At 42.7% G+C, this 121896-nt stretch overlaps 3 protein-coding genes and 1 long non-coding RNA gene across 9 annotated transcripts; 2 read left to right on the top strand and 2 right to left on the bottom strand.

Moving 5' to 3' along the window:
- The first annotated feature begins 8597 nt into the window (after positions 1-8597).
- LOC143499392 (uncharacterized) lies at positions 8598-30116 on the top strand. Its single transcript, XR_013126060.1, has 3 exons — positions 8598-8848; positions 20650-20748; positions 27180-30116. It is a non-coding gene; the product is annotated as an uncharacterized LOC143499392 (long non-coding RNA).
- kcnj5 (potassium inwardly rectifying channel subfamily J member 5) lies at positions 28361-59209 on the bottom strand. 6 transcript variants are annotated; one of them, XM_076994007.1, is made up of 5 exons: positions 54665-59207; positions 54223-54356; positions 40968-41050; positions 37349-38228; positions 28361-31931 (listed from the first exon to the last, which is right to left on the bottom strand). In XM_076994007.1, the coding sequence occupies exons 3-5, from the start codon at positions 41028-41030 to the stop codon at positions 31597-31599; spliced, it is 1278 nt and encodes a 425-aa protein (XP_076850122.1). In that variant the 5' UTR covers positions 41031-41050; positions 54223-54356; positions 54665-59207; the 3' UTR covers positions 28361-31596. The 6 variants fall into 6 exon arrangements, with proteins under 6 accessions (XP_076850122.1, XP_076850126.1, XP_076850124.1 ...); XM_076994011.1 differs by having other exon boundaries at positions 37496-38228; positions 54223-59209; XM_076994009.1 differs by having other exon boundaries at positions 37349-38225; positions 54223-59208.
- Positions 59210-85415: 26206 nt separating this feature from the next.
- Positions 85416-108989, bottom strand: LOC143508672 (uncharacterized). The gene is made up of 3 exons (XM_076997333.1): positions 108978-108989; positions 108037-108156; positions 85416-88900 (listed from the first exon to the last, which is right to left on the bottom strand). Exons 1-3 carry the CDS (start codon positions 108987-108989, stop codon positions 88031-88033), a joined length of 1002 nt encoding a protein of 333 aa, XP_076853448.1. The 3' UTR covers positions 85416-88030.
- On the top strand, positions 105461-114434 carry LOC143499310 (ATP-sensitive inward rectifier potassium channel 1-like). The gene is made up of 2 exons (XM_076994005.1): positions 105461-105575; positions 110535-114434. The coding sequence occupies exon 2, from the start codon at positions 110551-110553 to the stop codon at positions 111670-111672; it is 1122 nt and encodes a 373-aa protein (XP_076850120.1). The 5' UTR covers positions 105461-105575; positions 110535-110550; the 3' UTR covers positions 111673-114434.
- The last annotated feature ends 7462 nt before the right edge of the window (positions 114435-121896 follow it).

Below are 121896 nucleotides of genomic sequence, written 5' to 3'. Positions count from 1 at the left end.
GAGACTCAGAGTAGGCAATAAAGATGTGGACTGGGTTGTGTATGTGGCACCCATCCGTGACAGTTTACTTCTGGGTCTAGATTTCATGTTGGAAGCTAATGTAACCATACAGAAGGGACCCAAAGTGTTCATAGAGGGCGAGCCTGTACCCAGCTATGTGAAAGGGCAGTCCATTGAAAGTTATACGGTATCCAGAGTGCTGCTAATGAAACCATCCACCCTCCAACCACAAAGTGAGTGTGATGTCTGGGGACTCGTTGAAGACCCAAGACCTGGGAAAGTAGCAGTTCTTGAGCCTGCAGGTCTCGCGGACGGTGTTTCATCAGGGAGTGTCCTGGTAGAAATGGTGGAAAAAGTGCCTATTCGAGTGTGCAGTTTGTCCTCTGTCACTACCAGCCTCCCTAAGGGTACGTGCCTGGGAATACTTGTAGAGACATATAGGCCTCCCCCTACGCTAAGTGAAGTTCAGTACCAGTGCCATGAGGAGAGAACCCCCAAAGCTGACCATGATCCCAAATGGTGGGAAGAAGTTTTGGACCAGAACAACAGTGCGCAGGCAGACACAAGCTTCCCCCCGCCGCTGGTGCGTCGCATAACATCCTTAAGTGCCCTGGATCTGCCTTCCCACTTGAAAGAGCTTTTCTTATCCGCAAGCACGAGCCTGTGTGAACAGCAAGAAGAAAAGCTGCTGCTCCTACTTTTGAAGTACCAGTCAGTATTTGCCGCGAGTGACAGAGACTTGGGACACTTCAGCACTGTTACCCACCGCATAAACACTGGAGACGCACGACCCGTCAGACAGCCAACACGGCGGACACCACTCGGATTCCAGGCGGAGGAAGAACAGCACCTCAAAGAAATGCTGGATACTGGCGTGGTGGTCCATTCGGTCTCTGAGTGGGCATCCCCTGTAGTCCTCGTTCGAAAAAAGGATGGCGGAGTCAGATGGTGCATTGATTATAGGAAACTTAACGAACTCACTCTGAAGGATGCCTACCCGCTTCCAAAGATTGAGGAGTGTTTGGACACATTGGAGGGAGCAGCAGTCTTCTCTACACTAGATCTACAGAGCGGTTACTGGCAGATCGAAGTGCATGAACAGGATAGGTGCAAAACTGCCTTCGTCACAAAGTATGGGCTGTATGAATACACAAGAATGCCATTCGGGTTGTGTAATGCCCCAAGCACATTCCAGAGGGCAATGGAGGTTGTGCTCAGGGGTCTGCAGTGGCAGAATCTCCTAATTTACCTTGATGATGTAATCATCGTTGGAAAGGACATCGACGATGGTTTGAAAAACCTAGAAGTGGTCTTCGAACGCATGGGTCGGTACGGACTGAAGCTCAAACCGGCGAAGTGTCACCTGCTAAAGGACGAAGTCCTGTTCCTCGGCCACCTCATCAACAGTCAAGGTATTAGCCCAAACCCCAAGCTCATCCAGGATGTCAGAGACTGGAGTTCTCCAAAAAATCTCCAAGAACTTCAGGCCTTTTTGGGGCTCTGCAACTATTATCGGCGTTTTGTGAAATCATTCTCCGAGATTTGCAGCCCCTTAAATGAGCTTCAGAGGAAAGGTGCAGACTTCCAGTGGGGCGAGGCCCAGCAAAAAGCACTTGAAGAATTGAAAGACCGGCTGACAACAGCTCCTATACTCTCCTATCCAACGTCCAAAGGAACCTTTATCCTGGATACGGATGCTTCCAGCTGCAGCATAGGGGCTGTCCTGTCACAGGTTCAGAATGAGGAGGAGAAGGTGATAGCGTATGCAAGTTCCCATCTCCAAAGCCCCCAGCAGCACTACTGTGTAACTAGACGAGAGCTGCTCGCAGTAGTCAAATTTACAAGGCAATTTAGGCACTATCTACTAGGCCGGCAGTTTCTCCTTCGCACAGATCACAACAGCTTGTCCTGGCTGTTCCGGTTCAAGCATCCAGAGGGACAGCTTGCAAGGTGGCTAGAAGAATTAGGGCAGTACGATTTCCAAATTGAACACAGGCCGGGCGTGCAACATGGTAACGCGGATGCGCTGTCAAGGAAAGGGTTACAGGACTCCACATGTGACTGCTACCATGCTGGGAAAACTCTGAGCACCCTGCCCTGTGGTGGATGTCCCCACTGCCAGAAGCTGCACCAGCAATGGGTAAGATTTGAGAATGACGTGGATGATGTTGTGCCCTTAGCTGTCAGACATGTACAGCGTGGGGAGGTCCCAGCAGATGCGACTGCACTAGCAGGAATGGGACAGTCTTGCCCTGACTCAGAGAGCCAAGGAGAAGAAGAGGGGCTCCGTGTCAACTGGATGCTGCAATACAGCTACAAAGATCTGGAAGACCAACAAAGGCAAGACCCCTGCTTGAAGCAGTTACAAGAATGGATGGACAGATATGAAATTCCAACACGAGAGCAGGTTGCCCTGGAATGCCCCACTGTCAGAAAATATTGGCTGTGCTGGCCACAGATAGAACGTCACCAGGGAGTGCTGTACTACAGATGGGAGAATGATGCTGGAACCCCCGCTCGACCAAAGCTGCTGGTGCCCAGATCTCTGGTGAGAGAAGTTATAGATTGCTGTCACAGCCCACCCTTGTCTGGCCACCTAGGAGTCGGAAGAACACTGCATCGAACACAGCAACACTTCTTCTGGAATGGGATGGGGAGGGATATTCAGATTTTTATACGCAAGTGCCCACAGTGTCAAGCACACAAATCTGTTGGCCTGACTGGAAGAGCTCCTTTGCAGGTATACCAGGCTGGAGCACCCATGGATCGGATACACCTGGACGTTGTTGGCCCCTTTCCCCTCTCAAGCACAGGCAGTAAGTACATACTGGTAATCATTGACCAATTTACACGGTGGGTAGAAGCTTATCCCATCCCAGAGCAGACAGCAGAGGTCACGGCTAAGAAGCTTGTGTTTGAGTTTATTGCCCGATTCGGCTCCCCCCTCGAAATACATACTGATCAAGGCAGGAATTTCGAGAGTGACCTTTTCACACAGGTGTGCCACCTCCTCCAAGTGACAAAGACCAGGACCACTCCATATCATCCCTCTTCTAACGGGCAAGTCGAGAGGTTCAACAGGACCCTCCTACAGATGATTAGATGTTATGTGGATGAAAACCAACAGAACTGGGATGAACACCTCCCACTACTCACAGCTGCGTATAGAAGTTCTCCACATTCCTGCACTGGTTTCACCCCCAATCGAATGATGCTAGGACGAGAGGTGAATCAGCCACAAGACATCTCACTTCGTGCAGTCGACACCAGGGCCCCAAGGGCTGGCCTCGTAGAGTTTGTAGAAACACTGGATGAAAAGCTGCAACAGACACACGAGCTTGCCAGACGACACCTGCGGGTTGCACAGTTAAGGCAAAAGAGAACGCATGACCTTCGCATCAAGGAACGAGCTTATAGGGTGGGAGATCTTGTCTACATAAAAGACAGTACCAAGAAGAAAGGCTTAAGCCCAAAGCTTAGAGCACCATGGAGGGGCCCCTGCCTCGTCATGAAGTGCCTAGGCCCAGTCCTGTACAGAATTAGAGATCAGAGAAATGCCAAAATTCTGCATCACGACCGCCTCCTTCCATACACATCTGATGCTGTGCCTGGATGGATCAAAAAACTAAGGCACCTGTTAATGGAGGATGACGTTTTGAATGATGACCATGATAATAACCCATCTGCCATACCTGCACATTGCCCTGCGGATCAGCAAAAATGTAACCCCACTGATTCTACCCACAACCTTGAGAATGAAGGTGATGCTGTGCCTAACAGGCACACACAACCTGCCGCACATTGTCGTTCCCAAAGGAAACGAGCTGAATCTAATTCTCCTCTCAGCCATAGCTCAGGAGAGGAGAAGGAGAGCATCGTTCCAGTACAGGCCACCCAGAGAGGACGGGTGGTGAAGAGGCCCCTACGTTATAGAGAGGACCTTTAGACCAGCTGTTGAGGGCCAAACTTGGTAGTTCTTCGTTCTCTTAGACATGTCAGTTGAAGAAGATAAGTCAAGCTATGTTCTGATTTGTTAATCTTTAATATACACTTAGTATAAAGTGGTGGGGTTTCTTTTTCTTTTGTTTTTCTCACTAGCAGTAAAGGTGCAGAGGGGACTCAGCACTGCTAAGGGGGGGGTAGTGTAGTGAGAGGATGCAAAAGCTATTGGTGATTGTGTTAGCCAATTAGAAGCCAGCACCCTGTATTATGTTGATGCGCATAGCGCAACGTTTTGAAGTGAGTTAGTTGAGACTCGTCGCAGGCTGCAGTACTGAACACTGTTGTAGTTCGGGTGCTGGAGCTAGACGGTCCATTATTGTGTACTTCTGAAATCAACCCTTCACTAAAGTAGTGTGAACCATACTCCCTTTGTCGTGTGAATCCTTACCCACGCCACCTACTCACACTCCCACTACAAAAGGAAGTTAGAAGCGTCTGTGCAGCGGGGAAGCGAGGTGAGCAGGCTACTAGCCCGACAGCTAACGGAGCTCGGACGCTAGCATAGTTGGAGGGCAGAGACAGAGAGAAAACACGACAATATGTATAAATATTTAACTTAATAATTAAGTTTAACGTGCTGGAAAATATTGAAATGGACATTTAAAGTGACGTACAAGTGCTTTAATTCCACCTTATAAAGGTGTATGAATCCTGCAAACATGACTTTGTTCATTGCGCTGAAGCGCGGCGCGCGCGAAGTTAAAAAAAGTCGAGAGGTGCACGACCTTGCGAATCAACAGCGCGTGAGGCCCTCGCGCACGGGCGGAGCCACAGCGATTACCTCATTTTCGCCGCGAACCCTCGCGCCTTGCAACGCGTCAAGTATAAACCAATCAGCTGTCAGAAACAGCTTTGATGACCAAGGATTGTCTGCTACAGAGAAAATTGAAATGACGTGCGCGGCAGGGGGGGGCACATGAAACTTTCTTGTCCCGGGCCCCATCAAGACTGTCAACGGGCCTGGACATATCAGACGTTTGACTTGGCAGACATGATTCCCCATGTTAATGGAAATATTCAGAACTGCCATCTTTCTCTGTTATTATTTTATATTTTAAAATACTTGTTTAAGATTATGCCAGTGTATTTCGTCTTTCACCCACATAGATACCCTTGTGCACTGGCGTAGGGGAGGGGCACGCAAGGCACGCACTGCGGGGGGGCCCCGAACACAGGTGGGCCCCGCCTTAGGACGAGTTTGTTGTTTAGTCATCCTCCTGGGTGATTTTAATGTTTTCCCCCACGCTTAAGCCTGGTTTATACTTGAGGGTCTGCGCGGCGAAAATGACGTAATCGCTGTGGCTCCGCCCGTGCGCGAGGGCCTCGCGCGCTGTCGATTCTCGAGGTCGTGCACCTCTCGAATTTTGTAACTTCGCACGCGCTCCACGCTTCAGCGCGATGAACAAAGTCATGTTTGCAGGGTTCATACACCTTAACAAGGTGGAATTAAAGCATTTGTACATCACTTTCAAGGTCCATTTCAATATTTCCCAGCACGTTAAACTTAGTTAAATATTTATACATATACTCGAAATTATTCGCTTTTTATCAAATTATTAAATGGTTGTTTATTTTCAAAATGCCCAATCTTAACGTCTTCACGTTCTCTCATGTTTCGTCTTGGAATTACAAGAGGCTCGTATTTGTTAACGTATGGTTTCGGACAACACTGCAAAGCCATATCTACACTGCAGTGACGCTCGCGACGCTCACGAAAGTATAAACGCCTACACCGCTCGCGCAGGGTCGCGCGCTACGGTCGCTCGCGAGATTTTAGCTCACGCACGGGCCTCCTCATTGTCTCCTTGCGGTGGGGCCCCAGAATTTTGCGCTACGTCTCTGCCCTTGTGTTCTGGTGTAGTATTCTTTTAGATTTATGTAGAACCAAGTATCAACATGTAATGTGCTATATTAAGTGTATGCATATCCATGTATTAGTTTGCGTGCTATTAGTCAAATGTCAGCATATTCATGTGTGCTTATGTAACCTCAGATTCATGCCTGTCTGTGCATTATGTGTCATTTATTGTTCAAAAGTGGGAATTAAGAACGGCTCAATGTTTAGAATGATAGAACCAAACTAACACTTAACTAGGCAGAGTAATGCAAGTAAATTTATTTAGGAATAGGGAATTCTCTTTGTCTTGAATTGTGCTAGTCTGCTTTTCATCACCTGTTAACTGTTCTATTTCTTAGAGCTGATACAAATGTGAAATGATCTAGGAAAGCTTTTTGTTTTGCGCCATTGTCTGTGCACATCCTTGTGCTGACTGTATCTCATCTGGCAAGTATTGTTTTCAGTGTGAAGTTGGCTAGCACCATCTGCGTAATCATCCTTTTGATCCTGACCAGAGTGGGCTCATTCACTTTCACTGAAACTGTCATCAAGAACAGCATCCTGTAGCCTACTTCCTCCATGTTGTCAGATTTTTCTGACAAGTGTCATCACAAACTTGGAATTCAGAGCATTTAGAAAATGTTGCCTCTATATTCAGCTCCTTAATTAACTTTGTCTCTTAGTCCCTGTCTATTGTTGTTCCAAGCAATTGATAGCCATTTTCTGTTTACAATACTCTCATCATTAAAAATCCTTAGAGCTAATTTGGGCCAAATTTCAGATTTGAAAGAGATTATCTTTGGCAGATTTTGAAAAATAGTGTTCAGCCACATTTTAACATTCCCAGCCTCATTCCATAAATGTCTTCTTCTTGGCTTAATGTCGGACTTCATGCTTTTTCTTCAGCAGTTGTACAGGCTGTCTGTTAAACATGGGCACACATAAACAAAACACAAATGTTTAATTTTCCTGCTTTTTCATTTACCTTGACTTGATTGTTTATCCACCACCGTGTGTCTTCACAAAGAATTACGTTTTAGTGTACTAACTGAATGTGATTATCTTGTTTTATCTGTGGCTAGTTCCTTGCTGACAGTTGCACCCAGTGGTGAAAATAAAAATTACATGTATTCAGCTGAACTGCCATTTGAGCTAAAGGTATGCTTACAAATTATAACCTAACATCACAAGCTTTTTGCTAATATCAAAACCTTTTTTACTCACCTTGTTTCCAACCACAATTCCCAGCAGCTATAGTTGTGTGAAGTTAATCAGCACATTTCTGGCTTCTCAGGATGTAACACTAATCAATTTTTTTGTGGAAGTCATATAACCTTTTTAAGGTACCAGATATTAGGTGGGTGAGAGCTTATTTTGAAGATATGTCATTTTACTTTAAAACAGGTGAAAATACCACATCTTGGCTGTCTAAATGGGCATAATGGTAGGTTGTATAATTTTACTGTTGTTGGTGGAGAGAAGTTGCAGGATGGCACCCAAATTCCTTCTTTCAGAGAATACATGTATGATATGACAACACTCACAACTAATCTTCAATATACTCAGTGGACGCTTGACTGATAATTTAAAGCTAGGTGTGATGCAGAAAACCAAATTACTCAGTGTACAGAGAGTCAGGTGATGGGGGAAAAAAACAGTATTTTTTTTTTTTACTCCAACAGGGTATGCAATAACAAAGTTGTCTTGTGAACAACAGAAAACCTTAATTTTGGAGTGTTGGATATGAATCCTCCATTCATGTCCCTTTCTCTTACCTTCAAGCTCTCAAATATTGTGGGTTGATGCTGAGGCCTCTGTCGCATTTACTGATTTGCTTTACATGGTTCCTTACAGTATACAATAAGGTGATGGAGGGATTCTGCATCTCAGCTGGTATGAAAAAACTAACTGTAACAGTCCCCTGACAGTCCACTATCCCACAAAAGCAAGGTAAAAATTTGTCAACACAGAAATCTGGCTATTGATGTGGTAAATATTGTGCAGGGAAACAACAAGGTTTTTATTACTAAGGAATTAATATTTGGGAAACTGTTAAAAAAGCTTATTTAATCCACCAGTGGTAAAAAACAGGAAATCTGAGCTTTGATGTGTTTTCACAAATGTGAGAAATGTTTCACAAGTCTAGATGCACTGTAAATGCATTGCTCCTTATGTGTACTTCACTATAGACCTGAACTCTAGGTCATGTTATTTAACAGTGAGCCACATGTATTCTGGTCCACCAATGCAAAATATAGGAAATCTGAGGTTTGATTTGTTTTCACAGATGTGATAAATATTTCCCACTACAGATGCACATGAAATGCATTGCTCCTTAAGTGTACTTGATAGGTGTCAATTCCAGGTTCAGAGATTAAAAGTCCTCACCAAGATTTTGCTCAGGCTTCCTGGATTGTGTTGATTCCACTAATTTTACCTGGATTGCTAATTAGAAAATCTAGCAAGCTTGAGCAAAATCCTGGTGAGGACTTTTAATCTCTGAACCTGAAATTGACACCACTAGTACTTGATCATAGGCCTGAAATGGGGGGTTGCAAAATATGGGAAATTGGAGCTTTGATGTGTTTTCACAAATGTGATAAATGTTTCACAAGTCCAGATGCACATGAAATACATTGCTCCTTCTCTGTAGTTGATACCTTTGTGTTTATAGGTTCACATGTTCAGTTGCACATGTTTCAAAGTTGTACTAACCCATGACTTTTATTTTGAAAATACGTCTTAGCACTGAAGCGCTTACCGACTAACATGAACTAGATGTGATATTTTCGCACCTTCTAAATCTATGTTTATTGAAAGCCATTGTGTGGGTATAAATTCAAAATATATAGGAATTGCATAATAGGTATTTATAGCATACAGTATCTGTTTTTTTAATAACGAGCCCATTTTTTCGTGAATATCTGGCGAATACAGACCACTGAGCCAACTTTACCGCGGTCGGTAACCTGATATGTTTAGAAGACATTTGAAGTACCGTAATTAAACGTGAGTATTTTTAATTAATGCTTTTATTTAATAGTTTAAACAAATACTAACATAAGTAAATGAATATGCATAAGTAAATGAATATGATAAATTTTAGACTACTGCTTATTCAGAGTGAAGGAAGCCGTTTTATGTGGTTGCTAAAATATGTAACGTTATATATGATGCTCGTAGTTTATTCTTTCGGTTCTTAGCACTCGTATGTTGGATATGGTTATTTACAGTGTTAGGCCAGTTCACACTAAAATGAGAAAGTTCAGTTCACACTCCTGAAAATGAACTAGTTCACGTTCATAGTTGATTTTCTAAATGAAGAACGTAATCAGTACAAGCCTGTCCCTCTTCTTGTTGGGAAACGAAGGCAGCTGGTCCTTCACTATATGCTGGTGGGCACAATTTGTGGTGGTTTTTTCATCTGACTCCACACGTGTGTTCATAAAATGTATTTAAATATTCAAACAAACCGGCGTCAGTAGTGTGTCCTGTACGCTAGCAGTGGACATGTTGGGTTGTGTTTACGGAAGCGGCGTGCAGTAAAACGTGAGCGAGAGTGAACGGCGCTTGGGTTCACGTTCATTGTTTATATACGGAACGGTTCAAGTTCCGGATTCACAAAAATATGAACGCATTGTGTACAGCACTGCGGGTAGAGGTTGAGTCCTACATTTGGAGAGATCAGACCAGACCAAAGGTAATGGTGAATGATGCCTTCATTTTGGAAAGTTGGTAGTTTGGGTTCTGTATGTAATGACTAATTAGTCTCTCATTATAGGGACCGACACTCAAAAATATTTAGGTTTTTTTCATTTGTTATGTTGCAGTCTTGTTTTCTGTTTTCTTCTACATGGTTTATTATTATTATTATTGTTATTATTATTATTATTATTATTATTATTATTATTATTATTATTATTATTATTATTGTATGACTGTTGTTGTTGTTAACAGAGCAGGTGCAGCGTACGTTGCATGGTCCAGTATTTTAAAAGTGAAATTCTAAGTTGCTGTAGGCTATTGTATTTGTTTAATATCTACTGTGAGGTATTGGATGTGACAGAACATAACAGAAATTGTGATGAAAATTGTGATGTAGCCTACATTGTATTTTAAACATGTAGCACCTGAGTAGATAGTTTAGAGTGAACTTGGCTACATTTAATTACATTATGTATTTATTATTATGCCATTACTTTGTTTTGCTTCTTATCTGCCCAAGTTAGTCCGGTGAACTGGGTAAATAAATGTGATGTGTTTTATAGGGTCAGGATCGTTGCAGCAAATTCTGGGCCCTGTACACTCTCAATGTCAGTGGGTCCCTATAAATGCCATTAAACGAGGCACATGAGCAAAATGGGCCCCTCTCCCTACTCGGTCCCTGGGCCACTACCACACCCATGTATAGGGTTGCCATCTGACTTATCCATTAGTGGGTAGGTGCCTGAGCGGGTAAGAGCAATTACAGGTTACCTGAATTCCTGTGGAAGAATTGCTGTAGTCTGGACTTCTTCGCTGTTTAGACCTCATTTAGGTCTGGTACTCCTGACCCCGCCTAGGGGCCACATGTGTTAAATGCAGTCGTCAATCGCAAAGGTTTTGCAGGCATGCAGGAATCTAAATTAACTTGGCATATGACTTATGCCCAAAAGATGAGCAGGCTATATATAAAAACACAGATACAAATAGCCTCAAACAACTCAAATCAAGATTAAATCAACTCAAATCAACCAACTTCAAGTCAAATCAACTCGCATTGTTTCAGCATTAGCAAAAATGTAATTGGTCAGTTAGTTGTGGTCTGTACATTACTTTATGTTTACTGGGATTCAAGTGCTTTTATTTACCCTTTTTATATTTGATCCAGTGTGCAGTCTTCAAAATTCTCCTAACCTTTGTAATGCATTCATAAATATAACAGAAGTGCAGAAGCCTGTCAAGACTGAATGCTTATTCTGCGCTCAGCTTGAGGTTGATTGATGGTCCAAAGTTTGGCCTCTATAACAAATATAAATCTTTAGCTTTCAGTGCCTGACTGAGAAAGTCATGAAAGTGACTATAATTCCAAGCAATAACTATGGAACTGGATAAGTAAGAATAGAATATTTTTGACTACACAGTAGCTACAAGCAGTTAGTCTCAGTGTGAGAAAGTGAGAAAACAATACTTTAAGTGTGAATTTTAGTTAAGACACTTTAATAACTAATTAAATTTAATCAATTACTTAACAAATAAGCCTTGTGTTCAAGCAATTATTGTTGACCACTATTTTGTAGTTTATGAGGAATGTCTCGCATTGAGCTGCTACTGTAACTGTAGGGTGACAGTGTCTGTTGGTAGGCCGCCATTACCTTACAGACTGCCAGCAGAGGATGCTAAAGAGATAAACTTTGTCCTTTTGACTGTGGATCTGGTGGTATAAGACATAATCTATTATTTAATGTCCCTACAATGAAGATCTAAACTAAATGAGGATGTTTATTATAATAATAACCTCAGATCACAACACATAAATATAACAATTGACTGATGGTATAATATATAGTTCAATAAATGTTCAATACAAAAAAGAAAATGCTTTAATATACAGATGCATATGTCTTTTTTTATTTTATTTTTTATTTATTAAATGGCCCACCTCCACCCCCCCCCATCTTTGGAGGACAACTTTGTTTTTATGTACAGTTCAAATGACAATTATAACAATTATAACAATATGCAAAGTGATAGTTATTGGGGTTAGGTGGACCAAGAAAAGAGGGGGAGAGAAAGAATAAAAAAGGGAAAAGACAGAAGGGCAGGGAAAAAAATATATAATAATTATTATATATAAAGTATTATATATAAAATAAATAAATAACCCAACCAGCTCGAATGACCACAGCAAAGTAAAGCAGAAAGTGTACCAAAGACATTTAGCACAAATGATGTGATGTATGTGTGAGTGTGTGTTTATGTGTAACCTAGTTGTGCAACATAGGATAAATGTACGGAATGTACTTACCAGCAAGGGTAGAAAGCTGCGACAACATTCCCCCAGAGGCCAGAGGTAGGCAGAGAAAGACCCGGGAATCCCACCCGCCCTCGGCCCCCCCAGGAGCTGTGGAGCCCCAGGGCAGGGCATTCATCCCAACATGACTTCCTCCACACATCCGACCACACCCATATACACTCTTGCGCACATGGGCCTACCCCCAAATGTGCCCACACCCCAATATATACACACATACCCATATATTCCCCCCAACATGTACTCATTCACCTACCTGTATAAAAAGATAGGACAAAGACACACATACCTCCAAACCAACACACCCTCCGCGGCGGGGGCAAATGGCTGGACCAGCAAGGATCGGTAGTAGTTTCCAGGACGCCACCAGCCCGGCCCCACGCCTGCGACCCACCCCCGCCCCGGCAGGGAGCAGGAAACGGGTGAAGGAAGGCCTTCTCACCCCTCCACCCCCAGTGCTGTGTTGTGTGTAAGTGTTGGTGTATATGTATGTGTGGTAGTGTGTGATACTATGGTGCTGTTAAAATTGAGGGGACAGGTGTTGGGACCAACGTGGACAAAGCCCCGGGTTAGAGGTCTGCACTCCCGCAGTAATCCCGCGGGTCCCGCGGGACCCGACAGAATATCTTGCGGCGCGGGACAGAATTTAATTGTTATTGGCGGGAGCGGGAGTTGAATTAGTCCAGGCGATGCGGGAGCGGGACCACATATACGTGTAGAAAAATCCCGCAAATTAATAGTCTAGAAAATTATAATAATAACAACGCAATGATTTCCATGCATAAGGAACAGGACGAAAACAACTAATCATTCAGTAAGTAAGCAATAAACTAATTCAAAATATTGGCTAAGCAACTGATCACGTGAACATGAAGTGTGCGTCATTTTGTCATTTTGTTACAGAAATGGCAGAGACTGTAGACCAGGGGTCGGCAACCTTTGAGACATGGAGTGCCAACTTTAACATGTCCAGTCAATGAGTGTGCCACTATGGCGGCGAGTTTAAATTGTTGACCGAGGAGGGGGGGAGGTGTAAATCGACACAAAAAGTATTATATCGCGATCGATCGCCAAGTTTAAACGCCTCCGCCGTTCGCGCGAGGTGTGCGTGCGGAGTCGCACGCTACGGTCACTCGCGAAAGTATAATCCATTAATATAATAATTTATATTAAAATATATATTTTTGCTGATGCTGGTCCAGCGTGTCGCGTGCCAGTGACTATGCCTCGGTGTGCCAATGGTGGCACGCGTGCCGTAGGTTGCCGACCCCTGCTCTAGACGGTCAACCAGTTTCAGCTGTGGAAAATTCTATTAAAACAGGCGAATACACCACAATTAAGCCAACTACAGGAAAGTCTGATGTATAGAAGTCATATTCCATTGTAATTAATGGAGATGGAAATCGGCTTGTTGTGATACATGTCAGAAAGTGTTGGTGTACGTCACCTAACGGGATGTGTTTGGACTGTGATAAGAAATGGGACAGCGCGATCAATCTCTATATTGCTGTTTTAATAAATACATAAGAAAATTTCAAGTACTAAATCTAATTAATTCAATTCATATTAGGATTGCGGGCGGGGGGCGACAGAAATGTGTATGTGGTGGGCGGGTGCGGGATTAAAACAAGCGATTTTTTGGCCGGTGCGGGCGGGAGCGGGATTAAAACAAGCAGGTGCGGGCGGGAGCGGGATTAAAACAAGCGATTTTTTGGCGGGAGCGGGTCTAAAACAAGCGGGAGCGGGATTAAAAAAGCAGTCCCGCGCAGACCTCTACCCCGGGTCACTGGCCAGCGTTTGTCCACACCGTCCCCTCAAAGGCCCTCAATGTCTAAGGTGCAGTAAAAACTGAGGGACAGACAGTGGTGAGGAGACGGGTGAACCATTGCAGCAGGCCCACCTCGTCAACCTCTGGTTACACGCCTGCCCCCCAGGATCCTAAATGTACAAGGACTGTGTGCATGCGTGCGTGTGTGTATATGTGTGGGAGGTGGGTGGGTGGTAATGCGTAGGTCCAGAGGAAATGGTCCTCTGGAAGAGGAGAGCCAGCTAGCTGGCTCATTGAGCACCGAGCTTCACTGCCCCACCGACTCTAGGCAGGGAGCGGTTGACCCGGGGAGACCGGGCGCGCAGCTCCCTCCATCACCGCATCCAAGCCCAGATCCCCACCACCCCCACCACAGAGAACAGCCGGTCTGGACATCCACATAAACACATATTCTCTTTCGCATACGTATACACCCACACACATTCATCTCTTATATATATCTCACACACATATACACCCACACACCTTGTCCCATATATACAACACACCTATGTAAGCACCCACAGCCATACCAATCGCACATCAAACGACAGCAGACATGCACAGGAATGAAGACAAGCTGGTCTGAGCCCGGAACCCTGCGCCCCCGGCCCGCCCCAGATACCCCCGACAGCCACCGCCCCACCCCCACCAGCCAGGCACCTCAGAGCCCCAAGGCCCAGACCCGATGCCCCGACACAAGGCCGACCGACCCACCCCCCCAGCGGTGCGCCCGCAGCGGCACAGGCCCCCCCGTGTGGGCAGGGTCCCAGCACGGGGTCGGGTGGCCCCAGGCCCCGCCACCCGGCCCCGCAGGGGAGGCCAGCCACCCCCCTTGGGGCCAGCACCCGCACCCCAGAGCCCAGAGGCAGCGCCATCCAAGGACCCTCCCCACCGCCCGCCAGGACAAACACACAAACATCCCAGGTCGGCAGTCCTGGCCCCCCTGCCCAGAAAGTGGCCGGCACGAGCTGTCCCCCCGGAGTCGACCCCCAGCCACCAACCGGCCACCCAGGAGTCGTGGCCCCAGCCAACCACTCCGACTAGCTAATGGAACTGATCAGTGGGACCCAAAGAGAGTTAAATTCTTCCAACTGGTCTTTAGAGGAAGCAGACATTCTCTCCAGACAGATGTGATTGAGTAATAAATTTTTGTAATGAGTAATATGCAGGTCCTTTTTTGCTTTCCAATTGATAAGAATGGTTTTCTTGGCGATGCATAGGGCAGTAAGAACTATGTGTGATGTGTTTGCCTCTATAGCCAGTTCACTGACGTCTCCTAGGATGCACAGTCTGGGTGGCGTTGGGATGTATCATTTAAACCACGTGGACAAGTCTACACATACCTTCTGCCAGAATTCCTGGACAGGCCTACAGTCCCATATAGCATGCATATAGTGATCAATTACATTGCCTGTACAGTGGGTGCATATGTTTGACTGTGCTAGGCCCATTTGGAACATCCTTTGTCCTGTATAATGTGTTCTATGAAGGACTTTGTATTGTATAAGTTGTAAGTTGGGGCTTTTACTTATTTTGAAAATATTTGTGCATACGTCTGTCCAAAAATGTTGATCTGGTTTAATAGCAGTGGCGATTGCTTTAAGACTGCAAGGGAAGCTCAGCTTCCCCTAAAATGTAAAAAAATAAGTGATCAAACATATACTGTTGTGTGTACATGTCATTGACTAAATATGCGCTCAACTTTTGTTCAGAATCAGTTTCTTATCACTGGTAACGACGCAGCTTTCACGGTGCTTTAAACGGTGTGGACGCTGAGCGTCTACAGAGTTCAATAGCGAAGCAAAGAGTTGCAGTGAAACGAAATGAGCTATTGGATAAATGCTGGGCTTTGTCCCGCCCATCGGACGCTCAGCATCTTTGGGGGTCTATGGGGCAGTGGGCTGGCCTCGGCTGGCCCGGACGCTCAGCTTCTGCATGATGATCGGATGATCTGTCTGAGGCCGAATCCCTTTTTGATTGACAGCGAAATGAGCGAATCAGCGATCTTTTGGCGTAAACCTCCGCGGGAGCATTTAATGTAAATTTTTAAAATTGTCATTCTGTTCTGGGTTGAACCGGAGATTTTCCTAATCCTCTTAGCGGCATTTTCTTCGTTAAAAACGACTAGCGACAAATCGAGCTTCTATTTCTGGTGGTTTTTGTTGTAGCTGCTTGTGTTTGGAGACTGACTACTATCACTCAAGCCGAAATTGAGCTTCCCCTCCTTGAAAGACCAGCATCCGCCACTGATTAATAGATAGATCTCGTTCCCATTTGGCTATTGGAAGGGATATTGAATCATCAAATTTTAACAATAATTTATACAGTTTTGATAATAATTTAGGAGTATCTAGATTTAAAAATTCAGTTACCCATGCTGATATTTCTAAATTCAGTTGATTGTGGTTAAATCTCTGTTGAATGATGGATTTTAAAATAATTTTAAGATCTACATTTTTGAGTGAGATGGGGCGATAGCTGGAAGGAAGTGTAGGGTCTTTGCCTGGCTTTAGAAGTACGCTAATGTTAGCAGAATTCATGTCTGGGGACAGTACGTGATCATTTTGAATTTGATTTACCATTTTAAAAAAGGTTTGTTCTAGCACCGACCATAATTCTTTGTAGAATTCTACCGGAAATCCATCTGGTCCTGGAGCTTTGTTATTTGGTAGCTGCTGTAGGACTTCATGTAATTCAGGTAGAGCAAGTGGTGAATCCAGTGCAACAACTTGTTCATTTTCCAGCTTTGGGAGATTTATATTATTAATAAATTCTTCAATAGCTGAATCAGATGGACTAATCTGTGATGTATATAAAGCTTTATAAAACTCTTCAAAAGCTTTATTTATTTGTTGTGGGTCGTGAATAATGCTACCTGTTGAGTTCTTAATAGAAGAGATAGTTGTTTTTTCCTTATTAAGCTTTAACTGATTAGCAAGGAATTTTCCGGATTTATTGCCATGTTCAACATTTTGCCAACGCAGTCTTTGCAGTAAAAATTGCATCTTTTTATCTATTATTTCATTTAATTCCAGTTTGAGTTTTCTCAGCTTGTTCAGTGTGTGTTCTTGTGGTGAGGCAGCATGGGCAGCTTCTAAAGATTTTATTTTTTCTTCCAACTCTAATACCTTTGATGCATATGTCAAGTCATGTAACTTACATGAATAACACAGTCTTTAGAACGATGAATGAAATTTAGACCGATGCAGTTAGTTTATGGAAATGGATACCGGATATTGGATATGCTTAAACCGTTTGTTTTTATTTAAAACTTTTATTACTTGCCACTGTGCAGTACAGTAGGAACAGTATTGTGAAGTGATACCAAAACACCAGTGTTGGGAACGTTACTTTAAAAAAGTAATTAGTTATAGTTACTCACTACTTGTTCAAAAAAGTAACTGAGTTAGTAACTGAATTATTATATAATAAAAGTAACTCGTTACCAGGGAAAGTAACTATTTGCATTACAGTTAAAAGTTATATGCCAATGAATAAGGATTTTTTGAAAAAGCAGTTTTCACAATCAGTTGAAATGAGTAGATCATAAAGGTGTTTAAATTTGACATTTATTGCACATCAACAGACCAGTGCAGGATAAAATCCTTTAAAATCCCAAATCTTTTTTTAAAAAAAAGAAAGTAAATAGTTACACTATTAGGGGTGGGAATCGTTTACTATCTCACGATTCGATTCCGATTTTGGGAGCCACGGTTCAATTCAAAAACGATTTTCGATTCAAAAACGATTTTCGATTCAAAACGATTTTCAATTCAAAAAACGATTTGATTTATAAAAATGTCTGCTTCAGTCTATAAAATTTGCATGATCTACTACAGTCTGCTTTGCAAGACAGAATGACAAATACAGAAAATTAAGAGTCTTTCACATTTAATTAACAAAAATAAAGTGCTTTGGTAAAATAAAATGGTTTTTGTTGTGTTACCAAAATTCTTGAGCTTCATTTTGCGAGCTGTCAGGGCTGGCTCGGATGCAGTGCCCCCAGCCGTTGCTAGGGGCACCAGAGTCAGTCCCAGACTAAACCAGCGTAACCGTACGTTCTCAGCCAGTCTGCTTTCTCTGTGAATGCTTCTCGTTTGAAAGTGTCTCGCCACGTCTCTCTGTTATGCTTTCTCTTTACTTATTCGAATATCTATCTCCTGCGTCGCTTCCTGACCCATCTCAAGATTTCCCAATCCAGTATTTCTTCCTATCCGTTTTGCCTTTATTTTTGGGAAGGGTTTTTGCTGCGGCGTTTTTTGTCAGTTACTTCTGCTGGCGTCTTTGGTTTCGTTTTCACGTTGCATTTATCTGCACTGTTTTTAGTTACTGTTGTTTTGTTTCTTCCTCCCGTCTCACTATGGTTGAGTGTTATTTTTCACGCATTGTATTTTCCGCATTGTTTTTTCCGCATTGTTTTTTGTTTCTATTTACTCTGTGCCCTCACAGTTTTGGTTTCTATTCTCTTGCGCGTTGAGTCTTCCTCGTTGTTTTGTTTGTTCATTCTGGGTCGCTGTGCGCGTTTCCCTCTCGCTACTACATTTGACTAGTGTCAAACATCTTGATCTTGCGAACCGGCACTTGGGTCCACCCTTCTCTATATTATTTCTCACCCTTCTCAATATAAACGCTTCTCTATATTATTTCTCACCCTTCTCAATATAAACGTGCGCACCGTGTTACACAAGCCTTGCACACGAGCTACAGTGTGTCCAGTTCGGTCTTCCCTGGCAATTGGTAAAAACCAAATTGAACCCATATTTTTGCCTTAAATGAAGACCGGACAGGTTGAATATCTCTTTCCTCCATCTGTTTTGAACCTTTTCCGTGCATGAGTGTGTCCCAGAACCTGCTGCGTAAAAACTCGCGTTATTTTGTAATTACATAACGCGAGACTTCATCATGACTTAGAATCGATTTTGGGACATTTAAAATCAATTCTGAATAGTAGTAAATGAGAATCGATTTTTGATATATGAATCGATTTTTTGGCACACCTCTATAAACTATATACAGTAAAGTGCATTTACATCTATCAAATTAAATTAAATTAAATCTGCCTCTTCTCCGTTTGTGTCGTGTGCTTCGGCACGCATGTAAAAACACTGGCTCTGATTGGCTACCATAACGCTGCCTTAGCTTAGTGACTTGTTAAGTTAAACAGGTGTTACACCGAGAGCTGTGACCTATCGAGATCTGTTACTCCTCACTAGCCTGGGCAGGGGTCCGCTCGCATTACTGTTAGTATATCAATATATAGTAACGCCCCACTTTTAATGACCAGTAACGTCAACAGCGTTGTAACGACAGGAAAAGTAATTAATTATATTATCCCGTTACTGACAAAATGACGCTGTTACCTTATTCGCAACACTGCAAAACACACAGGAAACAGCATAGCTAACGAAACCCATAACAGATGGGTTTGATCTGCAGAAGTTTGATCAACAAACAAGTGAGGGCGCTATGTTAATTATAATGTGCTCTGTTAACCACTAGGTAGCATCGTTGTTCCTTCAGTGTCTTTAAATCAGGAAACTGTTCTTCTGTTGTGTGCATCTATTAGAGTAACAAACATCTATTTGTTTGTTACTTGATGTTTCTTTGTCTGTTTGGAATTTGTCAAATTGTCTTCAGCTTCTCTAAGTGATTCCGCTGCTCAGTTTGTGGGTTGTTGATCTCCATCTGAACCACGTAGCCATTTGTATCGGTGTTATGTTAGAATATTACTTGTAAGTATGTTGAATCATATCATAATCAGTACAACTTACATCACAGTTCCTGAGCACATGTCTCTAGAACCAACCCATGTCAATCCACTGCAGTAAACGTGTCACACGGCACTAAACTACTTAGTTTTAGCATTAATTTGGGGTTTATTCAAGCAATCTGATTTTACAGCACAGGGATTCCCCGCCTTACTAATCCAGTTCATCAGGTGTTTTTTGTACCGAGCTGTTAACAGCCATTGTCCAACCTATATATGGACAGCTATATATGGATAAAATAGAGGACAAGGCCCCCAGTAAACGACCCAAAGACACAGTGACAAAAGGAAGGTTCCTGAAAGCAAAGTCTCATCAATGAGCAAACATAAGATTAAGAAATTTACGCTGCAATGGATAAAGAAGCTAAGTGAATATATATTACGTCTAACCTTCAGATTAGTGAGAACCAATGAGTCTAAACAGGAAACATCTAAACCCAGCCCAGCAGGAGAGCACGGGGAAAGTCTGAGGATCTTCAAGTCTTCATGACACTGTTGGAGGGGTCAGTGGCACATGCAGAAGAGTCTGTCTGGCACAGCTGGAGGGCTGTGTGTTGGTCACACTCATCTGGAGGGCTGTGTGTTGGTCACGCTCGTCTGGAGGGCTGTGTGTTGGGGTTTATAAAAAAAAAAAAGAAAATATTAAACATTTCAATTAAAAAATCTTCTCTGAAAGATTTAACCATATGGTACCGACAGAAGGTCTGTGGTTTTTCTCTTTTTAAGGCACCCTGGCCAACAGAGCTCCAGACTCATGCTCACAACTCCTCAAATAGAGTCTGTGTATTGGTTCTCTTTGTGCCTTTTGGAATGGAGTCTGCCTATTGGTCTTCTCTGTGCGTTTTGGAATGGGGTCTGACTATTTGTCCTCTCTCTGCGTTTCGATCTCTGACTGTCTGCTGGATCAGTGGTCAGTCACGAGCCAGCTCTGGCCACAGGGATACGTTCCATGCATGAACACGCACCCTACAGAGGAAAGCAGACTCACCGAGAAATGTCAAAAGTAAAAGAGACAGGTCCTCAATTGAGCTAGTCTGGGGAAATAGTGTATGGTATAAAGAAGAGTCCTGAGACTCTTCCTTAAAATGCACCCCCACTCAAAATTCTCTTAGGTCTTCCTCTGTGATGAGGAAAGGTGATCATATGCTGATGTTCACGTATCTTTTCCACAGTTCTGCACATACGTTTTCACCATGGTTATGTGCACTAATCTTCCACAGGGCTTGAATGGCTGGGCAACATCTCTGAAGTTATGACTGGTTTGTAACCCAGTCATCTTCAGGCTGTGTTGGAAACCCCTCAACACTCCTGTCGGTCTGGTGAGCTTCTACCTGTTATCTGTCTCTATGTTTGGTGTGATTTGTGTGTGTATATGTATCCTACTTCATTTGGCTCTAAATTTGGCTCTAACTTGACCTTTTGACTCAACAGCTAGGGATAGTGTATTCTGCACTTTAAACCAATTGTCACTCATTTTTCCAGTACGCTGAAGCTTTGAGTCACAACCTACATTGTTTTCCTATCACCGTAGCACTCCACTGTACTCATCAACCCTACCCATAAATTCATCCATTTAATTTATGGTTTAGTAACTGCTAGGCCTGTGTTGAAAAAATAGATTTTCCGATTTAGAATCGATTCGCATATGATGATCTGATAATCGATTCGTACGTCCAAAGATCGATTTTTTTTTGTGAACTTTTACCCCCGCCTCGTCACTAAATTCACGCGGGCGTGCTCGGTCTAACTAACTGTAAAACAACATGGCGTCGGACAGTGACGGTAACGACGACACAGGACGCTGCGCGAACGCACATTAAGTAGACAAACCACATAAACCCCATGTGATGACGAGACGAGCCACAGGTGAGACGGATGATCACAAGATGCACCCGCACCCACGGAGATCCACAGACACAGACGAGTAGACGCAGACGACGTTAACACACGCCCAAAAGGGAGGGGTCTGGGACCGTAACATGACAGTTCTGTTCTTATATTCGCACTTTAAAGAAAAATACACGTTTACATTTTATACTTTCAGTTTATTAAGTGTGAGCACTTTTAAAATAAAAATGCATTTGGTAGCTTTTGTGTGAATTCTTAATTATTTCAATCATAATAATAATGCACTGGTTAGTGTCCCAGTAGGAGTCCACTGTTGCAGATATAGACACCTCAAAGATGTCCTCTGTTTATTGTCCTGGATTACCTTTCTTGAAGGTAGATTTATGATTACCCTTTTCACCAGTCTTCCAGCCATCAGTAACTACCAACTACCAGTAACTATTTGCTGATTAATATCGATATAATACTAGTTTTAACATGTTGCTTCTGTACATAGTCAGCTCAAATACATTTTTAATAACACTAAACCCCGAATTGGATTGAATCGGATCGAATCGATTAAATTGGATTAAATCGAAATAAATCGATTCTTAATCTTCAGAATCGGAATCGGATCGATTCTTGGAATTTGAATCAATACCCAGCCCTAGTAACTGCAATCTTAACCTAGTAATGTCCAAAATCATGAATGGTGCCTCATATTCACTACACTTCCATGGGAAGTCCTCCTCAGGGGCTGGACCATTGTGAGCTCACTGAAGGTATGATTGTATCATATCAGATCCTTATTATTACATGTGCTGGAACCACTTCTTATACCCCCAACAGGCTTTTACTTGTTTGCGCCCAAAAAAAAGAGAAATTTTTTTTTTTTGAGCAGTTCCTCACATAGTCATTAGATGGCAGTATATCCTAACCTGAATACCTTGTCCAGCTGGAAGGTTTCTACTCCTAGCTTGTATACACTGCTGTAGTTTTATGCTGTCTGGACTCTAAGACCTTAATGACCTCATACAAGGCTTGATGATTAGCAGATGAGTTAAACAGGATATAGTAGAACAGGGCTGAAGCTAAACCATACTGTGGAGTTCCACAACACTGGGACACCATAGAGTGATTCTTCGTTAAAACCAAAAAAAGGAGAAAACATGTTATACATTTGAGCTGTATCTAAACATTTGGGAAGTGCAACAATATCACACTTAATAATAATATAACACTTAATTTTTGAGATTGTTAGTATTGTAAAAGTATTACACCTGTTCTTATGGATAGGGAAAATACTTTTGTGTTAGTTGTAACATAATTCAAACTGATCAAGCTGACCAGGAATTAGTGTCTTGTCTGTTTTAGTTCCAGTGTAACCTCTGTAATATGGAGGAGGGTGGGGCTGATCGCGTGTGTCTCACCCAGCTAGCGCACCTCACACAGGAAGTGTTTGCCGTTGACACTACAGATTATCTTGGCCTACGCCAATGCTGGTCTTGTCACGACATCACTTGTTTTTTGTGTTTTCTTTGTTTGGGGCCCCGACTCCCACATCTAGACCTCACAAACAAACAGGACTGTGGACTGCTGTGTAAAACTTTCTTAATTTTGTTATTTTTCTCAATATTTTGATCATGCTGCTCTTGTTGTAAATACTGGTGTGGTGGAAACGCAGAGAGACAGAATAGTGTGGAGTAAATTCATGGAGACAGTAGGTGTGGAGTAAATGCTGGGAAACAGTTGTGGAGTGTAGTGTAACTCACCCAAAGTTCATTGAGGTTATTAGAATCTCATTCTTTTTCAGCTGTGACCCTGTCAGGAGAAAGGCAGTCAAGTGATGAGCTCAGAAGTAATTTGCAAAATGGTCTCTGTATGGTGGTTAGGGACAATCGGTGCCAAATACTGAATTCTTAACAACACACTGAAACAACTTCACTGATGACCCAAATACTGTGTGCATTCATCAGTAGTCAATTGGTAAAATGAAGTTCAAATGAACTTTGAAGGTTTATTATATGGTGCTGTTTGTTTCAACCAGTGAGGCTGGCTCTTGGGCAAGAGTAAAGGGTTCATTTGTGTCTGCCTTCCCCAACACCACCATCTCACAGGTTGATTGTTTTATATTAAATCCTTGTACCTTAGAATTTACCAACAAATTCCTCCAACTGTAGACTATATTCCACTGTGGATGACCTGTAGGCTATATTCCTCTGTGGATGACCTGTAGGCTGTATTCCACTGTGAATTACCTGCAGGCTGTATTCCACTGTGGATGACGTATGTGGATGGAATGTTGAAAATGTCAGGATTGTGTGTCAAGAAAATGTCTTATGGTTGTTATCACGAACCTTCCCAGAGGCTGCTAAATCACTGTGTACGCTGCGATAATCACTTTATTTCATGTGGGTCTGTTTGTCTTGTAACACTTAGAACTGAGCACCTCTAAAAAACTTTTAGCACGCTATTACATGGAAAAAAAAATTCTCATGACCTGTTGAATGTCCTGGTACAGAGACAGAATGCCTATACAGAACAGACTGTACAAGTCAGTATTTAAAAATCCAGAATGAGTAATTCACCAAAAAAGATGACATTTCAGTTGGTTTGAAGTATGAAAAATAGAAATACTTTTATTCTCTTGTAACTTAAATTTATTTAAACTTTGCATGTACCCAGTTTGGTTAACTTGAACAAAGTTTAACTTAACTGTCACTTATTAAATTTCTTGTGTGCTGTTTTTATGTACTTTGACGTATGTTTTGTTTTGACTTTTAAAAGAAGTAAAATTTGAGTTCATCAATCTTGAAATTATATGTATCTTTAAATTGTTACGTATCTTTCGATTATTATTTCTGTCAATTATCATTACACTTTGAATTTGGTACTGTACCTCAAAATGGCAGCTCAGACTCTGTTTTTAAATTAAAAAAGTAATTTAACAATGTGTTCAGATGGATTAAAATTTTTGTTTAGGTAGAGTACTTTTAAATGATATTTCTGCAAAACTATATCTGTACAAATTCATTTGGCTTGGTTTTCCTTAATTTTAATATGCCAGTCACTGTGATGGGAAAAGTCAAAATTTGCATTATTCTATATATCTATTATGTAAAATACAATGGAAACTTTTACAGTTCACAGAACAATATCCTGCCACAACTTGACATAGGCAGTGGAAAAAGCGCAAGTAGATTTAAAGATCAAATGGATTTCTGGTCAGGTAGGCTTCAATATAAAATAGGTCACCTTTTAAATTATTCTATAGTCCCCTGATAACTTGGTAATATATATAATTATTGCACTTATTTGTAAATGGACATTTTACTAGCCGTTTTCAAATATTTTCTTTTGTAATAGTAGTGGCATGAACACATAAGGAGGTTGTGTGTGAGTGGGCATTTTTCCTTACACAACCGAGCAGAGATGAACCTGCCTCACCTCTGGAGCTCACACCTTTGCTCCCTGTATGACTCTACAGCAGGGGTTCTTAACCTGGGGGTCGCGACCCCCCTGGGGGTCGCGACGTACTTCCAAGGGGGTCGCGAATGTGACACAAAATAAGGTGTTTTCTGAGTTAAATGTGCGACGAATCAGGTTCGGAGCTAAATTTTGTTGTTCTTTACTCAGCCTGGACAAGCGTAGCCACAACGTGCATGCGCGAACCTGAATCAAGACTCAGAATGAGGCAGGTTGATTCAGTAAAGTTTATTGAATCAAACTGCCTCATTGTGGCTCCGCTCGTCCAGGCTGGATTAACATGGAGCGTTTTGTAGAACGTCGAACTGAAAGTGGGGATGCAAAACGCCCACTTCCAGGAACTTCAGAACAGAAAAAAACGAAGAAAGTGAGAAAATATGAAAAGTACTTAGAATATGGATTTACGCAGACAAGCGAAGGAGGGGATGCACGACCGCAGTGTGTTCAGGGTTGCCAACTTTTCAAGATCGCCTGGAGTGAGATTTGAACCTGGAGGGGGTGGCGAGTGTAAATTGTTACCGGGCGGGTGTACAATGGACACAAATTAAGTGTTATATCGCGATCGATCGATCACCGGTGATTGGTGCCAGAGCGAACTAGTAACTCATTGAATCATAGATATGGATCAGAGGTAAATAAACTAGTTTTTTTTCGCCGTGAGAAATCGGATGTGTGGCGTGAGAGCGTGTGAAAATAGTCAAATTCGTGTGTCTCAGGCTCAATGCGTGAGAGTTGGCAACCCTGGTGTCTTGTTTGTGGCGAAGTGCTAGCCAAGGAAAGTCTCAGGCCCTCCAAGTTGCTACGCCATTTGCAGACGAAGCATTCGAGTTTGCAATCAAAAGCTGTGGAGTGTTTAGAACGTAAACGGGGGGGGGGGGGGGGGGGGGGGGGGGGGGGGGGGGGGGTCGCGAAATTTACCGGAGCCTAAAAGGGGGTCGCACAGTGAAAAAGGTTAAGAACCCCTGCTCTACAGTATGATGGGGGTGGGGGCATGTCTGCTCCATCTTGCACAGCTGAGTTCAGCTGTACGTTTTCCACTGCGACATTCCACAGTGGAATAAAGCCTACAGTTGTACTGGACGAATTTGTGGGTAAACTTTGCAACACAACAATGACATGTACGATAATCCCCTGCAGGCCATTGAGGTGGGGACGAGGGTTTTTGAGCAGGAAAGAAATGTTTGTGGACAGACCCAAACAACCTGCTTCCCATAGCAGAACCATCTTGGATGAGCGAAACCTCAAGAGAAAGCTGGAGGCCTTATGGCATGGCACTATTTTTTAAAGTCTATCTGTGAACCACAGCACCTTTCTGCAAACCAAAATGCCGTCCAGGGACATTGGATCTAAAAAAAAATCCAAAAAAGCCCTTCAGTGTACCTGCGGTATAATAATTTTTATACAGAAGCAAACGGTAGTATTTCCTCTCTGGATCAAAACATTTGAGTGAACATTTTAATGTAAATGCAATGGAGTAAATTAATTTCAGTGAAACAAATTGGCTATTGATAAATGTCATTCATAAGATGGAGAAGGTAGAGACATTTCAGTAATTTTGTAGTTTGCTCGTTGATTAAACATTGCACACTCAGTGCTTCTTTGTATTTGCAACAACAATAAAACAGCTATTTAATATCAACACAAGCCTATATATCTTGTAGGCTTCACTAAATGAAACCTTATCAAAATGCAACTGGCAAAATTATCATTTCACAAAAGAGGCTTCAAGTCCATGAGACATTGGAAATTTTGTTACATATATATATTTTTGTACCATTAGTAGAGGGGTGACGATAGCAATCGGCATCAAAGATGCTTAAGTCTCACCAAGAGGAGGCTACATCCCTGATCTTAGTAACAAACCCTCTGTTGTTGTCTCATCATTGCTTGTAGATGCAGGGACACAGGCCAACAACAAAAAAACACCACTTAGATAAATGCAATAACATAAAAATGAAAGAGAACTGTTGCTGAGATATTAGGAGCCACCATGTGTACAGTGTCTATATCAGGACTGATGTTTGAACATAAAGATTAAATCCGGTCTCATTATTATCGAAATGATTATGGAACACACAGTTCACATATTAATGCATATATATTATATTTCCCCTGTTCACCATGTTATTCACTTATGAGACTAATGTCACATCTTTTATTCTTATTAGTGTAATGTACCGTACATGTATTAATCTGGTTATTGTTACTACTAAATGGATTACCTCCTCAGCTCCAGTATGGTGAGTTAAGGAAGCCTGGTAATTCATAGATGGCTTTGGAAGAGTGAAAACTATTGAAATGCCTTAACTAATATATCCTGACAAACCAATTCTTCTTTATTCATAAATTATGTACCTGCAGGAAAGGTATACACTATCCTGTGTCTGTTGATATGTAATTTAACTTTTTCTTTCTTTGCCATGCTTCTGTGTCTTAGTTGTTGAATTTCTATTTTGGACCTCAAAATACCACGTATTCCTGCCGGCACCAGTGGACAGCCATCCGAGCCTGGAAGACTCTCGTCCTGAGTATGGTGCCTTCATTCATCATGCCGCTTTGATGCCGTTTGCAGTTATTATTATTTAAACTCCAACCAAAGTAGCGTGACACATACATTTTATTTATATAGCCCATTCTTAGCTTACATTTCAGACCTAGCTTTCATCTTATTTTATCATAGATGTAAGACACGCCAGTATCTTCCATTTAATAGTTTCATCCATAAGGCATTTTCCTCCATTTTCATTCATTTTTATCATTGTTGCTTTTGGATTGATTAACATTGGTTTAAATTGTCTGTGAAGGTTTCTCTTTCATAGTTAGTTTAACTTCAGTTGGTTTGTCTTTCCTCTGATTCATGTGGACTGTTTGAGCAAACTCCCATGCACCCTCTAGGACCTTCACAAGGGTGAAAAGCTGGTCCAGTGTTCCACGACCTGGACTGAACCCGCAATGTTACTCTTGTAACTGAGATTTGACTATTGACCAAACTCTATTCTCCAGAACCCCTGCATAGACTTTAACGGAGAGGCTGAGGAGTGTGAGCATCTGAAAGTTGGATCACAACCTCCGATCCCCTTTCATAAAAAGGCTGGTTCTTGGCACATGGTACGCTCAAATCTAGTTTGGCTAGTTTGGATAATATATTACTCGTAGTCTCTTGAACATTCCTGGTACCAGCATCCACATTAACCTCATCCATTGTGTTTAATCTATCGTTTTTAGCTTGTAATCACTGTACCCGTCCAGTCAAAACCCTAATCTTTTCCTTCATATCAGGAGTGGTGAAAGACATTGCAACCCCCTAAAAAAACAAATCAAGCAAACAAATCAAATGACCAAAGCCACTCCAACACATCACAACAATCAGTCCTATTGGCAGTCCTTTGGTAGCATTCTCCAGGATCAGGTGGTCCATAGTCTCACTGGGTCTTTTGACGATAACCATCATTCCTCCTCTGACCTTCTCTCTGCTGATGTGACTAAATGCCCAATAAACACCTCTAACAATAAATATACTAAAAAATCCATAACTCAGTGCTCATATCCTCCATGTCAGCACTCGGATCCTGCGGACTATGTCAAATGTGGGCCCCGGTTGCATTTTAAGATAGTTACTCCTATAGTAACCACATACACTACTCAGTAAAGCACGCAGGGTTGGTATGAGGCATCCACTGAAATAACCCAGTAAACAAGGACTGTGTAGCACTTCTTTAATCAGGTAATAACTATAAATTATAGTAGATGTTTAAGAACAAAGGTGTACAGGCCCAAATATTAAACAATACCCATTTGGATCACTGGTGAATATCTGGTTACATTACAACATTACAATGTCAGACAATAAAATAGCTTCATCTGGGTCAGAAAAACCTCAGAATTAAAATAGTTTAGACACATTAGTTTTTGATGTTTAAAATTAAAAACTGCCCTGACAGATACCTGACCATCCCACCATTTAACCATTCCGGGCATACTCCACCTGAAGGTTGTTTGTCCGTCTATATACGTCTTGTCTTTGGATGATGTCACGGATTTTGTGTTAGTGCACTTTATTCATTAAATCCTCCATTTTCCCTGAGGCTGGTATGATCGCTTCCTTCTTTTTGTGCACTCCCTCACCCATCACACCAGCCCTACAATTATCTTAATTGTCTTTATTAATGGCACCAAATAAACAGTGAAGGAATTTAGGTAACCTTGAGTCTAAAACCAACTTCCTAAATACACTACTTAGGTTTAGGCAAAGGCAAATTATGCAATGAAAATAAAAAAAAAGTAACAGTGAGATAAACAGTGGCTATTATCACTGACTGTACTATTCAATCCAATTAGCAGCAACTGGTAGAGGACAGAACTTAACCTTGCTGCATTGCATTTTCAAATATCCCCGCATGCTCTGCCACGCAGCATCCACACACACACACACTGCAGATTTTCTGGAGCTCCCAAGCTCAGTGCACCAAAATGTGGCTTCCACACTCACAGTCCCAGCTGGCTAGTTGGCTAGCAACTACCACATCCTTGCAGTTCTCTTCTGTTAAAATATGAATAAAACCTACCACACAGTTGTTTTAAAGTGTAAAATTATGCTTGCTTCCTCAACCAAAGCTTGTGTTTGCCACCACAAATCCAAATGCTACTTTGCAGCTATCATACAAGAATATGCGCTGAAAAGCCATGATAAGCCAGACTGCTGCCATCAAAGTAAAGGTCCCGAACACACCATTAATCTATAATGGAGGCATAAAAAGATCTATACATAGGATGCCGCATTCAAAATGAAATGTACCCCACATACAGCACCACTACCTGCTGCAGTTCCCTTAATTTTTTTGAGCAATGTAGTTTAGTGCACTTTAATGACGGATCCATTCCTCATCTTAGCTAGGCTTAATGTTGGTAATATTTATCATATGATTATTGACAAATATCATATATCTTGCAAGATAAATCAAGTTGCAAGTTATGTATTATGCATTGTTCAACATTTTAATTAAGCTTCGTGCCTTATTAAGTAATGATGACTATAAAGTAAAGGAAATGTATGGACCTTGATTTATTTGAGTTCAGCTTGAAAATGGTTTCTGTTTAAATTTAGAGATGTTATATTTATCTTTCTCTTTGGTCTTTTTTATAGCTTTTAAGATTAATATGGATTAAACCAATATGTAGATCAGACAATTTAAAAAGAAATCACAGCTGTGAATATTGAAGAGCAAAAATGTAAAACTGAAAATGTGTTATTTTAACTTGCCATGCTCAAGTTTGGCTTGCTCACTAGGGCTTGGACTTGGACACCTGTAAAGCTGCTTTGTGACAACAGCTGTTGAAGCAAAGTGCTATATAAATAAATTTGATTTTGACTTTGTCATTGTGTCATGTTTCCTTAGTGTTTTAACATCAGGTATACACACTCAAACACACACAACCATCCAGAAAAATACACTGAAAACAGTGAGGTTCTTGAGCTGTAGTAATGTGACCGGTTTATTCCCACACCATACCAATTCATGACATACCAATTAAGGTAAGTTGTGTAATCTAAGGATTATTTGGAATATTTCTTTTAAAAGATTAAGTAGAGTGACTCTGAGTGGCTTGTTGAATATCTTCTAAAATGCAAAGAAAGACAAAGTCTTTACGAAGTCTTGTGAATAAACTTTTTTGCAGATTTATGAACCTATTTTCTTTGTTTAATATGTAGTATTGAAGTGTTTGATCATTTTTACATGCCATAGAAAATACCCTGTATTGCAATCCAAAACTGACAGAGGTGCAGATCTTGCCTGTGAATTGTGATTCACCCAGTTCCTTGGACTGAATGTGAAATGATCTTATAGAACTTCAACTCCACAATAGTGGTGTCAGAGAAAGCAAAATAAAAACAAAAGACATTTCATGAACCAGCAGTGCATGATCTGACCCAGACAATACTGCCTTTTTTTTCAGCTGAGTGCAGATATTCGTGTCTGTCTCTGCTGAGATTGTGCTTGTTTAAATTAAAATCCATTATTTAATTCATTATTTAATCATTAAATGTAATTGACAGTAATCAATTAATCAAACATTCTAAGTTATGATACACATAATGAGAGTCTTTCATTCGAGGTGTGAAGGCAACATTTTATAGTTTAAAGCTGATGTTGAAAATCCTGCAAGTGCACGTTTGGACGATATTTTCCTTCACCGTGACCCGAGTACAATAGGCATTTATCTTCCACTCTTTGTTAAGGTCCAGGCTGGAGATGACAGTTCTGTGGCGTCCAGGGATTTTCCCTGAACACTACCCACATGTAATCATACGATTAAGTGAATTCATGAACACAAAAAAGTCTGCAGTGGAAAGTAGCTCAAAGAAAGATACATGGCATTCCACAGTTATCGCCTCCTTCATGGATGAATGAAAAGTGTGAGAAGCTTAGCTTGAATATTGCATTCTCTTCTCGGTTTAAAGGCATAGGGGTTCTAGAGAACCCGACAGCTATGATTAGCGTAGTTTTACATCAAAAGCAAGTTCTGTCGAATACTCTCAAAAAAGTTATTTTGATCATTCATATTCAATGCAGAAGCACAATATAGGATATTGTACTGTGTATGGCTACATATTAGATTCCCAGGGCACTGTATATTTGTCAGTGATGGGAAAATATATGACTGAAGTACAAAATAAACAGCCCAATGAATGTAAATGACATGAATCTGTATATACTGATGCTCAGGGTATGAATATTTTAATGGCTTTAATCATCAGGCCTCAATATCTGAATCATATCAAGACTCTAGGGATAATGGACTATTGCCTTAGTTACTCTAGAGCACAGTGGGAAGAAAGCTAGCGTAATCATCTGTCAGTGAGAGCGGTTCTCTGGCGGCAGGTTGGCTGAACCATTATTGGTCTCTCCTTCTTTCCCCTGCCTGCTCCTCTGTTGTATGGCGACAAATTCCTGGACCTGCGTCCTGGGTTCAGGACTTGGGACACAGAGGTGTGGGAGCAGAGGGCCCTCCCTCAGGCTGGCCGCCAGCTCTTTTGCACTACAGGAAGGTGTGCTGGTCTGATAGATTTCATGAAAGTTGTTGTAATCCACTTCGTAGAAACCCTTCTCCAAAGAGAGGACAGGAGTGAAGCGGTAGCCCCACAGAACCTCTGAGTCCAGATAGGAGCTGCGTGCCTGACAGGTCATGCCTACACACACACACACACACGCACGCACGCATGCATGCACACAGATGAGCACACACACACACACAAACATACAAGAGTAGAAAAGAGAAGAGAAAGAAAAAAAGTATTCACTAATCAGGTCTACTACAGTCTCCGTATCTGTAGATTGATGGAGAATAAACCTTTGTGCACTGCAGATTTCCATCAGCCCGAACCCAAGTGAAACACAAGAACAGTGAAGAATATATTATGTTGTATTTACAGTGTTGTTAAATCAAGACTACTAGATATGATAGTCTTCTTTTAATTTGAATGTTATGAAAACATTTTTTTAATCATCACTGGAGGAAAAAAAAAACGTATTCTGGTGCTAGTATATCATATTCTAAAACAAAACATGGGTCACTTGTAACCCGAGGTGTGTAAGATTTTATGTTTCATTTTAACTTTGGTATTTTCGTGGATATATACACCCAAAATATTAATATAATTTAATGTTTTTTTACTAAGAAAAAATGTTTTTTGTATTTTAGTGTGCACATTATGCACAGTGATTTGGTTCCCTCTCAAATAAAAAACCTTCAGTGTTAAAAACAATATAGATGATGGCATGAGCAGGTCATAGGGCATGTATGAGCAGGCCATAGGGCATGTATGAGCAGGTCATAGGGCATGTATGAGCAGGTTATGGGGCATGTATGAACATAGTTTGGGTCATGTATGAACAGAGTTATTGGGCATGTATGAAAAGTTTTGGTTAGACATAATTAATTATTGCTATATCAAAAAAAAAAACCAAAATGTATTTATATAGCACTTTTTACAACAGTATATACATATCTATATATAACTTGTAATACTTGTCATAATGACAGTATGAGTTGCTGCTTGTCTCTTGCAGACTACTACAAGTTTGTACCACTGCAGCAGATGTACAGTAAATGTCAGAATTTTGCCAGTACAAAATGGGTTATAAACATAGTAAACACGCAACAAGCAGCAAACAAACAAAATGCCCCAAGTGTTCTTCCATGGTTAAAGGGTGTCCCGTCATGAAGAATATTTTTCCCTGAATTAAGCCCTGAACTTGTGTGTCTTCTAAAATGCTGCACTGACCGTGAGGTATGACTAATGAAACATGAAGGCAAGATTCAACCTGCCAAAGCTAAGGTCAAGGGTCAAGTACAAGGCCAAGGTCAGAAGTTGCAAGTCAGGGGTTATGTTTAGATCACTGAGGTTTTTGTGAGTGTGTGCACGTGTGAGACTAACTGTATGTGTGACAGGGTCAAGGCTTGTGAGAGAGTGCTGCTCAGAGCTATAAATATGAACACAGTGCCTTTAGGTCAGAGTTCTTGGTACAGTTTGCAGAGAGTAGCGGTGATACTGAAAGATTCTGACTCTGTGGAGGACAGACTCTTGGAACTGTCTTTTGGCAAATCAGAAACACTCCAGTTAAAGGGGTGAACAAGACAAGTATTTTTATGAATGCTAAACACTTTCTCTCCTATGGGCTGGGGCAGCTGGAAATCAGTGCAGTGTTTCTGCTAACCAAGAACTGGTATCAAGACGGCAATGGGTGGGGTTACATGCATCAGGCAGAAGTCTAACCCAGCAGGAGGCTGGGTTAAAAGCAGCAAAGAGCAGGGTTACAGGCAGAAGAGTGTGTGGTTACAGGCAGAAGAGGGCAGGGTTACAGGAGGAAGTTGAGTGGAGGAACTGGAGTGGGGACAGGCTCCAATGGAGGAACTGGCACATATGGTTATTTTCCTCTGTAGTTTTCTATTTTGATCACATCGAAGTAATTTCATAATTTATGATACAAATAGGTACATGTGCCCTTTCCGTAGATTGCAACTCTTGGTTTAAAAACAGCTCTAAATAGGGACCCAGATAAATTATTTATCTATGTTCAGCCAACACTGTGAACTCAGTATAAGTGCAGTTATTCATGCCCAAAACAAGCACATCTAAAATATTTCAGGAACCTTTTTAAAGGAGTAGCCAAAAGAACTTGAGCCAATTTTTCAGCTCTGTCTACCTGCCAAAAATCAGTCAAAAGACAGCCAATCTCTCAGAAGCTAAAATGCTGGGTTATGTATTTTTTTAATGATGGTCTAAATTCTCTCCTTCATCAAAACCACCCTCCTCCACTCAGGCCCTTGGGGTGAGTATGAGTGAGGATTCATTTGTCCAGTAGAAAACATTGAGGGAGTTATATAATGAAAAATCACCATCTGGATATCTGTAATGTGTATAGAATGTACAATGTGTACAGTGTGTATGCATTATTGCAGGGCGTTTAATCATTGATGCAGTGCACATCCACTGCTGTGCCATGAGCATTCCTGCTATGTGTGTTCGGAGGATAACCGTCTGTTTGACCACATCCATTTATAGTGTGGCACATTTATAGTGACTCAGGGGAGAAAAATGACTACCACATGCCATGTGGTCCACTATACAAATAAACAAGCAAATAATTTAGATTCTTGCAATGGTTAAATAACTTATAACAAATATATATAAATATTATAACACACACACACACACACACACACACACACACATATATATATATATATATATATATATATATATATATATATACACATTAGTGACAGAGTGCAGATAGTGATATCTACAGGCAAAAGAAAAATACCTTCATTACAGTTATTCCAGCAACTTTCATAAACATGAAATATTCTTAAACATTCTTCTGTGGAATTCAACACAGGTCAGTAATCAGAAGAATCATCTTTTTACAGTTTTGATAGCATGGGATTAGTCCTGTGATCTTGGTGGTGCCCACATGTTTCTCAACTGAGTAAATACCAAGAACGTTTGACCATAGCTCGGCTATTAATAATAAAGCTACTAAATACAACAGGTTATAATTATTAATACAGTAATAAACGTTCTTAATCTGTATAGTTATTGATTGTATTAAGAATAACAGGGTTCCATTGAGCTCACATGATAAACAATCACAAGAAAAATAATTAAATCTTCCCATAAACAAACAAAAAAAGTGTTGTTCCATGGTCAAGGTTGTCCTTGTTCTGTCACGAAGAGTCTTTTTCCCAGAAGAAGTGCGGCGTCTTCCCAAAATATTGCCGCATTGTTGAATATTGACAGTGAAACATGACTGATAATTTTGCCCATGTTTAGTCAAGAGATTACAAGTACTAGAGAAGGCATGTTACAACATGTAACATGCCGAGAGGTCAGGGGTCGAGTTCGGTGTAGACAGAGCACCTGAGGGTTTCCAAGGTTCATTCCACCCTGAGGTCGTATATGGACCCTTCATGGAACACACTGCATGAAGCTTTTTATGAACCCTGTTTATAGAAACAGCAAATGCAGTTTTATTCCTGAAATCTTTAGCTCTTCTGAAAAGAAGACACACCTAGTCAAAAGCTTGGACACACAAAAATCATAAAAACTCACATAATGAAAACTCACATGACTATACTATGCAAAACCAAAATAGATGGTTTAATAGACTGTAAAGTTTTTCAGAGCCACCCATTCATGGACAGTTTGGGATGATCTTTGGATGTTCTTGGTGTTCTTCTGATGGTGTATTTGTGGAGATCACGGAAATCCACTGACGCAGACAAAGCATGTGGACAACGTTAACACACGCCCAAAAGGGAGGGGCCGGGGTCCTCAATGTGACAGTACTTAAGATACCCTGAACACATTCTCATGTATGCTGAGCACCAATGATGCCCTGAACACATCCTCATGTATGCTGAACACTTGTAGGATCAAGGGCAAAAATTATAAATTTTTTGAGGAGGCAATTAAAATTTCATTTATATTATTATAATATATACTATATACATTGTTTTGGAAACAAAATTATAAATAGGCCATTAACATGAACTATTTATAATTGTCTTAAAGGCAAATTAAAGTATGAACCATTAGCTAAAAATGCCTTTGTTATAAAGAACATACATTCGGCTGTGTTCAAATGTTCGGTCAAATATAGGTAAAAATCCCATAAAAGGCAGTGGGCTTAAGGATATGATGTTTGTGTTTGATTATCCTCCGAGAGCAAAACAGCAGTGGTGGGAATAGATCTGTTAATTATGTAAAGAGCTGTCTGCGTATTTGCACGTGTAGTTCAATATTGACATAGTTCCGAACTTTCAGATGTTTTTGTGGAGAGCATTTGACGTCTGTTCGCGCAGGTTCATTGAGGAATGCCTGTGGACATGCCAATAGAAGCAGGGGTGTGATGTAATCAGTATTCTGGGCTTTCAGTAGCTGCAGGGAAAACCATCCATGAAATATGTGCGTCTTTCTTTTTATGGTGACTTCGATTTAGTGGTCCACTTTACTCAGAGGGTGAGGAATAGGATTGTTTGAATAATTCTAATAAATTCAATTAAGATGCATATTTTTAACATTGTTATTGGTGCAATAGATTTATCTCTAAGATTATACATTATTCATGATGTAGGTAAATGACAAAGGGAACTGAGGTCATTAGGTGAATGTGACATCACAATGAGAGGACAGCATGGGTCCTTGATCCAATCACAGATAACCAAAAAAGCACCAAACACAACCTTCTTCTGATCTGTCGCTTGGTAGTTTACTCTGGCAGTAAGTGGCCAGTGCAACACCGATCCAGCTGAATACCATCTGAAATCTTTTTTTCAGACTGCACAAAGTTTCAAATAAGCAAAAATAAAACTCGAGTAGGATCAAATCAAACTGTCATGTAGTAAAGAAGGACAGTAATTTGCTTTTGATGTGCAGTTGGAAGATAATGACCTGGGAAGTGTAATAAGGTCATAAACAATGCTGCATAATGTTCTGTATAGCTGAGGCCTCAATGGCATCACTGACCTCAGATTTACTGGTCCTGATGCTACTTTAATCTTTAATATAATGTTAGGGATGCATTTTCTCTCATGCTGCTTCATTGCTCGTTAACGGTTCACATGACTGATTGAGGTTGTAATAGCATCATGATCAATGCATTTACAGATGGACTTCAGGAGCCGGACTCATATGTGCCTATGTGAGTCAACAACAGTAATTTCCAATAAAGTCTGAGGTCTAATGCAATGTAAAAATAATTCAAAGTATACAAAAAAGTATTGATACTGTTTTTCCTCACCCAAACAATTATCACCCAATTATCACCAAAACAATTTATCCACTGTATCAGGTATGTAAAGGCATGTAAATTTTGTGGCAACATGTATCCGGTTTGTAAAGAAATGTAAATTGTAAGGTGAAATACATGTATCATGTACTGTATGTAATGTAAATTGTAAAATAAGATACATGTATCAGGAATGTAAAGGTATGCAAATTATAAGTTAAGACACTGGAATGTAAATTAGAATACACATTTTGCACATTTGCAGCTTTTACATCTTTTGCAAGTACAAACCCTCCACCCATTAGGACCATACCTGTGGCCTCTACCATGCCTTCCAGAATGACCACAATCTCAAATTCCTCCTTCTCCATCTGTGCCTGTGACATTTCCCAGAATGGGCTCTTCTCATCGATCTCGTGTGAAATGATGAGAGGTGACACCAGGAAGAGGCGGTCGTCACCTGTGTCAAAGCCGATGTTGATGTCTGTCTGGTTGAGCGGGATGAACTCGCCCTCCTTGGTCTGTTCCGAGCGGATCAGCTTGGCTCGGATCGATGCTTCCACAATATGAGAATTCCGAAGGTCTCCCACGCGGAACATCAGGCAGAGTTTGTTGTCTCGTACTGAGATCACGGCCTTGTGGGAGAACATGAGTGTTTCAGCCCGATTCTTGGGCTGAGAAATCTTGACAAACATGCAGCCCACCATCATGGCGTTCACAATGGAGCCCAGAATGGCCTGCACCAGGAGGAGGATGATACCCTCTGGACACTTTTCTGTAATGACCCGGTAGCCGTAGCCAATGGTGGTTTCCGTTTCAATGGAGAAGAGGAAGGCAGAGACAAAACTGTTCAGGTTCTCCACGCAGGGGGTCCAGCCTTCCTCATCTGCGTGCACAAGATCCCCTCGAATGAGCGCAATAAGCCACCAGAGGAACCCAAAGAACAGCCAGTTGAGCACATAGACCAGTGTGAAGATGAAGAAGCTGAGACGCCAGCGCAGGTCCACCAGCGTGGTAAAGAGGTCGCTGAGGTAGCGGTACGTCTCCTGGACATTGCCATGGTGCACGTTGCACTTGCCATCCTTCTGGACATAGCGTTGCCGGGGCTTCTTTGCGGCGTCTGTGATGAGATGAGTGCGATCTGTGGAGATCTGGGCCTCCCGCAGGTGTTTGGGAAGCTTTTTAACCTGCTGCTGGAGAGAGAAACACAGACGTTAATAAAAAGAGAGTTTAGAAAGATAAAAAGCAAACTGAGTTTAGGTTCAGTATTATATGCAAAATTGTACATAATTCACACATAGTTAAGTAGTTAAATCACAGTTAACATCAAGTCACATTCACAACAGAAGGTGTGCTTTGACTGCTTTCACATGGTATTCAACAATACAGTATTTAATAAAAAAGTTAGAGTTAGAATAAATGATTAAGGGTTAGGGATAAGGGAGTGGGGCGGTGGCCATGTTACACTCAGCACTTAGTGAGCGTGATGGCAATGTCAAGTGTTCGTACTCTATTCCCATATTTCTCCAAGCAATTACTGATTGAATTAGCATGTAGAAATTCTCATATTGACAGCAGCTTCTATCTGCTTCAAACACCGGATAGATATATTGGGTAGATAACATGAGACCTCATTTGCGGTTCTAGATTTCGGTCTTATTCTTAACCCTAGTTGCCTAGTCTATGCCAGACAGCCACGGCAGCCACAGATGCCCCTGAGGTGCACAGGAATGTTTCTGATATGCTGCTGGATAGATTCTCATGCTCGGTTAGTGACAGAGCTACAGTGATACTCTTATGACATCACATCCATACAGGCACACACTCAGAACATAAGAGGTATTTAAGGTCTCTCCCTCCTGCATTCTGTCTCAGACAAATGCGCACTTTGGATTAAAGTGAGGCACTGTATTGAGCTTGACTGCTGCTCCATAGGACGGTAGCCATGTTGCCCCCTTTCTACCTTCCCATTTCAACATTACCAAGCACAAGTTGGAAGAGATCTCTCATTACAAACAAACAGTGGTGCCCTCCATGTCAGACAAGGGCACACTGAAGCATTGTGTCTCCATCCGAAGATTATCATGTCTGGGTATTATTGGTAATTATTGGAAAGGCAGCCCCATGTAAGAGCAGCGTTCAGGGTACACGTTAATCGGACACTAATGAACACTTGGCATATCTGGATCCTCACACCTGCACTACTTTTCCTCAGGAAGATTTAACACATTTCTCAGATGAAAAGTGAGGGCCTAGGAGTGGAAGCCAAATTATCAAGACTAAGATTTTTTTAGGTAGGCTATAAAAATCCAGTGACTGCACTAATCGAGTGAATGTACTAATCCAATGAAAGCACTAATCCTGTGTTTGAACTAATCCAGTCAAGTGCACTAATCCTGTGAATGCACTAATCCTGTGAATGCACTAATCCAGTGATTACACTAATCCTGTGAATGATGCACTAATACAGTAAATGCACTAATCCAGTCGAATGCACTAATCCTGCCACAATTTTGGAGACGGATCTAGTCTATGCATGTCCCTGCAGACAAAAGGGGTTCCAGAATGACACAAGTTCCACAAAGGATCCTGCAGGTCAACACTTTTACATACATTTTACATCCATCCATCCATCCATTATCTGAACCGCTTAATCCCACTAGTCGGGGTCACGGGGGGGCTGGAGCCAATCCCAGCATCTCTGGGCGAAGGCAGGGTACACCATGGGCAGGTCGCCAGTCCACCGCATGGCCAACACACACGCACGGGCAATTTAGAGTGATCAATCAACCTAACACGCATTTCTTTGGACTGTGGGAGGAAACCGGAGTACCCGGAGGAAACCCACGCAGGCACAGGGAGAACATGCAAACTCCACACAGAGCAGCCCAGACCGAGAATCAAACCCAGACCACCTTGCTGTGAGGCGACAGTGCTAACCACCACACCACCATGCCGCCCCATTACATTTTACATTACATTTAATAAATATTTCTAATAATATACTACTATTACTACTACTACTACTACTACTAATAATAATAATAATAATAATAATAATAATTTTCACTAATTCATTCCACCTCTTGGTTATGTAGGAAATCCAGGTATCTCCAACAAAATCATGAGGAATATTTATTTATTTATTTATTTTTATTTTTATTTATTTAGCTGATGCTTTTATCCAAAGTGACTTACAATACTATAAAAGAGTAGATACAATAAAATTCAGACTTGGCAAAAAATGGATGGTGGTGTAGTGGAGTGTGCTCACTGAAGAGCTCAGTTTTTAAGAGTTTCTTAAAACTAGTGAGAGACTGCTCTGCTCTGATGGTCGAGGGCAGCTTATTCCACCATCCAGGAACTACAGAGGAGAACAGTCTGGATTGCTTCCCACGGATGTTAGGTAAAGCAAGGCGACGTTCAGTGGAGGAGCGCAACGGTCGGGCCGGAACGTAAGGCCTTTACCTTTAGGTTCAGGATTTTACATGTGTGCACTTGCATATAAACTGAAATAAAGTATAGTCTGTTTACTCTTTCTTTAAAGATCAGTATAATATTACATCATTTTCAGCTGTGTACATTATAACTTGCTAAAAATTATTATTTAATTGTTATTGTCAAAATGTTGATCCCACTCTGGACCTGGTGAACCTACTATGCATAATTTGCTTTCACAGATTGCATTTGCATCTGCATTCATATCATATGTAAACACAAAAATAATATACATACAAATTTGAATATTATTTGTCAAACCATGATAAAAGTGAGAGCTGTGAATTGTGGAGTATGCAAGCAATATGCAGACACTATAAAGATAGATTTTTGTCCAAAAACATAATAATGTGAAAAGGTTTTAGGAAATCAATATGATAATAAATGTCTGGACTCAGGCTGTGGCGAACTGTACATATGGCTTGATGTCTGACCTCTTTGGGAGTCACAGCAATCTCCATGTCATGGTCCATCTGGACACAAGAGTCTCCTGCCATCCTCAGGTCTGACTGCAAACCTTGAATGGAAGAAAACCAAAACCAATGGAGTTTGATTATGCATTACAATACAGTTAAATGTATATTGTACAATATACAATTAAAAATGTTAGTATATATTTTAAAAGGGGAAGATTGCATAAGCCAGTTGGGACACCCTGTGACTGCAAGTCTGGGGTTTCAGAGCAGTCCCTTAACAATACTTATCAGCTTCATGGCCTCAGGATAACCAACACACAGGACAACAAATTACTGTTTGGGGGTTTTATTCTGAAAAATAATATCCTACAAAGGATGCAGCACAACGCTTTTTTACAAAAGAGGTCCTGCATCTGCTACTAAAATAAAGAGCATGAAAGAATCAACTGTTGTCAGCTGTTCTCCTGTCCGTGTATGTAGCCTACATGTGGGGGTGTGGTTGGGTGTGTGTGTGTTCACTCGTGTCATTAGTCTAACATGTTTTACGCTGTGCTCGTTAGTCGAGATGTATAAAGCGTGTGTGTGTGTGGAACGTCTGGTGCTCGTCTTTATTTGAGTCAAACCATGTATATTGTGTTTATTTTACCAAATAAAACGTGTAGAAGTGTTTATCTTCATTCTGTGCCGCCTCGTTCGTTGACGCTCACTCAGCGTCACAATTTGCAGATCATGTTATACAGTACTCTCTTATAGATATGCAATTTGGCTCAAAAAGGAAATGAAAATACAGCAGTAGCCACCTACTTACAGGCAAAGGCAAAACACAACATACCAGTTCTCTGCACCACCATCCCAAAATATGCCTCAGGTCTCAGAGTCAAATTGAATAGTACTGTATTACTTACAGTTCAACATGTTTAGCCCTACACAGAACACTCTGGGTCCCTAGCTTCACACTTTCAGACTCTCAGATTCTCTTCATTTTAATATACCACAGATAAGGACTTTAGTAAGCATATTTATGTGAATTTTAGAAGAGTCTTATTACATTATCTACCTCAAATCTAACCATGGCACCTATCCAGCATGTGGCCTATCTAGCATGGTGATATTATACTTCTCCTGGATACCAAAAGTTCCCCAGGGCACATGATGAAACTTTTCAATTATATTTGCTACTCATTAGAGCATTTAAAAAAATTGCCTGGATGTAGTTTATAAAAGTTTGAAAAATATGTTTTGCCTTTATATATTTCTCTCATATTCTTTACTGCAACTACAGTGGAACGCTTCCTCATACCCTTATCTGCAGTGAAACATTCCATCATATACTGCAATGGAATGCTCCACCCTACTTTTAACTGCAGTGGCATGCTCCATCATAATTTTCCTGCAAAGAAATGTTCCCTCATATATTTTACTGCAGTGGAACTTTATCATGTTCTTGAAATGCTCCATCATACTCTTTACTGCAGTGAAACAATACCTCATATATTTTACTGCATTGGAGCACTCCATTATTCTGTTTACTGCAGTGGAACACTCCCTCATATATTTTACTGCAGTGGAACACTCCATCATTCTATTTATTGTAGTGGAACACTCTGTCATACTCTTTATTGCAGTGGAACACTTCCTCAAATACTTTACTGCAGTGGAGCACTCCCTCATTCTCTTTCTGCAGTGGAACACTGCCTCATATACTTTACTCACTGCATCATACACTTTACTGCAGTAATGTGCTCCCTCATACACTTTACTAAAGTAAAAATGCTCCATCATACTCTTTACTGCAGTGAAACACTCCCTCATTCTCTTTACTGCAGGGGAATGCTCCATCATTCTTTTTACTGCAGTGAAACATGCCATCATACTCTATACATTAGTGAAATGCTCAAACATACTCCTTACTGCAGTGAAACACTCCCTCGTATACTTTACTGCAGTGGAACACTGCTTCATTCTATTTACTGGAGTGAAACACTCCATCATTCTATTTAATGCTTTACTGCAGTGGAACACTCCATCGTTCTATTTATTGCATTAAAAGACTCTGTCATACTCTATACTGCAGTGGAATGCTCCCTCATATAGTATCTGTGGTTGTAATTGTTCACTTACAGCAGTGAAACAGTCACGATTCAGCTTGGGCTTGACTGCTACACTTTTGCATCTGTGCTCTGTGATGGTAATATCTCTATGCTTTATTTATCATTAACAGTTACATAAACTCCAACTGTCAGAAAATACAACCCCCACTTCCCCTCAAAACCAAAAACCCAACTGTTACCTCAGTGTTCTAGCTGTAGTGTCTCAAAGCTGTTGTCATTCATCTGTTGAAGTGCTGTAGATATCTACGCATATCAGTTCTGTATTCACTAAACATGGATTCCCATCAACTTATGATGTTCCTACACATGTGGAACGGAGCTTGAAAAATATGATGATAGATAGAGAACAGGAGAATATGTGAAGAATATGTGAACAGGGAGGATGGAGACACACTGTCTAAAACAACATTTTGCAAACATATCTTGTCCATGTTTGCAACCAACTAAAAAAATAATAGTAAGAAGAAGAAGAAGAAGAAAAACCCGAGCAATTACAATAGGGTTCCCACACTATGTGTGTGAACCCTAATTAAAAAGGAAATGTCAGTCATGGAAAATCAATAGCTATAATGTGCATTAACAGATGAATCCAGGCACATTTTCTTATTCAGATCTGTCCAAAAGCACACACGGTCTTCATCTGTTGTTCATCTATGTTACTCACTGTGTATCTGCTACTTGCATGTAAATGTAATTTGAGGTGGTGGTAATAAATGATACATCATCAGGATTTTCTATTTCTCATATTCTGCTATGGCATTGTGTGTCCTCATTTGCACTGTGATGTATTCATTTGTTAGTCATGTCAGGGCTGAGACTTCTGTGTACACAAGGAAAGTGAGCTTTCTGACTGGTCTGTAACCAATGCAATGAAATAAACACCGCAGATTGACCATCAATCCAACCAACCAACCAAACACACACCATGTACACACCCATGTGGTATTGGCCACAGAGAGAAGTGATCACATTTAAATATGACTCAGGAAACAGCGATCCAAGTTATCTGTTCACACCTGATTTGCTGGTGGCATGATATACATAGAATCACTAATGAGCCCAATGTTACTATAGCAGCTTACTGAGAAACACCATGTGTGAATGAGAATAGTGGGGTCCCTTCTGAAGATCTTATGGCTTTAAGGAGGCATTGAATTCCTAATCAGGACGTTTCCAGGGCAAGACGCTATATGTGGCTTCAGTATTAGATCTCAAACCCTAATTCAGTGTGTGTGTCTCTCCAGCAAGGACCATCAGTGTGTGCAATGTGTGCTGATCATATTGAGCTCATCAGTTTCATCCTCCTGTTTGACAGATCTTATGCACACCTACTCTGATACGCTTTGTGATTAGTAGCTGGTTTATCTGAATGCATGCAGAAAGGTGATGCTTGCAGATATCACCCATGAGTTGGAACCCAATAATAATGCCTCGTGCCTTAGTTGTTTCTCTTGGGTTTCCCTGTGAGTCGGCACTCATGCCAGTGTGATGGTGGAGACCCATTTTTGCATGCTTGAGTATCTCTCCACTTCATGGTTTGCAGACATCAGCATATGTGCTGCTCTGAAGAAGCAGAATCCTTCCCACAAGCATTTTGTTGTGTGTGCATGTGTCGATTCTAATTAAGCCAGCATCTCCCTTGCATGTGCGGTTTCAGGACAGTGGCAGTACGGGGACTGCCACACACTACATTTAATCTAGACTCTCTAGTCTCTAGTTTCTTTGAGTTACTAGCTTAGATTTGAAATGTTCTGCTTAAATTAATCTGAAATATTACCTTTTTGATTTAAATCAAAAGTTTCATTTATCTTTGTTGCAACTCTTTTATGAGATGCTCTTTGAATTGCCACTATGTGTGAAAATTGCTATATAAATAAACTTGCCTTGCCTACCTCTCTACATCATTACTGTCTCAAAAGGGAAATGGCGATCCACACAATAGCTGAGACATTTCATTTTCTGCATCACTTTTGTTTCATTATACTACCAAGTTGATCTTAAAGAAGCATGACAGGTAACGATGACTTGAATATGTGTGACCTTGTCTTCTGCTGTGTAGTTCATTAATTAAAAAGCTTTGCACTGTAATAGCAGATGCTTACTTCCTATTGGGTGAGGTGCGGGAATAATGGCAGAGAGGACACTGAGTGTGAAGTGAAACAGAGCCCATAAACACTTTTGGTGCAGTAACGCAGCTCCTCTTTGATTCTTTACCACCGTTGTCATTAGCAACCTGCACCTGGGTGTTACATGTTTGCATAGTACATTAACATTTTCCCCAGTGCAGGAGACAAAAGAATCAGGGGAGCTGTGTATCACTATGTCTTTACACTGTGCACAGGAGAGCTAATGAGACGTCTACATTTGACTTTATATGTGGCATTTCCATCTGAAGTATGTTGTTGGTATCCCTCAGTGTGAGGATCAAAGGCACATCATTGCCTTATTAAGGCTGAAAACCAGAATAAATCAACCAGAGATCTAGAAAAACAGGCAACTGTTTGCTGTATTGGTAAGAATACAGTGAACAATGTGGAAGATACTGAAATCACACAGTAGTGGATCAGACTGGAAGAGCACTGCAGTGGATCAGACTGGAATACTACACTAGTGGATAAGACTGGAAAAGTCAAAGTCAAATTTTTTATAAAATGCTTTTTACAACACATGTCACAAAGCAGCTTTACAATCACATGGATCCAGATCCCTAGTGAGCAAGCCAAGGGTGACAGTGGCAAGGAAAAACTCCCTAGGTGGTAATTAGGAAGAAACCTTGAGAGGATCAAGACTCAAAAGGAAACCCATCCTTCATTGGCAGCTCAACCACAGCAATGAAAGACTGGAAGACAACAGTAGTGGATCAGACTGGAGAACTACAGCAGTGGATCAGACTGAAAAACCACAGCAGTGGATCAGACTGGTAGACAACAGTAGTGGATCAGAGTGGGAGACAAGAGTAGTGGATCAGACTGGAAGACAAGAGTAGTAGATCAGACTGGAAGACAAAAGTAGTGGATCAGACTGGAAGACAGCTTTCAACCATAATAGAAAAACTACTGACAGAAACAAAAACATTATACAACATTTGAAGACAGATGTGTCCATCACATAAAGGGCGTATACATCATAACATCCACTCTCTCACACTGGATTCAACCAAAAGCCCAATTACTTAAAGTCCATGCCAGTACAATTACTGTCACATATAGCTCCGCCCTCCACCCCTGTCATGTTGTCGTGTATTTTGGTTCCGCCTCCCTCCTGTCATGTCATTGTATTGTTTCTCCATGTGTTCATGTTTTGGTTTCACCACATGTTCCCCTGCCACGCCCCTGTCATTTGTAACCCCGCCTCCTCGTCATTGTTTCCAGCTGTGTCTTGTTTGGTTCCTCATTTAAATCTGTGTATTTAATCCCTGTGTTTGCCTTCATGTTTATTTGTTATTGTATGAATCTGCATATAGTAAGTTTGGTTACGCTCTGTGCTTTTGCATGGTTCCTTGTATTTATCTCCTAGTTTTGTTCGGTCATTGTTTCTTCCATTAGATCATTTTATAGGGGAGACCGGGTATGGTTGTAACACTTTTTTGCTTCAGCACCTGTAACTTGCTGAATTATTGAGCTAGACTTCTCAAACTTTTATACAAAGTACACCAATTTGCTTACTACAAATGGCACTAATTTAAACTTCAATTGAAATATCACAGCCGTCATGAGTTGATGTCAAATACAAGGTGTTCCCTTGTTACAACCTACCCGACTACTGGGGTAGGTTGTAACGCATGCTGGGGTAAGTTGTAACAATTAGACAAAAGAAGCAAAAACAGAGGCCACACCATGCAAAATGCTTCAAAAATTATATTTGTTAAATAAAATAACAATCCAGAACTCTCACTCTCTCTCTCTCTCTCTCTCTCTCTCTCTCTCTCTCTCTCTCTCTGTTTTACTCAGAAGTGTGTGTGTGTGTGTGTGTGTGTGTGTGTGTGTGTGTGTGTGTGTGTGTGTGTGTGTGTGTGTGTGTGTGTAAATTAGTGTACTAGAACAAACTAATTTAACAATATGTATGCTTAATGAACACTAATACAATGTACCTGTGTAAAGAACATGTAGGTCAAATAAAAACAATGTCTGTGTGTGTGTGTGTGTTATACATGGCAGATACCATGTGCCTTTGCAACTGATCTGACTGACTTGCCCTTATTTGTGACCTCATCAGATGCTTCTTTTAAAAACATTTGCAGGCTCTGTCAGTCTTTTTTTTGTCAGGCTCTGACTCTGTCAGTCTTTCTTTAAAATTATTAAAAATCAAGAAAGTTTTCTTAGTTGTATGTAAGGTGATGGTTGTAACACGTTTTAAAGCTGTGTTACAACCCACCCCATCCCTGTCAGCCACTGTTTAACTAGCTGTATTAGCAAGGTGATTTGAAATTAACAGGGGAAAAATGCATCACAGTTTACCTGAGAAACTACAGTTTATATAGTATTAATATAAATTATATTTTATATATATATATATATATATATATATATATATATATATATTAGTGGTGGGCCGTTAACGGTGTTCGTTAATTTGATAATCTTATCGGGCGATATAAAAATTATCGCCGTTAATCTATTCTTAAAGTTGGGTTGGGAACTGGGTCAAAATGGGTAAGCAAATTATGATGACTTTCAACTTGATAGTTTAGCTCGGCTGTATTCCTAACCAAATTGCACAGTAGGGGCGAGAACGAGTTTTCAAACCTGTGAATTACAAATCGTACGTGTGTTTACATGGATGCAGCCACGAAGTTTTAACGGTTTCTTTTTAACCGTTAAAACTGCAGAGTACGGAGCCCGGGAGGGGACATGGGTAAAAAATAAAAATTAAACGAGGGAACGTTTTACCAATCGAGTGCACGTTTTCTGTAATTTGTGCTCACGATTTATTAATTCGTGCGCACGATTAACAATTAACAATTAACGTTTTCATTCATTCATTTGCAAACACTACTGGCCTAAGCGCATACATTGCAGATACAAGGAGAGAGGCAGTAACAGTTTCCTGAAACTGTATATACTTTGATTGTTTAGATTTATGCCACAATGAACAGAGATACGTTTATTAGGTCTTATTTGCTTATGCGTCATGAGGACGTTGTAGCTTCCCTTGCACAGCGGGGAATCACAATCAGTAAACGGCATCTGAAGCGAATTCTAAGCCTTTTAATGAACATTTATGACGAATTTTAATGTTGCTTTGTGTTTCAGGTTTGAAAAGTACTTTAAAATGCTTGAAATTGTAACTACTTTGTTTCACAACAAATATCTGTCTGACTGAACAGTTCTCTTGTATTACGTTAACAAATACCAGCCTCTTGTAATTCCAGGACGAAACACGAGAGAACGTGAAGATGTTCAGATTGGGCGTTTTGAAAATAAACAACCATTAAATAATGTGATAAAAGCAAATTATTTCGAATCATTTCGAATCATTCGAGTATATGTATAAATGTTTAACTTATTTAAGTTTATCGTGCTGGGAAATATTGAATTGGACCTTGACATACAAGTGCTTGAATTACACCTTATAAAGGTGTATGAACCCTGCAAACATGACTTTGTTCATTGCGCTGAGGCGCGCGCGCACGGACAGAGCCACAGCGCGCGGACCCTCACGCAGACCCTCACGCCGCTCGCGACGCGTCAAGTATAAACCAGGCTTAAGAGTCAGTGATCTCTACCAAGACGATATGCCATTAAGTCTTCCAGAACCTTGAAGCTGGTCGACAAAGTCAATAACTTCCTCTATGTTAGCTATGTTATAAACCAGGCTTTATACTTGACGCGTCGCGAATACTTTTCAAACCTGAAACACAAAGCAACATTAAAATTCGTCATAAATGTTCATTAAAAGGCTTAGAATTCGCTTCAGATGCCGTTTACTGATTGTGATTCCCCGCTGTGCAAGGGAAGCTACAACGCCCTCATGACGCATAAGCAAATAATAAACGTATCTCTGTTCATTGTGGCATAAATCTAAACAATCAAAGTATATACAGGGAACTGTTACTGCCTCTCTCCTTGTATCTGCAATGTATGTGCTTAGGCCAGTAGGGTTTGCAAATGAATGAATGAAAACGTGCGCACGATTAAAACAAAACGTGCGCACAAATTAATAAATTGTGAGCACAAATTACAGAAAATGTGTGCTCGAATGGTAAAACGTTGCCTCGTTTAATTTTTATTTTTTACCCATGTCCCCTCCCGGGCTCCGTAGCAGAGGACCAAAACCGGCTTTTGAAAAAGTCCCCCCCAAATTACGTCTGTGAGGTTAAATGTACTAAATGTTGGCTTACATTTCAAATATCATGTTTAGCTGAATAAACATGTTATCAACCCCTTTTTAATGTACAGTATGTAGAAATTCATGTTTAACTGACTAAACCTTTGAACACGAGTAGCCTACATTTTATTGAGCATGTTTTTTTTCTTCAAGTATCAAAGTAGAACATCTTTCTCAAGCAGTCATTGATGCATTTTGGAAACAGGAGATGAGCCCCTGGTCTAATGCACCCTATCTCAAAAACTGACTTTTAATCATTACTTGGGTAGCACGCATATGAGCCATTTTAATATAGATTAATCTAGATCAGGGATGTCAAAGTCAAATACACCGAGGGCCAAAAAACCAAATTTGCTACAAGCCGAGGGCCGGACTGGTTCAATGTTTATTAAAACACATTGAAATGATTGCACATAGCCTATTGAACCAAGACCTAACACAGTATATATATATATATATATATATATATATATATATATATATCATTCATATGGTTTTATCTGCAATAGTATAAGTACTAAACAAAATATAGTCTTGATTCAGAAATTTACTTTCTCACCTCAAAATCTGTTTTTTCGCACAGCCTTGATATTCACCATGTGGGATCAGAGAGGAATTGGGTAAATACTGGAATGTATGACTCCTATCTTATCTGTGATCGGTGAAACTGATGGTGTTACAACTATACCTGGTCTCCCCCTATTTTGCATTTTGTTTTAGTTGTCTCCCTCATCAGTGTAACTTTAAAGTTTAGCTTCCTATTGATTTAACCCTCTCTATGTTTGCATTTGCAACTAGCTCCCATCCCTGTGTCTCCAAGATGTTTGGTAGCTGTGTTTGTGTGTTATCCTTAGGTTGGTATAGTGGTGCTTTCTTTTGCGTCTGTGTTGTTGCCACTGTTTTGTTAGTAATTCTCATTAAATTTATGTTCTCCTTCATTTGCGTCCTGCCTATCCTGCGCTCACTACAATAAATAAATTAAATATATACACACATTAAATGGCAATTGGCATTTCTGTTGTATTGATCAATACAATAGCAAAGGAAAGAAATATGCAAACTATATCCCCCTCCATCAACACTACAGCAGTGGTGACATTTTTCTCAGTAGGTTTTTTGGAGGACAAACATGTGGAATGGAAGTCCAGAGTGTACTTCGACTGTTTTATTTTTAATGCATTACACAGATCGAAAACAACAAATGTTGTATTGCTGTCTTATTATGGTGTGTATGTGTGTGAGTGAATAACCAAAAGGAAAGTGAGAGTAGTTGGGGTGCCTGTGTTCCTATCTTATCTCTAGCATTTATGACACCTGGAGGTTGGTCAGAGCAAATGACTTAAAAGTTGTTAGTGTCAAAGACTGCCTGCTGGGCCTCTGGCCAAGTGAGCTCTCTTTCTCTCAGTGTTTGAGGGTTTACAGAGAAGGGGATGTATGTGTGTTCATGGTTTATTTCCTTGTGAGGACTCTGTGTCCTTTCATCGACAGTCAAACGAAACAACACTGACCTTGTGGGGACAGAAATAGCAGCATTAGGACGGAACCAAGCCGGAACCTGCATCTGGGGCTCTGGCGCCAGGACAGACGTCTCTAATCAGTATCACACTCTCACACACCCATGAGTGTTGCTGAAGGAAGTGTGTATAGATGGCCCAATGACACCCACTAAGAGAAACTTTCAAAGCTATTGGTGTGTGTACATGTGTGTACTATTGTCGTACAAAAAAGGAGTATATAAAGTGTCTGGACATGTTTGCAGGCATCTGCCTGTGTGTGAGAACTGAACCACATTCAGCAATCAAAAGCACACACTTAAGTAAGATCATCACGGTATGTGCAGAGGTGTCAATTCCAAGTTCAGAAAGTAAAAGTCCTCACCAGGATTTTGCTCAGGCTTCCTGGATTGTGTTGATTCCACTAATTTTACCTGGATTGCACTAATTTGAAAATCTAGCAAGTTTGAGCAAAATCCTGGTGAGGACTTTTACTTTCTGAACCTGGAATTGACACCTCTGGGTATGTGTTTATATTGGAGTGAATATGTGTGTTGAGATGTGGTGGTGGATATCTGGCATCTTAACTCTATAACCAGTCACTCTTGATGGTGTATTTGTGTGTGTGTGTGTGTGTGTGTGTGTGTGTGTGTGTGTGTGTGTGTGTGTGTGTGTGTGTGTGTGACCAACTCTTTGAGACACGATAAAGCAGCATTTTACCATTGTGTCTAGAAACTTCAGTGATCTAAATCTTATTTTTCATACAATACAAAAAAATGCAATCTGATATTGACGAAGGTCTTTATAATAAAGAAGACAGTGGTTTCCTTATGTATCAGCCATTTTGTTGTTAATGTCCTTCTCTGCTTTAGTTGACTGTCATGCCGAAACCCTTTAGAGTTTCAGATTACAGATAGCCATCGTGACACTCTGCTGTAAACTTTCCTAATACTTTTTGGAATTAATTCATCCAAAACTACCAAGCATTTTTGCATTGTCTGTCAACAGTACCTCCATGTTGTATTGGTTTAAGAGAAGTTATCAAAAGCACTCCTGTACATATAGTTACAGATGCTGTCACCTCTGTGCCCCAAGCTCTGGGCTCTTTCACTGGGGCTATGCACTGGGTCCTTACCCTGTATTTTGTATGGTTCACAGCCCTTGGAAAAGACCAATTACATTCTGTGTGAATGTTATTGGATGGGGACTTACAGAAGTCCTTCTGTAACCTGGTTCCAGTCTCAACTCCTCTAACACATCTTGTATCTTCACTAAATATCTAAATCTCAACCCAGCAGTATTTAGAACAGTATTTAGAACAATAAATATTCCACCATGAACAGGGGATTTTTAAAATGTTTTGTTAACATTTTTAAACATTTTAATAATGTTTTTAAAACCGATATCTGGACTGAATGGAGGACCACAACAACAAAATGCATTACTGAACATATGAGTAGTAAATCTTTTAGGCATATGTGTGCACACATTTACTTCATACTCACCCAGTCTTGGCAAGTAACAGACAGACATAAAGTGAGGTGCAATATTCTTCTGACGTTTCCAGGCTAATTTTCATACTGGTTTATTTTTCTTCTAAATAAATGTATGTCTGTTGTTGTGAGTGACAAACCTTTCTTCTACACTCTGCCTCTTGTCTCCCTGCTGAGAGCCTGACTGCTAAATAAATATCCATAATTCATGATTTACATAGCATTAAACTATCTGATTTATGCAGTATCTGGTAAGAATAAATGTGCAAACAGAAAGCTTGGGAGAGACATAAGAGAAGCAGATGACCTTATAGTCAGAATTAATCAATCATTCATAGTGTTAACAAAAGGTTATACCTCCAAGGGCAGCTACAGCACCAAGGCAGACTGTGAACATCTCATGTCAGTCCTGAAGTGCAGTCAGAGCAAGACTGTCACACTGACAATCAGTTCAAATGTGCAGGACTTCTTACAAGATGCTGCCAGAAATCAGCTTTACAGACATAACCATATCTAGCTACAGCTTGTTACATATGCCTCTTCTGTGCTTACATAAAGGGAAATTCCCACAAAATATATCAAAGTTTTAAAAAATCTAAAATACATATAAAAGTAACAAATGAACAAATACGTAGTTGTGCACATCTGGCAGCTCCACTGCTGCGTTCCAATACAATAGGACGTCAACCTGCACACTTGCATTCTTTAGTCTTCTTTTACATTCATGTAAGGTAGACATTCGATTAGCACTTAAGACACTGCTCTCCACTAATCAAGTATTTCCTCACAACGCCAATAGCAAAATCCTCTCCTTGTTGACACATTGACAACTCTAGTCTGGCATTCAGGTAGGAAGAGTTTTGTCAGAACGACATGCAGAAAATTAGGCAGTATTTCATGCTATCCTTCAATAAGTGTCCTTTAAATAAAAAGCAGGTTAAAGTGCTGGAAAGTCATTAGGATAATTCACTACTTAACATCAGTGACTACAATTTCAGGAAAATAATTGTCTGCACCCAAACAAATGACAAATGTTAAAATATAAATCTAACTTATACAATGACACCAGCACAGAAATCGGAATTGAGTCTTGATTTGTGAGACACCATTACACCTCCAACCCCACCTCCCCGGTCACTCACACACTCACACTTAGTGCTTTCACATTTCTTACACATATCTGCATGTGCTGCACTTGTGTTGTCTCTTTGTACCAGAGCTGTTCCCTGGAAAACTCCTGCATTGCACTAAAAGAACTACAGCTTGTCCTTGCATGCGTATGCACACACACACACACACACACACACACACACACACACACACACACACACACACACACACACACACACACACACACACACACAGAGGCATGAATTCATGCACATGCACACAAACCACAGACCCTTGTTTACTCCCCAGTTGAAAGCAGTGATAATTTGCATAGACATCACAAACACACACACACGCACGCACAGACATGCATTATAACACCCCTCTGCAGAGGAGCTCCTCCGGGCTCCTTCAGGGAGTGTGTACATGCCAGGACTCCATGAGATGGAGGTTACTGGTTGATGGAACTCTTTTCTCCACTGTCCTTTCCTCACACTGTCATGGACTCTCAAAAACTCAGAAACAAAGGTACAGACTGCAGCATTGGAACAGTTATACATACACATGCACATACACACCACAACTCACAGCTATTCCAGCATGTTCTCTCCGCTGCGTGCTCTCCCTCTCTGTCTCTCTCTTTCTCTCACACACACTCACTCTCATCGCTCTCTCTCTCTCTATCTCTGTCTCTATCTCTCTCTCTCTCTCTCCTTCTCTCTCCACAGCTTGTTCTTACCTCCGGTTGGCCACTGAGGTGGTTGCTGCTGTCTGTCTGTGAAGGCATCTCAAAGCTGTTACTCTGTCTGCGACCCTGCAGTGGTGCCTGACTGGCTTTGTTCGCACTCCGCTCTGCCTTCTCCTTACCTTTCACTTCAAGGGAAAGAGAGAGAGAGATGTGGTTTTGAGGGCTGCTGGGTATGTAGCAAGAGAGACAGAGTTAGAGAGATTGTGTGTGTGTGTGTGTGTGTGTGTGTGTGTGTGTGTGTGTGTGTGTGTGTGTGTGTGTGTGTGTGTGTGTATTGGGGGGGGGGGGGGGGTGTGGTGCGGTGTAAGACAGAATATGCTTCCTCCCCCCACCGCCCCCACCTCAGTGTGAGCTCTCCTCTCTCAGGATTTTTCCTTTGTGTGTCCATGTGTGTGTGCGTGAGTGCATGTGTGCGTCTGTGTGCAGATTTTACCACATGCCATGTTTGATTCTTCCGGCAGTCATACCAAGACTGGGGAGATATAGCAGAGAGTGAGAAAGATGGCAAAAAATCAATTCATCTAGCACTGCAGTGAGGTGGACCTGAGGGTGTGAGAATAAGACATGGGAGAGAGAAGAAAATAGGATGGAAGAGATAACTACATGCAGTATAGAAAAGATAACTACGTACAGCACAGAAGAGATCACTACATACAGTATACATGAGATAACTAGACAGTATAGAAGAGATAACTAGATACAAGCAGGTACATGAAGATAAAGACACAAAAAATACAGAGGGACACTGCAAAAGAGAAAAAGTATGATAGGAGAAGATAGAGGTAGAGTTAGGTAAGGGATAAAGAGAGAGAGAGTAAGGGAGAAACAAGATGGAGAGGGGCCACAAGAAAGAGAGAGCGAGAAGGAGGAATACGATTAGAGATAGAGAGAGGAAGACAGAGGAACACAATGATAGATACAGAGAGAGAGAGAGAGAGGTGGGGAAGAGACAGCACAAGAGCAAGGCCTGTTGAAGCCTGATGGTTGAAGTCTGAAGAGATGCTCTGACCCAGCCCTCAACAAAGCCATTAAAATGATGAGCAATTCCTTTCAAGATGAGGCAGAACATCTGAACAAGGTTAAGGCCAAGACAGCGTCACACCGCAGCCTTACCTCTTCCACGCACTTCTGATTTACAGCACTGCAGTCTCTGGGCATACACTCATGCACATACACACACACATAAATCCGCAAATCCTGTATTCGAACACTGTTGTTGACGCAGGGAGGCTCGAGGCTGTTTTACGTTTCCTTGGATTACTAGCTGGCTGATATTCACTGAATATTCACTGAAAATGCTCATAGGAAATCATCCCACATATCATCTGATGCAGGTCATTTCTATTTCTGAGAATTATTTTCAGATATCTAGACATCACTGATACCTTTGTATTCAAGCATGTTAGCAGCTAGGCTTTGATATCTTTCTGTTCTGGGTCTTTTGAAATCTATTCACAAAGAGTTCCTTCATACGTTTTACATAATACAATAAAATCAAACAGAACAAATTAAGGATTATGATAAAGTCCACTGCCTGAATGCAATATGTCCTAACATTTCTGTGTAACAGTCTAACGCCCTGAAGCAAATTGAGGCTACTGTATAAGAGTCTAATGCCCTCCATAATCAGGCACCTGCCTACATCACCGATTTGCTTCATCACTATACTCCCTCTTGATCGCTTCGTTGCTCTGGTGCAAATCTTCTGTCCATACCATGTAGGATCAAACATCATACCTGGGGTGATGGGGCATTTTCAGTGACTGCACACACCTTAGAACTCTCTTCCCAAACACATCCGTGACTCTTCTAATCTTTACACTTTTCAATCTCTTTTAAAAACTCATCTCTTCAGATCAGCTTTTAATTTATGATGCTATACATTTGTCTCTTTCTTTATTTGTTTTATCTAATTATTTTTTTGTTTCTTTTTAATGTTTTGTCTTTTATTTTAATGTTTTGTACATTCTATATGCTGCTTGTATTTTTTTGTATTGTAAAGCAACAGTGAGTGTCCTGAAAAGCACTATATTAAATAAAATGTATTTAATACAGTGAAGTGGATAATCAATTACTTAAATCCACTGATCAATAATATTTATATTCATGCAAATACTATTTGTCTTGTGATCCTTCAATGCATAGTCGATCATTTGCAAATGTAGAGTGTTGTGTAAAAATATTTAACGTAATATCCCAACGAGCAATGCTGACTCAGCTGAGATGAAACGAAAGCTGCATCATACAACTGACTGCCTAGACCAGGTCCTTGCTCAAAACAGTAAAGGGAACTGTACATGCACATGTACATGAACACGTACATGAACATGCACAGAAACACGCACATGAACACATACATGAACATGTACATGAACACGCACATTACCACGCACATGAACATGCACAGGAACATGCACATGAACACATACATGAACATGTACATGAACATGTACATGAACATTTTCAGCCTTTGGGAAATGTCCTTGTCTATGACGATTTACTGAAGTGCTTTGTAGCTTGCGGAAGCACATCATCATGCAAGCATAGGTTAGTGTCAAGAATCCTGTCAGGCTATCGGGCTAAAACAAGAAAGAAGAAAGAAAGGCTTGTTTAAGTGCATATTTAAGTACTCCGTGACTCAGTGAAGAGGTGAGTCTGTGTTTAAAGACAGCTACTGTCTCGGCTGTACAGACTGCCATGGTAGAGAAGAGTTTTGATGTGTGCTTTCTTTGTCTTGAGAGATAGTATTTGAGCCATACTAGAACAGTGAAGGCCGCTCGTTGGAGAATGGACTTAGATTAGTGCTATTGGGCACATAGAATCTGGTCCAGTTTTGGCTGTGTAAGCAAGCATGAGTGTTTTGTATTTGATGAAAGCTTCTACAGAGGGCCATTGGAGGAGCGGAGGGAACACAGCAATGGGGTACACGGAAGGTTCAAGAAAAGCTATGCAATGCATTCTGGATAAGCTGCAGGGGTGTGATGGCACAGAGGGGAAGGCCTTCCAGGGCTGGTTCAGTCTTGAGATCTTGAGAGTTTTAATACCGAATAAATAATCTTATACAATATATGTAAAAATTAGTGATCCAAACAATTGTAAGCAATGGAGAATTCGCAAGCCAAAGTCAGAGACGTAATATCCAATATAAAGGGCATAAATAGTACATTGCAGAGAACATTGCAGGAAGATCATGAGAAGAGATCATGTGATTTATCATGTATCCTTTCAGCTGCTCACTGACTGGTGCATAAGGCATAATGCATGCCAAACTTTTCTATGAAGCATCCCAGAAAACCAGATAGGTGATAGATAACAATATGAAGACTGATGGGAGAACTTGTGAGGGAAGCCACAGGCAGGCCAACAATCCCTTTTAAGGAGTTCAGTGGCTGGAGTGAAGGTGCACCAGTCAATCTTATTAAGAGCTCTGCGTGCCACTGACCTGAATGAGAAGAGGGCTAGAAGGAACCCATTACTGAAGAAAAACCACATCAAGACATGTCTGGAATTTGTGAGAAAGGGTGACGTAGATAAAATGTGGAATACAGATTTGTGATCAGATGAAAAAAAATGTAGGTTTTTAGTCAAGATGTATGTGGTGTAAAATCTAAAAATGCTCATTTCACAGTACACACCATCCCAACATGGGAAAGAATGGTCAAAGCCCATTACTGGCTGGACATATGGGGATGCCAGCATTATATTGTGGGGATGCTTTTCAGCAAGGGCTGAAAATACAGGGAGATACTGCTTCCATATGCTAAAAACCTGAGCTTTGAAGAAAGCTTTCAAAATGCGAAGTCCATTCCAGTAAGACAATGATCCCAAATATTGTACAAGTCCAAAGCTGTGAACACAAAGCAAAGTCAATTTCTCAACCCAATCCAGAATGTCATCACTTCATCATTCATATTTGAAGTATCAAGCATCATCACAGTTAAAAAGAGAACTCACAAAACATGTATAAATTTGAAACAGCAGGTATGAAACAGAAGATGTTCAACAAAGCATGAATGATCAGAGAGGCCATAATAAGTGCAGTGCTATTCTCATGAAGAGCAGCAGTGCTGTATACAGTAAACAGAAAGACATCCAAGAAACACATGCTGTTGGTAGGAACGACTTCCTGTACTCTTCCTTGCTATGGCAGAGCTGAATAAGCATGCTACTAAATGTCCTCTGCTGTTTGGCTAATAGATCATAGAACAGATGTGCTTCAGTGTCTATGATGTAAAACAGCCTTCCCATGGAGCATTGCAGCACAGAACCAGCCTTCTTCTTCAGAGTGTTGAGCTTCTTAATTTCTCCGGTTTTAATGTTACCGCCCCAGTGTATTGCTCCAGTGAAGACAGCCCTTGCAACAACAGACTGGTAGACATCCAACATCTAGCTGCAGCCATTAACAAACCTGAATGAACTGCCTGCTCATCATCTTCCTGTACACAGTATCTGTGATGACCTTTCAGTCCAGCCTGTTGTGGACCCCAAGATATCTATAGATGTCAAAGAGGTCAACATCCTGTCCCATTACATTTCTTGGTCTGGTTGAGGTCCACTTCTTGATGAAGTTGACAATCCCTTTGGTCTTGGTCATACAGAGGTACACATGGTTCTTCCCATACCACTCAACAAAATTGTTTACCAGGTCCCTAAATTCTACTTCTAATGCTACAATTGGTGTGGGAGGGGAGTGCGAGAGACATAGGGAAGGTGTGAGGGGGGAGTGGGAAAGACATAGGGGAGGTGTGGGAGGGGAGAGGGGAGACGCTGGGGAGGTGTGGGAAGGCAGGTTTTGGTGGATGATGTATGGTTCCTAGAGATGAGAAAGCAGGATGTGATGTTGAACCTGTTGAGAAACACATTCAAGTAGTTGGTTCTGTCTGGATTTCTACCCATTCATTAGTTATTGTCTATCGCTGTCCCTGATGGCCTGGTTCTTGTTCAGCCGCTGTCAGGTCTTTAGGTGATCCAGGGTTTGATGTTTGGAAAATGGAATAATAATGATTCTAATATTAAAAGCAAAAAAATGATAGAATTATAATCACAAAATGTTTATTTGGGAGGCTTCATTTGAGTACGTTTTGAATACCAGCAAGCACTGATATTCTTATTACAGGGGGTGTTGTTTGGAACTATGTGCTATGTAGGGGAACCAGCTGTGAGGTGAAACTAAGAGGATTAAAGAGGAAAATAAGGGTGTGCATTTCTGTTCTGCAGAGCAATGCTGATGGTGAAAAGATAAATAGGATGGACAGGAGCTTGAATTAGTTCTGGGAAAATAAGACACATGCAAATTTGTTCAGTGCATTAGCAGGGGTTAAGAATGTTTTGATCATTATATGTCATTATGTGTGTGAAGAAAAGCAGAGTGCAGAAAAAAGCATGATTAGTGTTGATCTAAATAAAACAGAAAAGAGTAACTAAACTGGGGCCTAGTTGCTAAAGAGACATAAGGGACAGTACAGCATTAACCCATGTCAGATGATATGCAAATGCATTATTAGTAAATAATCTGTATTAGTAAATGCAAATGATCATGCACTTTTTCTGTAAAACCTGGGGTGGTCTTTTGAAGAAGTGCTAGGAAACATTGCAGTGATTGTGACTGTGATGCACTTTTAATTGAATCAAGCAGAGAATAAAGGAAATCACACTCTGAATGATCTCTACATTTGATTTTTTACCTAATAAAGTAGAATATTCTATGATACAAGCTAATTGACAATATGAAGTTCACAGTAACAGATCATATTAGAGGTGAAATTGTAGCATAACTGATTGGGTCCTGTTGCTCAGTTCCACTCTTTCATGCCAGGTTTTGTATTGTTCTTACTTTTATGATAATAATGTTGTCATGTTACAGCCCCAGACCCCTCCCCTTGGGAGTGTGTTTACGTAGTCCAAGTCCGTGTATGTATGTGAGGGTGTGGTTGTGTGTGTGTGTTCACCTGTGTCATTAGTCTAACGTGTTTCACGCGGTGCTTGTTAGTTAAAATGTATAAAGCGCGCGTGTGTGTATGTGTAACGTTGTGTGCTCGTCTTTGTCAGAGTAATACACCTATATGTGAGTTTATGTTCAATGTGCTCTGACTGCACTTTTCACAAAATAAAACAAAATGTTTGTATTCTCTTTCTGAAGCCACCTTGTTTGTCGACGCGCACTCAGCGTCACAAATGTACACACTTGACATTCAGATTGAGGTGAGTGCTGAACTATTTTCAGCATAGCAGGTTATAATTTATGGAGAAAAGGATTCTTCTCGATTTCAAAAGCAATGAGAAATGGTTATTTGTCTTGGTATACCACAATGGCCATGGGAGACAAGGATCAGCATAAAGAACAACATAGCTGCTGAACTGACTTTCACTCAGTGCAACGTTTCACAGCTCCACTAACCTGAAATTCCAAACTGTCTAAGTGAGCAGTGAGCACAAGACATCCAGGGATCAACCATCTGCTGCATTCTGAGTCAAATCTTATATGTTTTGCTATTACTGCTCATGAGACTAGAAGTGAGGGTTAAGTCACATCATCAGCACTGGGTCAGTGAATCTATACTGTAGACTGCTTATAGATCCACTGGCCTGTGCGAACTCATGGGGTTCATGTCAATTAATCGATTGATTGATAGAGATAGATAGATACTTTATTGATCCCAAAGATAAATTAAAATTCATGTCAGCACCATTGGGAGAGATGTATCCCATGATTTCCTTGAGCACCACTAGAACTATAAGCAGTAAATTAAGTATGTACATATAAGCAGTACATACCAGTAGACTTCACTGGCTGCTGGTAAGGTCTTGGAGATGACCATGTTTATTTCTCACTGACACTTGCTGCTAAAGTGGGTACCATCTGGGAGACTCAACTTACACATGATGTTATAATGAGTCAGTCACTGTCCTTAGAAATAATGTGCCAGTTCTTGGAGTTGGATGCATCCAGGATGTCTTCAACTTTCTGTCTCAAGAAGTTCAGGATGACATTAGAACTGATGATAAGGTTATGTTTGACAGCTGCAAGCACCAATAGGTATTTGAACATTTCAAAAAGAAGAACTTACAACAGTGGCCATCTGGTCCTTGTTAAGCTTTAGGCAAACAATCATGAGATGTTCATTCACCCCTGCTGGGGCGAATGAAATTTGGTCTTTCTGTAATCATATTCCTCAGTATTCATATATTGTATGTATTGATCACTTTTAGTAATAAGTAGAGTAGAAATCACTTTATTAAGGTATTGCGAACATACGTTGATCATGTATGCTTTACATGCTTGCAGTCTCTCTCTATCTGTAGTAGTAAATTGTGTGTGTGAGCACTCCTTATGAGTTGAAGGCAAAGAGTCCTGAAGGTCTCGGGCCTGTAAATAAGAGTGTGCCTGGCATCAGAATGGTATATCTGGTGGACTGGAGGACCAAGGAGGCCTTGGCCCAAGGACTATGGAAGGGGCGGGGGGGGGGGGGGGGGGGGGGGTGATGAGGTGATACTGCCTTTAGCCTTTTTGGATGTTAAGTTAATCAGTCCCACCAGGATTTCGCGGGCCTTTCTTGTGATTGTTGTGGGCTAAAATGTTTGATGTTGCGGGTGTTTTTCAAAAAAATTGTGATTATTTTTTTTTGCTTTTTTTGTGATTATATTGCAATAGGGAGTAAATGTTGTATGGTTTCCTCTATTTAGTAGTCCATTTTAATTATCTATTTACCTATTTATTTCAGGGTTTCCAACTTTTCAAGATCGCTTGGAGTGAGATTTGAACCTGGAGGAGGTGGCGAGTGTAAATTGTTGAGGGGGGGGGGTGTTGTTGGGGGGTGGCAAATGTACCGGGGCAAATTGTTACTGGGGCGGTGTAAAATGGACACAAATTAAGTATTATATCGCAATCGATCAATCGCCAGTGGTTGGTGACAGAGCAAACTAGTAACTCATTGAATCATAGATGTGGATCAGAGATAAATAAACTAGATTTTTTTTTTTCGGCGTGAGAATTCGGATGTGTGGCGTGAGAGCGTGTGAAGACAGTAAAATGCGTGTCTCACGCTCAATGCGTGAGAGTTATTTGGATCTTGTTGGTCATGGTTTTACTTGACTTGACATCACATACTCAACCTGTATTTTATATCTTTTTTGCATGCTTCTAACCAAAATGATTCCATACAAGCACCTAGGAGATGGTCTGGCTTGCCAGTGGATGTGCTGATGCCGGGATTGGATGTGCCATTGCCGCAAGAGAACATGCTGATGCAAACTCCTACTGGAGGCTCACCATCTGCATTGAAGGGACTGTGACTTCTTGGCCTGGAATTAGAACTACAACTATAACTATAGAACTACATTTGGACTATAAATACAGACTTCTGCTAGCAGGCAGCCCAATGGAGGATGGGTTCCCTTTTGAGTCTTGGTCCGCTGAAGGTTTCTTCCTAATCCCCACCATCATAGGGAGTTTTTCCTTGCCACTGTTGCCTCTGGCTTGCTCATTAGGGATCTGGACCCATACAATTGTAAAGCTGCTTTGTGACAACGTGTTGTAAGAAGAGCTATATAAATAAATTTGACTTGACTTGACTGTCAGTCAGATAATGTAACTACCTAAGCTTCATGTTTAACACTTTTGAATACCCTATTACCAAGTAATCTTAATAATGAATGGTTTGCATAGCTTTAATCGAAGGAATCATTCATTTTCATCCAGGATATAACATTCTAGCTATATCTCTTTGTATACCCATATTAATCTGACTCATAGGACAGTGAAGTTGAGACATAAATAGAAAGAACCACAAAGCATCCCAAATGTCTTCATTCTAATCTGTACGGAGCACAGCATCTTCTAAGCTGAGTGTTCGCCATGTCCAGGGTTCATTTGTGGGATGACTTCTGTTGGAATGCTTATGTAGGGGTTTCACCTACTAAGCCTTTAAAGTAGATGTAATTAGTTTTTACCTTAATTATCAATCAGTCTCATTAATTTAGAATCAGTCACATATTCAAATTACACCAGAACCACAACATTTAGTTCTCAACTAAAAGTAATTAATGGTTTAGTGTCTGAATGTGTGATGGTTTGAGGTAGCCAGATGACGTCAACCCTAGAGGGGGTAGTTGGTTTTAGGCAGCGGAGCTATGATTAGAAATACCAAGTCAGGTGTATGGACGGGGATCCCTCCTCATTCATAACATGATAAACGCAGAGACATACTACCTGTGCCTGCTAAGAGGACTACGGTTAGCTGCCGGTAACCGTTTGTGTTAGTAAAAACAGTAATGCTTTGAGTAGACTTTATGTCGAAAATGCGTTCTGGTGAAACCTTAACAACCCTCATTGTGATGTGTAAACTGTCCGATTTGTTAAAAGGTGGAGAGAAGATTAATAAAACACAGTGCACAGTAATGTTGGAGTGCCATTTTACTATCATCCATCTCCAGAGCCGGAGTGACTAATCGGGAGATTCGGGAGGATTCCCGATAGGCCGGCTCATGTCAATCTCTAGTTTGGGCCGATTGGGAAAGGAAAATAATTAATTTTGGTCTGGATTTGGGCATGAAACTCCCGGGCTGAAAAAGGGGTCCATTCCGGCCCTGTCCATCTCTGTAGTCCACATCCACCCCTACAATCTTGCTACACGGCCATGTGTAATTCCAGGTGTATTGCCCTCGAGCAATACTAAACCATCACAGAAGGATTTAACTATGAATTCTTTGGAGGGTTTGGCAGCAACCACTTTTGAATTATAACACAGACAATTTGGTGAAAATAAATGATACTAAGCCCAGCGGTTAGACTCTCACGGGTTAAGGATTTTGGGTGGTTTTGTCGTCCTCTCTGAATTCTCCTGGGATTAGGAGGGAATTTCTACCACAGGTTCATCGTTGAGAAAAAAGCGACATCGTCCAGGTTTCCTGGGAATCATCCTTCTGAATATGGAGTTCAGGAATGTGAGTCTCGTCCATGGTTTAACGACAGGGACTTGATCACCTTTGTTTCAGTCTGTGTGGCCACATTAGCAAGATTGATGGAGGTAGTTCTGTGAATCTGTTACCGCGGTAACATTGATCAGTTGGTTGTTAGATTGCACCGTAACTTGGACTCATTAATTTCAGATGTTTGCTGTTAGTCGTACCAAAGTTTGCATGCTCTTAATAAAGAAAACCAGAGAGAGAGATGGCAGAGCCTCTCTTAGACAGGTCTAGCCTCGGTGACAGGCAAATCAGAGAGAGAGAGATGGATGGCTGATCAGGGTATTTACACCTGGATTCCACATACTTTCACCAACTTGCGTTTAAAAATCTACAATATGAATTATGTGTATTGCTTAATGCAGGGTTTTGCAGTTGAGGATATAGAGAATTTAGAACTTTCAGAACATTGTGTGGTTCTTACAAGCATTTAACAGTAACACCAATGATTTTACTTGCCTCTTTGGTTGCTCTAGTTGACATACTGAGTTGCTGTTGTCACTACTCTGTAAAGTGTTCACTAGGACCCTATCATTCTGCTGTGTTTGGTTAATGAGAGCACACACTGGCTGTGATGAATTAGATCAATAACTAAAAAATTGTTGTTCGAGGTTCTTTTATTTGTTTTTAAGAACATAAATAGAGTGGCCCTATCTCACATTACAGAATAACTCTAGCTTTGGACCTACTTTCTTTCAATCAATCAAATTAATTTGGAGATACTTCAATCTTTCAATCAGCTGCTCCTAGCTGGTGCATATTCTGTAACAACAATTGGCTTGGTATGCAGACCATAAATGCTGGCAACACTATGCAATTTCTGGAGGTTCCTGGAAGCACTATAGTGGGTTAATGAGACCAATATGATGCAAGTAAGTGTGAAGAATAACCATGAAAATCAGTAGTAACAGGTCTGGTCTGTAGGTGTGAATATGGTGGAAATCATATTCAAAAATATGATGAGAGATGGGTCAAGGATGTCCACAGCCAAGATCTATGAACATTCTTCTGGCCTGTACCTCTCCCAATCCACCAGGTGCTGTAGCCTGTTATTCCTGCACCTATCTAAGAGAGAACGGACCGGGTAAACCATACTGGCATCTACGTCTAACAAAAGAGGGGGGGTCATCTGGTTGAGAAGGGTTTTCACTGGAGGATCACTGGGATCAGTAGGTGAATGATAATGTTTTTTGATACAGTAGTTAGGAGTTAATTGTAACATGTATCACACAGGATTGACTTGCTTGATGATCTTGAGGGGCCCTGTGTACCATGGGCTGAGCTCTTTTGGGGTAGCTTCAAAAAGGGTGGCCGATAGATTGGTGTGGGCTGACAGTGCAGGTCATTGTGCTGCTTCTGTTTCTGGACAGCACATCACAGTAACACTTGTGCTTATTTCCATGTACAAATGTTTCCTTTGTCACCACACAAAGGAAAAAGTAAGTAAGTAAGTAAAATTTTATTTTTAGAGCACCTCTCAAGATAAAAATCACAAGGTGCTTTACAGGATAAAAGAGAAAAAACAATAGTAAAACAATATCTATATGTATATATAAAATAAAAATATAAGAAAAACTAAACAAATGCAAGCCTAAAAAGATACGTTTTTAACATTTTTTTAAAAGACATCACCGAATCTGCAGTTCTTATAGGCAAAGGAATAGAGTTCCAGAGACGGGGAGATGCTGTTGCAAACGCTCTATGACCTTTAGTTTTCAATCTTGTGCGTGGTATGGCCAGTAAAAATTGATCACCTGATCTCATAGACCTAGGGGGAGTATACTCATGCAATAGTTCACTGATATAACTTGGGGCTTGACCATGTAAACTTTTGTATGTCAGGACCAGAATCTTGTATTGTATTCTTAATTTAATGGGGAGCCAGTGCAGTTGTGCGAGTAAAGGTGTAACATGACAGTATTTTGATAATTTAGTTAGAAGCCTTGCAGCAGCATTCTGAACAACCTGGAGATGCTCTAGGGAGTTATTACTAATACCTGTATATAAAGAATTACAATAATCCAACCGAGAGGAGATGAAAGCATGGATAGCAATTTCAAGCTCAGAACGTGATACAATGGGACTTAGTTTAGCCAGGTTCCGTAACTGATAAAAACAAGAGTGAACCAGAGATTTGATGTGAGTATCTAAGGAGAGTGCCGAATCAAAAGTTACTCCAAGGTTCCTAATAGCAGGATTAGCCAATTTGCCAAGGGGACCAAGAGCTTCCATTATCTTGGGTATGAATCTGTCGGGGGCACAGACTTCAGACTTCAGACTTTTCCTCATTTAGCTGTAGAAAATTATCTGCCATCCAACTTTTGATAGAAGCTAAACAACTAATCAGCAACTGTATCTTAGAGAAATCTTTTGGCTTAAAAGAAATATACAGCTGAATATCATCGGCATAACAATGATACGAAATGCCATCAAATGAGCTCAGGATATGCTGCAAAGGAAGCAAATATAACAAAAATAACAAAGGCCCTAGGACAGAACCCTGAGGCACACCACAAACAAAGAAGGCTGGGGCAGACCTAAACCTAGAGGAGGCCACACAAAAGGAACGTCCAGTTAAATATGAAGTGAACCACTCCAAAGCAGAACCAGATAAACCCACCCAATGTCTCAATCTATCAAGTAGTATTTGATGGTCAACGGTATCAAAAGCAGAGGTGAGATCTAACAACACCAGAACAGAACATTCTCCTGCATCACTATGTGATAAGATGTCACTGGAGACTCTAACAAGTGCTGTTTCTGTAGAATGGAATCTACGAAACCCGGACTGATACTTGTCAATGATGTTGTGTCTGTCCATAAATGATATCAGCTGCTTAGATACAACCTTTTCCAGGATTTTGGATAGAAAGGGCAATTTTGAGATAGGTCTATAGCTATAAAAAAAGACGGGTCGAGCTTGGGTTTCTTTAAAAGCGGGTAAATGAAATACATTTTTGAACAAAGTGGTTGGTAGAATGTCCAGAGAGCAAGAATAAGTATTCATTGAATCCACTAGTTTTTCTAGTTCTCTTAAAGAAATCGGAGAAAAACTATCCATAACAGGCCGAGTTGGAGCAGGTACAGTCCGAGAAGAACCTGATGGAGTAATATTAGATCTTATGTTACTGATCTTATCTACCAGGAATGAAAGAAAATTATTACAGTCCTCATTTGAAGAGATTGGAACATCGGGTGGAGCAGGAGTAAGAATATTGGTAATTGTGTTAAACAACACTTTAGGGTTCCCTCTACTCTTTACGACCAGGTTTGAGAAGTAAACCCGGAAAAAAAGGTAGTCTAACAAGCCCTGGAAGGGAGTCAAACCTTTGGAGGCATGGATGAGGGAGTTCTGGATGTAACCAGGGCAGGAACCTTTTTTCTGTGCTGCAATACGAGTGCAGGTATCTCCCAGTCTCTTCATTGCGCTGCTCTACTTGCCAAATTGACTGCAGATGGACTGCACAATAGGCTCAACAACACCTGTAACAGTGTAAAAGACACAGGAAGTTTTATATGCCATTTTTTATGCCATAGTGTATCATCCAAAGGCTTTAGAAAACCTGTTAATGGTAACCAAAATAATGGTGTATGAGAAGAAGGTAAATCAGTGATAAAATGATAAAAGCCACCATAATATGTGGCCATAGTCAGTTGTGCACATATAGCAGTTCTAACAATCCAGCCTGTCAGGCTTCAACAAAGGTCTGAGTGTCACAGTGGATAGAAGGCCACCAGAAAGGTCAGGATGTGATGAATTCCTGGGTGACCTGAGGTGAGAGAATTATGAATCCATTGTATAGGATCTGATTGCACTCTGCTCAGAACAATTCAAGGGCATACATTTTGTGTGCTGTGCTTGCCTTATTGTTTCCATAATGTCCCAGTGAACTGTTGCTACAGCACAAGAAAATCAGCAGATTGTGTCTGTAGGTTGTTTGTACTGCTTATGTTTGAATCCTTCTATAAAGTAATGATAAAAGTTGGCAAAGCCTAGGAACCTTTGAAGATCTTTTATTGTTCAAGATCACAGCCAGCGCTCCACTGCTCTAATTTTGTGGTCATTCGTGCAAAAACTCAATGTGTTCACTCAGCATGTAGCCTCGGAAATCTATCACCATGCTGTGAAAAACATTTTACTAGCTTGACATACAATTGGTATTCTGAGGCATGTTGAATGTGATCAACTAGTCTCAGAATAAACTAAAATGTCGAACTACCCATTTATTAATCAAATCACAGAATACATCAGTGATGAATAATTAGAACACTGAGGGGGCATTAACTAATCTGAACAGCATCAGTGTTGGGGGTAACGCGGTACAAAGTAACGCATTACAGTAATATGAGTACTTTTTCTGTAACGAAGTAATGTAACGCATTACAGCTAAATATTTTGTAATCACATTACAGTTACTATCTTAATAAAAAACTGTTACTTGCGTTGTTCCGATTTTTATATAGAAATATTATCTTAAATGGCCGAAATGTAAAAGATTTCCCGAAGCTGTTTTCTGCGTAATTTCTGCACTGGCGCCTTGCTGTAACTGACTACCGGGCATGTCACGTGACTGAACGTGAGGAGCGCAATAAGCGCAGCGCCCTTTGGCAACAATGGCAGAGGAGGAGAGTGGATGTTTTCACAGATGGAGATACTCTCATTATTTTGAATTTGTTTCACGCAAAGATAAAAACATTACAGTAAAGTGTGAGTTATGTCCAAATCGAAAGCACCTTTCAACTGCAGCAAACTCGACAAGCAATTTGTCGAAGCACTTAATCAGGGTGCACGGTAAAACAAAACTTGTCGCTAAAGACCCCTGTGTCGAAGAAGAGAGTGCCCCAATAGCACCCAAACAAGCTAAACTGGATTTTCATCCACCAGCAGGAAGGAAGGTAACAAACGGTGAAATGAAAAGACTTGTTGGAAGATACATAGTCGAGGAAATGCTACCACTGTCTACTGTCGAGTCGCCGTCTTTTAGACACATACTGAACAAGATTCCCGTCACAGGCAAAAGTGTACCGCCATCAGACCGAAAAACATTTGCAAACTATTTGGACACATGTTATGATAACATGGAGTGTGAGCTCAAAAAAACATTTGAGGGCTTAGAGTATGTCTCTACCACCGCAGATATATGGACATGCCACAATAAAAGCTTCCTCGGGATGACGGCTCACTGGATAAACCCCACTAGTTTTTGTCGTGAAAAAGCTGCCCTGGCGTGTAAAAGAATTAAGGGGAGGCATACATATGATGTCATTGCCAGTGAAATTGAACAGGTTCATTCAGCATACAAGCTGTCACATAAAGTCACTGCTACTGTGACTGACAATGGATCTAATTTTATCAAAGCCTTTAGAATGCATGACTTTGCTCCAGATGCAGTTTCAGATTCTGATGAGGAGCCCAGGGATGAAGAGGTGAGCTTTACAGATGTTGGCCAGGCTCTCTCCTCTGATTCAGAAGGGCAGTTTACTCTCCCTCCTCACATGAAATGTGCTTCACATACACTTAACTTGATCTCAAGTAATGATGTGGAGAAATGGCTAACAACCAACAGTGAGTCCAGAGTAGTCTACAGAAGTGTCACTGCGAAGTCCTCAGCTCTTTGGACAAAAACAAGCCGCTCATCTATAGCCTCTGAGCTAGTTGAAGACGTGACTAAAAGAAAGCTCATTGTACCCACTGCAACAAGATGGAACTCATTCTATGATGCCCTGTACCGCATTACTGAGATCCCAATCACAGAGCTGAACACCATTTTCTCTCGACTGGGGCTAAAATGTATCACAGAAAAGGAATATCAGTTCTTGAAGGAATACTGCACAGTACTGAAGCCACTCACTGCTGCACTGGATATATTGCAAGGAGAAGATAACTGCTACTATGGCACACTTTTACCAACACTGGAGATTCTAATGTCTAAAACACTAGCATTGCAGAATGAGCTTTCCAGGATGACAGTGGGACTACCTGATGCAATTGTACAGGTAAGGATATGGTGTGAAGCAAATAAATCTTTATAATAAAGAGGCTTGTTAAGCATGTTTTTGTATTTTGTTTTGACAGGCTATCAAAGTTCGTTTTTCCACTGTATTGGACAGTAAGGATGCCCTTTTGGCAGCTGTCTCTTTGCCCAAGTTCAAGCTGCGCTGGCTTAAAGATGATGAGAGGCGAGTCAGGGTTAGGTTACTGCTGACCACAGAGTGTTGTGAGGAGTCCTCTCATGAGCCCATGATGAGGCCTGCAGAGAAAACACCTTCCATCTCAAGTCAGGATGACTTTTTTTCATTTGAAGAGGAAGATACATCTTACAATGCAGAGAGTGAAGTAATGGAGTACTTGAAATCAGCTGGATCAGAGATGGATATTCTGAACCACTTCCCCAGAATAAAGAAAATCTCATTGAAATACAACACTGCAACACCATCAAGCGCACCCGTAGAAAGGCTTTTCAGTCTAGGCAGTCTTGTCCTCACTCCAAGGAGAAACAAGCTTTCTTCTAGGCGATTTGAGAGACTTTTGTTACTGAGATATAACCACTATTTCAATGATGAGTGAAAAAAAAATCTGTGGCATTTGTTTTCTGAGCATTCAGAATGTTTCAGCCAGTTTCATGTGAGTTTAAAAGGAGCCCCTTGAAGAGAACTTATTTAATTTATGAAGATTTTATTTTTGTGAATTCAGTTCTTATACTGTTGTGAAATGCTTGGTTTTGTTTTGTTGTACCACTAAAGAAGGTTTTATTGGACATTTTTCTATTGCTAAAATACATGGACTTGTTCATGGAAAATAAGTAACATCAAGTAAAGTGAAATCCATTTTATACACGTTAAGTGTTGCTATTACTGGTACGATCTGTTCCTAAATAAACTATTGAAAGATTAGTTGATTTGTACTTTCCAGATATGTTTGTAGATGTTTGTAAATTTGAGTGTATTTGTATGGATTTCAGGATGTAACTTAAAAGTAATGAGGTATTAGATTACATATTCCAGCAAGTAATGAGTAAAGTAATCCCATTTCAATTTTTAATAAGTAATAAGTAATGAGTAATGGATTACTTTTTTAGAGTAATTACCCCAACACTGAACAGCATAACCTGGTATTCATAATATCTGGAAGTACTGATGAAGGCAGACACAGATATGGACAGTGCCGGAGTGGACCCCTTTTTCAGCCCAGGAGTTTCATGCCCAAATCTGGCCCAAAATAAATTTTCCCTCCCAATCAGCCCAAACTAGAGATTGATATGAACCGGCCCATCGGGAATCCTCCCGAATCTCCCAATTAGCCACTCCGGCTCTGGATATGGACATGGATTTTATATGTGCTCCTCAAACAGAACTTCAAGTTCTGCTGTCTATCCCCTGTCCTTTTTCTCTACAAAGAAAAGATTTCAGGGGTAGACAGAGCATCAACAGAGGGTCAACCCTGTTTCTAGGAGGAGTGCTGCCCTGCCTGAGATCTGCATCACAGGGTTAGTGAGGAGGATGTTTGGCCACCTTTCACTTACTAAAAAAGGTCAGTAAGATCTCTATACATACTCTCAGTGTAGAACTGCCTATCAGAGCTTCTCACTGATGTGACCTGTAGCTATTGGGAGTGTCTAGGGAGTGAGTGTTGCAATTCTTGCCCTGATGCTGTAATTCAGGGTCATTTTTAGCTAACCAACCTAAAATCAGGGGGTTGTCCAGGGATTTACTCATGAGCAAGTGTAGCAAGTAGGATTTACCATTTGTGACCCACATCTGGGTCTCGTGGCACCCCTGAAAAGATTAGTGCAGAAATGGGAAAAGATGCTTTAGCTCAGCATAAACTAGCAGTGCCAGTTATCAACAGTGTGTAAATCAGCACCACTCAACCACAACACTGAATGTTTTGCAAGGGATTGTGGGGCAGGTGTGCTCTGCCTGTTTCCACACCCTCCAACTCACTGTCAGTAGCTGGAGTATGACACTGAGCAACTCAGATGGGTTTTTCTGGCCTTGATGAAGTTGTTCAGATGGATGCACATTTCCATTACAAAGTGTAGTTCCAGGAAATTAGTCCCAAAATAAGTCAAGACATCTTCTTTGGACTGGGATGGCCATCTGCATTTTCATGGTAACCCTGCTGGATCCATGGGTGGTTACGTGGTCTATGGGTGGTGAATTACTATATGGGTGATGAAGTACTCTATGATGAAGCAGGCTGAGAGGCAGATATAGGATCCAAGTGCAGGGGAGACTGCAAACGATATGGCGGGAAAACCAGACCAGCAAGTGTAAACAAAAAAACAAGAGTCAAATACAATACACATACAGTACAAAAAGGGCAAGGCAAAAATCCACAAAAACAGAAGAGGGAAAAGTTCTAGAATACAGATAATCAGCAACAACAAATGGCTTTGGTATGCAGACCATGAAATGCTTCACAAGTTCTGGGAGTTCCTGGAAACGTGTGTTAATGAGACCGATAGGATGTAGGTAAGTGTGATGAATAACCATGGAGACCACTAGGATTCCCAGGAAGAGGACCTCTGGTGGCCACAATCATGTATGCCAAACTCTTCCTTGACACGAAGTGTTTAAAAGCAGAAATTTGCTTTCAATCAATCAATCAATCAAAGTTTATTTGTATAGCGCTTTTCACAACACATGTTGTCACAAAGCGCTTTACAGGATTTAAAAGGTTAACAATACTATGGGTCCAGAACCCTAATGAGCAAGCCAAAGGCGACAGTGGCGAGGAAAAACTCCCTATGATGGTGGGGAATAGGAAGAAACCTCGGGAGAACCAAGACTCAAAAGGGAACCCATCCTCCATTGGGCGGCCCGTTAACACACAAATTACACAAAATACAGACAAATACACAAGTCACACACAAATCACACAATCAATAGTAACTAAGTAAAGGTAAAAATGAAAGTTCTGGGTTATGATATTGTCACTGTAAATGTCTGTTGACGAACGCCAGGCTTTCATTCCGTGTCGGAGCAGCGATGCTGGTATTGTAGGCTCCGACTGCAATGTTACTCTCCAGGTGAACCTCGGAGAAAAGATACGAGATGTAGTAAATATGTAACAGATTAATCAAAGGCCAAACTAAACAGATGCGTCTTTAATCGAGTTTTAAACATTGAGACTGTGTGACGCTGGGCGACGACAGACGGACGAGACACAGAATCCGTTCTTTCCTTCTCAAACGTCACAATTTATTGTGGACTGTTGCGCAATAGCGCACGTTAAACATCAAACATACACAGCCACGTGCAGACTTAGACAACGACGAGCACAGGACACTGCGCGAGCGCACATTAAATAGACAAACCACATTAGCCCCATGTGATCACGAGACGATTCACAGGTGAGACTTATTAATCACACGACATAACCAGAACCACGAATATCCACTGACGCAGACAAAGCACGTAGACAACGTTGACACACGCCCAAAAGGGAGGGGCCGGGGTCCTCAACGTGATAGACGCCCCCTCCAAGGGCACTACCCGTCCCGGGGTGCCAACAGGACCGAGTGCCCCGAACCCACGACGATGGGCGGATCCGACGCGCTCAGTCCTGCGTCTGGGAGGTGACCGCCCTTGGTGAAGCGTCCGCCACGGACTGCCTAGAACACCCTCCCTGGGAAGACGGGGGAAAAGACGGGAGACACATTAAACAGAACAGAAACAAACACACAGACTGGCATACTCACACACAGAGGCACAAACGGGAACAGGGGGTTTGGCAGACATACGGGAAGACTGACGAACACTGGCACAGACAAACACATAACAGGCGCCATGCTTCGCGCCAGGAGGAGTGCGAGGAGCGGAGAGGGATCGAGAGCTGCGGGTGCTGCAGTGGGCAGCCCCCCGCCTGCCTTTGCTGCAGACCCTCCGTCAGGTGCCGCGTGGCTGGCGGACGCGCCTGGTGCCGCACCTCGGGCGGACGCGCCTGGCGTCGCACGTCCGGCGGACGCGCCTGGTGCATCGCCTGGGAGTCCCCCGTCGGTCTCCATGGGTTCCTCACCCTCCAGGATCCCTTCCATGGACTCCACCGGACTCTCACCCCGGGAATAGTCCATGGGGCTTGCCCTGGAGGGTGTGGAAGACGCGTTCTCACCAGGAGTCCGTCGCCCCTTTACGGTTCCCACGGAGGAAGGAAGGCTCTCCTCTTCGTCCTTCGTCCGGTGGGCGCGTCATACTCGGACGGGGAATAATCCGCCTGCTCCTCTTCACCGTAGTATACGGTGGGCGCGTCATACACGGATGGGGGATAGTCCTCCTGCTCCTCCTCACCGTAGTATACGGTGGGCGCGTCATACACGGATGGGGGATAGTCCGCCTGCTCCTCTTCACCGTAGTATACGGTGGACGCGTCATACTCAGACGAGGGATAGTCTGCCTGCTCCTCTTCGCCGTAGTATACGGTGGACGCGTCGTATTCAGACGGTGGGCAAGCTCCCTCGTCGCCCCCTCCATAATCCACCGTGGGGGCGTGACAGACCGAGGGAGCCGGGTCCTCCGCCTCCTCCTCACCGTGATCCACGGCTGTGGGGGGGCCCATGGCCGGAGGGAGGTAATCCTCCTCCTCGGACTCCCCCTCATCGAACTCGTTCTCTGGGGTGGATGCCGTGGGATCGATCACGCAGACACCCACCCCCAGAGGCGAGAGGTCTTGGGAAGGGGTGGAGTGGCGCTCCCTCCAAATCCTGACCGCGCCCTGGCGGAAGAGCTCCGCCAGCTCGGGGTCCCCTTCCTCGACCTTCCGGGCTGAGGCCAGCTGAAGGGCGCATACCGGGTCCACCTCCATTTGCGACAGCGTCGGCGGGTCTCTGCGGCGCGGGGGAGAGGAGGAAGGATGGTGGTGCCGCTTACTGGGCTTCTTGCCCTTCTTAGGCTTGCCCTTGTAGCCCGGCATTTTAGTGTCTCTTCGAGGCTCGTCGTTCTGTTCTCAAATGTCACAATTTATTGTGGACTGTTGCGCAATAGCGCACGTTAAACATCAAACATACACAGCCACGTGCAGACTTAGACAACGACGAGCACAGGACACTGCGCGAGCGCACTGTTACGACCTATCTAGGCTCTAGGCCGTAACAGGGGTGTGAAGGGGTGGAATATGGATGACAGTGATTCAAGAAAATGTAAAGTATTGGTGTATTTACAAATATTCACAAACAGAATATATTTACAGGACAAAGTGCACACAGGTACAAACGTCAGAAGTGACCCAGGCCAAAACAACTAACAAAAACCATACTAGAAAGAAACAGACATAACTACACTAACAGGGTGAAACAAAAGACAACACTACTCTGACTCCCTATGTCCAAAACAGATACAAACCCACAACCCAAACAAAATGGCAGCCACTTCCTACTCACCGTGTGCACACACAAACCACCAATATACATATATCTATATACACAACTCTATACAGTTATATTAAAGGAGCACGCAAATCCAAATCCAAATCACAAGGTCATACACAGTATATCAATATCTCAAAGTTCACAATCTCTACAAGGTCGGCAAGGCTGAATCGCAACGGGGATCCTCTCATTTCCTCCTTATATACCAGGAAGCCGAGGGCGGAGACTTCATGTTCCCAGGGACATCAGGGATTCCTGGAGTGGAACATGGACTGGACAAACCTGTAACAAAATGCTTCACGCGAACACATAACAAGACAGGGTCATAACACCCCCCCCCCCCCATAAGTGTGAACTTCAAATAATGTTCACAAATAACACACTCAGCAGCACCTGGACAGGGCATCAGCCACCACATTGTCGAGGCCTCTTTTGTGCACAATGTGGATGTTAAAACCTTGGACAATAAGAGACCAACGCATTAGCCTTTGGTTTGCATTGGCCATGCGCTGCAGAAAAACCAACGGATTATGGTCAGTAAACACAGTGATGGGGTGAGCACTGCCACCGAGATAAACTTCAAAATGCTGAAGGGCTAAGAGAAGGGCTAGGGTTTCTTTCTCGATGGTACTATAGGCTAGTTGGTGTTTGTTGAACTTACGAGAAAAGTAACATGTAGGATGATCCACTCCAAACATGTCCTCTTGCACCAACACAGCACCAATGCCAGTACCACTAGCATCAACCTCCAGTTTAAATGGTCGGTCATAATCTGGTGCATTAAATAGACAAACCACATTAGCCCCATGTGATCACGAGACGATTCACAGGTGAGACTTATTAATCACACGACATAACCAGAACCACGAATATCCACTGACGCAGACAAAGCACGTAGACAACGTTGACACACGCCCAAAAGGGAGGGGCCGGGGTCCTCAACGTGACAGACTGTGTCTGAGTCCCGAATAGAGGCAGGAAGATTATTCCACAATTGTGGAGCTTTAAAAGAAAAGGCTCTTCCACCTGCTGTGATCTTTTTGATCCTAGGGTTAATAACCCTGCGTCCTGCGAGCGAAGTGAACGCGCTGGGTTATATTGTTCAATAAGTTCACTAAGATAGTCTGGAGCTAAGCCATGCAGCGTTTTATATGTTAATAAAAGTATTTTATAGTCAATACGGAATCTAATTGGCAGCCAGTGTAATGACGATAGTACGGGACTAATGTGATCAAACTTTTTAGTTTTTGTTAAAACTCGTGCTGCTGCGTTCTGAACCAGCTGGAGTATGTTTATCGATTTACCAGAACATCCAGCTAGGAGACTGTTGCAATAATCTAAACGAGAGGATATGAATGCAGGGATTAGTTTTTCTGCATCACTAATATTTAATATGTTTCTAATTTTGGCAATGTTGTGCAAGTGAAAGTACGCTACCCTAGTTATATTATTAATATGTGTATCAAACGAGAGATCTGGGTCTATTGTGACGCCCAAGTTCTTTACCTCTGCGCTGGGGGTTATAGTAAAAGAATGTAGATTCAATGCTACATTATGTATCTTGTCTCTCGCAGCCCTAGACCCAAATATTATTCTTTCTGTTTTATCGGGATTTGGTGCTAGAAAGTTACTCGCCATCCAATGTTTTATCTCTTCTACACATTTCTCAATCTTACTGTTTGCGCCTAAATCATCGGGTTTTGCCGATAAATATAGCTGAGTGTCGTCTGCGTAAGAATGGAAACTGATGTCATGCTTATGCATAATCTCGCCTAAGGGTAACATGTACAGTGTGAATAGAAGTGGTCCTAGGACTGTCCCTTGTGGGACACCATATTTAACCTGCACAGATTTAGAGGTTTTATTATTAACACTTACACATTGGAAGCGGTCAGTTAAATATGATCTAAACCAGGAGAGTGCGACTCCTTTAATACCTACCGTGTTTTCTAGTCTATCCAGCAAAATGTTGTGGTCTACAGTATCAAAAGCTGCACTAAGATCTAACAGTATAAGGAACGAGACAAGCCCATTATCGGCCGATATTAGTAGATCATTCACTACCCTGAGTAAAGCTGTTTCAGTGCTGTGGTTTATAATAATAATAATAATAACATTTTATTTAAGAAGTGCCTTTCAGGAAACCCAAGGACACTGTACAGGTAATAAAAGCATAGAAAAGTAAAAAGTAGATCAAAATACAGTATTACAGAACTAAAATGACCAATAAAATAACCAATAAAACAAATTAAAACAAATATTGCTTAGCTGTAGGCTATCTGGAAGAGGTGAGTTTTCAAATGAGCTTTGAATGCTGAGAGGGATGAACAAGCGCGCAGGTCAAGTGGCAGACTGTTCCAGAGCTTTGGACCAACCACACTGAAGGCTCGATCACCAACAGTGCACAACTTGGTGCTGGGCACCTGAAGTAGATGCCGCTCGGACGAGCGCAAGGTGCGCACTGGAGTGTAGGACTGAAGCAGACCACCTAGATAAGATGGTGCACAGCCATGCAGTGATTTGAACACCAGTACAATCACCTTGAACTGTATGCGGTACTGAACCGGGAGCCAATGTAGATGTTTCAGCACAGGTGTAATGTGCTCCCAGGATTTTGTGCAAGTTAAAATCCTTGCAGCTGCGTTTTGCACATGTTGCAGCCTGTTAAGCAGTCGAGCCGGAAGTCCATGCAGAACAGCATTGCAATAGTCAATTCGTGAAGTAACGAATGCGTGGACGAGAGCCTCAGCGGCATTTTGGGAGAGGAATGGCCGGATTCTGGCAATGTTCCTGAGATGAAAGAAAGCTGTCTTACAGGTATTCTTGATGTGCTGATCAAAAGAGAGTGTTGAGTCTAGAGTGACTCCCAGGTTTCTAATAAGGGGTGATGAATTTACAATAAAACCAGGAAATGAGACAGTAACATTGCTAATCTTCTTCACATTAGCTGGAGAAGCAATTATTACAGCCTCTGACTTATCACTATTTAGGCTAAGAAAATTCTCAACCATCCATGACCTCACATCAATTAGGCACTTTAGCAGAGTAGGAGGCGGTAGGCTGAAAGAAGGTTTGGAATAAATGTAAATCTGGACATCATCAGCAAAGCAATGAAACTGCAACCCATGCCCACGGATAATGTCGCCAAGTGGGAGCAAGTAAAGTATGAAGAGGAGTGGGCCAAGGACCGAACCCTGCGGGACACCATGCAACAGAATGCACGAGTCAGATCTAAAACCTCCCATTGAAACAAACTGATGCCTGTCAGTCAGGTAGGACTGGATCCAAGCAAGTACAGTTCCAGATATTCCAATCTGATTACAAAGGCGCGTAAGTAAGATGTTATGGCAGACTGTGTCAAATGCAGCTGTGAGGTCCAACAATACAAGTAGATTTACAAATCCCTGATCGGCTGCCCTAAGCAGATCGATAGTCACCCTCACTAGTGCAGTTTCAGTGCTGTGCAGGGATTTCCTAAAGCCGGACTGAAACACCTCAAATAGATCATTTGATTCAATGTGCTCAATCAACTGAGCAGCTACAGTCCGTTCCAGAATTTTAGACAGATATGGAAGATTTGAGATAGGTCTGTAGTTCGCCAGAACATCAGGATCTAAGCCATTTTTCTTGAGAATAGGAGCAATGGACGCTAGCTTCATGGAAGCTGGGACTGTGCCTGAGATCAATGAAGCGTTAATACACTGGGTAATAAGGGGGGGGGGGGGGGGGGGAGGTTGGTCTAAATCCTGATTGGAACTTTTCATGGATACTATTTGATTGGAGATAGTGGTTTAACTGATTGGAAACTGCTTTTTCTAAAATTTTAGAGATAAATGGGATATTAGAAATTGGTCTATAGTTGGCTAGAATCTGCGGATCGAGATTCTGTTTTTTAATCAAGGGTCTAATTACGGAGCATTTTAATTGTTCGGGCATGTAACCTAGGTTAAGGGAGGAGTTAATCATATTAAGTAAGGGCCCTGCAATGGCTGGGAGTAGGTCTTTAAGTAGACGGGTTGGAACTGGGTCAAATATACATGATGTAGGCTTAGACTAATTAATCGGTGTTGTGAGCTCTTTTTGCGATATAGGATCGAAGATATTTAGCTCAGTAATATTTTTGGATGCATAGTTACTAATAACTAAACTACTGGGGTTGGATTGGAGGTTAGACTGCGATGTATTATGACTCTGTAGTCGGATATTATCTATTTTATTTTTGAAAAAGTTTAAAAATTCATCGCTAGTGTGTGTAAGTGCTGTGTTAGAACTAGTGTCGTTGATATTTCTTGTTGGTTTAGATACCGTCGTGAAGAGAAATCTAGGGTTATTCTTGTTGTTTTCTATTAGTGTCGAATAGTATGCGGCTCTAGCTTTTATTAGGGCATGTTTATATTTGACTATGGCGTCTTTCCATGTGATTGTAACGATTGAGGGGACAGGTGTGACGCAAGTGCAAGTTAGGGGAGGTTTAATAGAGACAACAGGAAATAAAACATAAACATACAATACACTTGGGGAAACTTTAAAAGAGAACTATAGGACGAGAGAACAAGACGGGATGGGAGATGGCAGTTATATACAACACGAGGGGCTACTAGAAGCATTAGGGAGAGGACGCAATATCGACGGGTAAACTAGACTACTGGGAGCATGAATGCAGGAGAACATACAAACTAACTAACCGTAAACACATGAACAGCAATAATACTGGGGCAACAAGACATAAGAACACTAAAACACAACAGAATAACTAAACAGACACAGAGACAACGAACCACTAAAGTACTAAACCTGGGGAACATACAATGGAAAACACGAACGCTAAACACAGAACGAGACTAACAAGCGAGGACAAAGAGAGAAACCGAGAGGGAACAATGGAAGGGCGATGTAGAACAGACCTAGGCAGGGCAAAGGAAAAACGAGGGACTTACACACAGGGACAACAGCATGAACAATCTAAGGCAATACCGGGGAACAGCGAGGACTCACGTACAGGGAATGACCGACAAGGGAGAATCACACTAGGGGTTTTTTATACGTAGAGACAAGACGGTGAAACAGGATTCAGGTGTGTGAGACTAATGACGAGGGCGTGACAGACAGACGGGGGGACGAATGGGAGCGGGAGCTAGGCGGGACCAGGGAGGAGGGAGGGGCTAGACATGACAGAACCCCCCCTCAAGGCGTGCAACTCCGGGGCACGCCAAAAAGGGAGGGCCGGACAGACGCCGGGGACGGAGACAGCATGACACAGAGGGAGACGAGCGGGAGAGGCCGGGGCAGGCAAGGGGCAGGAAGAACACAGCGGGCCAGACACCAGACGTACGGGAGAACTGGGACAAGGAACGGGAGGTGACGCGGGAACGGGGCCAGACGGGACAGGACAGGGGGCCGACACATGGGGCGGGACCAAGGGGGCCGGACAAGATGGGATCAGGGACACAGGACCGGACACCGCAGAAGACTGGGATGTAGAGGCGAAAAGGCGGAGGACTATGGAGACGGGGACAGGAACGAAGTGGGTGACCACCTGGGGAACAGAGACAGGCACAGGGACATGGACGACACCACCAAGGACGGACACAGGGACGGGTACGCGGATGCGGACAGAGACGCACACAGGAACAGGGACCAACAGGAAACCAGGGAGGGGACAGGGCAAAAAGGGGAACACAGGCGAATGCAAAACAGGGCTAACATGAGTAACAGTGTCCGAACCGTCCAGAACGGAACTAGCCCCAGGCCCACAGGCGGGCAAGGCAGTCACTGTGGGGGCTGGCACGGACTGAGGGGAGTCCCGGGGAACCGGCGGAGCCGGAGGAGCGTCCAGGGGAGCCGGCAGGTCCGGCTGAGGCACAGCGGAGACAGGGGAGGCCGGCTGAGAGGCCGCAGGGACCCGGGAGGCCAGGCGACGGGCCGTAGCGACGGGCCGGCGGGCCACAGGGACGGGCCGTGTTCGCTGGCCGGCAATGGGAACAGGCGGGGTCTGCTGGCGGGCAGCGGGAACAGGCGGGGTCCGCTGTCGGGCAGCGGGAACAGGAGGCGCCGAGTTGGCCCTGGGGAGCTCTGAGGCCAAGGCGGCAGAGGAGACGTCGTCGGGGGCCGAGGCGGCAGAAGCGACGTCGTCGGGGGCCGAGGCGGCAGAAGCGACGTCGTCGGGGGCCGAGGCGGCAGAAGCGGCCGAGGCGACGTCGTCGGGGGCCGAGGCGGCAGAGGTGTCGCCGTCAGGAGCAGCCGAGGACGCCGGGCGGGCGTCGTCAGGAGCCGAGGACGCCGAGGCGGCGTCGTCAGGAGCCGGGGACGCCGAGGCGGCGTCGTCAGGAGCCGGGGACGCCGAGGCGGCGTCGTCAGGAGCCGGGGACGCCGAGGCGGCGTCGTCAGGAGCCGGGGACGCCGAGGCGGCGTCGTCAGGAGGAGGCAGGTAAGTTGTGCCGACGTCATCGGGAGGCGCGGCCGCCGGAGCGCAGTCATCGGAGGGTGCCGGGCAGGCGTCACCTGGAGCAGGAGACACAGGGCAGGTCTCACCTGGAGCGGGCAGGAACACAGGGCAGGCGTCGTCTGGGGTGGGCGGGTACGCCGGGCAGAGGTCCTTAGTGGACGTGGCAGCCGGAGCGGCGCCGTCAGGAGCAGGAGACGCCGGGGCGGCGCCGTCAGGAGCAGGAGACGCCGGGGCGGCGCCGTCAGGAGCAGGAGACGCCGGGGCGGCGCCGTCAGGAGCAGGAGACGCCGGGGCGGCGCCGTCAGGAGCAGGAGACGCCGGGTGGGTCTCACCTGGAACCGGCAGGAACGTAGGGCAGGTGTCCCTACCATCATAGGGAGTCGGGGCCGCCGCGCAGACGTCGTCGTGAGGCGGGGCCGCCGCGCAGACGTCGTCGTGAGGCGGGGCCGCCGCGCAGACGTCGTCGTGAGGCGCGGAAGGAGAGGGGTTAGGCAGCAACGCAGACGAGAGGACGCCAGCTTTGTGGTCCACTAATCCCCCCACATGGCCGACAGGGTCGGCCGGCTTGGATCCTTGGATGCGGGCACAGCCACCCGTAAGAAATTCCTTGGGGGATACTCCTGTCACACGTCCCCCATTCATATGGGAGGAGGGCTGAACAGTGACACCTGTGAACCTGGCGCGCATGAACCCACAGAAACCCTCTACGGTTAGCGCTTCAGTCGTACGTCTAGATAGCACCAAGTTTGCCCATTCCAGTGCCTTGGCTTTCAGCAGGGAGCGCATGAATAAAACCAAGATGTCATCTGGTGGCGGGGGGCAAGTTAGTAACCGGATATATAGAGTACATTGCATGATGTATTTATCAGCAGGTCCGGTTTCCCCATCGTATTCCTCAGGGCAGGCAGCTAGCGACGGTAGGGCGATGTAGTTTCCCCTTGAGTCCTTAATCAGCAAGGCCTGTAGGTTATCCAGGTTAGTAAGAAAATAATTCTCTTTCTCGGGGGCTACTGAACTACCTGGAGCAGACGATACTTGCTGCGTCAGATTATTTTGGTCGGTCATTATGTAACGATTGAGGGGACAGGTGTGACGCAAGTGCAAGTTAGGGGAGGTTTAATAGAGACAACAGGAAATAAAACATAAACATACAATACACTTGGGGAAACTTTAAAAGAGAACTATAGGACGAGAGAACAAGACGGGATGGGAGATGGCAGTTATATACAACACGAGGGGCTACTAGAAGCATTAGGGAGAGGACGCAATATCGACGGGTAAACTAGACTACTGGGAGCATGAATGCAGGAGAACATACAAACTAACTAACCGTAAACACATGAACAGCAATAATACTGGGGCAACAAGACATAAGAACACTAAAACACAACAGAATAACTAAACAGACACAGAGACAACGAACCACTAAAGTACTAAACCTGGGGAACATACAATGGAAAACACGAACGCTAAACACAGAACGAGACTAACAAGCGAGGACAAAGAGAGAAACCGAGAGGGAACAATGGAAGGGCGATGTAGAACAGACCTAGGCAGGGCAAAGGAAAAACGAGGGACTTACACACAGGGACAACAGCATGAACAATCTAAGGCAATACCGGGGAACAGCGAGGACTCACGTACAGGGAATGACCGACAAGGGAGAATCACACTAGGGGTTTTTTATACGTAGAGACAAGACGGTGAAACAGGATTCAGGTGTGTGAGACTAATGACGAGGGCGTGACAGACAGACGGGGGGACGAATGGGAGCGGGAGCTAGGCGGGACCAGGGAGGAGGGAGGGGCTAGACATGACAGAACCCCCCCTCAAGGCGTGCAACTCCGGGGCACGCCAAAAAGGGAGGGCCGGACAGACGCCGGGGACGGAGACAGCATGACACAGAGGGAGACGAGCGGGAGAGGCCGGGGCAGGCAAGGGGCAGGAAGAACACAGCGGGCCAGACACCAGACGTACGGGAGAACTGGGACAAGGAACGGGAGGTGACGCGGGAACGGGGCCAGACGGGACAGGACAGGGGGCCGACACATGGGGCGGGACCAAGGGGGCCGGACAAGATGGGATCAGGGACACAGGACCGGACACCGCAGAAGACTGGGATGTAGAGGCGAAAAGGCGGAGGACTATGGAGACGGGGACAGGAACGAAGTGGGTGACCACCTGGGGAACAGAGACAGGCACAGGGACATGGACGACACCACCAAGGACGGACACAGGGACGGGTACGCGGATGCGGACAGAGACGCACACAGGAACAGGGACCAACAGGAAACCAGGGAGGGGACAGGGCAAAAAGGGGAACACAGGCGAATGCAAAACAGGGCTAACATGAGTAACAGTGTCCGAACCGTCCAGAACGGAACTAGCCCCAGGCCCACAGGCGGGCAAGGCAGTCACTGTGGGGGCTGGCACGGACTGAGGGGAGTCCCGGGGAACCGGCGGAGCCGGAGGAGCGTCCAGGGGAGCCGGCAGGTCCGGCTGAGGCACAGCGGAGACAGGGGAGGCCGGCTGAGAGGCCGCAGGGACCCGGGAGGCCAGGCGACGGGCCGTAGCGACGGGCCGGCGGGCCACAGGGACGGGCCGTGTTCGCTGGCCGGCAATGGGAACAGGCGGGGTCTGCTGGCGGGCAGCGGGAACAGGCGGGGTCCGCTGTCGGGCAGCGGGAACAGGAGGCGCCGAGTTGGCCCTGGGGAGCTCTGAGGCCAAGGCGGCAGAGGAGACGTCGTCGGGGGCCGAGGCGGCAGAAGCGACGTCGTCGGGGGCCGAGGCGGCAGAAGCGGCCGAGGCGACGTCGTCGGGGGCCGAGGCGGCAGAGGTGTCGCCGTCAGGAGCAGCCGAGGACGCCGGGCGGGCGTCGTCAGGAGCCGAGGACGCCGAGGCGGCGTCGTCAGGAGCCGGGGACGCCGAGGCGGCGTCGTCAGGAGCCGGGGACGCCGAGGCGGCGTCGTCAGGAGCCGGGGACGCCGAGGCGGCGTCGTCAGGAGCCGGGGACGCCGAGGCGGCGTCGTCAGGAGGAGGCAGGTAAGTTGTGCCGACGTCATCGGGAGGCGCGGCCGCCGGAGCGCAGTCATCGGAGGGTGCCGGGCAGGCGTCACCTGGAGCAGGAGACACAGGGCAGGTCTCACCTGGAGCGGGCAGGAACACAGGGCAGGCGTCGTCTGGGGTGGGCGGGTACGCCGGGCAGAGGTCCTTAGTGGACGTGGCAGCCGGAGCGGCGCCGTCAGGAGCAGGAGACGCCGGGGCGGCGCCGTCAGGAGCAGGAGACGCCGGGGCGGCGCCGTCAGGAGCAGGAGACGCCGGGGCGGCGCCGTCAGGAGCAGGAGACGCCGGGGCGGCGCCGTCAGGAGCAGGAGACGCCGGGTGGGTCTCACCTGGAACCGGCAGGAACGTAGGGCAGGTGTCCCTACCATCATAGGGAGTCGGGGCCGCCGCGCAGACGTCGTCGTGAGGCGGGGCCGCCGCGCAGACGTCGTCGTGAGGCGGGGCCGCCGCGCAGACGTCGTCGTGAGGCGCGGAAGGAGAGGGGTTAGGCAGCAACGCAGACGAGAGGACGCCAGCTTTGTGGTCCACTAATCCCCCCACATGGCCGACAGGGTCGGCCGGCTTGGATCCTTGGATGCGGGCACAGCCACCCGTAAGAAATTCCTTGGGGGATACTCCTGTCACACGTCCCCCATTCATATGGGAGGAGGGCTGAACAGTGACACCTGTGAACCTGGCGCGCATGAACCCACAGAAACCCTCTACGGTTAGCGCTTCAGTCGTACGTCTAGATAGCACCAAGTTTGCCCATTCCAGTGCCTTGGCTTTCAGCAGGGAGCGCATGAATAAAACCAAGATGTCATCTGGTGGCGGGGGGCAAGTTAGTAACCGGATATATAGAGTACATTGCATGATGTATTTATCAGCAGGTCCGGTTTCCCCATCGTATTCCTCAGGGCAGGCAGCTAGCGACGGTAGGGCGATGTAGTTTCCCCTTGAGTCCTTAATCAGCAAGGCCTGTAGGTTATCCAGGTTAGTAAGAAAATAATTCTCTTTCTCGGGGGCTACTGAACTACCTGGAGCAGACGATACTTGCTGCGTCAGATTATTTTGGTCGGTCATTATGTAACGATTGAGGGGACAGGTGTGACGCAAGTGCAAGTTAGGGGAGGTTTAATAGAGACAACAGGAAATAAAACATAAACATACAATACACTTGGGGAAACTTTAAAAGAGAACTATAGGACGAGAGAACAAGACGGGATGGGAGATGGCAGTTATATACAACACGAGGGGCTACTAGAAGCATTAGGGAGAGGACGCAATATCGACGGGTAAACTAGACTACTGGGAGCATGAATGCAGGAGAACATACAAACTAACTAACCGTAAACACATGAACAGCAATAATACTGGGGCAACAAGACATAAGAACACTAAAACACAACAGAATAACTAAACAGACACAGAGACAACGAACCACTAAAGTACTAAACCTGGGGAACATACAATGGAAAACACGAACGCTAAACACAGAACGAGACTAACAAGCGAGGACAAAGAGAGAAACCGAGAGGGAACAATGGAAGGGCGATGTAGAACAGACCTAGGCAGGGCAAAGGAAAAACGAGGGACTTACACACAGGGACAACAGCATGAACAATCTAAGGCAATACCGGGGAACAGCGAGGACTCACGTACAGGGAATGACCGACAAGGGAGAATCACACTAGGGGTTTTTTATACGTAGAGACAAGACGGTGAAACAGGATTCAGGTGTGTGAGACTAATGACGAGGGCGTGACAGACAGACGGGGGGACGAATGGGAGCGGGAGCTAGGCGGGACCAGGGAGGAGGGAGGGGCTAGACATGACAGTGATTCTAAACACTTCTAGTGAGGTGGATTTCCATTTTCGCTCCGCTGCTCGAGCTGCCTGTTTTAGAAGACGAGTGTGTTCGTCATACCATGGTGCAAGCTTTTTCTCCCTAATTAATTTTGTTTTAATTGGAGCTACACTGTCTAAGGTGTTGCTGAGTGTGGAATAAAACTGTTGTGTTGCCTGTTCCAATTCATTGGGCTGCAGTGGCATAGTGTTCGGTAGCTCTGGCAGTAAGTTTATAAATGTTGCTGCAGTGTCGGATGTGATAGTGCGCGTGGTTTTTGTATGGCGCATCTGATGTACATTGTATAAAGTCATTTCATATATTAGTAAGGAATGATCTGAAATGGTGTCATTTTGGGGGATGACTGCCAAATGTTCTATGTTTAATCCGTAAGTAAGTATTAAGTCTAAGGTGTGTTTACAGCGGTGGGTAGGCCCTGTCACATTTTGGGCTATACCTACTGAATCTAGTATGGAGTCGAACGTAATTTTCAGTGGGTCTGATTCATTTTCATAATGAATGTTGAAATCACCCACAATTACAAATCTCTCGATGGTTAAGACTAGTTCCGAAAGAAACTCAGCAAATTCCTGAAGAAATTCTGAGTAGGGACCCGGCGGTCGATAGATTGTCACTAATTTAAGCTTTGTTTTATTGCCTATAAGATTATTGCCTATTTCACCTCATCAAAGCCTCGAATGAGTTAATAGAGGTGGTTGGTTTTACAGTAAAACCTATATCTATGTCATATATTGTGGCTACTCCACCTCCACGCCCTGTGATACGGGGCTGATGAACATAACTGTATCCAGGAGGAGCTGCTTCATTAAAACTTACATATTCGTCTACTCTAGCCCATGTTTCTGTTAAACAGAGTGCATTTAGTCTGTTATCTGAGATTATTTCGTTTACTATCACAACTTTTGATGCAAGCGATCTAAGGTTTAAAAGTCCTAGCCTTAGCTTAATATTGCTGCTCACTTCATGTTGATTAATTAATTTAATTTTAATTAGATTTTTAAAACATATCGCCCTGTTATTCTTATACCTGCCACGGCTAACAGACACAGTCTCAATGGTTTGGTAGTTAGGGAAGTAAGTTCTACTTAGCTGATTTGCGTGGTTTGTTGTGGCTGGTCAGGCCCGGCGTAGCACGTCCTCGATGTTCCTGGAGAGGACTGCCGAGCCTAGGCGACTGGGGTGAAGTCCATCTCTGCGGTAGAGTGATGGACGCTCTCGGAAACTCTCCCAGTTGTCAACGTAGTCCACGCCGGTGCTGCTACAGGTGTCCCGGAGCCAGCTGTAGAGACAGAAAAGACGGCTAAATAACTTGCACCCTCGCCAGAACGTTGGAAGCGGACCAGAGACAACAAGCCTGGCCGACGTCTTCTTCCGCGCAGTGTCCAGAAGCGAGCGGTAGTGCTCCTTCAGGATCTCGCTGCGCCGGGCGAAGGTGTCGACAGCCCCCACGTGAAGGACAACGGTGCCGAAGTCATCTCGCTGCTTCAGCGCCGAGGGAAGCCGCCTGGCCACGTCCAGGACACGAGCGCCTGGAAAACAGGACACAGTGGGGGTTCTTTTAGCGCCTGGCAGGCTAATCTTTACGTGTCGTGTTATCGAGTCGCCGATAACAAGGATACCGCCCTTATTCTTCTTCGGTGCCGGCGCTGGTGAGGGTGGTGTCGGATGCAGGGGTGAGGGCGAGGCGGAGGACCTGGAGCTGAGCACCTCGAACGGATTCGCAGAGGAGAAGTCCGGCTGAGGTAGGGGTGACGACGCCGGCTGCCTTCCGCGTCCTCGCTGGCGCTCCCAGCCTGGTGCCCGGGTCAAGATGGTGGTCGCGCTGAGCCGCCGTGACGAGGGAGTGGAGACGGCCGAGTAGGCAGCGTCGCGGGCGGCCTCGATGCTGGTCTTCTCCTGGGTGAGCTCCGCTTGCTTCTCCAGAAGACGCTGGATCTGCTGACCCAACTTGTCCAGCTCCGAGCCGAGCTTGACGAGAGCCCGTTCCTCCGCGGTAGCCATGAAAAACAGGGGAGACAAAACAGAGGGAGAAAGAAAGAAACAGGGGGAGAAAACAGAGGGAGAAAGAAAGAGACAGGGAGAAAACAGATACGAGATAAAATAATTTCAACAGTGGCGGCTGGTCAATACGGGGTGCTGGGGCGCCGCCCCCTTAATATTGTTCCGATATTAAAATGAGTTCATTATAAATTGTGAGGAAATTATTTAGTCACACTGTGTGTCTAATATAGCCATGTTTGAATTTATTAAAAGAGTAAACACATAATTGTATTTAATTGCTTACATTGTGCACACTTCCTGGTTGGGCCGCCGGTCTAATGGGAGTCAATGTAGATGCGTAAACTTTTGCCAAGCACGTGATGTGAGGCTGCCGTTTAAATGGTCGGTTTCAGATTTTCCACGGGGCGCAGCTCTCTGCGCCCCGGACACTCCCACTCTTGTTAGACACCCCCACTCTTGTTGGTAGTGTCAGTCAGTCATCTGCGGTTCGTTAACTCGGTTCACGTTGAATAGCTACAGGTTGGAGCAGCATCTTTTACAAAATGAGAGAAAATTCCGTTTTGATGACTGACTTTAATACAAATGTAATAGAGAAATTTGCAAGCCAGAAGGAAAGGAGGGCAAAATTCATGTTCAAATAAATAAAGAGCACTAAGACTGCTTTATTTGTTTTTCATTTTTTTGCGCCCCCCTCAATTTTTTTTGCACCAGCCGCCACTGGCTTTCAAATGTGCTTTATAAATAATTACACATTACTCAATGATTCTGTAGTATCACTGAATCCATTTACATGCATTTAATAGTCAGATAACTGCAGAAAATCTGATTTTGTCAGTAATTTGATCAGTGCTTTTACATGCATGTGGGTATTCAGATAATGGGGACAATCAAGGTTTCTACAGTTTTTTTATTTCAGAAGATTTCTACTTTACCCTCAGCCAATAATAAACTTCAAGCATCCTGCTGTGGCTTTTTGTAAACATGAAGCTACTTAAATATGGATCTTTGTTTTTTTATAGTTTACTAATGGTTGCTAATAGTGCAATTCAAATTCTTAATTACCTCAAGCATGTAGGTCTACTGTGTTTCAGAGTCTCGCCAATTGTTTGAAAATAGCCATTTCATGAGTAGTAGATTCCATTCCGTTAGGTGCCAAGACAGCTCCACTTACATTTACACACACAGACTGAGAAATTCAAAAGAAGAATCTAGGAAATCAGAGTGTGTTGTTTAAATGACCACATAATCAGAGAAACAAAAATCTGAGAAAGCTGATGATCAGATTATTAACTGATGACATAGATTATTATATGCAAATGCACTCAGTGTTTCTGGCATTCATGCAGAGCGCATCAAACATCAAACCTACATATCAAAAACACACCAAAATGTCAAATATAAACACACATGTGAAAGGTGTTTCATAGTTTTGATAAAGCTATGAAAAAAATGTCTGGGTGCTTTGAGATTTAAGAGTACTAAAAAACACACTAATGAAGTCCAAGTTCTTTAAAGTCCTCCAGATATTATGCTCTGATGCACAGGAGTCAGGTGAATGTATTTATGGATCTGTTAACAGGTACAGGTGTTAAATATGCCTTAAGGTCTTTAATAACAGACTAATGATCTGAGAATTCAGGGAGTTCTAGATAATGTTTAACCTTTAAGGAACATAAGGCATTAGATTGGAACTTTAGTGAACAACATATCTCACAGAAGGGGATAGATACAAATCTAGCTGTTTGTTTGTCTTTCAAATTCACTTCCACACCATATATCCTCATTCTGACAGGCTTGCAAAACCAAGCATGAAATATTGTTTGAAACCTGTTTTGGGCATTCACAGGTGTCAGCAATGTTCGTCAAGTTCATATGCAAACATTAAATTGCTTCACTGTGGCTGCAAGGCATGTCTCAAAATGAGAGTGGTGTTTCCATGAACACAGCCACCACAGCTCTTCCAGGTAGAGCCACTGCATGCACTGAAGCGTCGGAGCATTAACGGGAACACACAGACAAGGGCAGCACTTCTGCATTTCTTGTAACGATTTCTAACAGAATATGCTGCGCCTGTGCCTAGAGAGAGAGAGAGTAAAGGTGTGTGGTAGTAAAAACACATTAAACCCGTTTTGTTACCCCGCATGAAGTCATCCTTTGAGACTACAGAGATAAATTTAATGTTACTAAGCCCCTTTTCTTTTCTCCTACTTCATCACAATCTGTATGTTCGCTACCGAAATAAGTATTATCCAGTTGTGGCGCTTCAGCAGAGTTTGATGAAGAAATGCCCCATTTTTGCAACCTGAGCATTCACACTGACAGTATCTATAAAACATCGAACTGTTTGCACTGGAAGCGCATCCTCTATGAACAGACTTTGATTAGCAGTCAGAACCATTTCACAGGTACCTAGATTCTGGGGTTTGTTACTATTGACAAATATGAAAAGGGTTTCCATATGAAGAAATGATAAAGGACTTTGGTATGCCAAACCTTTGGTATAGCATATCATAGTAAAATTGGTATAATGATTAAGTGCGCTGTAGAATAACCAAGGGAATATTTACAACTTTTTCATCTAAAATGACTTCCAAGGCAAGACAGTGCAGTTATGGTCACGTCTTAAGGTAACAGTTTTCCACCATGTCACCACCTCCTCCCACACAAACACCGTGCTGCACAACCGATTACAAAGAGCAAATGTCAACGCTAGAGCAAATATTCAAGCAAGAGTAAATGTTAAATGTAGCATATTTAGTTGTAAAGGGGCAGAAAAATGCAAAAAATGAAAACTATGCATACAAATAGGTTCAAGAACTTATGAAGATTAGTGGCAATTTGTCTTTATTAAATGTATTAATATTTATTCATTTGATAACAAAAAATATTTAATTAAATCAGTGCATGACTACTGTCTTTCTGATTAATGACAGCACATCATTTATGTGATTAAAACTGATCCAATAAACACCAAACATTTCATAATGTCATCATGGTGCACCAGTCCCAGCCAAACAAAGACAAGCCCACACACTTAGCCACTCCCTCTGTCTCTATCGCCTCACTTCTAATCCTCACTTTCACCTCTTTTATCAGGTCCACTCACTATTTAAAGCCCACAGGTACCCATCATCTTTGCTGCACAGCCAAACAAGATATAGACGGTGCCTGTATCTGCCACATTCAGGACCAGGCAGCTCAACTCTGCACCTGCCTTGCACATTCCCCAGCCATTTTTACAAGATTTGCTGCATCGTCAGCGTGTGCTTTTGTTGTGTTTGCCCTAGATGGAAAATAAATCCCATCAACCCTCACCTCCTATGCTTCAGATAAGAGTTAAGATAACAATAAGATAGGTCAGATAATGACCTTGTATCAGTGTAGTTTATGACTGAGATAAAGAATAAAATGACAAAACTCTTTAATGTGAAGAACACTAGAAAGACACTAAGCCCACTGATAAGGACAGTGTTTAACATACACTCACCGGCCACTTTATTAGATACACCTGTCCAACTGCTCATTAACGCAAATGTCAGATCAGCCAATCATATGGCAGCAACTCAATGTATTTAGGCATGTAGACATGGCCAAGGCGATATGCTGCTGTTCAAACTGAGCATCACAATGGGTAAGAAAGGTTTAAGTGACTTTCAAAGTGGCATGGTTGTTGGTGCCAGACAGGCTGGTCTGAGTATTTCAGAAACTGCTGATCTATTGGGATTTTCATGCACAACCATTTTTAGGGTTTACAGAGAAAGGTCAGAAAAAGAGAAAATATCCAGTGAGCAGCAGTTCTGTGGGCACAAATGCCTTGTTGATGCTAGAGGTCAGAGGAGAATGGCCAGACTGGTTCTAATTGATAGAACGGCAATAGTAACTCAAATACTTACAACATTACAACTGAGGCATGCAGAAGAGAATCTCACAATGCATAACACGTCGAACCTTGAGGTGGATGGGCTACAGCAGCAGAAGACCACACCGGGTGTTACTCCTGTCAGCTACGAACAGGAAGCTGAAGCTACAATTTGCACAGGCTCAATAAAAATTTGACTGTCACCTGACGCTGCTTCCTGCTGATGCTGCTTCCTGCTGACGCTGCTTCCTGCTGACGCTGCTTCCTGCTGACCTACATTGTAATAACTATTTTCATACTGTTCTTAACTGTTTGCCTTCCTAGACCATTTTCACAGGTAGTTTTACCACAGTCAAGACAAGCAGTTGATTATTCCGGCCACAGACCGGTTTGCTAGCGTAAGTCCCTAAAATCTAAAAGTTTTTTATTTATCTATGGCTGGTGTTGATTTGTTTGCCTGTTCGAAGTGTGGCATGTTTAGCTTAGACCCTATAGCGATAATAGCAGAAATAGCGATAGCAGGGTTGCCAACTTTTCAAAATCTCTTGGAGTGAGGGGGGGGGGGATGTCGTCAAATGGACACATTCATTATTATATGTTTCCTCTATGCTGCGCCTAAAGCGATCGATCACCAGTAGTTGGAACCAGAGCGCAGAGGTGGGTAGGAACGCGTTACATTTACTCAAGTAGCTTTTTGGACAAAAATGTACTTGTAAGAGTAGTTTTAATATGAACGACTTTTACTTTTACTTGAGTAAAATATGTGCTGAGAAAAACGCGACTTTTACTCTGTTACAATCGGATTTGCGCCGCGCTACCATTACTTTCGTTTAGTAAATAATTTGTCTTTTCAGTGAGAAGACTGACCAACGTCTCTCCTGAGTCACGTGATCACATAAGCAAACTTTCTCTACCGGTAGCAAGAAAGTGACAGAAAAACCTACCGAGCATCCCTGACCTCATACAGCCAATGTTTACATTACAAACGTGTAAAAAGGACAGTTATATAATGCGCTGTCAGTTGTGTTTGCCAAAACGTGTGGACATTTCAGCCTACAAGAACTCAACATCAAATTTGAGGAAACACGATGCGATAAGTTTGCCATATGTATAATTTTGTGTAATGCTATGTAATTATTAAATGTAACGCAGTGCAATACTAAAAACCAATTCACACTCTGAGTGTACACACTAGCAATATATGATTATTTAGTTGAACCAAAGTTTGCTACAAATTGATACAGTTGGCGTCAAGTTGTAGCTACACGTATTGGCTGACAGTCTCATCAGTTAGTGCCTTTGTGGAACACATTAAAGTTACACAGGCCTAAAAACCGGGACAGTGACGTGAAAACTGGGACAGTCCCGGGAAAACCGGGACAGGTGGCAACCCTAGTTACGACTCCTGCCTGTCCTGTTGACCACTTGGACGGCTCTCCCGTTTTGACCCATGCCTGTAGAAACAACTTCGCCTATGTAATTCCCCTTATTAAATCTCGCTCTTCTCAGTGTTTGTGTCCGCCTCCTCGCTCCGCAGCGCGCTATGCGTTACAGTTCTTTGATATGAAGGAGTTCAAATTCCTTTTTGCACTTTTTTTATTAAGCAAATGTTTTGTCTTTGTTGCTTATTAAGGAAATGTTAATGCATTTATATGCAGAAAATAGATGTATGTGTGACGGGTAGGGTGAGCGAAAATAAATGGAAGCGATCACGCCAAGTCTCAGGGAAAAAGGATGGTTTAATATGTAAAGTGCGCAAACCAAAACCCGTGAACTGATCCGAATTAAGGATATAATAACCAGCAGTCAACTGGTACAAAGACAAGACATATATAGACGAACAAACGACCCTCAGGTGAGACGGATCGCAGGCTCCGCCCACCTGAGGGACGAACACAACACCACACCCACAGGACAAGCTGCTGCTGTAGACGGGGGCGACCAGTAGGGGGCCGCCGTACCGTGACAGATCCCCCCTCCAAGCCTCACTCCCCTCCACCGGCTGTGCGGCCTACAGCAGCAGCACACAAAACAAAGGGGCAGGCAGGCAGGGACAAGGGACACACCCCCTGTAGTCCCGGAACTGAAACACAAAACACAAACACAGGTTAGCTCGCCTACCTGGGCGGGACCCTGGACCGACTGGGCCGTCAACAAGACAAAACCACGCCCCGGTCGGTCACAGGGCCCTCACGCCCTAACTGGCATTAAGCCGCATAGCCCCACAGGTGCGAGGACGACGGGCCACGGCTCCTTGTCCGTCCGGGGTGTATGTGTGTGCAGGTTACCTCCCTGGGGCGTGGCTACGTCACCTCCAGGACCCCGTGGAAGGGTCTCCGTCTTGTGCAGGAGCTCTTCAGACCGGAGCCCCATGGTCCCCAAACATCCGGGGGCCCCAACCTTCTAGGGAGGGGCTCTTTAAGACCGGGCTCCGGTCACCCCACAACATAAGGGGGCTCCTGCCAGGTGGAGACCTCCACAAGGCCCAGGAACGCCACGATCCACCGCCAGGGAGAAACACCTGCACATAAAACACAAATGCACACACACACACACCCACACACACCAACACAAAACACATACGCGCACTACCCTGATCCCCCCTACAATGGGGGAGGGGTCTGTGTCTCAGCAGGGGACTTCCACCTGCTCAGGAGAACCCCCCACGTTCCTGGTCAGGGCCTCCCTCAGGAGCGACGCCCTCCATACCACACTCTGTGGCATGGGACCATCACTGGTCCACCCCCAACACACACTCAAGGGGGAGGAGCATGTGTGGAATTACATACAACATATCACAGGCATGCGAGAACAACACACACGCAAAGACTAGACAAACAAAAAACAGTGTACAAACAATGAACGAACGGGATTCTTACATGCGCGCTCGGTAGTATTGTGACGTGCCGCTCAGGTTCGCAGTCGCTCCCCCACACAAAACACAAGACGACAGGGGAGCGAGGCGACAGTGACGAGCGGCACCCGCGTCACACACGAAACACTAAACATATAACACCACGAGCACGCACACTGGTCCACACGCCCATTCACACGTACACTTCACCCACACAAAACATGAAGAGTATACAGGGAAGACGCCCTGGTCCTCGCCGTGCAACACACAAAACAAACGCACGGCGAAACTCTTCCGACACACAAACAACGGACATGAAGAGCTGTCTCAGGGCAGACTGCCCTGGTCCTCGCCGTGCTACACACACACACAACACAAAAGCACGGCGGAGCTCTTCAAACACAACACCACGCAGACAAACACTTACCACGAGACATGACCACGAACGAAGGAGAAAGTAAAGGAGACTGGCGGCTTCCGAAAGTGGCTGGTTATTCTGTGACGGGTAGGGTGAGCGAAAATAAATGGAAGCGATCACGCCAAGTCTCAGGGAAAAAGGATGGTTTAATATGTAAAGTGCGCAAACCAAAACCCGTGAACTGATCCGAATTAAGGATATAATAACCAGCAGTCAACTGGTACAAAGACAAGACATATATAGACGAACAAACGACCCTCAGGTGAGACGGATCGCGGGCTCCGCCCACCTGAGGGACGAACACAACACCACACCCACAGGACAAGCTGCTGCTGTAGACGGGGGCGACCAGTAGGGGGCCGCCGTACCGTGACAGTATGTTGATGCAATAAACATACAGATCTGAGTTCATTTAAAATGTGTTCTTATTGAGAATAATTTGTAGTGTCTTTCATATCCAATTATTTGAAGATAGTCTAACCGAATGCTTAGAGAACACCTGCAGCTCTAGATATAGTAGGCAAATATAAAAAGGCCAGATCTAAAAAGCTTGCTCCGTGTTATACCGACTAAACTCGAAACTTAAAACAAATAGCACAAATTAATGCGGAAATGTCAATCTATTAAGCTGGAAATATTGCACTGTGCCTGGAAGGATAACCTTATTGAATACAAAAGGGTACTCACTAAAGAATGCTCAGCATACTTAGCCTCATTGAATGAGAATAATAAAAACAATCCTAGATTTTTTTAGTACTATTTCTAAACTTAGAAAAAGCAAGCAGGTGCTGAACCTCAGAAACGAAGAAACCTCACTAGTAATGTCTTTATAAATGTCTTGGATAATAAAATAAAGAATATTAGACAAAATATAAAACCTTTTATATGTAATCCAACTGGTCTTTCATATGGTTTGGTAGATATTGACCTAAATTTTACATTAGGAGAAATGCTTGAAGCTTTTCATCCACTCCCACAATCAGAATAGGAGAAAATAATTTCATCATTAAATTGTACTAATTGCACACTAGACTTGGTTCCCTCAAAATTACTAAAAGAGGTTTTACCAGTTGTGACTGAACCTCTTCTAATGGTAGTTAACTCATCCATTTCAATAGGTCACATGCCCAAATCCTGTAAATTAGCAGTCAATAAACCTCTGCTCAAGAAACCAAACCTTGATCCAATCATACTCTCTAGTTATAGACCCATTTCGAACATATCATTTGTATCCAAGGTCATAGAAAAGCTGTAGACCAGCAATGATGCTTATATCTGCATAGGAATCACATATTTGAAATGTTCCTATTTTGGATTTAGGCCCCACAGTACTGAAACAGCCCTAGTTAAAGTAACAAATTATCTTCTTCTTGCCTCAGATCAAGTCTATGTATCTCTACTAGTGCTTCTCAATCTTAGTGTAGCTTTCGACACAACAGAACACAGGAGTTTGTTAGAATGGTTAGAAAACTGGGTTGGCACAGCCCTTTCATGGTTTAATTTTTATGTAACTAATCGCTATCAGTGTGTAGAGCTAAATTATAATCCGTTCACACAAAAGTGAAATATGGAATCCCACAAGGTTCCATCTTAGGACCACTATTATTTACATTATATATGCTACCATTGGGCATAGTTATAAACAAACATGGTGTCAACTTTCACTGCTATACAGATGACACCCAACTTTACATATCAGCCAAACCTGATGACAAACTCAGTTTAGGAAAAGTTTAGGCCTGCGTAAGAGATGTCAAATGCTGGATGTCACTAAACTTCCTCCAAATTAACACTAGGACTACCACCATTTTAATTCCAAACTTTTCTACCTGGTCTCCACCAGGGGGCAGTTCTGGGGACATTTGCATCCCATTAGGCCACCCTTTGTTATGCACATGCAGCCATTATAGGTAGACGGGGAGGGGGGTGATGGTGTGAACCATCAGTTCATTGTTCTGCTGGATGTGTTCACTGACTCAGATAGAGAAGAAAAAACTCTGGCCTCCCCTTGGGGAGATTGAGGGAGATTGTCTTTGTGTTTAGATGAATATGGATGTCCAATGTAGCAGCAGTTGGTGAACCATTGCAGTGGTCATTTGAGCTGTGTTTTTTCTGCCCTTCCCTTTTTATAATAAAAATAATAATAATCTTTATTTCTATTGCACCTTTCATACATTCATGCAACTCAAAGTGCTAAAAACTACTGAAAATAAGGTTTGTGGGTGTATGTGTGTGAGGGTGTGTGTGGGTGTATATGAGTTTGGGTGAATATAGATGTCCAATGTAGCAGCAGTTGGTGAACCATTGCAGTGGTCATTTGAGCTGTGTTTTTTTCTGCCCTTCCCTTTTTATAATAAAAAAATAATAATAATCTTTATTTCTATAGCACCTTTCATACATTCATGCAACTCAAAGTGCTAAAAACTACTGAAAATAAGGTTAAAAAATTACTTTTCTCTCCCCCTCATTTCTATCCTGTCCTGTATGGTCCACCTGTATGGCTCCCATTCTTTGTTATGCACATCACAGCCCAGCTGAACGCCATCCCATGAACGGAGAGCCAACTGCTTTTTCCAGAAGGAAAGTGACTAGTGGCTTGCAAAGTTTCCTCTGTTTCATCTCTTTGGAGATACTTCAGACCATACAGGAGTGGACTGTTCAGCATGCACGCCAGACACAGCAAGAGCAAGAAAACTGGTTCATGGCCATCCCTGAACTAATGGCGTTCATTGCAATCCTCATCCTGCGAGGGATTGTCCGCCTTCCAGCGGTGCATGACGCATGGTCTGCAAAACTGGGAGTGCCCTCCATCATGAAGATAATGTCGCGAAACCGCTTTCAGGACATCATGCGGCACCTACGCTTTGACGACAAGGACACACGCGATGAACGAGCTGCAACTGACCGGTTTGCTGCAATTTCTAATATTTGGAAATCTTTCGTTGGCAACTGCATCACTTCATACCACCCAGGAAGGCATATCACCATAGATGAGCAACTTTTCCCATCCAAGACCCGTTGCTGTTTTCTTCAGTATATAGCCACAAAACCAGACAAGTTTGGGATAAAGTTCTGGGTGGCATGTGACCTGAAAACCAAGTACGTATCCAACATCATCCCATACCTTGGTAAAGACTCCAGTCGTCCCACAGGGGAAAAGACTGTCAGAAAATGTGGTGATGAAGCTCATGGAACCATTTATGGACAAAGGAAGAACTGTTACCACAGACAATTTTTTCACCTCACTGTCACTAGCAAAACGATTGCTGGGCCGGAAGACCACCCTCCTTGGCACAGTAAACAGGATTCGTCGTGAGCTTCCAGACTCTGCCAAAAAGACTTTGGTCCGTGAGGAATTCAGCACACAGGTGTTTTCAACCTCTGGTGCCACACTGACCGTTTACGCACCCAAACGTAGAAAGACTGTCTGCATCCTCAGTACCATGCACAGTACGGTGGAGACTGGGAACACACACAAAAAAAAAGCCAAACACAATCACTGACTACAACTCCCTAAAATGTGGTGTGGATATAATGGACCAGATGGTACGAAAGTACACTGTGCGTTGCGGAACACGGCGTTGGCCAGTCGCTGTGTTTTATAATATGATTGACATTGCAGCACTGAATGCCTATGTGCTTTTTCAAGCATGCACTGGGGTAAAGGAGAGACGGTCTGGGTTTTTGGTCAATCTTACAGAAGAGCTTGCACAGGCTCAAGGAGGCAGCCAAGGAGGTGGCCAAGGAAAAGGCTCAGCAGCAGCAACCACCCACACCTGACACAGGGAAAAGGGCATGGTGCCAGGTCAAGTGTTGTTGCAAAAGTAACCGTGCCACTAATCGTTGTGTGTCTTGTGATAGGTTCACATGTGGCAAGTGCAGAAAAGAGATGATGTGGCAGTGCCAGGTGTGTGCAGAATATTCATAGGTGTATTTATATATACACCTATATACCAATAAAGCTAACTTGAATATAAATTTCTGGCAATGTTGACTTTTTTTGGGGGTGGGGGGTGGCTTCACCAATTCACCTTCACCTTGTTCCAGAGGACCATTTCTTCTGGACCTGCATATTCCCACCTCCACCCCTCCCCATACAAACACACAAACAGTACTCCTACATTTAGAATCAATGTAATGGCCTCATTTTCATAACACTGGTATGGCTGAACAGGCTACTCTCTGTGTGGTGATGGTGGTGGTACAGAATTGTTTTCTGATCCTTACATAAAAATAAAGTTGTCCTCCAAAGAAGGTGTGGGGGGGTGGAGGTAGGCCAAAAAAAGAGAGTACGGAGAGAAAAGTAAATTTTCTATTTTTGTTTGCCAGTTATGGCTGTTGTGTTTTTGAAAGAGACGCACTGCAAAAAGTACCATCTTGATAAGTTAAAATTGCTCAAGAATATTATTCTATTTCAAGTAGCTGAGGGTTTTTTGTATAAATTTATGTAAAAATATCTTTACCTATACCTATTGACAGTTTTAACTACTTAAAATAAGGTTAAAAAATCAGAGCCATTTTGAATAATCAATATGCCACTATAATTCAAATATTATGTTTGTGTCAATTTCACATTATTTTAACCTTCCACAAATCAAATCTCAAACATGGTCCTGAGTTGAGCAGACTTCTGCCAAGAGAGGTTGCAGTCTCATGAGGCAGCCAAAGGTGTGTATTGAAAGGTGTGTCAACAGCAACCACCCACAGCTGACACACACCTCATTTACATAACACTGGAGGTAAGAAGGGCTTATCACACCTGCCAAGAGACCAAGAGTCTAGTTGGGACACTGTCGAAAGCAGGCGGCTTGGTAGTTCTAGTGGGGTACTGTCGAAAGCAGGCGGCTTGGTAGTTCTAGTGTTAATGGTGACAAACCAGGGCCGGCGCCATGGGGGGGCGAATGGGGGCGTCGCCCCCTCAGGCGAGGTGTCCCGCCCCCTCAATGTAAAAAAATAAGACCCATTTATTTTACAACAATCGCTACATGGTGCCTCCTCGGCCGCTCGACAATCGTTACACGCACCCCCCCCCCCCACAACTCCCCCCCCCGCTCCGCTCAACAACTTATGTTAGCCACCCCGAAATTTTCTGACGCCCCCTCACTGTATATGTTCTGGCGCCGGCCCTGTGACAAACTGATGTTCTCCCTCTGGGCCCAAAGGCCGCAAGACAGAAAATTTGATCATATTAGGCCAGTCAGCCCTGCATTGGCTCCCAGTTAAATTCTGTATTGATTTAAAAATTCTTCTACTGAATTATAAAGCACTGCATGGGCTTGCTCCAGATTACCTCCAGGAACTAACGTCCACTAAGATCACAGGGTCGTGGCCTCTTATTAGTTCAATAACAATTAATAACGTAATTGTTAAGGTAATTATTTGTTATCTTATAAGGCCCCCCAACTATAGAATAACTGTAACGAAAACAGGGGGCGGGCGTGACGCAATTGCAGGCTTTAGTATATTTTATTATATAAAACAGAAATCAAACTAAACCAAAGGAAACTACAAGGTAAAGTGGAAGACGTTATAGTATGGATATCTATATAATATATATAATATGGATGTTATAGTAAACATACAAACAACAACCCGACTAACAGAACTACCAAGTAAATAACCAACGTAAGATCATACACAACTAACACCAGTATAACACCAAAACATAGGAGCTAACTAAAGACAAGAACTACACGAACAATGAAAACACTAGGGATAAAGGATGTGGGGGGGGGGGGGGGGGGACTAACCAGGAATACTTAGCAGTGACAGGGACAGGGAACACGACATGAATCACACGAAACTGAAAGTATGAAACACCGAACGAAATGTCTGGATCAGGGCTAGGAGACAAGTACACATACATAATGGAGCACTGCAATGGAAACTCACATGAAAATGACAGAGCTAAGGAGAACGAAACCAACATGAATGAATACGCTAAAGGGAGACAACGAAGAGAACCAGGCAGAGCAGGACAAGGCAAGGCTAGGGAGCACTCACAATACATGACCGACACAGGGAAGTAAAACTGAGGGTAATATACACTGAGACAGGGGAGCGAACAAGACACAGGTGCAGGCACTGAAGACAGGGGTGTGACAGACAGAAGGGAAACCAAAGAAACGGGGAAACTAGGCGGGACCAGGGAGGAGGGCGGAGCTGGACATGACAATAACCTTCCAGAATGTGTCCGGGACTCTGACACAGTCTCAATCTAGGTGGAACTCTTACTTATTTAGTTTAGCGTTTGGTAATTAATGTGCCCCCTTAGATAAAGGTACAGGTCCAGGGGTTCATGGGCAAAGTGTTTTATGGTAAACTGGGGTACTGGTGCTGTCATCCTTTCACTGCACATGGTCACTCAAGTTTGTTGATGGTGTAGTGGATGGATGCCAATGTCTCAGAATGCTCCCAAGTCTGTGTTACCTTCTGGTTCTGCCTATTTAGCTATGCTGTAATAATTTAATATAATGCCGGAGTTGCTGCCTCACTCCATCCAATAAATTTCATCTCTCTCGCATATGATCCCATACAGAGCTAATTTTGCCTGTTTTCTTTTTCCATATGGCTGCCCGCTTACCCGAGAAATACTGAGACGAGGAGAGACAAGCCTTTCCCAAGATTCATCCTGGGCCAGCCACCTCCTGCCTAACCAGCTATGATGAAGGATCAACCCACTGCCCTGGACCCTCTCACCGCCACAAATTCTCCTCTGCTATGGATGTATCTCTGCAGCCCTGGACTACTATTACCAACCATCAAGATGTTTAGGACTGAATAGGAATTACATAGATAACTCACGTATATAAATATACACAAAGATGAGATTTATCATTCCCATCTTTTCTTTGTTTTTCTATCTCTTTAATTATTGTTATGGTGACCGGCGTCGGCCAGAGGAGGATGGGTTTCTCAAGGTTTCTTCCTCATGCTCTTAGTGAGTTTTTCCTTGCCACTATCGCCCTTGGCTTGGAGGCTTTGGACTCGGACACTAGTAAAGCTGCTTTGTGACAACAACTGTTGTAAAAAGCACAATATTAATAAATTTTGATTGATTTATTGACAATGGAAGATTGGAAAAATATTGCCTGGTCTGCTGTGACATTCAGATGGTAGGGTCAGAATTTGGCGTCAACATGAAAGCATGGATCCATCCTGCCTTGTATCAACGGTTCAGGCTGGTGGTGGTGGTGCAATGGTGTGGGGGATTTTTTGCTGGCACAATTTGGGCTCATTAGTACCAATTAAGCATTGTGTCAATGCCATAACCTACCTGAGTATTGTTGCTGACCATGTCTATCTCTGTAGGTGTACCTACCTGTGTGTGTGTGTGTGTGTGTGTGTGTGTGTGTGTGTGTGTGTGTGTGTGTGTGTGTGTGTGTGTGTATATATATATATATATATATTAATTTTTTTAATCTAGATTAATCTCACTAAAATCTTGAAATTAATCTAGATTAATCTATATTAAAATGGCTCATATGCGTGCTACCCAAGTAATGACTAAAAGTCAGTTTTTGAGATAGGGTTTCTTAATACAGAGGGTGCATTAGACCAGGGGCTCATCTCCTGTTTCCAAAATGTATCAATGACTGCTTGAGGAAGCTGTTCTACTTTGATACTTGAAGAAAAAAAAACATGCTCAATAAAATGTAAAATGTAAGCTACTCGTGTTCAACGGTTTATTCAGTTAAACATGAATTTGTAAGCCTACATACTGTACATTAAATAACATGTTTATTCAGCTAAACATGATATTTGAAATGTAAGCCAACATTTAGTACATTTAACCTCACGGACGTAATTTTCAAAAGTCAGTTTTGTTCCTCTGTAGTTTTAATGGTTAAAAAGAAATATTTAAATAACGACGAATCTAGCGCTAGGACCATGCAGAAAACGACCGCTCCGAGCTCCGCTCCGGTAACACTTTACGTTCCTAAAAATGAATTTTCCATGAAGCAAACCTGGCGACTTCGTGGCTGCATCCAGTGGCGGACTTAGCAATTTGGGGGCTCAAGGCGAATTTAGCTAGGGGGCCCATCAACATTAATATGCGAGAAGTGTTAGCTAGTCAGGGGGCCCCTACAGTGGGCTGCAGTGGGAGGGGCCCAAGGCAATTGCCTCTATGCAAAGACCGCCTCTGGCTGCATCCATATAAAAACACGTACAATTTGTAATTCACAGGTTTAAAAACACGTTCTCGCCCCTACTATGCAATTTGGTTAGAAATACAGCCGAGCTAAACTATCAAGTTGAAAGTCATCCTAGTTTGTTTTCCCATTTTGACCCAGTTCCCAACCCAACTTTAAAAATAGATTAACGGCGATAATTTTTATATCGCCCGATAAGAGTATCAAATTAACGACCGCTGTTAACTAATATATATATATATATATATATATATATATATATATATATATATATATATATATATATATATATATATATATATATATGTGTGTGTGTGTGTGTGTGTGTATGTGTTCACTAATGTAAGGTCTCAGGCTGTTTGCCTCAGTGCAAGGAGCAGACTGGGAAGAATTTTATTTTTTGGATGGGGTATTATCGGTAGTATGTTCTCTGAGCAAATCAGAAGAATAGGGATAATTCCCATGAAGATTGTGATGAGTCTAAAGATTTTCTTTTGCCTTTAAGTTCCCTTGCAAAGGGAACTTTGGCATTACACATCAAAGTAAAATTACAAGTAAAACTACAAGTATAATGATTAACTTACATTTGCCCAGTAAATATTCATTAAACTTGATTATTTATAGTTTATAATGTTAATATATGAGTCAACCTGTCATATCTTGAGATCTTAACTAACCACTATGCTTTACCTCCATTCACAATCACTGACAGAGGATTGATTTAAACCAGGGGTGCTCATTACGTCGATCGCGATCGACCGGTCGATCGCGAAGGAACTGTCGGTCGATCGCGAAGGAATGTGCGTAGATCGCGTCACATAAAATAGTAGTAGATGAATCGCACATCTGCACTGACGGTTGTATTTTGATTGACATTCACGGCAGCCAATCTGCAATCCACTCAACAAATTACGTTCGCCCCCGGTAGATCTTTCTGACTGGGTCATCTTATAAGTAGCTCGCAAGCTGAAAACTGTGGGCACTCCTGATTTAAACTTTAATGTAGAATACAGAAATGTTACATGTAGCCTATGCAGAATCAAGTGAGTATGCGCTCTCCTTTTTGAGGAATGCCCCCTGTGGATGAACTTGCACATGCTGATGTTTTAGTTCTGTCTAGACACATTCACCAGTCCTTTGGTGAATGTCACTTGTGTTCTGTGTACAGGTAAACATTAAACATGCCTGGTCCAGCCTTGTGGGAAGGGTCCTATACATAAGGCAGGCGGCTCTTGGAGAACGACATCACCATGACCAAAGAGCGCCATAGAACACATCACCAGGACAAAATAACCTACTGTACCTTTATATTAGGGCAACCCTCTTTACAGAATATAACAGAGCAAGAGAGCGAGAGACAGAAACTTCTGTTAAAGGTAAGTTCTTTTCTATGATCTCTTTTAGACAGCACCTTGGTAAATGAGAAAGATGACTTCAGACAATCTACTCATTTGGCTTTGATTTACTTTACCATGGAAACCAGTAACCAGCCACCACACCTGCACTCTCAGCTGTGGAGATATTGCGTAGTATTATTGTACAAGTACATTTAAAATCTGATTTTTAAGCATTCCAGCGCATTTTTACTTATTTTAATTCTTTATGCATTTAATTAATTTTATGCACATTTTATTGTATTTGTTTAAATTAACTTTAGTTCATTTTAATGTTTAATAAACTTTATTTGTAACAATATATGTTTATTTTTTGGAAAACACCTTCCCAAGTTGATTGATCTGGAGGTGTAATAAGCTTCATCATTCTACTGTGTCACACTGAAAAGCATTATAAACTTGCCTTGCTTTTACATTATAATAACATGTAGCATTAATATGTAGCATAGTGTCAAAACAAATCAGTGTATGTGTGTAGACTGTGGTGGCTGATCTCACCGAGACACAGAGGAAGCATTGTGAGTCTCCTGAGAAATAGACCAAATGCCCCTCCATTCATTTACATAAAGAAATAATTTGTATAATGACATGCAGTTATGCAGTTTCATGTGATCGCCATCCAGCACAGTAGCCAACATTTTAGTTATATATTTGCACGATTTGCAGTTTGAGGATAAGAAGGTGAGAAGATTATTTTGATGAACTCGCACTCTATGGACTTTGAACCTTTCACAGGGAAAGAATGTGCAAAAAGGACGAAAGGTGAGTCTCCAGATGTAGAGTTTAATGATAAAGAGAAGGAGCACAAACGTGACCGAACAAGAGCTAAAACACGACACCGACAGACGACTGGCATAAGACTGACAGGCATACATACAACATAAAGGTCTCAAAAAGGGACAACGCAACAACACATGTGACACGGTGAGCGAGACGCAACTCGCCACGTGTGTGGAACCAAAACGAAACATCCAACATGTGTAACAGAAGCAACAGAAACCCACAACATAAACACAAGGCCACATAGACGTCACTGTGGAGGAGGCAGCTGGAAGGGAGGTGCTCTCACAGAACCAGTGATCCTCCAGTGACTGGTGGGTCACGCACAGCTTGAAAAAAATTTTTGTACTCAAAACAGAGGCACGCGGCAGACATGCCAGGGCTCCAGACTGCGCCTTAAAAGGACCACAGATATTAGGTATAATTATTACACTCGCCAGTGGCGACAGGTGACAAAACACAATTATTATTTATGGGTGAGTATATATATATATATATATATATATATATATATATATATATATATATATATATATATATATATATATATATATATATATATATATATATATATAATTATAATATTTTTGTAATTTGAAAATAAAAATATCCTTTTTTTTTTTTGTTTGTATTTTAAAAGGCTGTAGCTCCCACTCACATGTCAATAGGCTGTAGCTCCCACTCATGTCCGTCTCTGCCCATCAACAAATGCAGGAATCACCAGAGCAACTCTCAAAGCAGCGGAGCGGAGCTGAAACTTCAGCACTAAGCGTTAGCTTGTTGAAAATGGCGAAGCGAAAAATATCGGATTTTTTTTCACACAATCTACATCTCTGTCGGACCATAAGAGGACACACTTTTTTATAGCTACAGTTTTAAGTTAATTTTAACGGGATGGGATCAAAAGTCACTCATAAGCCTACAAGGAAACCGCGATAAAGGTGGTTTCACGTTCGCATATTCAGAATTCTTTCTTCAATACCTTTAAGACAGAGACAGTAAAATGCCAAATATGCAAATTCTTATTTCTGGCAACAAAGAACCATCTACAACTTTGTTTACGTCAGGAATAGACGTATTTTAAATAGTAGACATATAGAATATAAATGCTGTCACTACTGTAACCGAGCTTATCAGGTTCACCTAACTTTTATAATTAATCAAACAAAAACACACACACAGACGTCCCCGTTTATTAACCGCAACCGTGCCAACCATGGCATCCAAAAAACACGATCAACATAACCAACAAAGTTGTCAGCACTTGTTACTTTGTGAAATCGTTAACACTCGACTACCTCTCGAAAGATAAACAACCAGCAGATGTGCACGCTGAATACCTGAACCGTGCACAGGTGAAACAGTAGAAAATAAATTGTTACCCCATCCAAGTAACATTTAACAACGAACAAATTCCTGCCAGAAAGCACCGAATTTTTTCCTCTCTTTGTGCCACTTCACCATACTGCGGGAATGCCTGCTAACGTCCGCAGCATACACTTTCATACTTTCTTGGGGTGCGCGCAGACGGGCAGCAAGATTGGCTGTAAACTGCCCATAAACTGTCCAAAAGCTTCATTAATCCGTTCTCTGACATCTGCATAATCAGACTGCACCACAGCAGGAAGACTGTCCCACAACAGAAACGCAATAGAATTCTCACCAGTTCACATTCATACTCGCTGAGTATGAGACCCTTCACTGCAACTTCAAGCTGCAGTGCCCCGCTGAGAAAACTTTGGCCGCTGTCGTCTTCCAGCCACTTGCTGAGTATGAGCTGGTGCTAACTATACCCACCCCACCCCCCACCCCCCACCCCCCTTTTTTGTATCCGTATCCAATTGACGACCGAACACCGCTGCCACTAATGTAACCAAGCTTATCAGGTTACTATGCTTATCAGGTTACTCTACTCTTTTTACTTTGACTCCTCCTTTTCTCCTCAATTCTCCCTCCAGCCCCCAAAGGCGCATTCAGTGTACATACACATTCCACTATTGTCACCACTGCAACGTCTAATGCACCCTCCACAAGCTTTTAAACGGTCTATCTAAAACCACCAAAGAAGTTGTATTACATTAAGTGCATCCAACAACCTAGCTACAACTCAGAGATGCCTTGCACCAATTTGTGGTGATCGGTTTTTGCCTAATTATTTCAATAGCTTTTAAACAATCCATAATAAGTCCACAAAACAAGTTGTATTACACAAACTGCTTATTGAACTAGAACTCTTGAATGGGTATTTCTTGCACCTTTGCAGAAAAAGTGTGCAGTGATCTGGGGCCTTTACGACTGCCACTTTCGTCAATGCTAAGGTAAATTGTAGACGGTGACAGTAGTACATTTTAAATTACATGTCTAATTCCAAAAATTCGAATATGCAAAGGTCAAACTAACTTTTCCACAGTTACAAGGAAGAGAAAGACCTCAGGCATATTGGACAGTGGAGATCCTAAATAACAGATGACCTGATGTGAGTGTTGCAATGCTTATTAATTTGTATATTAGTGTCTAGAGAAAGTTATTGGCACCTGATTTTGTCCTTTTAGGAGCCAATGGCTCCTTAACTATCTTTTTTTGTCTGGCACCCTGCATGCAAACCATTGTTGCCATGGTAAGCACAATTATTAACCCTTTAAATTTTTTATAACATTTGTATTGTATAAAAGTGGGTCACGGCTTAATGACCATGAGAAAATGTGGCTCCGAGGCTGAGACCAGTTGAGAACCCCTGCCATAAACAAATGACTGAATCAGCTCAATTCCAAAATCAGTACGTTAAACAATTTTACTCAAGATATACTAATTACTAGGGGTGTATTCAACTAAGGATTTTCATAGTCGAATCTGATTCGTCAGCTTTTCCCTTTAGTCGACTAATAGTCGACTAATGGTTTATTTTTATTTTTTAATTTAGAGCACCTTAAACGGGATCCCGTTCCCCGATCCCGTCAGGACTTTTTTCCTCTTCAAAGTAAAAACCTAAAACACTCAGATAAATGAATAAACACGGTTGGTTGGCTTTATTCAGCTTTTATTTATTTTTTATGAAACGTTAGAGAACATTAACCATCAGTGCGCATTGCGCATATCGAACTGTCAGACAGGCACTGTGCAAAATGTCAAAAATATTTTTAATAAAATATGCCTGCCTGAAAATATAAAAAAATTGCCACACGACAGCAAAAAAATACAAGGAAATGTTAAGGTGACGGGGTTTAAAAGCAAACAACAAAAAATGTTTACAGGCTACTTGCCGAGATGCACCGCGACGAGACGACACGACTGAAACGAGACATTTTTTTTCGCCTTACACGTTTTAAATGGTATGCCATGTTGGTTGTTGTCGTGCGAAATGAAAGACGTTGTTGACATAACTTGCACTTTACTTGGTTTGATTCATCTTTATGTTTTTCAAAATACTTTTGAAGTTTTTAAATAGCCAGTTTTTTAGCAGGTGCTGCGCGTATTCTGTAGCGTGTTCAGCTCCACTCGTTTGGATTGTGCAACTGCAGGGTGTGATTTATTAATGTGTAGTAAGGAAGATGCCTATTGGTAATGCGCAAACATCATTTTTAAATATTTATTAACAGAAATTAGGATGAATTTATTTGACAAAAGGCTATATATAACGAAAACAAAGACATTTCATGTAACAACTAATGCTTAGCTGCATCCTTGGGCACCACCATGCAGTTAGAATGGTATTCGACTATGACGTTCATAGTCGACTAGCTGGTATAGTCGACTATAGTCGAATCAGCGACTATTGCAGGTCACCCCTACTAATTACTCACTAAATTATGTAAAAAAAATTGATTAACTAAACATTAATTACTGACCAATTAATCTAATTTAATTATATCAAGTGGCTCCTTCAGTTTGAGAAAAAAAGTTTTCCATACTTAAAAATAATGAATGTTTTGACTAAAACATTGCTTTCACCAGTGTCAACAAAGTCTGAACCCTTTCCAGACCTTTCAGCTCAACAGTTACATGAATTAGATCATGAAACTCCAACTTTTAAATATTGTAAAGTATTGCCATTACTTTCTGTCATGTAACACTGACAGGATTCTGTTCCATTTATGGAAAATGTCATTTGTTTTAGTCAAAATTGCATCTGAGCAAACTGAATGCTTTTTGTTTTCTCCTCAGATTATTCTTCCTGAAGATGACACGCTCATTATGTAAGTTATTCAGGGATTACCTGGCCAAGCGACGGATTCAGAAAAATCGCATTGTAACCAAAGATGGACACTGTAACATTGAATTTGGCAATGTGAGACACAGCAGTCGCTTGGCATTTGTGCTGGATCTCTGGACCACCTTTGTGGAGATACGCTGGCGTTTTGTCCTTTTACACTTCGTGGCTTCTTTCACTCTCAGCTGGTTCATCTTTGGACTCATCTGGTACTGGATTGGCCTTAATAACGGTGATATGTGGTGGCAAAACCCACCCTCAGATCACAAGCCATGCGTGTATAATGTGTTCGGCCTCACATCTGCCTTCCTCTACTCACTGGAGACACAATTGACCATTGGCTATGGTCTACGGGTTCTCAGCCCTTTCTGTCCTGGGGCTGTCGCCCTTATTGTTATCCAGTCCGTTATTGGCTTAATAATTAACTGCTTCTGGTGTGGACTGTTTATGGCCAAACTCACGCTGCCCAAAAGAAGAGCCAAGACCATCACCTTTAGCAAAATGGCTGTCATCTGCACTAAAAATGGCAGCCTGTGTCTGCAGATACGAGTGGCCAACCTACGTAAAACCCTGATGATTGGGAGCCAGCTCTATGGCAAGCTGCTAAGGACAACCATCACGCCCGAAGGTGAGACCGTCATCCTAGACCAGGTCAACGTTGATTTCATGGTTGATGCTGGGAAAGACAACCTTTTCTTCATCTGCCCTTTGACTCTTTACCATATTATTGACAAGACAAGTCCATTCTTTAAATTAGCTGTAGACACACTGCTGCAGCAGGATTTTGAGTTGGTAGTGTTTCTGGATGGCATTGACGAGTCCACCAGTTCCTCTTGCCAGGTCAGAACATCATACCTCCCCCAGGAGATCAAGTGGGGCTACAAGTTTCTTTCAGTCATCTCCCGCACTAAAGAAGGCAAATACCATGTAGATTTTTCCAACTTCGCCAGAGTGGAACCTGCTCCAACTGCCCATTGTGCCCTCTGCTTCTACAATGACCAAAGCAGCCATCACCACCCCAAACATGGCTTTGATAACCAGGGATTTGAAATGATTGATGATACCAACCAAGTCAGTGCCACAGTAATGTGAAGTCTAACTCTGGACTTGCATTGTGGTCTGTATAACATTGGAGTGAAACTGCTCAATTCAGTTTAAGCTGAAAAGTTTTATCATACTTGTAATGTTTCATGTCTGCATCAAAAGGAATCCATAGATGTGGATTCCTCATGGTGCTATCACAAGGAAAGTTCAGGATGAAAGATTAACAACAAAATTATAATAAATAACAACAAAATGATAGTACATCTATTTTAAAGGCAAACAAGGCTCAGTTCCTTTCTTCAAAAGGTTGTTGTTTTTATTATAATCTCTGAAAGCTGTGGTTGTTTATCACTGGTTAATCAGTAAGATTTTCTATTTTTCTCAGATGAGAAACCAGAGGTGGGGACTCAAGTCACATGACTTGGACTCGAGTCAGACTTGAGTCATTAATATTAAGACTTTTGACTTGACTTGAAAAAATATTCAGAGACTTAGACTTGACTTGGACTTTTACACCAATAACTTGGGACTTGAATTGGACTTGAACCTGTTTACTTGCAAAGACTTGATTTTTTTTTACCCCAAATATTTATATTTATAAAGTATATATTAATATTTATAAAGTGCGCCCCATTAATTTCATTTCCGTCCTTCTGACGCAGACCGGTGTTACACCAGATTCTGTGACCGTCGAGTTTTGTGACCACAGGGGGCGCTATTTCACAGTTTCTGTTCAGAGGCACAAACGCTTTACGAATGCTACGTAAACTATGCTGATGCACTTTCTTTACTCGTTTTGCTGGTGTCCACGAGCCAAAATATGACAGATGTTTATATTTACATTTATCGTCTCTTAATTACATAAATGTACTTAAACAAGATTTACCATCCCCTCACCATTGCAGCCAACAAAGAAATCATGAATGGGATGTACAGGTGAGCCTTTTTAACTGGGGTCACCAATTCTGACGGCAGCCATCAGAATATGTGACCCCACTGAATCTCCAGGTAACAATAGTAGCCTACACCGTGACCCCACAATAACAGAAAACAATGAAAAAATAACCCTAACCTTTTATTAGTCTATATTTAAACATTTTATCCAAATGTTTAGAATAACCATTCGTAATGACAGCATCTTGCTTACAATGAAGCTTGCTATTTTCGTGTAAAATGATGTAATGAAACATTCTTGTTTAAGTACATTTATGTAATTAAGAGAAGATAAAATGTAAATGATCTGTCATCTTTTGGCTGGCGGACACCAACAAAACGAGTAAAGAAACGCAAAGGACTTGAAATTCCAAGTTTCAGACTTGGGACTTGACTTGACGGTTGCTTGTCTTGACTCGAGACTTGACTTGAGTTGACTGTCTTTGCTTGAGACTTGACTCGGGACTTGAGGATAAAGATTTGGACTTACTTGAGACTTGCAAAACACTGACTTGGTCCCACCTCTGTGAGAAACACAGAACTTGTTCCTAGCTAAGGTAGGTTTCTCAAAAAACGGATCATCTGTCTCAATCCGGACCTGCAATTCCACAGTTTTGTCTTTTTTTATTTACTCAAAATATTTTTTCAGGTCAATCCATGCCGGGCCAGGTATTCATTCATTTTCTTATTTAAATGTCTGCGTGTTAAATCCTACTATAAGCGTTTGCAATATTCAAGACTGTTGTGCAATCTTCAGTCTATCAGTTAGCATGTCGGTCTGAAAACAGAAGAGAACACCATACTGAATGACAAAGTGCATCTTACTGTCATTGTTTTGATCCCACCTACAGCTCTGTTGAATGTTGCTCTTTATAATAGATAATAATAGATAATAGATCATAAAATACCTGCTGGACTTCAGTTGAGTTGAAGTGTACAATTTAGTTTCCCAAATACAGAGAGCACAGTAATAGCCAATAATAATAATAATAATAAGAAGAAGAAGAAGAAGAAGAAGAAGAAGAATGTAATGATGTAATAACTGTTACATTTTTTATGATTTTGTTTTGTCTGCACTGTTATGGTATGTGCTATGTATATTTGTGTGTGTTTGTGTGTGTGTGTTTCTAGTAAAGACAGATTCCTCTGATTAAAAAAATGTAATGATTTGGTAATGATTTGGTAATGTTGAGCTGTCTAATATCCTGCCAATGGATGGGAACCAGGACTCATGGCTTAAGATGCCTAGCAACACCAACCAAACAATGGCACTAGCCATTGCCTGACCACCTGACTTTCTGCTCCCTTGTACCAGGACATCCCAGGTATCATAAATCCACAGACTGGAATGCAGGAACATTCTACCAGCACCTTATATTACTTGAGCTATGATTGTACATTCTATTAGACATTAACTTAGGAGGACAACCAAAATTCATATTTGCAAGATAAATCTTTGGTGTTTGCTTCTATTATTTTGGTAATTTGTCCATTGTTTTCTTTAAATTTCTTATGTTATTGTATTTGTTTATCATTATTCTTCAGAATAATCTTCATTGCATGTCATGTTGCTTACCTCATGTTTATCATACAGAGAATAGTTATCCACTTCTAACTGTATTTACTGGAAATCTTATATGAACCAACATTACAAAATATATTAAAGTTAGTAGTCAGTAACTTTCAAGTTAAAGTAAAAAAGTGCTTATCTGTGCTTATGATACTTCACTGTTTGCGGACTTCATTCAAAGGCCACAAAATATGATACTGTTCCAGAAATATATGATTATTTTATTGTTTTATTTTTGTTTTAGTGAATTGGATTATTAGGATCTTTCTCGATTTTCATTATGTAATTTATCTATGATGAATAAACATGCTTGGGAACCAACAATTGTTTTCCTAATTTTTGGTACACAAAAAAATAATCATGTTGTTGAACTTTCAGTTATGACTGAATAAATACAATCAATTTCTCCTGCTAATTCTTATCAAATCATATAAAATTTGCTTGCTAATTATTAGGATGTTCATAATGTGTGTGCATGCATGTGTATATGTGTTTGTACATGCATGTGTGTGTGTGTCCCCTGAGGCAGGGTGTTCTGAGGCACAGATGTTTTACCATATGAGTTTATAAGTGAAGCTGCATTTGAAGAAGCTCACTAAACAGGACAAGATTAAATCCCTATGCAACCGATTATTTGAAAGCTGTTTTGCAGCAGTATCAGATAAAGCTGTGTTACAGATTCCACCATTTACTAAACGCAGGAAATGACCAGGGGTGAGTTTCCAGAAAGCGATTGAACTTGGCGATTTACTTTAAGAATGTGTTTTTACGCCAGTTTCCCAAAACCATTCTTATCTTTCAAACTTATGAACGAGTCCCTAAGTAGCACTTACTTCACACCGCCCCCGCGTTTGTGCAGAACAGGGTATGCCAGTCGAAAACTGAACCACCAATTTACATACATTTCTATATTATTAAGCCACAAAAGTGTCGTTATGTAACTAATAATCATAGAATCAAACAACAAAGATGTATTTACACAACATGTATGTAAAAAAATTTAAATAGTTAATAATAATTTGTAATTGCTGTCCATTGCATGCCAAGCCAACCTATAAATAAGTAATTAACCTATTCTAATAACCTTTAGAAGCAATCAAGCAGCAAGCATGGCAAACCAACCACACAAAACATGGACGTTCAGCGTTTCTGAGGTCTCACTGTTTCTCAATTGTATTGTGGCATGGTGTGGGAAAAAGAGGCCGCAGACAAGTCCATTCTTATCAAGAACAGAGGTTTTATTCTCACCTCGTAAGAAAATTGGCCCTCACAGGCACAATCAGATCAAACTCGAGGCCTCAAATAGCTTGGCCTTGCACATGAAACACAGGGGGAGGTCATGAAGACGACAATGTTACACATACATGGAGGAGGAACTCAGATAATGCACATGTACATAAAAAATGGACCAGGGTGACTTAACTAATAACACACAATTAATAATCATTAATAACACTATACAGACATAAACACCACATAATACGCATAACAAGGCCGGAGCAGCAAGGGCTCATGGGTAATGATGTCACCCTCTGGCATCCCCCATTGGCCCGACGCTACAGTATTCAGAAATGCTGATGTTGAATCTTTATACATCGCAAGTAGAGATGGGACCGATCTGATACAATATCAGTATCGGGGCCGATATTGACATAATTTAATGTATCGGATATCGGGTGATTGCGGCCGATCCACTTACTGATCCATTTTCCAGTCCGCAGCTTGAGCTTGAGTTCTGGGTGGGTCATGGACAGCTTGTAAAAAAAATCAATAGGCTAATCTTCTAATTTTGTACTTGTCTTTTATCTTGAAAAAAGACAGAGAAGCACATGCCAGGGCTCGAGATCATGTCATGATCATAAATATTAATTTGTGAGTAACATAATTATTTCAGCATTATTTATGAGTGAAGATTTTTTGTAATTGGAAAAATATTCACCTTTTTCTTTTGAGTTTGTATTTTAAAAGTTAAACAATATGCTGTAGCTGTCACGTTGAGGACCCCGGCCCCTCCCTTTTGGGCGTGTGTTTACGTTGTCCATGTGTAATCGTCTGCGTCTGTGGATCTGTGTGGTTGTGGTTGTGTCTTGTGATAATCCGTTCCACCTGTGGCGCTATACTTGTCTAAAATAAAAGTGACGTTCTGTTGCCAAAGCCAAGGATTGCGTCTCGTCCTTCGCCGCTCCACCATCGTCACAGTAGCTCCCACTCACATGTTCGTCTCTGCCCCCTGTCATTAAGCCCCCAGAGCACTGCGCACTGTTTTTTGCAGTAATTTCAATAGCTTATAAACGGTCCATCTAAGACCACTAAAGAAGTTGTATTACATTAAATGCATCCTAAATAAAAACCTACAACTGGGTACCAATCTTGCACCAATGTGTGGTGGTCAGTTTTTGTCAAATATTTCTTATAAGCTTTTAAATAGCTTTTAAACAGTCCATCATAAGTCCACAAAACAAGGTTGTTGATTAGGATGCACTTAATGTACTATAACTTGTTTTATGCTCTTATGATGGACATTTTAAAAGCTTTTGAAATATTTTTTAAATATTTGACAAAATGTGCACTTAATATGTATACAACTTGTTTTTATGAAGGATCATTTAAAAACTATTGAAATTGTTGCAGAAATACAGAGTGTGCAGTGCTCTGGGGCCTTTACGACCGCCAATTTTGTTCAGTAATTTGTAGATGGTGACAGTAATACATTTAAAATAATATGTCTATTTCCAAATATGCGAACATGAAGCCAACATAACCACAGTTACAAGAAAGAGAAAGACATCAGTCATGTTGGATGGCAGAGATCCTAAATAACAGCTGATCTGATGTGAGTGTTGCAGTGCTTATTAGTTTGTATATTAGTTTGGACCTACTGGCTCCTTGAGTAATTTTTTTGTCTGGAGCCCAGCATGTGAACCAGTCTTGTTGCCATGGTAACCACCAATTGTTTACCGTTTTAATTTGTTATAACCTTTGTACTATGACGGGCAGGGGTGAGCAACGAAAAGGAAGCGATCACGCCAAGTCTCAGGGAAAAATGATGGTTTAATAGAAAGTGTGCAAACCTAAAACCCGTGCACTATCTCCAAATTAAGGATATAATGACCAGCGGTCAACTGGTACAAAGACAAGACATATATAGGCAAACAAACGACCCTCAGGTGAGACGGATCACGGGCTCCGCCCACCTGAGGGACGCACATGACGTCACCAAACAACAACAACAACAACAGCCGCTGTGGACGGAGGCGGCCGGTAGGGGGCCGCCTCACCGTGACATGTACTGTATAAAACTGGGTCGCAACTTGAGAAAATGTGGGTCGGGGCTGAGACCAGTCGAGAACCCCTAAACTAAAGAGCCCTTATATCGCTATTTGTATCGGTATCGGCAGTTATATATCGGTATCAGATCGGAACTGAAAAACACTGGATTGGCCCATTGTCACGTTGAGGACCCCTGCCCCTCCCTTTTGGGCGTGTGTTTACTTTGTCTGCGTCTGTGGATCTCCGTGGTTGCGGTTGTGTCTTGTGCTGATTTGTCTCACCTGTGGCTCGTCTCGTCATCACGTGGGGTTGATGTGGTTTGTCTACTTAATGTGCGTTCGCGCAGTGTCCTGTGCTCGTCGTTGTCTGAGTCTACGTGTTTCTGCACGTTATTCGTGTTATACATGCACTGTCTGCGCTTCACTGACCCATGAACGTCACAGAACGACAAGCCGTAAGAGAGAGACACTATGCCAGGCTATGCCACCAGGCCGAAGAGGGGCAAGCACCACAGCAAGCGGCACCACCATGCCTCTTCCTCCCCCCCGCACCACGAAGCCGCGGTGTCGCTCGTAGAGATGGAGCGGGGCCCGGTGTGTGCGTACTTACTGGAGACGGCTCGGGAGTCCTCCATCCCCGAGCTGACGGACGTACTCCACAAGGGAGTTGGAGAGAATTTGGAGAGAGCGACACCCCTCTACTTCCCGCTCCCTCTCACCTCTGAGGGTGGGCGCCTGCGTGATCGGTGCAACAGACACAACCCCAGAGAGCGAATTTGGGAAGGATTCCGAGGATGAGGACTACCCTCCTTCCGTGTGCTCTGCTCCCACCGTGGACTACGGTGGGGAGGAGGAGGAGGAAGAGGACTACCCTCCGTCCGTGTGCTCCGCTCCCACTTTGGACTACGGTAGGGAGGAGGAGGAGGAAGAGGAGGAGGAAGAGTCCTACACGGAGGAGGAAGTGGGGTCCTACACAGAGGAGGAAGAAGAGAGTCCTCCCCCCTCAGAATACTCCGCTGGGACCGTCAAGGGGAGGAGGACTCCTGAAGAGGATGTGTCCCCCAAACCATCTGAGGCCAGCACCATGGACTACTCCCGGGGTGAGAGCCCGGCAGAGTCCATGAAGTGGAGCCTGAGCGGCGAGGAGGAGGAGATGGAGACCGAAGGGGACTACCATACGGCCCACCGAGAGGAAAGACCAGTCGCGATGCACCTGGAGCGTCCGCCAGCCGCGCTGTGCCCGGCACGTCCGCCAGCCGCGCTGCACCCGGTGGAGGTTTTGCAGCGAGGGCAGGAGGAGGACCACCCACCGCAGCACCAGCAGCTCCCGGTTTCTCTCCCCTGGCCACTCTCCTCCTGGCGCATAGCTTGGCACCTGTTTCATGTTTGTCTGTTCCAGTGTTTGTGTGTCTTCCCGTATGTCTGCCTAACCCCCTTTTCCCTTTTGTTCCTCTATGTGTAAACGTCCCTGTTTGTGTGTTCGTACAGGTCCCAGTGTGTTTGTCTAATGTGTTTTCCCCGGTCTTCCCAGGGAAGGTGTTCTAGGCGGTTCGTGGCGGATTCTCCACCAAGGGCGGTCATCTCCCAGATGCAGGACCGAGCGCGTCGGATCCGCCTATCGATGTGGGTTCGGGGCACTTGGTCCTGTTGGCACCCCGGGACGGATAGTGCCCTTGGTGGGGGAGTCTGTCACGTTGAGGACCCCGGCCCCTCCCTTTTGGGCGTGTGTTTACGTTGTCTGTGTCTCCTAGTCTGTGTCTGTAGATCTCCGTGGTTGCGGTTGTGTCTTGTGCTGATTCGTCTCACCTGTGGCTCGTCTCATCACGTAGGGTTGATGTGGTTGTCTAGTTAATGTGCGTTCGCGCAGTGTCCTGTGCTCGTCGTTGTCTGAGTCTACGTGTTTCATAGTCACAAGTCGGTATTGATTACAGGACAATCTTAGATGGTTTTATTTTAATAGTTGCGGAGGAGCTAACTACACTGAAAAAATTATTTGTTGAATTTTCTAAATTTTTTCATGACTATTGCAAACTATAAATTTATATATTTTTATTTTAATATTTAATTAAATAAAATGTTTACTTCTAATTTAAATAATTCAAGATCATTTTGCCCCATTATAATTGCTAATGTTCATTCACAAATTATGATTAAATCCAACTACATCAAAGTTGAAATTACTTTGTCATTAGTGGCAATTGATGAATTAGTTAGTGTAATTAACAAATTAATTGATTAGTGTAATACCACCCTAATAACTACTTTATGTCATGGGGAGGGAGGCACGACGAGCAGGTATCTTCAACATGCAACGTTTATTGTACAAAACAACGAACAAAGTGCGGCGCATATAGCGCAAACACTTCACACAGACACTCACATGGCACGATCTTCAGACAAAGACAAGCACAAGACATTGCGCAAACGCACATTAAATAGGTGAATAACACATACCCTCATGATCACGAGACAAGGCACAGGTGAGACTAACGAACATGCTCACAGACGACCCACACCCACGGAGTTACAAACATGGACATAACGGCATGCAGACAACGTAGCGACACACCCACAAGAAGGGGGCGGGAGCTGTCACCGTGACACTTATATTTTGTAACGTTTCACAACTGGGAGACGGACGCAAATGTGAGAGGTAACTCGATTTATTGAGAGAGACACTCAGCCTCTTGGAGACTAATCGTACCGACCCGTACCACACAGGAGCGGCGAGGCATGTTAAACACAAGACAACTCTGATTTAACAGACAAGCAGTACGACTCGGAGCCTCGTATAGGCCAACCGTGCCGACCCAGTGACAACGCAAAAACACATCCAATGAACAAAACAATATACACACAGTGTTGTATAAAGTATTAGAGACCCATTGTAACGGAGCTCTCGTCCGTTCCATGTTTCACAGTTGGAGAATGAACCACGAGACAACCTCAGTTTTAAAGACTCTTTTTATTGAAACCCACAGGACTGCAGTTGGACCTTGTCAGAACTCTGAAACACAATAAACTGCTGGGATTATCTTGCACTATTCAGGGTGGCCAACTGATGGTGTAGATTATTACAATCATTCCATGCATTTTTGACTGTGTATAGTGTGTTTTGAAAAATGGTTCAGGGGTTTGTGGGTTTTTGTAGTTTGGTAGGAGGTTGTGTTGCAAGTGGACCATGCCATTTTGGATGTTTGAGCCAGGGGGAGAGAGGACCTGCTATGAGGGTTCTAGTTCTAAAAGGTCATTCCAACATGAATGTTTTATTATAAAATGTTTTATATTCATATTCAACTATTGCGTATATAATAAAATGTTTGATTTAACATAAAATAAAAGAAGGTAATTATAACCTGTGCATTTTAAACCTCCCCTGCGGGCGTGCCGGTCAGTGGTGGAACCCAAGACTAAATGTTTGTTAAGGCCAGAACTCTGAGGAGAGAGAGAAAGGAGCTGACTGGAAAAGCAGACGAGTGAGAGCCGGGTTGCTATGTGTGGGTGGAGGTGATTAGTTTATGTTAACTTGTTTTTTTTGTTTTGATTTTTGTGCATTCTTTATTACTGTTTCCGTGGAATATTACTTTATTACCGTGGAATCCACGGCACTCTACACGGTGGACTAACTAGAAATGGTATGGTGGAACTTCCGGTGCTGTTTTTTCAGTTTTTGCAAATGCCGTTCGGCTATCCTACAACACCCATACTTGAGTAAAAGTACAAGTACTCTATCAAAAAATTTATATATACATCACTTACAAATCAAAGATGTCAAAGACCACAAACACAAGTGTTCTGTATGTACAAACAATTAGCAACTTAAACTTAAAAACTGGGCTTAACACTTCGTACACAAAAAACAGATAACCTATGTCCCGCTACGTCATAGGTTTGACGCAGAAGTACAAGTTCGCCTTAATTTAGCTGAGAAAACGAGGTGTATTTCGGACGTAAAATCTGTCCGTCGGATTCTAAGGGTGAACCTATTACACTGTGTTTACCCCCAATAAATGCCCTTACCCTAAAACACTACACCTAAAACACTACACATTAGGTTAGTTAGCCAAGATATCGAACCTAACTAGCGCTTACTGACAGCTAAAGCTGGTGTGTCTACTGTGCGTTATATTTGTAACTTACACTGATGTGTTTCTTCAAGTTCGAAGGTGAATTTTTGAAGGCCAATATTTTACCTTCTTTAGGGAGGCAGAGATGGTACTTCATCCTATAGGAATTTACTTTCACTCCAGCAAACGCAAACACTGTCTCTAGGTAGGGCCAGGGTGGTCTCCTTCCTCATCTTCACTGCCACGATCACTCGATGTGGAAGGTGCCAATATATGTACATTAAAAAGCCAACAAGCTTATTATGCAGCACTTATGCTGCTCTTCTGCTGTTACCAGTGCATGAATTCCACCTTGTAACCGCGCGCGTGGCCAACATGCATGGGTGGAGCCACCGCGATTGCGTTATTTTTGCCGCGTGGACCCTTGTGGCAG

Source organism: Brachyhypopomus gauderio, chromosome 2 (assembly GCF_052324685.1).
Source record: "Brachyhypopomus gauderio isolate BG-103 chromosome 2, BGAUD_0.2, whole genome shotgun sequence".
Taxonomy (NCBI): Eukaryota; Metazoa; Chordata; class Actinopteri; order Gymnotiformes; family Hypopomidae; genus Brachyhypopomus; species Brachyhypopomus gauderio.
Note: the sequence above shows the minus strand (reverse complement) of the source record. Positions and strands in the feature narration are given on the sequence as shown.

Coding starts and splice junctions, on each gene's coding strand:
- kcnj5 (XM_076994006.1), bottom strand. CDS start 41,030: ATGGCAGGAGACTCTTGTGTCCAGATGGACCATGACATGGAGATTGCT. Junction 38,229..40,967: donor TTGCTGTGACTCCCAAAGAG/GTCAGACATCAA, acceptor TTCTCTCTCCAG/CAGCAGGTTAAAAAGCTTCC. Junction 31,932..37,348: donor AGGCATGGTAGAGGCCACAG/GTATGGTCCTAA, acceptor GTGTGTGTGTAG/GCATGACCTGTCAGGCACGC.
- LOC143508672 (XM_076997333.1), bottom strand. Junction 88,901..108,036: donor GCGAGTATGAATGTGAACTG/GTGAGAATTCTA, acceptor GCTACCGCGGAG/GAACGGGCTCTCGTCAAGCT.
- LOC143499310 (XM_076994005.1), top strand. CDS start 110,551: ATGACACGCTCATTATGTAAGTTATTCAGGGATTACCTGGCCAAGCGA.